This window comes from Pinus tabuliformis, chromosome 9 (assembly GCF_031772625.1).
Source record: "Pinus tabuliformis cultivar Carrire ecotype Pingquan chromosome 9, CPIR1, whole genome shotgun sequence".
NCBI classification, from domain to species: domain Eukaryota; kingdom Viridiplantae; phylum Streptophyta; class Pinopsida; order Pinales; family Pinaceae; genus Pinus; species Pinus tabuliformis.
The window spans coordinates 1,985,950,104-1,986,094,282 of NC_142307.1; the positions used below are offsets into that span (position 1 = coordinate 1,985,950,104).

At 37.5% G+C, this 144,179-nt stretch overlaps 2 protein-coding genes across 2 annotated transcripts; both read left to right on the top strand.

Moving 5' to 3' along the window:
• The first annotated feature begins 26,903 nt into the window (after positions 1-26,903).
• On the top strand, positions 26,904-27,338 carry LOC149156974 (cell number regulator 13-like). The gene has a single exon (XM_089444929.1). It carries the CDS (start codon positions 26,904-26,906, stop codon positions 27,336-27,338), a length of 435 nt encoding a protein of 144 aa, XP_089301055.1.
• A 5,746-nt stretch (positions 27,339-33,084) lies between these two features.
• On the top strand, positions 33,085-97,260 carry LOC149156975 (protein MID1-COMPLEMENTING ACTIVITY 2-like). Its single transcript, XM_089444930.1, has 3 exons — positions 33,085-33,495; positions 96,880-96,990; positions 97,150-97,260. The coding sequence occupies exons 1-3, from the start codon at positions 33,085-33,087 to the stop codon at positions 97,258-97,260; spliced, it is 633 nt and encodes a 210-aa protein (XP_089301056.1).
• Positions 97,261-144,179: the final 46,919 nt, after the last annotated feature.

A 144,179-nucleotide genomic window follows, 5' to 3' on the forward strand; every position in this document is an offset into this window, starting at 1 on the left:
GTACAAGTATCTCAGGATTGATTTCAACAACAAAATTAATTGGGAGGACTGTGGAAAGAAGAGAATTTTAGGAGGGTGGAAATAATTATATGCTCTTCAAAACAAATGTAGAAAGGTAAAGTTATGGGATTGGAAAACTATTAAAGTGCTTCTTGGACTACTAGTTTTCCCAGTGATGCTATATGGGTGTGAATTGTGGGCTAGCAACACCCCCGTCTCAAAATGGAAACAAATTGAGAAAATCCAAGAACGCTTGATCATGAGCAAGTTCAAAATAAAAAGTTCAGAATCCTATGAGATAATGTTGAGTGAAACATGAGAAATTCCCATTGAAGCATTGCTATGGTGCGGATGATAAGATATCTAAAAGGAATTGAGAAAATGAGAGTAAGTAGATGGCCTAATGTTATCTTCAATGAAGGCATGAGTGACAGAAAGAAAACATGGATGAAACAAAACTACACATGGATGTAAAAATGGAATATCTACCTCAATGTCTGTCCCACAAATAGCAAGGAGCTAAAGAATTCTTTTATGGAGAAGTTTCATAAACAAGTATGGGGAAAAGAGTTGCATAGAAAGAAGAAGTATTACATTGAGGAATTCAACCCTACGTGTGATCTACAATAAAAAGAGTTCATCGGTGCTAGCATTCTGTGGAGGTCAAAGGTGCTTATTGCTCAGTTAGGAACTAACTTGGACCAACTTCGGTGTGAAACAGGATGGTGTAAAAGGCCTAAAGAAGCTGGGGAAGAACGAGTGTGTACATTTTTCACGTCTGGTGCAGTGGAATCAGGAAAAGCATTTCATTTTGGAAATGTAAGAAGTTTGGATGGACAAAGGCTAGCTTTGAGCAGCTTAAGCAGTTGTTGACAAATGCACCAATGTTATAGATTGCAGATCTGTACAAAGAACTTGTGGTATACATATATGCTTGCAACAGAGGGCTTGGTGGAGTCCTTACGCAGGATGGACAAGTCGTATGCTATGAGTCCCGGAAACTAAACGAGCATTAGCAGAACTACCCATGATCTTGAGTTAGCAGCGATCATACATGCATTGAAGATGTGGAGACAATATGTTCTAGGCAAGAGGTTTGTACTTATGAGTGATCACTTTGGGTTGAGGTATTTTTTTGACCAGCCAAATCTGAACACCAAGTAGGGTAGATGGTTGGCCACTATCACTGAGTTTGATTTCAAGATCAGGTACATCAAGGGTAAAGAAAACAAGGTGGAAGATGATCTCAGTGGATGGGTGCAAGTACATCACTTGGCAGCTATGAGCTCCTATGGGACAGACAAGTCAGCAGGATGTCAAGTATATGGAGATTGTTCACAAGTTGTAGCAGGGTGTTGGTATAGGTACATGTGATATTACAGGTACAGGTACATGCATAGGTGCACATGGTATGGATTATTGTCTTACAAAAGATGGATTGGTCAAGTTCTGAGATAAGATATATGTACTGGGTCACACGAAACCTTATTCAGGTCACCCAGGTTATCAGAAGACACTAACAAAGGTGAAGAGAATCTACTGTTGGTTGAATTTGAAGAGGGATGGAGCAGAGTTTGTGGCGAGGTGTTTCGACTATCAGCGAGTGAAAACAGTGTAAACATCAAGGTGGACTGCTACAGCCGATCGGCGATTCCAGAGTGGAAATGGGAGGATATTTCCATGGATTTCATCACAGGGTTGTCGAAGACAGTGAAGCAGCATGATTCCATCATGGTCATTGTGGACAGGTTAGTAAAGGTTGCACACTTCATTCTAGTGAAGTCTACATTCTCAGCTAGCAATGTGGCACATGTGTTCATTAGAGATGTAGTTAGACTGCACAATGTTCCAAAGAAGATTGTTTCAATTAGGGATGTGAAGTTCACTTCCAAGTTTTGGAAGGAGTTATATGCAGGTTTGGGCAGACAGTTGGCCTTCAACACAACTTATCATTCGTAGAAAGATGGACAGACAGAGAGGGTCAACAAGATACTGGAGGACATGTTGAGGATGTATGTGATGCATCAGCAACAATAGTGGTGTTGGGTTATTTAATTCTGAGTTATATCTCTTTCATTGATTGTCAACCCGAGGTTCGTAGAATTGACGAGGTATACCTGTACTATATGTACTAGGTAGTTATTTATCAGAATATATTAATTTAATGCAATTGAAACCAACTGCAAAGTTAATTAAATCAATCCAATCCAAACCAAACTAAACATAAATAAATTGAAATCACACTTTCATAAAAGAAATCACACTTGTTTGAAAATGAAATCACACTTGTAGAATTGAAATCACATCACACTTGCATAATTGAAATCACACTTTCTCATTCGAAATCACACTCACACCTGTTGATATGAAATCAAAATTGCTGAAAGGAAAAATACACTTGCATAAAATGAAAACACACTTACTGAAAATAGATGAAATCATAACTATACTATGTTACCAATATGTACAAAGGTGTGCAAATTGTGGTTGATGGGGTCCCTCGATTCCTCAGCAAGCACACTGAACGACTATCACATCTTGGAGATCAAAGTAGTAGTATGTATTTGATAAAATGAGTTCCAAGATATTACAAGAATTCTCTATCCTCACTTTACAAAGCACATCTTGGATGGAACTTGGAATCTCCAACTAACAACTAGAAACTAGCTACGTCTAACCTCTAACCACTAGCTAGCAACCTATTGTATGAAGGATGCACTCCTATTTATACAAAAATTGATGATAATTATTCAATAAATATAGATCCTTAGATCTCTCCTAAATCTACATTTATCTCTCATGGTTACAACCAATCTCCTAAAAATATAAGATACAAATCCTCTCAAAATTCTCTCATCCATGATTCTTCTCTTTTGAATGTGCATATTAATGATCCACATCTTCTATAGTTATTCCACAAATTTTCATGAGTTCAAATTTGAAATTCGAATTTTTGGTTGGGTGGCCAAGTAGGATCCTTCTAGAATCTCCAAGTAGACCTACAATATCATAAAAGTCATAACACTTTTAGATATATATGAAGACATGTTAATTTCCTAATATTTAATCACATATTCACTTATAATACTTAAAATCAATGACTTGGAAAATAATATTGATAGACCCATATGATTATGAAAATGGTTACTTAATGTAGGGTTATGGGGCTATAGAGTTACAGAATGAGGGTAAAATGATGGAAATGAAGGTGAAAGTGGATGACATTTTGGAGGCCCAACAAGTGGGAAGAGTATCTCCCTTTGGTAGAGTTTGTTACAAAAATGGTTATCAGGAGCCATTGAGGATGAGTCCTTTCGATGGCATTATATGGGAGGATTTGTAACATTCCCGTCAACTAGAGTGATCCGGTTAGTAGGGTATTGATTTGACCAGATATGTTGGCATACATGGAACCAAAAATGTAGGTGATCAAGAAGAATCTAAAGGAAACACATGATAGGCATAAGAGTTATGCAGACAAGAAAAAGTTGTTCAAGGAGTTCTGGGATGGGGAATAGGTGTACTTGCGCATCAAACCAAAGAAGAGATCCTTGCAGATTGGTTCTTATGCCAAGATGGCACTAGGGTTTTTTGGACCCTTCAATATCATTGATAGGGTTGGGCCAGTAGCCTATCAACTTGCACTGACTCCAACAGTGAAAGTCCATGATATTTTCCATGTGTATTTGCTTAAAAAGTATGTTAAGGATGTTGATCATGTGATTGACTGGTCTACACTACAGGTGGAACCAGATGGAGAATTCTAGCTGGAGCTTCATTGTATATTGCAGAAAAAGGTACTTATGCTTTGGAACCGAGCAATCGAGAAAGTTAAAGTGCAATGGAAGCACTTTGGGCCTGATGAAACTACATGGGAGATGACGGATCATATGCGGGCTATGTATCCTTCCTTGTTTGTCGGTTGAGGCAAAGCAACTTCGATATGGTGGTTTGATATGTGCTTTATGGTGGCTTGGTATAAGCTTTATGGTGGTTGATATATGCTTTATGATGGTTTGGTATATGCTATATGATGTTTTGATATATGCTTAGATATGGTGTTTAGTATATGTTTTGATATATGATTTTGGTATATATTTTTGATAATGTTGCTATATGTTCACATGTATATGGATGTAAATACCACCATGAGCTATGTTATAAAGCTCCACTATGTAGTATGGGTGTTATGTCATTATGATTATGTCTTCATGTTACTATGTTATCATGATGTTATGATGTCATGTGTGTTAGCACTCAGTAGGATGATCATTGTAAATATCGTAATGGGTTGTGTTATAAAGCTCCACTATGCATTATGTTATCATGTTGTCATGATGTTTTGTTTTGAGGAGATCTTTCATTGTAAATATTGCATCGAGTTGTGGTATAAAGCTCCATGAGCAGTTTGTCTTATTGTAGCAGGTTGCTGAGGTATATGTGTGACTAAACACCGACGATGGGGTCCCAAGGGGGAGGGTTCTGTAATAACCCTGGTGAAAATTCCATGTAATAAAAGTTAAAAACAATAATCACTATCGATGGGACACTTATTCCAAGCTGAATTTTGGGCAAGACATCCTAGGGGGTGTTCATTTGGTTGTTTATGGCTAAAGAAATTGGCAAAGGAAATGGATAAGACTTTGGAGAGGCAAAATGGAAATTTTGGCACAACTATTTACGAAAAGAATGGAAATTAGGAGAAAAGGGAGGTGAAAGGTCATAGGTTGCATGTGAGGAGGAAAATAATGAAAAATAAAGAAAATAGAGGCCTCATTCATAAAAATTCTGAGGATCAGTTGGTAACTTTTTGTCAGTTGAGTTTTGGAGTTCTCTCATTATTCTATCTCTCTCTCATACTCTTGTACACGTAGAGATTCTTGGAACACTTTAGCATTGGAGGAAAAAAGGCAAAGAAGGCAAGAGGTAGGAAAGATCAAGCAAGGAAAGGCAGGATCAAGCAGCCACAATAGGCTTCATTGCAGGTATCAACTTGTGTGTGTATTTTCCTTGCTAGATTTGACATGCATGGGATTGCATGTGTTTCTTTTCTACCATGGCATGGGTTTTTCCAGGTGTGACAATATTTTCAGCCTAGCTTTTCCATTTTCTGATAGCTTTGATGAGATGGGTTCTATCATATGTTTTACGTGGGATGGTTGGATTGGATTTGAAGCTGAGTGGGGTGGATCTCTAAATTGACAAACACATGGTTTAGTGGTCCCTGAACCAGATTGAGGATCACGAAGTCACTAGCCAAGTAATCCCTAAACCAGACTGTGGGTCGTGGTAAAGCCAGATTGTGTGCCTCAGTGGGCCTAGGAATCCTTGCCGGTGAATGGCGGGATATACGGTAAAGCCAAGAAGAGGATTTTCTCTCTGTTGGGCTTAGTGGTCTCGGGATGGGATGCACGGTAAAGCCTGAGAGACTAGGAGGCACTCAAATTCCTCACGGTGTAGGGAGAGAACTCCGGTGGAATCCATGTTGATTTGTGTTTTTAGTGTTTTCTATGAGTCCCACATTCATGCTTATAATATTGCACGGGGGTGATTGGCTGAAGAGAGACTTGTATCAGCCAATATATGGTTGGGTGGAACGTGGCAGTCCCATCTCTGGTTGGTTCATTACATTCATTAATGAGAAAGTCATTCCCTTGATTTTCATGTGTAAATATATTCATGTATATGTGGATTTTGATGGTTGATATGTTTATGGTATTCTTGTTCCTACTATGTTGGTTATATTTATATTTTATGACAACAACTATGTATGGCTCTGAACATGCTTTTAATTGTACATGAATGGATAATGTGTCTATGGCCTAATAGAAGATAGTGCAACAAATGACATGAGAGAACAATGATTCATAGTGATTCTTAGATAAGTATGAGATCCCTACACTTAATTTTGTTATTTACACCTGTATGTTACATGTTGATGATATGTTTGACGAAATGCCTATCCTAGCTAGTAGGGGTTTGGTTATGGTCTTGTTCAAATTATTTCTGTTGCATCATTGTTTCCTTGTATTTTTACCGATTCTAAGCTATCACTCCATTATTGGCAGTGACTCGGGCTTTGGGCCTAAAAAAGTGGCTTAAATCCCAGGGTCACTTGCACAAAACTGGCAAATTTGGTCTTTGGTCGCTAACAGGCAAGCCTGTGAGAGCGACTTTAGGTTGTTGGTCACTCCCTTGCCTATAGCATGAGAACAACTATGGCCTAAGAGACCCATAACAACAGTAGGACCCAGGGACAAGCTTCCTAAGTGGTTGACACGTCTCCTAAGGGTTTTGTTGTTGATGTTGGATGACTGTGTGTGATGTTTCGTCAATTCCACTTCATTAAGGTCACATAGGAGGTCGAATCTGATCATAGTAGCCTATCGTCTCATGTTTACCCTGGTTGGCATGGTTAATTGGGTGGATGTGGGAGAAGGGTCTTACAGTTCATTCTTTCAACTACTCCGTTCTGTTGGGGATTATAAGGCATAGTTATTTGATGTTTGATCCCATGTTGGTGAAGATAGTTTTCAAATTCATTTTAAGTGTATTATTTTCCATTATCAGTGCGAATAGAGCTAATATAAGATTGTGCATTATTTTCAATCCATGCATGAAAATTCTTGAATGTTTCAAAAGAATCAAACTTGTTCTTCAATAAATAAACTCAACACATTGTGGTGTGGTCATCAATAAATGTCATCATATATTTATTACCATTTATAGAAGGAACATATATTGGACCACATAATTTTGAATGAATGAGTTCAAGTTTTCTATGTGCACTAAAATGAGAATCATGAAAACACTGTTTGTTGTGCTTTCCTAAGATACAAGCATCACATTGCTTAAGTTTCCTAGGAATTGTAGGGAAACCAGTACCATTTTTTTTCAACAAACGAAGGTTGTCATAGTTCAAGTGTCCAAATCTAGCATGCCAAAAAAGATTTGATGGAAATGTACCTTCATCATAGTGAGAACTGTATGAAAAGTTGTGTGCATGAGCAGAGGTAACTTGCAGCTTCAGAAGTCTTTCTTCTTCTATCCCTGTCATGAAAAGTGAGTGATCTGATGTGTTTCTGACCTTGACCTTGCCATCAAATATATGAATGGAGTTTCCTTACTGGTGGATGAGGACCAAAGACAAAAAGTTTCTCCTCAGCTCCGAGAGATATAGAACATCATGTAGAATAAAGTCTGGAAGACCAGGCAGTTTGAGCCTGATGGTGCCAAGCCCTGATGGTTTGAGTTTTGACTTGTCTGCAAAATATACTGCTCCATCAACATTGTCAGTGAATTCTTCAAAAAAATATCTCCTAAAAGTCATGTGGAAAGTTTCTCCTAAATCAAGCAACCAATCATCTTTCCAAGAAGCAAGTGAAACATTAAACAAGTCTTTAGTTACTCCATTATTACAGTGTGCCACAACATAGTGAGTGAATTTGGGTAGTTTACCTTTCCCTTTGTCATTGGTTTTACATTTGCCTTCATTTCTTTACTGTCAATTGTGTCCCAAGGAAACTTGCATGTGGATGCAAAATGTCCATCTCTATTGCAACATATGCAAGGAAGATCATACTTTTCTCTTTGGAACTATCGGCCTCCCTGCCTCTAACATTCCTTCTTCCTCTTCCTCTTTGACCACCTCTTCCTCTAGAAGAATCTTATGCATGATTCTTCTCTCTATGTGCAAGACACACAACTTCTTCAAAAGACCGAGGCATTGTTTTCTTCCCAAAAGCCTTCTCTCTCTCAGCAAACTTCTTCTCAAGGGAGTCAAAGGTAATCTCCTTAAGTTTCCACTTGCTTGCAATGACTCAAGATAATGTGAATAGGTGGGATAGAGTGCCTTGAAATAAGATATTTGAGGAATATCTATTTCAACACCAATGTTTTCTATATCATGTATAATGGATCTCAATTTTTATGCTAAAGCAAGAGGGTCATCATTTTTCAATTCAAGAATGAACAACTTAATCATCAATCGAACAACTTCAAGTTAAGAGTGTGAATCATACAATTCCTTCAACTTCTGTAAGGTTTCAAAAGCATTTGAAAATGGAAAAATATGGTGACTCACCTCTTCATTTACATATGTTACAATCAAGGCATAAGCCTTCTTGTTCTTATTTTCCAAAATGGCAATCTCCTTATCTGAAGTGGGCTTTGCTGGTGCATTATCTCCTTCTCCTTCACAAACTCCTCTCCACAACTTATTAAAAATGAGAGTGTGTTTTATCTTCTTTGACCATTCAAGATTGTTCTCTTTTGCAAAGAGAACTGTTCCAACATTTGATATTAATGAATGCATTTTAAAATCTGTGTACTATGTAAAAAATGTATTCTGTTGGCAATATACTATGAAAAAAATGCACTTCTGGTAGCAATATTTTTGTAAAAAATACAATTCTGGTGTATATATATATATATATATATATGATAGAGTTATTACTTGTGGAAGGGTTATATGGGGGAGGTGGCATATGGGGGAGATGATATATGAGGGAGGTGATATATGGCAGAGTTATATATTATAACAAAGGTGTTATATATTATAACTGTCAGCCACCACAATGTAATACCATTTAACGTAACTGTGATACCATTGAATGTAACTCTGATACCATTAAACGTAATACCATTCAACGTAATTGTGATACCATTCGTCATAACCGGGGATACCATCAGCCGCCAGGTGTCATAGTTGAAAATGGAGTAGTCGATACAGACATACCAGCCACATCGGTGGCAAGGCTTTACATGCTTCTGTCACGTGGTCGACTGAAATGGTGTGTAGATGGTTGAAGAGTGGGGGCAGTCACCATTTGGTCTCCACACAGTTAAGTCCAACCACACCACCTTTGGCTCAACGCACTAACTCACCACTCTGGCTTCAACGCACCAGCTCACCACTCTGGCTTCAACGCACCAGCTCAATGGTCTGGCTCAACGCACCGGCAACACTGTGCTTCCGTTGTGTCGCTTCTCTTTGCTGCAGACTGAACTTGCTTCCAAACATTTGGAACACACCAAATACTATCGAAGGGTTTGTATATAAGGTTCCCACAGATGATAGAAAGATGGGATTGATCTCTCTAGAAAGGAAACACTTGCTCGAGTAACTGAGGGTTTGAAGGTTAAGGTTGACAGAGATGAATCTTCTCCTTATGCTGCTATGCTAGCAGCACAAGATGTTGCACGAAGCTTAATTTGCAAGGAAGTTATACCAAGACACCTGGTCTTGGGGCACAGTCTGCCCTTCGAGCCCTTGCACTTCTTGGAATAACACAATGGCACATAAACTAGAGCAAATACAAAAAGGGAAGAAAAAAATGAAAGTGGAGAGCGGGAGAGAGAGGTAACCGAAGAGGTGTCAGTCTACAGAATATAGGCAGGAGGGAGTTACAAGGGCAGAAAGGAAGTCAAAAAATGGTGCTGGCTCTGATACCATGTCAGGCCAGGAAGTAACTCCTCAAAGCCAATTGTGTTTTTGCATTGAGATTGATCATAGATATATACATGGAGGGAGAGACTCTTGGGTTTCGTCTCTCAGTGTCTTTTCAACTTCTAATTCTCGCTATTTTCTCATATACACTATTTACATGGATTCACCTAATCCCAAAGATTAGGTGTCAAAAACCAATTTATTTAAGTTTTTCCTGGACTGAAAAGAAGTAACTTTGGAGGAAAAATTAGTGTATTTAACAAACTCTCTTAAAGGGTAGAATTATTTTGACTCAAAAAAATTGTAATACCTTCAAAATAGTGCTAGAGAGGTTTTTTGAGAAGGAGGAAATTCCATTCCATGGCCTTCATAGTCACATGCTAACGCATTTAACAACGTAAACTTTGAAATGGAAACTATAAACTCAAAACGAGAACTCTAGCAAAAAAGAACCCCAAAAAACATGAAAAATCAACTCGAAAATGAAAAGTGTTGATGTTGGAATGACGTTTTTTTTCTAGGGTAAATTTTCAGCATGTTTTAAAAATGGCAGTGAAAACCAATTTTTTCGTGCAAAAAACACTCTGAAAATGAAGAGTGTTGATGTTGAAATAACGTGTGTGTTTTTTGTCACGATTAATTTTCAACATTTTGAAATAATGGCGTAAAAGATTTTCTCATGCCTCTGAAAAACATTAAAATTTCAAAAAGATGATGAAAACATAAATTTAAAAATAAAAACAAAAATAAAAACAATGAAAAGACAAAAGATAAAAATAAAAATAAAAAGTAAATAAAAATATCTATTAAAAAAAACATAAAATTAAAAAAATGATAAAAAAATTAAAAATATAAAAAATACAAAAAAATCAAACATAATCATATAAAAAAACAAAAAAAAATTAACCTAAAGACAAAAAAAAGAATTAGTCATAAAAATGTTAAAAAAGAAAAAGAATTAGTCATAGAAATGTTAAAAAAGAAAAACAAAAGTAACTCCATATATATATATATATATATATATATATAAAATAACAAAAACATAATGGAAAAAAAAAAAATAAGGAAACAAACAAAATAAAAAATAAAAAATGAAAAATAAAAAATGCATTATTAGACAATGAAAGATTGAGCAAATTCAAAAGCGTTTTATAAAATATAACCTCAAAATAAAAGGCAATACACCCTATCCTATTCTCCTTATAGAAGTGGTCTTTCCCCTATGAGAGTCTAGCTATGACTAGGTTTCTGTTGTACAAGCACAAACTCAATATCATAGGAGGCCATGACTTCGTAAGCTAGCTTTAAATTGCAGCGAAAACCGCCTAAGGCTCAAACGAGGTTGGTATAAAGACACCACTCAATAACATAGGAGACCATAGACTTCCTAAGCTAGCTTTAAATTCCACCCAAAAGCACCTAAGGCTCAAACGAGGTTGGTATAAAGACACCAGGGCCTGGTTAAACCATTGGGAGATAGATGAGAATGTTGCATTGCAAAACATTAATAACATTAAAAATATTATTACTTCTAAGTTCAAAGCAAAATGTGGTGTGAGAAATATTTAGCAGCTAAAAGAAAATTAAGATATTATAAGGAGGTCGTCAACCCCACTCTGGAAAATCAAAAGTATCTCTTCATTTTTATTAGCTCAAAGAAGAAAATTAATATAGCCAAGATTAAAACAAGCTCTCATGAGCTCCATAGTGAAACGAGTCGTTGGGCAGTTCCTAAAACACCATGGATGGAAAGGATCTGCCATCTCTGTGAGAATATAAACATCGAGGATGAAAATCAATTGCTCTTAGAGTGCCCCGCATACAACCACATTAGATCTCAGTTTCATAATCTTTGTTGCAATACTAACCTTCTTGGCCTTTTACAATGTCAAAATTATTATGAGCTTGGGAGGATTCTCTCCAAGCTTTGTGAGCATAGGAATAAAATCTTAAATCAAACTAAATAATTTGTTTATTTAAGTCCGATAGACCAAAGTTTGGTCTCAGTGAACATTAACCACCACCATCATCATATATATATTTTTTTAAATAACAAAAAAAACCATAAAAAGATCAAAATATAAATATAAAAAACAATAAACCACTTCAAAGTAAAAAATCATTGAAAAAACATTATGGGAAAACATTACAAACAAAATTAATATACAAATAAAATTAAAATAAGAAAATTCTTAATAAAACATAGAAAAAAAACCATAAAACCAAAAAAAATTATAAAATAAATGATAATCATTATAAATTAAAAAAAAATTGTGCTCTTCATGCCCTTGAGCGAGCTCAATCCGATTCTCAAAATCAGATTGAGCCCACCAAGGGGCGGCCGCGACCCTCGGCGGGCGAAGCTACGTGCAACTCTGCTCGTGTAGGGCCGGGACACCTCGGGCCCCTGGGCGGGCTCAATCCGATTCCGAAAATTGGAGGAGCCTCTCACCCAATTCTCGGAATCGGATTGAGCCGGACAAGAAGCCCAAAGAAAACCTATTTTTAATTTTTTTTATTGTTTTTATATGTTTTTTTTAATAAAGTTTATATTTTTTTTATATTTAATTTAATTTAATTTTTTATATTGTTTTTTCTTTTCTTTTAAGTTATTGTTTTTTCGAATATTATATATATAGTTGGTTCGACACGTTTCGACCCAACTAGTGTATTTTTTATTTTTAAAATTTTGATGTGTAAGATTCTTATTGTTTTTTTTAATTTTATGTTAATTTATTTTTCCTTTTACTTAAAATATCTCTGAAACAATTTTTTTAAATTTTTTTCGAATGTCATCATTTTTTGTATAAAATTCATAAATTTTGTTACTTGTATTTTTTCTATTCAAATTTTTCAATTTTTATTTTATTTTATTTAATGTGGTTTGTTAGCAAAAATGTCCTGAAATACATATTTTGTTAAGTAAAGCCGTTACTTGTTAAAATCTTTTAATAAATTAATAAACTACTATTATTATTTAAATATTATTTTTCAAAAACTAGTAATATTTGGTTTTAATAAATTAATTTAAATATTTTTTTCAAAAACTAGTAATATTTGGTTTTAATAAATTAATTTAAATTTTTTTTTCAAAAACTAGTAGTTTAATATAGCCATTACTTTTTAATATTTTTAATAAATTAATAAATTAATATCATTATTTAAATATTATTTTTCAAAACTAGCGGTTTAATATAGCCTTTACTTAATAATCTTTGTCTTTAATATATTAATAAATTAATATCATAATTTAAATATTATTGTTCAAATATCGCTATTACTTGAAATTATGTTTTTACATTGCTCTCTATTTAAGCCTTTGTCATGGTGATGAACCACACTCCAAAAATTTCTCTTATGTGATTTCTACCGAAAGACTTTGCTTGATTCATTATGGATCACAGAATGTTGAACACATAAACATATTTTTTTAATTATCTCTATATGCAAAATGTGTATTTTCGGTTGATTTTTTTTAAATTATTATTTTCTAGTGACAATTATTTTTGTGTATTGAAATATTAATTAACAATTTATAAATATAAAAAGATGTTAATCTCAAAATATTATTTTATTATTTTTTTTCAACTTTGAAAAAAAATTAAAATTTTCATTAGAAAAAAACAGTGCAAAGGAGCAACATATAAATGTTTACTACCATTTACACCACTACAACATCTCCCCATATACTTTTGTTGTTATATTTAATTTCAAAAATGTTATAAAATAAATAAAAATAAAAATTATAGAATATTTTGATTTTGAAATGAGTAGTGGTTTTTGGGCAAGTGGTATTGATAAGCCATGGTATTGTAACAAAGCTTATTTACAAATTAATAATATCCATGTTAAAATGAGGTGAATATCAACTGTTATGAATTTGTGATGTGTTTATTCTAAGTATTAAGTTTTAATTTATTTATTTTTATAAAATTAAATTAAATTAAATTATAGTTTTTGTTTTTGTTTTTTGGAAATGAGTTATTGTTTTTGGGCATGTGGTAATCATAAGCCATGGTATTTGTCTATGATATTTTAAGAAAACCTATTTAGAAGTTAATAATATCCATGGTAAAATGGGTGAATATTCATGGTTCAGAGTTTTGTTATATTGTATTATAATTTTTTTTATGTGCTTATTCAAGAAATTTAAATATGGTTGGGAAACATTATTTTAATATAATATGTATATTATGATTTTCTTTTATCTAAAAAAACTCTTTGTAATTTTATTAGTGTAAAAAAAATTACAAAATAAAAAAATTAAAGTTAAAAAATATTTATATCTAAACCCTATACTAAATGTTTATTCTCCAAATCTAGCCAGAGAAAAAAAATAATTGATAATAAGTAATGATAGTAACAATTTTTAAGAAAGAAGTCAAAGGCCAAACTAGCCCACAAAAGGAGGATTTAATAGTTCAAAACGAATTAGGATTATTTGTAATGTTGCTTTGAACAAGTGGGTCAATGAATGGTGATAGGCAAAGAGTAATTTAATTATTTAATGTCATTTTTAAAGTGATATTAAGTAATTAGATTAAAATGTGATTTTAATTAATTAAGGAATAAAATTTTATAAATTTGATTTAATAAAAAATGGAAAAAGGTTTCCATGGTATCTAAGTGACATATGGTAATTATTTATATTAATCATGACATTAAAATGAAGATTGGAGCTCACCCTTGGATATGTTGAATTGGATGATTGTTTTGATAGTTGATCTGAAAGCTCTTGGAGCTTGAAGGTTGGGTGCAAACAAAGAGTGAGGAGGTAGTTTTGGTGGTGCGAGATCCACTTTAGTTGATCCAACCCAAATTGGATTCAGTGTTGAAAATGTACACCTTATGCGATCTACAAGGAGGGATCATATTATATATCTCATTTGTGCTTCAGTGGAAAAAGAGGTAGGAGGGTTCATACAAATCCTTCATAGGGACTTTAAAAGAGTGAATTGATTTGTGAGATGTCGAATCCATTGTAGTTTTCGGTAGCAGCTGGTTTATGTTCATCAAGACTACGTTTCCCTTGCAACGGAGATATGCCAAGTTTCCAGGTTTCTATTTATTGCATTATTGTATAAATTCCACCATCTATTGAATAAAAACTTGGTTGGTGCTCCTTTTTGCAAAATTGTTCTATGGGGTATCCTGAGAAGTCTCTCCTTGTTATCACTGTTGTACAATGATTGAAAAATGCATGCTTGCAGTATGTTTGACAAAATTTCCCTAGGAAAATTTTAAGTGTTATTGGCATATTCAGGGATTAATTTAAAAGGGACATTACCATATCGCAAAATCAATTGAAATTCACAAAAGGGGGACATTACATTATTATGCCATAAGGTGTTTCCCTTATGGAAGCATATGTTTGATTTTGATCAACCAATTTCTAGTCATCATCCAAATCCATTTTATGATGATTGGTTCAATCAAATTATGCCACATTACACATGAAATTTGCATGTTAGGAACATGTACAAGAGGTACTTGGTGATCTTTATACCCAATTGAAGTCATTCATGATCCTCTTTTATCCAATCTAATATACATACATTACTCCTTCCCATAAGGATATTAAGGAAATGTTGATGAAAACTAGTGAAAATCAGGACAATCCCTTGACTACTCAAGTGTTGTCTTCTCTTGCCCCATCTCTATGTGATGAAGTAGCTACACTAGCTCCATGAAAATAAACAAGGAAATACATTCCGAAAAGGTAGGTAAAGCAATCTATAGTACTAGATCTACCTCTACCTCTCATTATCCATATTATTCAGTAAGCATTGTAGCATATTACTAAATACTCTAGAAACTAGAGATACCACAACCACAATGAGCACCACCATCATGGTCAACACTGGTACAATTCTAATTCACAACTACCAACCCCATCATCATTACCATCACCACCATATTGACGAGTGAATTGTATGCCAACAAATCTTATGTGGAATTGTTGATGTGAGTTGCACAACTCAAGCACCCATATCTTCCATAAAATTCATTAAGTTCATTCACTAATGGTACTCATAAATCTTGGCCATTGTAATCCAATATCATGTTATAAAGGCACATTATAGATGTAATGATATTTTCTAAAAACAAACTATGTTGTTTATAGAAACATACCAATGTTTCAAATGGATAGTGGACAATCCACCCATCCTCATTGTACACTTTAAATGTGAGTACAATTTTAAACTTCAACACAATTTATTTCCATATAATCCTGTTACAATTATGACTAATTGTGGAGACCTCCATGTTGAATTTACTGAAATTGAATTTGATTTGTTTTAATAAAATCTATTTACCAAATTTTATGTTCTTGTGGTAAATCCTATATTGTCCAATCCAATAGTTCCATCCAAACTTATCTCAAGGCACATATCATCAACACTTTTCCTTTTCATGGTTGCTTAAGAAAACCATATATCTTTTAGCAGTTTCATAACATTAAATACCCCATTTACTTTTATCACAGCAAAATCTTAGCATTATCATCAACACTTTTCCTTTTCATAGTTGCTTAAGAAAACCATATATCTTTTAGCAGTTTCATAACATTAAATACCCCATTTACTTTTATCACTGCAAAATCTTAGCATTAGCTCTCCACTACTTATGTTGCATTATTAAGAAAACCCTAGACACTTAAAAACCTCTTGAGAACATTATCTATAAAAATGGTTGTAAACTTAATTTCTTGGAAGTTTAAATCATTCAGCACATTCCTTTCTCCATCCCTTTTGTTTTATGAAATTTCCCCTTTCTTATTATGGTTTGGTATTAAAAAAAATATGTGTGGTATTTCTTTTTCTTTTTCACAATTTAACAAGTATCAAATTGAAGGAGAGCGTTATATTTCATTTTAAAGTGAAATCATCGATATAGTCTTCCTTTCTTAATAAGTTCAGATAATTTCACTTTTTATTTGAAAAGAAAATAAATCAAAATTTCAAAATGTTTAATGTTAATTTTCACGAATTAATGTTTTCACCTCAGAAGATTGAATCCGGAAGAGAAGGGCTAATATATATACCTTCTTAGACAAAGCAATGAAAATTATATGTTTTCATAAATCTAATATGTTACAAAATGTTTCAAAATTCAATTCCTTTTTCCCTTGGTGCATTCATTCAATGGTGGTGATGATAGTTTGTTAGACTTAACTTTTTAAATATCTAATTTCAATTTCTAGATCAAAATTGTCTTTAATGATGAAGATGGCCACTTATTAAACCTATTTTTTTGTTAAAATAACTAGTTCCAACATATAGATCAAAAGTTTTTTCCTTTTCCTCTCCCAGGTTGGGTATAACATTCACAATGTTTTGTCAAATATTTTTGGTAGAAAAATCTACAAGATTGTTGTAACGATAAATGATATTTAAAAAACCAAAAAAACATAAAGATTTAAACCAATGATATTAGATCAACTACAAACACCTTGAAAGCATAATCCAAAAATACAACGCATTTGAATTATGGAGTGATGTCACTAGAATTGATTCCCACATAACTTTTCTAAACCAAAGGATCAAATGATTATGCTCGTAACCTGCCCAATTTTTGAAAAAAAATGACATAACAGAAAATAGAGATTATGCCAATGAGGCATCAACATATAGTTAAAGTTGATAGAATATTAAGCAATCAACCTAGCGATATTTTCATCTTATTTTGGTTTACCTTACCCATATGACATGAGGAATGAGGTTAGGGGAAACGATAATATAGCAACTAAAAAAAGATTATGTTAATGGGACTTTAAGTCACGGGTAACGTCGACAAGATCTTCATCTATTCACTGAAGTTCCATCTCACCATCCAATACGTTATGATAAATGAGGTACAATGTATGTTCCACCCATATTAACCATAGATATTAAAAATAAGCCAACTGAGGATTGGTTCACAGGTAAGGTGTCCATAATGTTAAGTTCCCCATCAAGTTTATGTTCAATAAAGTTGGTATATTCACACAATTCAAACATTTTAAGGCAACTTCTCACACAAACAAATCAAATACTAATGTACAAATATGCTATGTGGTTAAAATAGTTAGAGAAGGAAATAATACATGGCTCCATCAATGTAGTTATTTGAGGCAATATATTAATGCAAAAAAAATATTTTACATATAAGTGTTTAATATATGACAATTAACAAATGACCTTCCCAGCTCTTAAGATAAATATCATGCACAAATTGGGTGGTAAGCCACAAATCAATATACTATCATTAGTATTGAGAAGAAGATAAATTATCTGACATTTTATGTCTAGGACATAATTGTGACTACTAAATTAAATAGATACAATGCACACTAATGAAACACACTTTACCTATAGATACACTAGAGCAAGTTGATCTTAACTAATTGATATGTGTCTAAATATCTTGACATCCCTCCTTAAGAACAACTAGGAATATGATTGAATGGTTTACAAAGGTGACACAATATAAGGAAAGAAGCATTAGAGCCTATCTCCCATTAATGACAATTCCTTGAAGTCTAACATAAATGAAAGTTTGGAAAACTTTGCTTCAATAAAATACTTTGTGAGGAGTTTGCAACTTGATAATTTGTAGGGTAATAGATCACTTTGAGAGCATAATCTTGAGGAAGCTTTCTAATGCAATGCATGTGTACTACTCAGTGTGTTTGTTGTGTTGATGTTGAATTGGATATTTGATGACTTCAATCACACTTGATTATCATACCAAAGTGTGGTTAGATATTGTTATTGGAATTGTAACATTCCCCAATCCACCCATAGCCCATACTAGGGGTAGACAGAGGTGTTACTATCATTGACGTGACCTCCAATGTCCTGTTATGGAAATAGTGTCATAAATTTTTTCCATTTTTCAAACTCCTTGAAACTTAAAATAAATATTTCCATTGCGTCTACCTTGTCAAGAGCTTTCTGACATTATATTTTTTTCCTTAATATGGCTCCCGAATCAAAAGTTATGCCATTTAAAGATTTTGCTACTGACCTCTTACCACATCACTATGTCTTGCCATGTGGTACCCATGTGGTCCCGACATGGTGTGCATGTGGCATCCCATCTCACTGCTATGTCATTCCTTATGGGATCTATATAGTATTGTTTCCTCTATAGAGCTATTGTGGGACGCCCCTATTGCATGCCACCTAACCCCAATATATATATATATATATATTTTAATTTGAGAGCGCCCTTTAGCCCTCCTTATAATTATGTCGGGGTGAGAAAAAAATTTAAATTGTCATCGTTTGTCACAACACCTTTCTATCTCGAGGCTCAAATACCCTATTGATGTCACTTTGATGTCCCCTTCTAAATCTCCCAGGCTGGAACTCCCTTGTTGTCATTTGATGGAAAATATCTTCGTCCCATAACATAAATACTCCAGCAATTTTTCGTTGTCCTCCTAAAACCACCAGGGTGATGTTAATCCCCTCTCATGTCGACGTGTCTCGGAACCTTTTCCTTGGGCCTTCCTAGTTGTCCTCCTTTTGAAACCGCCAAGGTGACATCATCCTATCCATGTGGCCACATTTGAGTGTGGCACATGTCACCCATTTTTGGCCCAGTTGGCCCCTCCAAAAGGCCGAAACTGATTGCCACAAGGCATGCTACCATAGTGCCACATATGCTTGAGGCCACATCAAAGGCCATATGACTTGGGTCCTACCAATCTCTTGCCTTTGTGCACAATTGAATCTCTTTTAAGTGTGGTATCCCTTCCCATCTTGTGACGTGAATACCACAAGATGCAAATGCCCTGAGAGTTTTATTCACAGCGCAACTGGCCTCCATTTTAAACCATTGGTGACCAAGCTTTAATGTGATGGACAAAACCCTTGGTCACATGAACCCTCTCCGCCATCCTCAATGCTACATAGAGTTTGGAGTTGGGCCCTGAATTTGACCTCTGACACTTAGTCAATTTTCACACTTAATGGGCCCCGAATTACATGCCTAAATTTGTTATTCACATCATTTCAAACGTAAGAATTTAATCATATGATAGAGATTCACCCATCTCTCATACTCGGGTATTTCGAATGCATTCAAGCTCAGCTATTACGCTAAAAAATTGTCAACTTCTTCATTTGTCATTGAGGAATTAAACCATCCCCTCACTAACTTGCTAAAAATCGATAATATAAGAGTAAGTTGAGTCACAACTACAATAGAGGAATCAACATTCAGAAATTTGTTTTTGTTCAGAATAATCCTGTTTTTGAGTTCGAAGTTGACTCCCATAAAAAACTAGAAATTAATCAAGTCAGGGTGAGGTTGATTCCCATCAAGTACCATTTCAGGAGCAAATATGCATGAGGACGCAGAGGTTCAGCCTGCACTTCCCAAGCCCATCATCAGACCTTGGGAAGAGCTTATCAACAACCAAAACAAAACCAATATTAGATATGATAAGAATGTGTCCTTTCATAGTCCAGACTATTCTAAACCCATCAAATTTCAAAGTGTTGGGTTTCTTTAGGACGGTTCATCTTTGCCTGCTCAACATCCTACTCCTCTTCCATAGACACATCATATTTGCAGATGTCAACATTGAGATCAGGTTGAACATGTGAAAGACTAGTGTTTTAATCTCCACCCGTGTGAGCATTGTCGTAAATATACTCATCATTCAAACAAATGTTCCAAAAACAAGACTCATACAAGAGCAAAGATTTACTTTGGATGGGTCGCTTCTTGACAATGGTCTTCAACGACTAAAAATATATATTAGTTATACATTATAGTTCAGTCTCGTGTGTTGGCACGTCTTGCAGTGAAGATATATTCATCTTATAACCTTGTATTTGTGTATCTGGGGGGGTGGGGCGGTGATTGATGATCAACTACTAGCTTTGAATAAATATTAAGCGAGCTTGAGCCATATCTTGAATTAGAGCCAGTTTCCAAAAACTAGAGCTAGAGCCAGGCATATCTAAATTTAGAGTTTTATCCAGAGACAGATTCATGCTCCATGAGAATGTTTTAGTTGGTGGCCTACCCTAAACCACCACTTGCAGAAGACTTCGGCTTATACAACTCACTTCATCAGTTTGTGGTCAATTTTAAACCATCATGAGGGAGCATTTCCACTTCGCAGAAGACTTCAAATTCTAGCCAAATTTAGAATTATTTCAGGAATTGCTTTGAGCCTACTTCCAGGGTTAGTGGTTAGCTTTAAACCACCACTGGTAGAAACTTCAAGTTCTACTACCTCATTTCATTTATGGTTTTCCTTAAACCACCATTTTAGAGAGCATATCTAGCCATTGGTTGCCATGTATTTTTGTATTTCAAACCTCTTCTTAGACTGATACACCCCTCTAGATTAAGGGAGGGAATGTTGGACACCTAATTTGTTAGGGTTGGTGTCAAGGAATTTCACAAGTCATTGAAGTCCAAGAGACCTCTTAGAAGATGAAAACCAAGGTTTAATGAATTGCATTAATATGTACATCTTGTGAATAAAATGCAATTACATGAGTTTGTCAAATCTGCCTATTACTTTGGTGTGCGTTTAGCAAAAAAAAAAAACTTATCCATTTTTAATTTATTCTATTGATCATTGGTGTATGGACCCCCTTATTTGTGGGATAAGGATCCTCTCTCTAGAGGGATTTCACTGTTAAAGTCTCTGAATATGTATATACTCTATTCCTCTTTGAATTTGAACTTGTGACCTCTTATGAGGAAACATATGTTTTTAACCATTCAGACCACTAAGTGGTATTAATAATCTAATTTTAAGATAATGTCCAAGCATTACACCAAATTCATGTATAAAAACCCTTTGTTTGTAGGATAAGGGATCCCTCTCGCACAATGAGCTAAAGTCTACAAAGTTATAGACACTAGTTTACCCTCTCGATTTTAATCCATGACCTCATAGGAGGTGTTTTTGGGACAAGGGATCCCTCTCGCACAATAAGCTAAAGTCTATAGAGGTGTATATACTCTACCCGTAAATTTTAATTCATGACCTCTTAGGAGTAAACACATGTCTTCACTCTTGCTAAATCATAAGGTTTTGGTATATCTACCTTAAAAAATGTTGGATATACTCTTGGTGTTATAGTAACAACGAAAAAGTTTGATCCTAAACTTTCTCTATATTACTCCAAGTTACCAATTCTATGATAAAAAAAGAACATATATTTATAACAATTAAGCCCAGTCAAATTTTATTAATGATCTAATTTTAAATCCACAACCATATCTATTCAAACTAAAATAATAATTTAATTTTAAAATTACATTTTAAATAATACCAAATACATTATATACCATCTTAAATATATATACAATTTTAAATTTATTTTATAAGGCAACTGCTTCTATTCCCCTCTATGACGTGTTGCCAATGCATTTGAGGACAATTTTAAAATTTTATAAGGCCAATGCTTCTATTCCCATCTCTGACGTGTTGCCAAAGCATTTGGGGAATGTGTTGACGGCTAGTTACCAATTTAGAATTGAATTGAGAAAGAAGAAAGAAATTATTTTAATGTCCACAAGGCTAAATATATCCTATGGGACAGATTGCTTCTTCATCTGCTTGATGTATTCAACCCTTTCTCTGTGAAGCTTCAAAATAAATGCTGCCAGCTTCTCGACAAACCCCTCGCTAAATAGATTATCCCAATAGCTAGTTGCCAACATATCTGCATAACTTTCCTTGTTGTCTTTGAAGGCCTCACATTCTAAAATGAAATGTTTTTCTGTTTCCACTTTTTCAGAAGAACAAAAAATGCATACCCTTTCCTCCCACATTTCGTTTGGCCTTTTCCAGCGCCTTGTTTCACGATGCAGTTGATGAGAATTAGTCGTTAACTGAGCAATAAGAATTTTGGCTCTCCAAGAGATATTGGCCTCTATGTATGCTTTTGGTTGATGATTATGAGTGGGATTAACTACTTCAATATATTAATTTTTCTTTCTTCTTAGCTCCTTATCCCAAGTACGTTTGTGGGACTTTTCCATAACAAAAGCTTTTATTTCTTTGTTGTTTATGGGACGCGCGTTCAAGAAAATACCCCATTTACTAAACCATTTGTTATTTTGCTGCATCAAAGTTTTTTTTCTCTTGCACAATCTATCACTAAAGACAGCCCTAGGCCATCTACCCTCTTCCATTTGCTCCTTAGGAACCGAGTCAAATGCTTTTCTGAAATCAACAAAGCAACAAAAGACTTCTTCCTTTTTCTCCCAAACTTTTTCAATGATGTGCCTTAAAGTTATGCAATGATGAACTGGGGAATGTTTACGTCTAAAACTTGCTTGCCCTTTAGCACACTTATCTCTTTCTTCTGCCCACTTGCTAATTTTGTTTTCTAGCATGCTTCCAAATAGCTTTGCAAACAAAGGGTTTATCATGATTGTCCTATAATTGGAGGGATTATTGACGTCACCGCTCTTGAAAAGAGGTATTACCAGACTAGTTGTCCAATTTGTGGGGAGCCCTTGTTGTATGATGTTGTTGAAGATTTTTGTAATGTGAGGTGCAAGAATCTTTGAGCCCCACTTTAGATATTCTACATGGAGTTCAGCTAAGTCTTTTGTTTTTCCAACACCCAACTTCTTGATACCCATCTCTACCTCTTGTACCGTGAAGAGTTCAGTATCAGTGCTGACCAAGGGGGGAGGGTCAACCTTGGGAACCTGCTCATAGAGTTGTCTTGCATAGTCAAACCATTTAGAAGCTGTAATATTATTTTTAATTTGTATCTTTTTTGGTTGGAGTTCATTCCAAAATAATTTGGAATTATTTTTCCTAACGAAGATTAGTTCTTCCCTCCTTGAAACCATGAATTGACCTTTTTCTTGCTTAGTAATTGCTTGTAAGATTTGAGCTTTATGTTATCTTTGTTTGACTCTTTCCACATTCTCCTTGCCTTTTTGCATTCCTCATCAAACCAAGGATTAACCGGAAAGCAATTTGTTTCAGACTTCTTAATTTTTGTTCTTTTGCACTTTGCAAGTGCGCATTGAATTAAATGTGTTAATTCATGACTATGAAGGTTGTGAATTGTAATTTTCTCCTTCTTGAAGAGCCTCTCTAACATCATTTTGAAGGTATTACAATTTTCTGGGGTCAAAAGAATTCTGCCCTGTGGGAGATTTTGTTGGACATGCTGAATTTTTTACTCTAAGTGTTTATTTCCAATCCAAGAGAAACATAAATAAATTGGCTTGTGATCTGATTTCAAATCTCACAGCTGATCTCCAACCAAAACTTCTCCCATTTTCTCACACAAACCATGCGAGCAAATTACATAATCCACCACACTTGCTCCATTGTAAGTATTGCAAGTGAAATTACCAGACTTTGCCCATCTAGTTAAGCCATTACAAATGACTAAATCAAAGGCCGCACATAGAGTAAGCAATTGTTCACCAAAGAGATTGCAGCCCTTGTCCTCTGAAATTATTTCCCAGTGATGATTACTTTCTTCTGTAAGCCAAACAGGGTCACAATCATCTTTACAACAAAGAATGCTAGCTTGCTCACTTGTAGTCCTAGCATTGAAATCACCTACTATAAGGACTTCACCTAGCTGCGAATATGTTGCAATATTTGCTTTTAAAGCTGCAAATGGATCTTTGTGGTCAAGCCTTATACCTTTGTAGATTTTTGAAACCTGCGGCACAAAATAACATGTTGCAATTCTGATGTTGTTTCCATTTTATGATATTTTAAACCAAATGAATTGCTTATTTGAGTTTTATTTTTCTAACTGAATGAGACGACCTTCTTTCCCCCTTACTAAAACCATGATACCCTCATTCCCTTTGCTATTCCCTGCTGCCTTGTTCCACACTGCCATCTTCCAGTATCCTTCAAACAAAGTTGTCTTGCACCCTTCACGCTCATGTGTTTCTATGAGGCAAATTATGTCTCTATTTTCTGCAATAGACCCTAACCCAGGTCCTCGTCTCCATGGGTAACCTCTGCAGTTCCAACAAACTAATCTTAAGTGGCTATGACTTGATTGCTATTTATTTTGACATGCAAGACTCACATTTGAGTCTTTGTCCCTGTTTACCCATATCGACCTTGCTTTTTGATTTCCCGTTGAGAAGTTTGTTGTCTCTTCTTTGTTACCATCTTGTTGCTCTGTTCTGGAAGGAGGTCCAAATCACGCTATCACCGCTTTGCCTTTATAAATCCATGCTCTCTTTCCTTCATCTCTTGCAGCCCTAATCTTTAAAATTTCCTCCCATCTTTCCTCCTATTGTTTTACAGTGAATTTTCTTCTACAAAAAAATGAGAACCCCTCGAGAGATGTTTTTTGCTTAGAATGATATGTTTATCATGCAAGCTAGGCATAACGACTTTTATGGGCCTGACTCTCTCCCTGTTAAACTTACCCACCCTCCATGCTTAGCATATTTATCTTTGTCATAGCAACTTATCTTTCAAGAAGTCTCTTGCAAGGTCAAGAGTACATTCATTTTTCCCATAGTCTTTCTCCCCTTTAATAATTATGTCTGCTGTCCTATTTTGTCATTCCTTGCATTCACTATCTTGCATGTTGTCAACCTGAATATTTGTTTCTCCTTCATTATTAGCAGAATTGCTAATAACTTGAGCCCAAGTTTTGGAAACTTTGGTGGAATCTCCTTTCGTTTCTTCTCTTGCATTCTCTTTATGGTTGTTTATTTGGGCAATCATTTTCCATTTATCCTAGGATGATTTCACATTCACCACATACGTACTTTCCCCTACAGATTTCTTTATGTTTTGCACATCTGCCTTCATGCATTGTCATTTTGTCTTCCTTATCAGGAGAGCTCCCTGTAGCAATGCCACTTGTTCTTTTAAAATTTCATTGCTTTCTGCTAACGCCTTGTTCTCAGCGGTTATTATATGAATTTTATGATCTCTTTCCTGCCCTTTAGCTTCTAAAACCTACAACCTTTGTTTTGCATTTAACAATTCTTTCACATAAAGATCAGATGACCAGGTGAGAGGTGTGGATGTGGGACTATATAAGGGAGAATCATCAACGACTTTTCCTTTGCACTGATTGTTGCCACGTGCTTGTGGAGGAGACTTGTTTGAGTGCTTTTTGCGAAGGGCTCGATTACTTTTCTTTTTAGACCGTTTCTTCCTTGTTTCAGTTGTTCCCATTTTAGACGAGCTATTCTTTGTTTTAAAATGCCCCGATATTGTTTGGCATTGACCCAAACCTACTTCCCAGCTTTGGCGGATGAGGCAATTTTCACTTGTCCTAAATCATTTGTCTCCACATGTTCTGAAATTTCTGGTTCCTTTGTTATGTTTGAATGCATTTGTTGTTTCTCGCTGCTCGATACTTCTGTTGCATAAAAACTCCCCGCTTTCACACTACTCACTGCTCTCATTGCTGCCCACACTCCTCTGCTCACACTGCTGACCACTCTACTCACACTGCTCACCACATTGTAATTTCTCTTTTCACTTTAATTTAATATCTTTGAAAAATATTAATTTCCAATTAAGAATTGAATTGAGTTCTTTAATTTCTCTTTTGACTTCCCACCAAATAATTTAATATCTAAAAAATAAAAAAACAATCGGGTCGTATAAATTTATAACGTAGAAATGAATTTAATATCTTAAACAATTTAAAAGTAAAACAACAGGGAGTAATTAGATTACGTAAACTCACGATTAAATTGTAACTTAAAAATGAATTAAGTATCCTAAACCTTCTAAAAGTGATGGAAAATTGATTTTAATTACCAGATTACGTAAATTGGATGAACCACATTGAATTATCTCTAATATGATTTCAACGGGAAAAAATCACAATTGATTTAGCAGAACGGGGAAGCGGTTGTGTGACGATTACACTAGATTACGTAAATTGGATGAACCACATTGAATTATCTCTAATATGATTTCAACGGGAAAAAATCACAATTGATTTAGCAGAACGGGGAAGCGGTTGTGTGACGATTACACTTAATCCCAATGTAAACTAACAATTATCCTAATTTTTCTAATAAATTTTCAGCCAAAATAGTTCCCCGCCGGAGCAAAACAATCCACCCTAAAAAGCTGACGACATTGAAAACACGTCATGTCTGACACGACGAGTTGATGGCCAACTCACATTGAAATTTCAAGGAACCCACACTGACCGAGTTGAGTTGTCTTGAGTTGTTTTTAAATTTTGATTTGTATTATTTAGAATGGGTTTCTAAGTGTATATTTGGATTTAGCATCTTGAAAAACCCTAAAATGTTTTGGTTCTGCAAAAATTACTTATCAATCTTTATCAATCTTGAGATTTCAATAAATTATTGCCAAATTTGAGAGAAATTTGCTTGCTACTAAGTTAAGCAGATCTGAGCGATATAAAAACCATTGCGCAGTTAGCTGGGGTTAGGCATAAACGTGGGCTTGGGAAATCGAGACGATAAATACAAGAAATTTGCAGGATTGATCATGGCGCCACTAGGTTGGGCAGATCTGAGCAATATAGCAAGCACTGCGCAGCTAACAGGAGTCGATTTCTTCAAGATTATTCATCTGGTAATTGAGGCCGCTAAAAATCCGCGAATACTTAAAAAACGGTGCCTTATTTTTGCACAGCACTTGGAACACGTTTCGGATCTGCTGCAAAAAATTATGACGGCCGAATTGATGGAGGATACTACGACAAGGAAACCTCTGAAGCGATTGGAAAATGCTGTTAAGAAGGCCTGTGTTCCTGTGGATATTTGCCAGAACAAAGGCTATTTTGATCTGTTTACTTCGGGTTGTTACATTGCAAAATGCCTGAAGGAAGCCCAAGAAGAAGTTGATGAATGTCTGAAGATTATCCCGCTCCTCGTCCTGGCCGCTATGCAGCAACAGGTTCCATGTTTCAGCCCTATTTAGTCGTTTATTTTTCGAACTGATTTGATTTTTTTTATTGGAATTTGCTCTATTCTATTTGTTATGTGTTTAGGAGATTTTTGGGTATATTTTCTAATTTAAAACATGTGTTTAGGAGATTTTTGGGTATATTTTTTAGTTTAATTTGTTTTAAATGTAATGGGGATTTGTTAAAGTTACAAAATTAGATTGTAAATATTTCACAATCTCAGTAATTTAACATATTCAGATGTTTTTAAATGTTTTTGAGATGTTAAATCTATATATCTCAAATAAATAAATCAATTTTAAACGACAATAATCAAAATTAACTATTTTTTAATAAAATTAAACAAACCCTTTCAATTTATTCTATTTATAAATCTGATGTAACAATTTGTTTATCCCCACATGAAAATAGCCTTGCTTAAATAGATTCATATTCGCTATTTATTCCATTCAGTTTCTCTAAATAGTAAACAAGGATTCCCCATTAAAGAATAAAAAAGAAACAAAAACAAAATTAATTCGATTCTTCTTCTTTATTAGCAATTCAACTTGAGTCCCAATTTTAAAATCTTTTATGAAATCTTCCCTTTTTTTCCTCTGGCTTTCAAATTAAGCGGCGAGGTAGAATTGTAGCATAGAAATCTGAGGAAAAAACTTTTGGCCAAAAATTCCTTCACGATCGGTAATATCCGGCTCCTCTCTTATATCTCTTATAAGGCAGAGGCTGCGGCACTATCTCGGATTTCAGGGTTCTTGTATAAAGTTCATCATTGTTGTGTATGCATTGCCCTAAAGAAGTCTCCGGCCCAGTTACCCTGTTATTTCGTCAAGCAGGTCGTCCTAGAATTATAAAATATTTTTATAATAAATTAAAAATGAAATGATATTTTAAGGTTTAAAAATGAAATGATATTTTAAGGTTTATAAAATATTTTTATAATAAATTAAAAATGAAATGATATTTTGAGGTTTACGAGATTAAAAATAATTTATAAAATTATTAATTTTTTGTTTTTTATTTTTTGTCATTTTTTTTTTTTCCGATTCAAATTGATGATGTGCTGGCCCAATCTTCCAACAATCCACTTGCTAAAAAGATAATGCCAAGAAACTGATGCTAACATGTTCTCATAACTTTCTGTGATGTCTTTGAATGCATCACATTCCAAAATGAAACTTTCTGTGATGCCTGTGAATGCATCACATTCCAAAATGAAATGTTTTTCAGATTCCACACAGCATGACTTGCAAAATGTACACACTTGTTCTTCCCAAGCTTCTTTAGGCCTTTTCCACCGTCATGTTTCACACAGAAGTTGATGTGAGTTGGTCTTTAATTGAGCAATAAGAACCTTTTCCCTCCACGAAATGCTAGCTCCAATGAACTCTTTTTGTTGTAAATCACACGTAGAGTTGAATTCATCAATTTAATATTTCTTCTTTCTACCCAACTCTTTTCCCCATACCTGTTTACGAAACTTCTCCATAACAAAATCCTTTACCTCTTTGCTATATATTCCATTTTTGCATCCATGTGTAGTTTTGTTTCATCTATGTTTTCTTTCTTCCACTCATGCCTTCATTCAAGATCACAATTGCTTCAATGGGAGTTCCCCCTGTTTCGCTCAACATTATCTCATAAGGTACTGAACTTTTTATTTTGAACTTGCTCATGATCAAGCGTTTTTGGATTTTCTCAATTTGTTTCTATTTTAAGATGGGAGTGCTGCGAGCCCACAATTCACACCCATAGAGCATTATTGGACAAACTAGGAGTCCAAAAAACACTTTAATCATTTTCCAATCTCATAGCTCTGCCTCTCTATATTTGTTTTGAAGAGCATATAATGCTTTCCACCCTTTTAAAATTCTCTACTTTCTGTCATCCTACCAATTAAATTTATTGTTGAAATCAATCCCAAAATACTTATACTCATTTACTTCTTTAATAAGATTTATGATAATTAATTACCTAAATAAATAATTTTAAAATAAGGATAGTTTTATGACAATGAGCTTCCGCCTCTGCCGTTTGTGAAGGCTGTCAGTTTCTTCTTGCATCAAGAGCTAATCGGGAAGAAACATGACTCGCTAACCTACAAGCAGGCAACCTAACCGGCCTTTATGACACGTTGTCCATACTTGATGGGTAATATGGGAAATAGAAAAATGTCTTCCAAATCATCTATACCACGGAGGGGGGACCCTTAATTCTTTTTTTATAAAAATTTAGAAATTATCTATGTTACATACTTCTAAACATGTATTTATTTCTATGTATCTATGGAGTATGCCATTATTGTTCTATATATTCTCAATTTAATTTACTATAAGTTTCTTTTTAAAAATATGTCAGTAGATTTAATTTCACATTTATTTAGTAAACGTGTAATAAGATAAGTTTAAAAACAATGAAAAAACAGTTTTCTCTTTCTTTAAAATTGAATAACTTTTAATTTAATTATTATTTTATTAATTTTCTTAAATATCTATTTTATATCTGAAGTTATTTAATAAAAATTTATTTCCTCTCTATCTTCTTACTCCGCCATTAAAATTTATTCTTATTTCACTAAGATGAAGCTTAGAAATTGGAGTCTGTTTTTTGAGAATTTGTAAGTAAGCTGCCAAAGAAAATATTTTCAAACTTAATCTAGTGATAGAAAATTCTCATTAATAGTTTTTACTATTCAATAAACCAAATATGAATGAACATGGATATTGTAATGATGTGTAGTTGAAAATGTACTTTATGTTAAATTATAATATAAATATATTTTATATTTAGAAAATAATATATATATATATATATATATATATATATATATATTTTAATTTGGTCTATGTATAATGTTTATTATTTTACTAATCATTGAAGGTGGAATTTATGTTTCTACTTTATTTCAAGTAGCTGTATATTGTTTTGTGTAATTTATGAATTTTAAAATTTGATTGTTAATGGCTTATAGTGATCTTGATTATGTTAATTTTTTATTATCTAGGTTGTTTGGTTGTTGATGGCCTGCCATGCTCTTGATTAGACCAATTTTCCATCATCTAGTTGTACATAGTTTGTAAAGTTTAAGCATATTGTGCTTGTTACTAAACCAAATTTTTATTAATTAGCTAAATGCTTTAGCTATTAAAATTTAATAGCAAGTACCATGATCACTCAAATATCTCTAAACAAGCAAAAGGAAAGAAAAAAATACCAAAAATATATGATGGATACTGGCTCACCAATTATTTCAAGAACTTAAAGTGGTGAGAAATACAAAATTGATTTTTTAAAAAAATCACTCCAATAAATTACAAATGTCAAATAAACTTCTTTATTTACCATATTCATCATTTAAATTAACTACCCTTTCATTAAAATTTTACTATTCCTATACATCACAAAATTATGTAGTATTCATTTAAAAAATCCAATAAGAAGGATATTGATGCATAGGTGAAACAATGGCAGCAAAGTGGTGATAGTGTGGAAAAGCAAAATGTTGTGTGTATGGAAGAAGATGAAGACTTAGGTATGAGAACATAAGGGATGTTAATGTCACTGTTAATGTTAACGTTAACATACACAAGATTGCAGACCAAACTTGTCATTTTTCATTGTTTAGATATTTATAATAGTTAACGTTAAGTGAGGACTGTAACATACACAAGATTGCAGACCAAACTTGTCATTTTTCATTGTTTAGATATTTATAATAGTTGGAGTAAGTTACAAGTTCTGCTTGACTATTTGTTTGCCTAATCAAACATACTTGATCGGTCCGACACGTACTTTGACACGAACATAACTGCCTAGATTGTTTTTTTTCGATAAATTGTTTCTAGATCTGTTGCATATGGTTTTCTTCTGCTTCCAACGAATATATGCTATTCATCATTGGGATAAATGAAAGAGTGGAGTTTGATTCACCAAAAGGTTACATATATAAAAGGAGGAATTTAAATGAAATTCTACTTCCAACCAATATATGTTATTCATTATCAACATATGCTATTCATCATCCACATAAATGAAATATCAGAAAGTTTGATGCACAAAAAGTAATATATACAGTAAAAAGTAGGAAACTAAATGTAAAATAAAAATGAGAAAGGGGAGCTGATAAAAAGCCTTAAAAAAACCCTTAAGTGAAGAATTAATATATTGCAATATGATAATATTTAGGTATGAAATATTAGAAAGTTTGATGCACCAAAAAGTAATATATAGTAAAAAGGAGGAAACTAAATGCAAAATAAAAATGAGAAAGGGGAGCAGATAAAAAGCCTTAAAAAACTTTAAATGAAGAATAAATATATTGCAATATGATAATATTTATGTTATGCAACTAGCTCTCAAAATAGAAGAAGAGATATATCAACGACTTCAAAATTAGTCTATTTGAGGAGGCAACCTTCTTTACATTACACAAATGAGAAATTCTTGGATGATTCAAATGACAAAACCTCATTTCTATATATAAGAGTCTAAGGGGTCACAATATAATCAAAGATGACATAACAATAATAATGTAAGGGCACAACAATAACAATAGTGGACTTCTATGGGGCATAATAATACAATATGATGACGGCATGGGCACAACAATAACAATAAGGGGGATACACAGAGAATAACAATGAGAGAATACTCTAGTATAATAGGGACCTAACATGCCGCTCTCCTAATGAGAGAATACTCTAGTATAATAGGGACCTAACATGCCGCTCTCCTTCAAAAAAGTATTGTCCTCAACGCTTGAGTAGTTCTTTATGCATCTCTATAATATTCTCATCCTTCCATGTGGAATCTTCAGCGAATAAGTTTTTCCACTTGATGAGATACTCTGAAATTGATTGATTTCGTTGCTGTCGAGTTCTTGTTTTCGTGACTGCTTCGGGTTCCAATATGATTTTTCTTTCCTAAGCCCTGATGTTTAGAGGAACCATTCTTGGAATCAAATGAATTGCATGATCATGATCACGAATGGGTGGGAGCCTTTGGGAGTCTCAAATACCTTAGAAGGATTGTCCAAGACCTTTTGGAGATCTGGAGAAATAGATGATTTCGATGTTTGAACCTCTAGTGAACATAATTGGGCAATTACGCCCCGTTTTTTCTTTAGAAGTTTTGTCATGCCATTAGAACTGATTATCTTTCTTAATTTTCCTGCGATACCCCTTAATTCAACTTCCTTTCCTTCCCAAAAAAATTCAAGGAAAATTCTCTAATATGATTTCACCGGAAAAAATTTAAAAATCACAATTGATTTAGCAGAACGGGGAAGCGGCTGTGTGACGATTACACTTAATCCAAAGGTAAACTAACAATTATCCTAATTTCTAATAAATTTTCAGCCAAAATAGTTACCTGCCGGAGCAAAAAAATCCACCCTAAAAAGTTGACCACATTGAAAATATGTCATTGCATGTCTGAAATTTCAAGGAACCATCACTGACCTAGTTGAGTTGTCTTTAAATTTTGATTTGTATTATTTAAAATGGTTTTTTAACTGCATATTTGGATTCAGCGTCCTGAAAAACCCTTAAAATGCTTTGATTGTGTAGAAATTACCTATCAACCTTGAGATTTCAATAAATTGCTGCCTACTAAGTTAGACAGACCTGAGCGATATAAGAACCATCGATATAAGAACCATTGCGCAGTTTGCTGGGGTTAGGCATAAACGTTAGCTGGGGTTAGGCATAAACGTTGGGCTTGGGAAATCGAGACGATAAATACAAGAAATTTGCAGGATTGATCATGGCGCCACTATGTTGGGCAGATCTGAGGAATATAGCAAGCACTGCGCAGCTAACAGGAGTCGATTTCTTCAAGGTTATTCATCTGGTAATTAAGGCCGCTAAAAATCCGCGAATACTTAAGAAACGGTGCCGCCTTTTTGGCCAGCACCTGGAACACGTTAGGGCTCTCCTGCAAATAATTATGCCGGCGGAACTGATGGAGGATACTAGGATAAGGGAACCTCTGAAGCTATTGGAAAATGCGATTAAGGCGGCCTGTGTTCCTGTGGATATTTGCCAGAAAAGAAGCAAATTTTATGTGTATACTTCGGGTTGTTACATTGCAAAATGCCTGAAGGAAGCCCAAGAAGAAGTTGATGAATGTCTGAAGATTATCCCGCTCCTCGTCCTGGCCGCTATGCAGCAACAGGTTCCATGTTTCAGCCCTATTTAGTCGTTTATTTTTCGAACTGATTTGATTTTTTTATTGGAATTTGCTCTATTCTATTTGTTATGTGTTTAGGAGATTTTTGGGTATATTTTCTAATTTAAAACATGTGTTTAGTAGATTTTTGGGTATATTTTCTAATTTAAAACATGGGTTTAGGAGATTTTTGGGTATAGTTTTTAATTTAATTTGTTTTAAATGTAATGGGGATTTGTTAAAGTTACAAATTTAGATTTTAAATTTTTCACAATCTTAGTAATTTAACATATTCAGATGTTTTTAAATGTTTTTCAGATGCTAAATCTATATATCTCAAATAAATAAATAAATTTTAAACGACAATAATCAAAATTAACTATTTTTTAATAAAATTAAACAAACCCTTTCAATTTATTCTATTTATAAATCTGATATAACAATTTGTTTATCCCCACATGAAAATAGCCTTGCTAAATAGATTCATATTCGCTATTTATTCCATTCAGTTTCTCTAAATAGTAAACAAGGATTCCCCATTAAAGAATAAAAAAAAAACAAAAACAAAATTAATTCGATTCTTCTTTATTAGCAATTCAACTTGAGTCCCAATTTTAAAATCTTTTATGAAATCTCCTCTTTTTTTCCTCTGGCTTTCCCTTATAATGGGAGCAGAAATTAAGCGGCGAGGTAGAATTGTAGCATAGAAATCTGAGGAAGAAACTTTTCGCCAAAAATTCCTTTCACGATCGGTAATATCCGGCTCCTCTCTTATATCTCTTATAAGGCAGAGGCTGCGGCACTATCTCGGATTTCAGGGTTATTGTATAAAGTTCATCATTGTTGTGTATGCATTGCCCTAAAGAAGTCTCCGGCCCAGTTACCCTGTTATTTCGTCAAGCAGGTCGTCCTAGAATGATATCTTAAGGTTTATAAATATTTTTATAATAAATTAAAAATAAATGATATTTTAAGGTTTACGAGATTAAAAATAGTTTATAAAATTATTACTTTTCTGTTTTTGTTTTTTGCCATTTATTTTTTTCCGATTCAAATTGATGAGGAGCTGGCCCAATCTTCCAACAATCCCCTTGCTAAAAAGATAATGCCAAGAAACTGATGCTAACATGTTCTCATAACTTTCTGTGATGTCTTTGAATGCATCACATTCCAAAATGAAACTTTCTGTGATGCCTTTGAATGCATCACATTCCAAAATGAAATGTTTTTCAGATTCCACAGCCCATGACGTGCAAAATGTACACACTTGTTCTTCCCAAACTTCTTTAGGCCTTTTCCACCGTCATGTTTCACACAGAAGTTGATGTGAGTTGGTCTTTAATTGAGCAATAAGAACCTTTTCCCTCCAGGAAATGCTAGCTCCAATGAACTTGTTGGACACCTAATCCTAAATGGGTTAGTGTGGAAGTTGAATGGACAAAAGTAGTCCAAGAGACCTTGGGATCTGAAACCCAAGAGTCACATATTGTACTATAAATGTATATCTGATGTTAATAAAAAATGAACTCACATGATTTATCTTTCCTATTCTATGTTTCCCATGTGTGTTTAACATGGTATCGGAGCCATGATGTGTGGCCTGTGTAGTTTTCTCACGGTTTAGCAACTGGACTGAGCTGCCTTGAATAATGCTGGCCTCCATTGATTATCCAAACCTGCGCTGCCCTGACATATTCTATTTATGATTCCTGCGCTTCTTTGATCATAAACGTTTCATATTCTCGGAATGATGTCCATCACTTAAATTCGAATTCTGTCTGGCATATTCCCTTGAAATTGCTGTTGCTTAAAACCTGACATACGTTTGAACCGTGGACGCTTGTGTTACAGTGTGTGGGGTCTGTCATATTCCATTTATCAGACTTGCGTCTGACATTACCTGCATTCTGAATAATTTCTCATCTGAATCAGTGTGTAGCGGTTTTGGACGGCCATACAGCTCCAGCGAAGTGTATCAGTGCAAGCATTGATGATTTGTTGAACGCTGCCTAACAAAGAATTGTGGAGGACGCAGCTGGTATCATCGTTCTGAATGAGCAGAGCATTAAAACTGAAATGATGGTGCACTGCACCACCTCTGTCGCTGCCCAGTGTAACGTTTGCCTGAATGCACCAAACTGAATCGGATTTTGCAATTCATTTATGCCATACGCATCTGCCTGAAACGTTCTCTGCGCTTGTCAGCTATGCGTTTTCTGTATTCTCCCATGCAAAAATGCAAAAACGCTTCTGCCATTATTCTGTCCTCAAACGCCTCTCTCGTTCATTTGCAACGCGTCGTGTGTTGTGCTGCGTCTGCCTCTGTTTTCTGAAATCTATTATCTATTGAATGCAAGTTTCTTCGGACCTTTCTCGGCCCAGTCCGCGTTGTTTTCATCGTTTTCCTGCCTTTGACGTGTGAAAGTAGGATTTCTGAAGGAAAAAGGTTTTGCTGCCTCACCATCAGAATTCATCCGAGACAAAACTCCTGCAGGGGAGCTACTGTGACGAACGAGGCTACTCTTGGTCGCTGACAGTGGTAGGCTATTTGCTCTTTCACCCGGCGAATCAATAGCGTTATAGAGAACTGGATTCTGTTTGAACGTGTTGTTAATAAGCTGTTCACCAGACTGCGGGCCTTGTGCTTGGCACATCTTCGACATCTGAGAGCTGCAAAAGCTGTTTTGGGACGTCTCCATTCCATTTTCAAGAACTGAAGCAACGTGATTGCGTTTGCCAACGTTTGCCTGAAATTAAATTGCACAGTGGGTGTTGTGGTCTAGTTGAAGAAGCAAATTGGTGCTGTTTCAGATCCGAACCAGCTAACCGAATCGATTGTTCGTCAAGTTCCGTCCGTCCCTTTCTCGACCAAAACGTTTGTACCACGGGATATCGCAAGAAGGGTCTTTTTATTTATGCCCGTAAGGTATATAAGCTCGTAGGCCTTTAACCCTTTCGCATTAGCAGCGAAAATCAATGTGTTTTTCAAATTAAAAAAAAAGCAGAGCGTCTCCCTTGAATATTCACAAGCTAATTTTATTATATTGAGGTTAACTCGTAATAAGCCGTATGTTACATCGTCTCTGGTGTGGATGCCGTATACTTAATGGATATACATCGCGGCAATTTAGGAAGAGCATATTTATGTATGAATGCGTGTATATATAAATACATACGTGAGATTACAACAGAGAATTGCGTGGGGAATGAGGCAATCCGATGCCTTTGAGCACACAGTAAAGGGGCTGTAGAGAGCGTGGACTTTGGGCAGAGAATATATACATTATATATATATATACAGCGAGAATCCGTTCATTTGGATGGATAGAGAGATATGTTTAGGAGGGACCCAATTGAATTAGAAGATGGTTGCCTACAAGTAATGCAGACACGCCTCCTCACACGTGGTATACTCAACCAAACCGAGTCAAGAGCTGAGCCGCGTGGTGGAGAAAACCAACGAGAAGTAGAAGACGAAGCATCGTGGAGAGTGTGGATTTTTGAGATTAGAGATTGACAGCGCCAACGCTGAGCAGACTGCTTCTTAATCAGCTTTTCACTTTGCAATCCAATCCAATATCCTATTCCACCCTTCACCCACCGCCACCCCGGAAGTCTGTTTTTCTGTACAATTTTGACCACTGGGCATCCTCTATACGTAAAATTCTGGTTACCCACCAGGAAGTATCGCGTGTTTTTTTAGACTTCTAGAAGCGAGGACTGAGCTCCCGGAGGCATCTGTTTTAAAGCTTGCTTTGAGCTTTCTTTTCCAGTAGTTAGTTATTTGATTCATATTGGTTGCAGAGGATTTTCAGAGTTTGATGATGATACAAGGACTGTGCTGAAGAGGGAATCTATTCTTCCATTTCCTGGGCAGCGTACTTGTTTCTTCGTGGCATAAAGAATGATCTAGCCCCAAGGCTACAAACTTGTATTTTCTGTGGTTGTTTCAGTTGAGCAGCATATCACTGTACCTGTGCTTGAAATCTTAATGAGTATGGACTATTGGAAGTGATGTTTGGTGATGTACCTCTGCTATAGAGGGTCTCAAACTTCCTCATCTCATTGGATGTGTGGCTGTGAATATATTGAAGACACTCCATATTTATTTCTCTGTCTTGGAGCTGAATACGTTGCATATATTATCACTGTGGTGTTTTCTCTGTAATGATGGAGCTTCTTTGATGTTATAACACTTATCTACAGCCACTGTTCTTCCTAACATTTGCTGAATTTAAAGAACAGAATCTCTGAAAGTCCGGTGATATTTGTATAATTTTGACAGTTTCAAGATATCTCTGGTTGATTTTTCCCTTTAAGCTATAGGGCTCTCTTGTGCAACTTGAAGATATTTAGCAGCTTACATTTTTCTGTGGGATTTGGAGGATTTTTAAGGTGTAGAAAAATGGCTAAGCTTGAAAGAATATTAGAGTTATTGAGAACTCTAATCATGTCCACTGCTAACAGCACAGTCAAAATTAACAAAGCCTCTCTTTCAGACATTCAAACATGTCTGCAATATGCACAAGAAAAGATAGAGTTTTTGCAGCTTGAATCACAACTGCAGCAGGAAGAATTACAGCAGTGGAGTCATCATTCTGAACCTGTTTCTGTTCAGAACAATGAAACAGACTCCCATAAACAGCAAGTCAATAATGTTACAGTTCATTCAGATAAAGCAGCAGTTGTACATGCAGATGCAGAAGTTCAGTCTGCACTTCCCAAGCCCATCATCAGACCTTGGGAACAGCTTGTCCACAACAAGCACAGAACTGGTCTTGGATATGACAAGGACTTGTCCTTTCATATTCCAGACTACACCAAGCCCATTCAGTTTCAGAGTGCTGGATTCATTTATGACAGTTCACCTGCTCCTCATGACAATTCAGCTTCAGCTGTTCCAGACTCTGCCCCTCTTCCACAACAGCAGCAGCAGCAACAACAACAACAATAACAACAGATCTTAAAATGCCAACACTGTAACTGAGTTGGCCATTTGAAAGATCACTGTTTTGATCTTCATCCATGTAAGCACTGTCATAAAACCAGTCATTCTTCACATAGATGCTTCAGAAATAAACGTCCTGCAAGAACAAAGATTCATCTTGGATGGATCGCTTCTTGGCAATGGGCATCAACAGCCAAGAAGATATTCCAAACGCATGTTAGAACTTGTTCTAGAGTATTGAACAGTCTTGCAGTTGAGTTTTCTCCATCTTCTCACCTTGTACCTGACAGGGGGGGAAATGATGGTCATCTACAAGCTTCAAAGTCACATCAAACGAGCCTGAGCCACAACCTGCCACACCAGTTTCAGAGTTGTAGCCAGAGACAAAGATGCCTGAACATGCCTTCAGTTGGCAATCTGGGACACTACCTCTAGCAGAAGACTCCAGCTTCTTGCCAGTTTTGGAAGAGTTCCAGGAATTACAGAGTTGTTGGTCATCCTTAAACCATCACAGATTAAGAACACTTCCTCTAGCAGAAGACTCTAGCTTCTTGCCAGTTTTGGAAGAGTTCCAGGAATTGCATTAAGCATTCCAGAGTTGTTGGTTATCCTTAAACCATCACAGGTTGAGACTTCCCTTTTCAGGTTGAAGTTTTACCTTTTATGCGGGGTGAGACCTCCCTTTTATGGTTGAAGGTTTCCCTCTTTAAAACAATAGGATCACTTCCTCTAGCAGAAAACTTCAGTTTCTTGCCAGTATTGGAAGAGTTCTGGGAACTGCACTAAGCGTTCCAGTGTTGGTGGTCATCCTTAAACCACCGCCCTTTTTACCAACATTTCATAGAGCACATTCAGCCTAGTGCTGCCATGCATTTTTTGTACATTTTGTATTACAACTCTCTTCTTGGACTCATACATAACCCTTCGGATTAAGGGGGGGAATGTTGGACACCTAATCCTAAATGGGTTAGTGTGGAAGTTGAATGGACAAAAGCAGTCCAAGAGACCTTGGGATATGAAACCCAAGAGTCACATATTGTACTATAAATGTATATCTGATGTTAATAAAAAATGAACTCACATGATTTATCTTTCCTATTCTATGTTTCCCATGTGTGTTTAACATAACTCTTTTTGTTGTAGATCACACGTAGGGTTGAATTCATCAATTTAATATTTATTCTTTCTACCCAACTCTTTTCCCCATACCTGTTTACGAAACTTCTCCATAACAAAATCCTTTAGCTCTTTGCTATATATCCCATTTTTGCATCCATGTGTAGTTTTGTTTCAGCTATGTTTTCTTTCTTCCACTCATGTCTTCATTGAAGATTGCAATTGCTTCACTGTTTCACTCAACATTATCTCATAAGGTACTGAACTTTTTATTTTGAACTTGCTCATGATCAAGCTTTTTTGGATTTTCTCAATTTGTTTCTATTTTGAGATGGTAGTGCTGCGAGCCCACAATTCACACCCATAGAGCATTATTGGACAAACTAGGAGTCCAAAAAGCACTTTAATCATTTTCCAATCTCATAGCTCTGCCTCTCTACATTTGCTTTGAAGAGCATATAATGCTTTCCACCCTCTTAAAATTCTCTTCTTTCTGTCGTCCTACCAATTAAATTTATTGTTAAAATCAATCCCAAAATACTTATACTCATTTACTTCTTTAATAAAATTTATGATGATTAATTACCCAAATAAATAATTTTAGAATAAGAATAGTTTTATGACAATGAGCTTCCGCCTCTGCAGTTTGTGAAGCCTGTCATAGTTTCTTCTTGCATCAAGAGCTAATCGGGAAGAAACATGACTCGCTAACCTACAAGCAGGCAACCTAACCGGCTTCTATGACACGTTGTCCATACTTCATATTGGGGTAATATGGGAAATAGAAAAATGCCTCTTTTTTAGGTCTTCCAAATCATCTATACCACGGAGGGGGACCCTTAATTTTTTTTCTATAAAAATTTAGAAATTATCTATTTTACATACTTCTAAACATGTATTTATTTCTATGTATCTATGGAGTATGCCATTATTGTTCTATATATTTTCAATTTAATTTACTCTAAGTTTCTTTTTAAAAATATGTAAGTAGATTTAATTTCACATTTACTTGAAATTTAGTAAACTTGTAATAAGATAAGTTTATAAACAATGAAAGAACAGTTTTCCCTTTCTTTAAAATTGAATAACTTTTAATTTAATTATTATTTTATTAATTTTCTTAAATATCTATTTTATATCTGAAGTTATTTAATAAAAATTTATTTCCTCTCGATCTTCTTACTCCGCCATTAAAATTTATTAATTGGAGTCTGTTTTGTGAGAATTTGTAAGTTAGCTGCCAAAGAAAATATTTTCAAACTTAATCTAGTGATAGAAAATTCTCATTAAGAGTTTTTGCTATTCAATAAACCAAATATGAATGAACATGGATATTGTAATGATGTGTAGAATCTAGTGATAGAAAATTCTCATTAAGAGTTTTTGCTATTCAATAAACCAAATATGAATGAACATGGATATTGTAATGATGTGTAGTTCAAAATGTACTTTATGGTAAATTATAATATAAATATATTTTATATTTAGAAAATAATATATATATATATATATATATTAATTTGATCTATGTATAATGTTTATTATTTTACTAATCATTGAAGGTGGAATTGATGTTTCTACTTTATTTCAAGTAGTTGTACATTGTTTTGTGTAATTTGTAAAGTTTAAAATTTGATTGTTAATGGCTTATAGTGATCTTGATTATGTTAATTTTCTATTATCTAGGTTGTTTGGTTGTTGATGGCCTGCCATGCTCTTGATTAGACCAATTTTCCATCATCTAGTTGTACATAGTTTGTAAAGTTTAAGCATATTATGCTTGTTACTAAACCAAATTTTTATTAATTAGCTAAATGCTTTAGCTATTAAAATTTAATAGCAAGTACCATGCTCACTCAAATATCTCTACACAAGAAGAAGGAAAGAAAAAAATACAAAAAATATATGATGGGTACTGGCTCACCAATTATTTCAAGAACTTAAAGTGGTGAGAAATACAAAATTGATTTTTTAAAAAAATCACTCCAATACCATAAATTAGAAATGTCAAATATACTTCTTTATTTACCATATTCATCATTTAAATTAACTACCCTTCCATTAAAATCTTACTATTCCTATACATCACAAAATTATGTACTATTCATTTAAAAAATCCAATAAGAAGGATATTGGTGCATAGGTGAAACAATGGCAGCAAAGTGGTGATAGTGTGGAAAAGCAAAATGTTGTGTGTATGGAAGAAGATGAAGACTTAGGTATGAGAACATAAGGGGATGTTAATGTCACTGTTAATGTTAACGTTAATGTTCAGTGAGGACTGTAACATACACAAGATTGCAGACCAAACTTGTCATTTTTCATTGTTTAGATATTTATAATAGTTGGAGTAAGTTACAAGTTCTGCTTGACTATTTGTTTGCCTAATCAAACATACTTGATCGGTCCGACATGTACTTTGACACGAACATAACTGCCTAGATTGTGACTTCAGATTGTTTTTTTTCGATAAATTGTTTCTAGATTTGTTGCATATGGTTTTCTTCTGCTTCCAACGAATATATGCTATTCATCATTGGGATAAATGAAAGAGTGGAGTTTGATTCACCAAAAGGTTACATATAGAAAAGGAGAAATTTAAATGAAATTCTACTTCCAACCAATATATGTTATTCATTATCAACATATGCTATTCATCATCCAGATAAATGAAATATCAGAAAGTTTGATGCACCAAAAAGTAATATATATAGTAAAAAGGAGGAAACTAAATGTAAAATAAAAATGAGAAAGGGGAGCTGATAAAAAGCCTTAAAAAAAACCCTTAAGTGAAGAATTAATATATTGCAATATGATAATATTTATGTATGAAATATTAGAAAGTTTGATGCACTAAAAAGTAATATATATATATAGTAAAAAGGAGGAAACTAAATGTGAAATAAAAATGGGAAAGGGGAGCAGATAAAAAGCCTTAAAAAACTTTAAATGAAGAATAAATATATTGCAATATGATAATATTTATGTTATGCAACTAGCTCACAAAATAGAAGAAGAGATATATCAACGACTTCAAAATTAGTCTATTTGAGGAGGCAACCTTCTTTACATTACACAAATGAGAAATTATTGGATGATTCAAATGACAAAACCTCATTTCTATATATAAGAGTCTAAGGGGTCACAATATAATCAAAGCTGACATAACAATAATAATGTAAGGGCACAACAATAACAATAGTGGACTTCTATGGGGCATAATAATAACAATATGATGACGACATGGGCACAACAATAACAATAAGGGGGATACACAGACAATAACAATGAGGGAATACTCTAGTATTATAGGGACCTAACATGCCCCTCTCCTTCAAAAAAGTAATGTCCTCAACGCTTGAGTAGTTCTTTATGCATCTCTATAATATTCTCATCCTTCCATGTGGAATCTTCAGCAAATAAGTTTTTCCACTTGATGAGATACTATGAAATTGATTGATTTCGTTGCTGTCGAGTTCTTGTTTTCGTGACTGCTTCGGGTTCCAATATGATTTTTCCTTCCTAAGCCCTGATGTTTAGAGGAACATTTCTTGGAATCAAATGAATTGCATGATCATGATCACGAATAGGTGGGAGGCCTTTGGGAGTCTCAAATACCTTAGAATGATTGTCCAAGACCTTTTGGAGATCTGAAGAAATAGATGATTTCGATGTTTGAACCTCTCGTGAACATAATTGGGCAATTACGCCCCGTTTTTCTTTCTTTAGAAGTTTTGTCATGCCATTAGAATTGATTATCTTTCCTAATTTCCCTGCGATACCCCTTAATTCAACTTCCTTTCCTTCCCAAAACAAATTCAAGGAAAATTCTTGAAAATTAAAAGTTTGTCATATGCAAAGATTGTAACCAGCACTCCTAGTACAACATCAACACCACCCATTGGAATGGAAAGCATTGGACTATTCAATACATATTCTCCCATGGATAGCTTGATATTATGGCACTTTTCGAAGCAATTTATGGTTCCTCCATTTGCAGCCATCACTTGACACTCTGGTGCTGGATATAGGAAGTAATTCAATTCCTTGGTTATCTTACAATGAATAAAATTATGGGTACTACCTGAATCAATCAACACTATTACATTTTTCTTCTTGATGTGTGCTTCTATCTTGAGAGTTTGTGGAGTGGTAATTCCTGCCAATGCATTACAAGATATGGTCAAATTCATTTTTTTTTTTTTTTTGGTTCTCTGGGGTTGGTTCCTGGTGTATATCCTATTCTTTTGATGTTTCCTACTCCTTTTATTCCTCCTCTTCATAATCTATGTAAAATAATTTATTCTCAACACACTTATGACCTTTAGTGTATTTTTTATCACAACTATAACAAAGGCCTGTTGCTCTTTTTTCTTCCAATTGTTGTGGTGTCAACCTTGTAGGTTGTGGAAGGCTAGGAGCAACAACACTTCCATATTTATAGTTGTGAGTGGTAGGCTTTCTTGTTGCCATAATTTTACTTTCAATTTTTTTTGTCAACCTGAATGCCTTTTCTAATGAATCAGGTTCCCAAAGGCGAACCTCATGTTTGATGTTATCATTTAAAGTCCCTATGAAGACATCAATCCTATGCTCCTTCGGAATATCATTTACCCTTATATTCAATTTTTGAAAGTCCTCAATGTGCTCCACCATTGAACGCTTTTGTTTGAGATTTATCAATTTGCTAAAGAAGGTGTTGTTTTTTGTATCCTCATAATGTGTTACCATTTCCTCTGTAAAAATTGACCAAGTGACAATTTGTTTACGAGAGCAAAACCATTGATACCATACAAACTGATTGGGTTCTAAATATAAAGTTGCAATGCGTACCTTTTATCTATTTTATACATTATGGAGATTAAAATATTGCTCCATCTGTAGTATCTATGTTACGGGATGCTTGCCTCAAACTTCCTCATATCGATCTTTGGAATATGGTGGGTTTTCAATCCAACGTTAGAGTCTATTAAATCATGATTAACATTTCTTTTATTCTCATCATGAGTTTCCTCTACAACTTTTTCTCCATTAAGAATCCTTTCTTGTAGCAACTTTGTCAAACCTTCTTTTAAACCTTCCATGTCTTTTTTCAAACCATCCATCTTAGCTTCTGTCACTTTTTATGAAAGTGAAATTTATTGCATTTGGTCTCGTGATTTTGATATATCATGTTGCATTTCTTCCTCTTCTTCATGTGTCATAGTAGAGATTTCAGGTTGATTACTAGATGTTCCTTTTTATTTCTTCAGGACATCAATTAATGATAATTATGCTTCATTATGCCCCTTGAATCACTTCAAATTAATTTTTCAAACAAAACTTATGAAAATTTTAAAAACTACACATTTTATTTTCCGCTTTGTAGGAGCTCGATATTGAATTTGTTGTACCTATATAATTTCGGATCTCCAAGGTATCAAATTCCTTCCTGTGGTATCACTCTGAGCCTTCTTTCCAACTCCACAAGTCATACCAAGATTGGAGTCTTCAGAAAAAAGTTATGTTTGATCTCCCACGATGACATGATTATAGACTAGTTTAGTAGAGCGAACTTATATGGAGTGCCACCTGTCACTGTTTCGACCTTCGGCCTTGAAATTGCTACACGAAAAACCACAGTCTGTTCACTTTCAATCACTTATAACAGAATTCAAATCTGATGCCTGAAACGAAAGTTATGAAGTAGGTCACCTATTTGAGACACAATTTTGGAGCTTGTAAAAACCCTAACTTCCTTGGATCATATCTTTGAAACTATAGCGAACCAAGGTCTGAAATTTTTAAACGAAGTTCACCAATATTTCGTCTCCACATGATAAAGTTATAGAAAAAAAGTTATAGAGAAAATTCCAAGATGACTTGTTTGAAGAAGCGAAACCTTAGAATCTCAAGCTCTGATACCAAATGTTATGCAACCAACTCACAAAATAGAAGAAGAGATAGTTCAATGACTTCAAAATTAACCTCTTTGAGGGGGAAACCCCCTTTACATTACAAAAATGAACAATTCTTGGATGATTCAAATGACAAAACCTCCTTTCTATATATATAGGAGTCTAAGGGGTCACAATAGAAACAGAGTCGACATAACAATAATAATGTAAGGGCATAACAATAACAATATTGGGCTTCTATGGGGCATAATAATAACAATATGTGGACTACATAGGCACATCAATAACAATGAGGGGGATACACAGACAATAACAATGAGGGATTACACAAATATATAGGGACCTAGCAATTTATAATATTTAAATATTAATATTAATATTAAATATTATGATATTTAAATATCATTACTAATGAATATAAAATATTAATGATATGTAAGAATTAATTATTGATATAAACTTTAAAGTATGGTGATACAAAGGATAAGAAAATTTTAAATGTAAAGGAATAATGTTATTAAGGAGTTAATTTAAAAGTGGAGGGAGAAGGGGTTAGTTAGTTACCAACACGATGGTTAGAGTAGGAAACCTATTCTCACTAATTTTTCAACCTTTGTCTCTATTGAGGTTATTAGGGTGCTTCCTTATTTCGACGAGTTCCTTGAATTGTCTATGATGATAGTGATCATTAGTGGCAATGATGCAAGTATTTTCAATGGAAATATGGTGTTTAGTATTATTATAGTGTTTAGCTAATGTCGAAGTTTTAAATGATTATGCTTTATGTCTGCAGAGTGTTCATGAATCTTAGTCTTTATGGAGTGTCCAATTTCAACAACTTAGGACTTCCCACATGAACAAGGAATTAAATAAACATATTTCTGACACATAGGATCAGTGAGAGAGTAGATTTGAATGGTGTTTATGGGCTTAAAGGTGGCCATAATGTTTTTCTTTTCCAAAATATAGACAATCTTGTCAGTAGTTCCATGAATCATGAATATAAGGGAGATGGACTTTGCCAACAACATTATTCATTTGATCTTTTTCTCTTGGCCTTTTATTAGCATTTTGGAAGGCTTTGATACCTTGTTGTCTCTTGAATCCATTCTCTTTAAAAACCTCGTAAGATGAGTCTTTTCGGTTTCCAGATTGTTCTTGGAACAATAATGGGACAACATCCCGACGTGTCCAGTGTTAGAAAATTATATATTACGGAGCAATATAACACATAAAATATTGCAGAAATATAAACACAGAAAACACACAAAACAAGAGAGACACAGATATACGTGGTTCACCTAGTTTGGGCTACGTCCACCCCAAACAACCAGTTCTTCCTTTCTATTATCCAGCAAAATGAAGAGACACAACCTACAGCAAATCCGCTGTAATATCTCTGTTTTCTCTCATAGTCTCACCTCTCTGTTTCTCGCTCACAGAATACACACCTATATCACAGCCTCAAATACAATATCCTCATACAAATAGAGGGGTTGCCTTCTAGGGCAAAAATCCCTAAACTAAACATAAGTTCTACCGTCAGATCATCCGCCAATGAACGACCCAGATTGACTAGAAATTACTATACTTTTACAAGGCAATTTTACAGCTGTTTTTAGCTTTGGGGGCGCTGCCCCCGAAACCCCCCGCACCCCCCGCGTGGAGGGGTGTACAAAACTTCCTGGGGTATACATCCGGCTGAAACAAAGACCTCTGAACAATCATGCTCCACACAGAACAATCTCCCACTTGGAGAATGATTGTAGCAACTCCACCGCTGCTTCATTTGCTGGACAATGGAAAATGGAAAATGGAAAATGGCATCAACCCATGGTACTCATCCACCCATATTATTCATCGACCCATGGAATTTACCCATGGTATTGTAAATGGCATCCGTCCGTGGTACTGTAAAATCCACCCATGGTACTCATCCACCCATATTATTCATCGACCCATGGAATTTACCCATGGTATTATAAATGGCATCCGCTCGTGGTATTGTAAAATCCACCCATGGTATTCATTCACCCATGGAATTGACCCGTGGTATTGTAACTGAAAAATACTATAAGTAACAAGTCACATTTTGTAAAAGGACAGATTGTCTGCCACAATGTAGCCTTTACAATTATTATCGGTTTTAATAAAAAGTTTCTTTGTGGTTTTGTTTATTGGGCATTCTCCTATTTTTCTTCTCGCATTTCAATTTTTTTCAGATCTTGGGGGTCTTTCTCGCAAGATCCATTTCAATCTCTTAGATCTTGGGGGTCTCCCCCCAAGATCCGGATCAGTGGTATCAGAGCAGGTTATGATTCCATGGGAATGAGGGTTTGATGCATATTTCAGTTTCAAATTTTGCAGCAACGTTCAACAAACTTCAGGCATGTGCTACATCCTCCACAGAGCATTTTCTTGGGCCAATCGGGAAGAATATTTTTTATTTATTTATTTATTTATTTATTTTTTTGCAAGAAAGTTTTTGGGCGGCGAGTTTGCAGATTAGATCTGAAACATTTGGTACAAAATTTACAAAAACAAATATCAGATCTGGATTCTTTGCGAAAAGATATCAAAATTCAAAAAAGTATTTCCCGAATTAGAGTCCAGATGAGGGAGATATCGCTGATTTAAAATCAGCTACGTCATAGAATTTTTTTCTGACGACAACTGGTGGACGACAACTCTTCTGTCATTTTTTGAAGTTTTTGTGTAGAATTTCAGAAAAGGGATTGTAGATCTGAGCTCTTCTTGAAAAATCACCCAATTTCAAAAAAAAAAATGGGTCTAATCAGAGTACGGATGTGGGAGATATCGCTGATTTAAAATCAACTATTCTATGATGGCAGAACTGTTGCAGCGCGAATCTGAGATTCTAGAGTGTTCAGATAAGGATTTTTATCACATGGGAAGATGCAAAATGGTCCTTCTGCTTCCAAAAACAGGTTATAATAAATATTTTGAGTTATATTGACTGAGTTATGCCCATTTTAATTCTGAATCAGCATTCGAAGTGGGTTCCCATTGGAGACGTGCCATCCCACCCCACTTTAGTAGACGCCTGCGTCACTTTCATTAGTTTCAACATAACAGCATTCGTCTTGGGTTATTTGGAGATGTGCTCTCCCACCCCAGGCTATGTAGGCACCTGCTATTTCATCAGCAACCAACATCACGGTTATGGGTCAACCGCATAAAATCCTTGTCATCGAAGTCCATTTGCTAGGCCGCACACTATTAGTATCATAGTTGGTCACAAGAATTACAGGGTATCTCTATCCTCGGATCTTCATTTGTCATGGTTATGGGTCATCCACAAATCCACATTTCATCGAAGTTCATTTGCTAGGCCGCACACTATCATCATCACAGTTGGTCACAAGCATTACAGGGTATCTCTATCCTCGGATTTTCGTTTATCATGGTTATGGGTTAACCACATAAAACCCTTATCTTCAGTGGCTCTTCATATTCAACAAAGGCGTCACAGGAGGGAACTTTACGCACTAGGGACCATTGCTTCTTAAGGAGGGAGGAATGATCCGAATGGAAAATGGCATCAACCCATGGTACTCATCCACCCATATTATTCATCGACCCATGGAATTTACCCATGGTATTGTAAATGACATCCGCTCGTGGTATTGTAAAATCAACCCATGGTACTCATCCACCCATATTATTCATCGACCCATGGAATTTACCCATGGTATCATAAATGGCATCCGCCCGTGGTATTGTAAAATCCATCCATGGTATTCATTCACCCATGGAATTGACCCGTGGTATTGTAACTGAAAAATACTATAAGTAACAAGTCACATTTTGTAAAAGGACAGATTGTCTGCCACAATGTAGCCTTTACAGTTATTATCGGTTTTAATAAAAAGTTTCTTTGTGGTTTTGTTTATTGGGCATTCTCCTTATTTTTCTTCTGGAAATTCAAGTTTTCAGATCTTGGGGGTCTCTACCCCAAGATCCATTTCAAGTTTTCAGATCTTGGGGGTTTCTCCTCCCAAGATCCATTTCAATCTGTTAGATCTTGGGGGCCTCCCCCCAAGATCCAGATCACCAGCCATATATGGGAAATATGTTATGTGGATACTTTGCATATCAAAATTGGGTATGGATTCTTGATGGATCCTTGACATATTTTGATATGTATCTAAGAATATACATGAGAAGGTGCTAAATTAGATAATGTATTATCCTCAAGGTAATACCAATAAACAACATTGGAGCAATACCTTCTAGTGTGTGCTTCTATTGGCATGCAGTAATTTTGGTAAATTGGTCCTATATGCTCATTGGTATTGTGTAATTCTGGTAAATTGGTACTGTATGGCCATTGGTATAGTGTAATTTTGGTAAATTGGTCTTGTAAGCCCATAAAATATTAGGAATTTCGTGATCCCAATCATCTTTGTCCATATTTGAAAAAATTGTCAGCCCTGTGGGTATGATATTATTCAAAGTTTTCTGTCCGCCATTTGCTTGAGTATGATCGTATAGCTTCCTATGAGGTTATACATCCTGAGATTAAACAACTATATTTTTGGAAGTGTTTATCTTGATTGTTTATAATGGATGATGGGCATCTAAATCTTCTGATTAATTTTAATAAGTAACCTTTTCAATTGCCTGTGCAGGTCACTAAGGGGAACAATTTTTCTTCAACCCATTTTTATAATATATTTTTAACTTTTTGTGTAGTGCAGCTCGAAAACATTATCTTTTTTCTTACTCAACTTCTTGTTGAAGTATTAGATATATTTTAAGGAAGAAAGTCAAGTAATTTTATTGAAGCAATCAAAATTACAACAATAGATCTAAGTTACCAAGATTCAGATACGAATCCAGATTCGCTAGTTTTTTGAAAATCTAAGATCCAGATACTGCAAGGATATGCCAAGTACAAAAAACTATAATAATATTTTAAAATTAAAAAAAAAACACACACTTTTAGAGTTCAAAAATCAAATCCATTTATAAATCACAACATTTAAATCTAAAGCCATTAGATATATTATAAATATGAAGATTGAAATGCTGAAATGATGCATCCTCCTTCATACAAAAGGGATAATATCATAAATGATAATAGTAAGTACAAAGATGAGCCTCTCACCCATGACCACTCTATTAATATCATAATGTGCAGTAGATTTAACTACAAATCCTCAAATGGATCTACATTATCTTATGCATATTGCAACTGTACATCATGAATATATGATGGAGGTTTGTAATGTAGGAAGTTGCATTAGCAGGTTGGACTGTTGGTGGAACAATATCCACAAGTAGGTTGAGGTGACTCATGGCATTTAGTGTCAGGTTCAAGACAGAGATCTCAGGCTCCACATCCCACATCCTACTTAGACCTTTTTCATACTCTGGTTCAACATGTGATAGAAGACGGATATTGGAATGAACATATATAAGATCCTCAGCCTTTATCGCTCCTAGCCTATTTCACTTCATTGAATGGATGAAGCCATATGTACTTCAATTCCTCTCAGCTAATGAGGAAACAACAACCTGCGATAACAAGTTGGTGGCTAAAATCGAGAGATGAATGTTATCCCCACCATGGAAGCCCCACCAAATAATAGAATCAAGATGCCCTTGATCATCCATAGCTATTGGATATGAAAAGCTACTAGTAGATTGTACAAATCCTCTAAATTCTTGGCGTACTTCCATTGCCACTCCCACATCTCTATAAATTTTCCTCAAAGTAGTCTTGTGTCCTTATACCACTTCATAATCCTTGTTTGGAATTGTTCTACTAGGTAAAGACAAAATTTTGGAATGATAATATTTGGGGTGCAATGCATAGGCCAAAATGTGTAATGGTGTGGTTATTTTGTTCCACCTTTCTGTAACTATGGCCTTCACTTCATAATAGAATGTTTCAAAATGAGCATTTTCACTTGCCCTGATAATTTCGCTTATCTTCTTCAGCATACTATCAATGTTTTCATAAACTTCCCCCAAGCAAGGTGTATCTGTGTTAAATGTTCTGATCAAGGTCAAGATTGGTTCAGTAAACCACAAAAGGTATTGGAACTTGTCCCATCATACATAATCAAGAATGATGGACTTGCATTTTTTCCCTATATCAGAAGTGGAAGTCCTCCATGATTCCCAAAGAGGGTCAATGTCCATTGCTTGTCTCGCTTCCACAAGCCTCTTTATGAAAAGAGAGTGGGAGGAAAAACGAGTTTCAACAACCTAGAATTTTGAAAAAGTCAAATCTCAAATGAGAAATCATACATAAATTTGTAATTAAAATTAAAATTTTTAATAGAAATAATATTGATTAAAAAAAGAGTACCTTCAGTGTCTCCAACTTTGCAAAACCTCGATATATGGCCTGAGACATTGAATAATTGGTTATGAACATTTGGATTTTTTTTGTTGCTGCATATATTTCATTAATCCATTCAATCTCACCAACCTTGGAAAACATAAGGTTCGATGAATGTATTGCACATAGAGTCCAAAAGATGTGATCATATCGACCCCCCACAATCAAACCTGCAACTTTACAAACATGTGCGTTGTCGGTAATGACTTAGACAACATTATGTGGCCCCACACTTTCTATTGCATCAATAAGAATTGTGGATATGAAAGATGCATCTTTCTCTATTCCACTGCAATAAAAAACCTTCAAAAACATTGCATGTTGGGGGCATATTGCAACAACATTAACTAGTGAGCGGTTTCTTTAGTCTCTCCATCCAATAGAAATGGTGGACACCCCTATTTCTGCCTTCAATTTGGTGCATTCCCATTATTGGCAACAAATTATTAAGGTAGTTAATGAAGTGCTAAAAGTTCATAGGTGCAACACGCTACATGTTCATCAACTGTGTCTCTACCTTGATTATTGAAAGCTGCTTCAAGAGGGCCTAGAGTAGGCCTTTTATTAGTTGTGGCAGCAGGCCTAGATGGCAATGGAGGCTTAGTTGTAGAGCTTTGCACAAGGTGTTTTCCCTTAGCAAGCTTCTTATCAACAACTTCTTACAAAGATGCATAGAATTTAATTTTTCTAGGACTCAAACCTTAGTCAGGTTTTCCATTTGCATCTTTTGGCCTAGTGCATACTTGCACCCCTGTGTTAGTTTGACCAGTGAGATTGGTCTTCACTCTAGTATATGAGCCATTTTTGATATCTTAACATTCATTGCACTTCCATTTATATGAACCACCACTGAGATTTTTTCCAATACTCTCCACATACTACTATAGAAGAGATTTTGGGTCTGTTTTGAGGATTTTCCCTTGACTCTGCTCATGCTATGATGGTTCCATAATAGTAATGGTCTATAGGTTACTACATATAAAATTCAAATTATAATATATTATCAATAAACAATTAAAAATTAAAATACGCAATTACATTAAAATTTTTAAAGACATTTAAATTTCATAATTAATTTTTTAAGTCATTAACATTTTAGAATAAAAAATTAAGACATTAACATTCCATAAATTACTTTTTTACGAAGTCTTTTATTAACGCCTCAGAATTATAACAGAAGATAATAATGAGAGAAGTGTAGAACATAACAATTAATTTTTAAAACTAAACACCATAGCCATTGGCGCTAACAATATTATTTGGAGCTACTGCTTGTGACTCCACCCTACTTGGGTTTTTCCCAAAAATCGAGTAAGGTTTCGGTCCACAAAAAACGTTAATGGTTCTAGCAAACTCAGTGGAATCTACTCACTTCTATTAATTTTTAAAATACACAATACGACATGGGATATGTATGTGTTTTTAGACATAGAATACATAAAAATAAAAATAAAAATATACCTGTGAGTCGTGCTCCTGTCTGCGTATTGCTTTGTGCCCACTAGACCGGCGACAACCTTGTGCCCACTAGACCGGCGACAACCTTGTGCCCGTGCTCCTTTCAAGTTTTTGCGTGTTCCTGTCAACCTTTGTGCCCACTCGACCAATGACAAACTTGAGGAACTTTCAAGTTTATGTGTGTTCCTTTCAACCTTTGTGCCCACTCGACTGAACACAAACTTGTGGGTTCCTCGCGGCTTGCTCTATCGCTGTGTGAAAAAGGGGGCCGGAGGGTGAATAATCCAAGCACAGTTCCTTCCCGCCTAGGAGTTAATCAAGAGTGCTGACAAGTGAATAAGGGGGACCACACTTTAACGAAGTCAATAACCTAAAGGAAAATTTCGATTTGTTTTTTAATTTCACTTGAAATCCATGGATGCGGCTACCTGAATCGGGATCCATTTCCTAAAATTTGGGATCCGCAGGCTAACCGTATTTTACACGTATCTAGGTGGATCCGGATCAGATCCGTGGATCCGCAGATCTTAGCCCTCCTTGTGCCGGATCCAACAACTTAGAAGTATATATTGTGGGGTATTCTGAGGTATTCCAGACTGCTTCATAAGGCCAAATATAGATAGACTAAAACAACCTTCACCAAATTTCTGTATTATTTCGAAATATACCAGCTAGTAAAGAACTTGCTCATTTGTTGATAATTCAAAAAAAAATCTTGCTTTTAGCACTCTGTAATATTTACATAAAAATTTCTGAAAAAAATTCAGCTCCAGTGTCCCTAAAAAATATGCATACATTCTTGCCAGTAAGATTCAGAAAATTACAAGGTTCACAGATTCATTGTTCCGTAATCTAACATAATGTGAAGTTAAAACTAGGGTTCGTGAAAATAAAAAGATTGTTCTTGAGAGGGTTCAAGGATTTCCCAAGTAACCTCTTGCAGCTCAGTCCCTTTCTGAAAATCTTATCTGATTTTGTGGTTTTGTGCTTCTAGACATAAGCAACATAGAGATGACTGAAAGCTTATTGTATATTATTGTTCTCAAGAAATAATGGCCGCATTTGTGAAATTTCTCAAGATGAAGCCTCTTCTTTCATTGAATGACTAAAGTGGATCTCCAAAGATTTGCATTTGTGTAACCTATATATATATATAGATATTGTACTAGTAGATTTTTAGTCAATTTAGAATACGACAGAAGCCTATAAAATTATTCATAATAATATGTATAATTTTTTTTTCCTTCTGCTAGCTTGCTAGGCAAGCCCGTGCTATGTAAATTTATGTGAATAATAAAAGACCCATGTTCAAATTCCCCAAACTGACCTATGTGTTATCTGCTAGGGGTGGGGTAGTCACACCTACAGGATATAGTGGTAATGGTCAGAATCCACCTAGTGTCATGCAAGTACAAGCACAACCCAATTACTAATTCCTTTAGCATAATATTGTTTTCCCTTTTATGTAGCCAATGCCCAAATTTATAAATAAAATCCATGAGTTCTTGACATTTTTCTCTAGAAAAAATTCTGTTTTATTTGTTGATATGAATTCCTATGCATTTTTCATGTTAACAATTGATGGTCTTGTTCAAGGTTGATTACGCAGTCGCTAAATTGACTAGAATACAAACTGATGCTTCTTTAAAATGTAAAAATATTCCTTTTTCGAATTCGTTCCCATGATTGGATTGAAGATGTTTTGTTTGGTAAATTAATTGTTCTTAATTTACTTCATTAATTGTCAATCAAGATTCGTGTACTTATGAAATGTATGTGCACTATATATGCTAGGATTCTTTCTGTGAATTGATTGATTCTAGAAATGAAACTAATTCTAAGTATGGACAAATGTTTTTAACATAATTTGGAGGATAATTACGCACATGTTCTTTCAATCTAAATTTATATTGGATCCTAATTAACTGAATTGAAATTCACTACTTTACAAAATTTGAAAATCTATTTAAATTGCAGAATTCAAACTTTCTTCTAATTGTATGAAAGGAAAATGCTTAGAAACCAAATTTCAAGAAAGAAACAATCTAGTTCTATTTTGTAGAATTAAAAACATTCTACACTAACTTGCAGAAATAAATTTTTATACTAAATTGCAGTAAGGAAATTCTATACTAATTGCATGAAAGAGAAATAGCAATAAAAAGGATCTAATTCCTACTTGCAGAAAATGAAATTAAAATCTTTACAACTTGAGAATGATTACTTGTGTGCACATTTAGCCTCTAAAGAGTATTTCATCATCCTTTAAGAAATCAAAATTAAACTACGAAGTAATTAAGTGCTGGAAAGAAGATGCATTCAATAATCAAAATCTTTTTTAGTGTTTTTCTGTCCAGGAGTGCTATGGAATCAAAATGAGAATCATCAGAAATGTAATTATGATGGAAACAAATTCTTGAAAGAAACTATAATACTAAAAACAAGTAATGCAAAAAAAACTATAAACAAAACCTCACAGCTCAACAGGGGGCCCTCCCATGAGTGCAGGTCAGCTAGTAATCACAAGATCTTCATGCACACATTGAGAAAAAATAACTTATATTAATATGGAATGTCTCGAGTCTCGGTTTATAGCCTTTATACAAATTTCATAAAACGATTTTAAGAGTTTTAAGCCGACACGACATGAGATATTTTGACATCTACGATATGGATTCAATTTGAAATTCAATTTCTTTATGACTTGTTACTGAAAGAGAAAGTCATAGGAGATTCATCTTGATCCAAAATCTAATAGCTGAACAGGTCTTCAATCTCGCTTTCTTGATGTTGCTCTAATATTCCTCTACTTCTTTTACTTGATCACTACAAGTCGTTTTCATAGTTTGAATCTGAATTTAACTTCTAGATTTCTCCATCATCGCAGCTTAAGTTATGATGATAGGTGGTTATCCATATGGTGGACATTTTTCATCTCCAGGTAGTCTTCATCCTTTTATTGAAGTGTTGCAACCTGTCTAACAATGAATGTTGTTGTGGAAACCAATGTTAGCTGCAAAATGTTTATGATTATGTCATGATAAGAATATTTTCATTATAGTTAATTAAGAAACAAAGATTCTAATTATGGATGATGAATACCTTTTAAAGAGTTGAACTTGACCTTGAACATGTTGAGATTGCTATAAAATGGTGATAAGAAGGTGAAATGAGATGGAAAAAAGGATAGTAAAAAAAAACAATCCTAGACTTCAACATTCCCCGACACCAAAGGTTTTGCATGTCCTCTTGCACCAAAAATTTGAAATTGTCTCTTCTTTTTTCCTTTAGTGAATGATCTCTGAATCCTGTGCAAGCACATCCAAACTAGTGCTTGCTTTCTTATTTTTAATGCCAGAAGTGGTCCTTCATTTCTTCATTAGAATTCTGCCTTGTAACCCTCTAATTCTGTTCTTGAGAAACTTGTTTTGAACCTTAAGTTTATTATTCTTCTTATACCAATGACAGAGATGTAGAAGTATATTATCATTTTTGGTTATGAGTATCTCATTCTAAATTTTTGTTGCTTCCCTTTCCTAAATTAAGTGTTTGTTAAGAACCTCCAGCTCATATATGTCTTGCTTTAGATTTTCTTCAATTTTGTGTTCTTGTTCTGCATTTTGTTTTGTTGTTGAAGTTTTACCCATTTCATATTAAGAAAAAAATTCCTTTTGTTGTGCCCTTTGCTCTAAGGATTCCACAGCCATAAATCTCTTATTGAACTGGATAAAATTCTGGAGTTTGTCTTGTTGGACTGACCGTGTGAGGTGGTGTATTATACCCTTCTTCTTTAAGATCGATCATTTTCAGTGACTGTGTACTTGACATTTTTGAATTTTTTTTGCTTCTCAATTTGACTTTTGAGCTTCTAGAGTCTTCCCTTTTTGTTTTATTATCTTCTATTTTCTTCTTTTCCTTGGGTAAGTTTTGGCTAGAGCTAACTTTCTTTTTTCTAAGGTTTTTTTTGTCATTTTTCTGTTTAAATTCCCCAAGATACTGGGATAGTGGGGTATCATATTCCAATGGATCTTCTGGTGTTTCGGTTACATTCTGCTCTCAAATTCCTTCTTCAATTCTCTCTTTTCCAGGGTTAGGGTTTGACTTTCTTCGACTTCTTTTAACCCTACTGTTTGTTTCTTCCTCTAGGGCTTCTATAAAATGGTTTTTCGCTAAGAAATCTTGGCAACTATCTCCTATAGTTTCCAAATATGCTTCTATAAGAATCTTGATGAGTCCATGATGGTAAATAGAGTTATCAATGGACCTAGATTGTCTTTGTATGCCAAATGCCATTTTCTTTAAACTCTAAAGTAGAGAGTAAGGCAAATTAATATCATTTCTATCAACAAAATGCATCATAAGCCTAGCATGGTAGAAAAACATTGTCCCAAATATACCTTCACATGTTACAAATTTTTGAATAACTAGCAAGATATTTCTCCATTTTCCCTTTAATGCAGTAACTAGAATACCCTTTTTGAAAATGGATAAATCCATACCTGGTTCTCTGAGGAAATGGACCCAATCATTCTCTTTAATTCTCCTATTCTTGAACCAACTTTCCCCGTTTCTTGGTAGTCCTGTTGCTTCTGCTACAATAGATTTTGTGAGGATGAGCTTAATATCTCCTATCTTTGCTTCTACTCCATCAAATGCTCGAGTGAAGGCTTTGGTAACTTTGTTTCATACCCATTGAATTTCTAAAAAAAAATGGAGCCATCCCACTTGTTGCAATTGGTCTTTAACCCTTGGATATGCTTGGAGAAATTTTACTCCATTTGGTTCAGAACGAACAAGTGTTCCCATGGTGTAGAGAAGTCTCGATCTTGATTGTTTTCTTTCGACTGGGATAATGAAATATTTGAAAGAGGGACTGAATGAAATGCGAATTGGAAATGAGTGGAATGGATATGAAACATGGTTAAATGATGGCAAGGTAAGGCATTGATGGAAGAGGTTGTGTTGCATCTGGATTGTACTTTCACAATTTCCCAGATCCGATTTCAAAGGACCGGTGTCATGTGTTTAATTTTGATCGGACTTGATGTGACTAGCAGTGTAATTATGAGGAGATATAGTATAATGATTATGAATATGATGACAAATGTATAAGGTCCTCAACTTGTTAATACAATCATCCATAAATTAAAACCTAAGCTCCTATATGAAATATAATTTTAACATTCTTACATACCTTTGTTTATGTGTTGCCTTGATATTCTTTTGCTGTAGAATTCGAATTTGGTTGCAGAATTGAAGATTGGCTACATAATGATAAGAATTTTGTTTTCTGCTTATCATTTCTCAGATTTTCTTTATCTAATTAGGAGAAGACTTCTTTATTGCTGCTGCTTCTTTTGATGGTCAGTGAAAATATTGATCCTTATGAATATGGATCGACACCTGAAAATTTATTAGAAAAAGAAGGATAAAAATAAATAGGGACAAGAAAGAGGGTGTTTTGAAAATCTAAACTGCTAAGAGATCTTGGTTTTCAGTTAAGATTTTCTGTATAAACATGCCAACATAGTTGGTTTTCATGTTTATACTTTTATTATTTATTATTATTATTATTATTTATACATATTTTTTTTATTTCATTTCAAAAATTACAATGCAGTTGAAGAGTGAGGAGAAGAATACCCTTCCTTGACCAACTTGAATTCAAAATTCTCTTGCAAATATTTGACAAATTCTTCCTTTGTTAGTGGTTTATGATACAACCTTAATCTATGACCATTAACAAGGAAAGTAATTTGTTCATCATCAATAGTTTTTATTTTGACTTCTCCATTATTAAAAATAGTATCAATCTCACAAGGACCAAGCCAATGAGTTTGTCATGCCACTCAGATCTTTGTTGTTGAACTATGTTGGTTCTTTGAATAACATCTTGTCGGATCTCATCTAGCTCATTCAATTGTGCTAATATTTGTTTTTGAGCTTATGATAGATCAAGGCCTAATTTAGCTATTGTTTTGAAGGTCTTCACTTAGAATTCAATTAGAAGAAAAACTTGCTTTCCATAGACAAGCTCATAAGGTGTATGTGCAATTGTCTTCCTCTGTGTAGTTAGGTATGCCCATAATGCTTCTAGAAGCTTTTTTGCCCAATCCTTTCTATGCAAATGCACAATTTTGGTAAGAATTGCTTCAAGAACTTTGTTGGTAGATTCCACTTGTCGATTGGCTTGTGGATGATATGGAGTAGACTTTTGATGCTTGATTTTACACTCCTCCATGATATTTTGCACTAACTTGGATGTGAATTGGGCACTTTGATCTGTTACAATTTCTCTTGGAACACCAAAACGAGTAAAGATATCCTCCAAAAGAAATGTAACTACAACCTTTTTAGTTGCAGATAAAAGAGGTTTAGTTTCTACCCATTTTGTAATATAGTATGTGCAGACAAGTATGCACCTTTTCTGTTTAGATGAAGGATTTATTGGTCAAACAAAATCTAGAGCCCACTTCTCAAAGGGTTCTACAAGTACCTGTGGTTGTAGAGGCATTTCATCAAATCGAATGGGCTTCCCCATTCTTTGACAACTATCACATATTTTGGCATATTCTTTGGCATCCTTGAAAATGGATGGCCAATAATATCGCAAAAGAAGGATTTTGTAAGCAGTTATTTTACCAGTAAAATGTCATCCACATGGCTCATCATGGAAAACTTTCAATATTTCAAGTACTTCATCTTCTCGAACACATCTTCAGATAATCAAATCAGGTCTAGTTTTGTACAATTCTCCATCTATCCAAGAATAAGATGCATTGGTTTTGATCAATTTTTGCTTTTCTCTGGTTGATAGTTGTGGAGGTAATTTTCCTGTAGCTAAATAATTAGCAATATCTGCAAACCAAGGTGTTTTAGTAGATATTGCAGAAAGATAATCATAAGGAAAGCTATCTTTTACTGGAACATCCTCATTATTATTTTGCATTCTATAAAGAAAATCAACAACTGTATTTTCTTTTCCTTATTTATGAAGAATAGTAATGTTGAATTCTTGTAGCAATAGCAACCATCTTCTAATTCTACCATTAATGACTAGTTTGTTCATTAGGTATCTAATGGTAGAATGATCTGTATGAATGAAAATTTCATAACCAGTAATATAATGACGAAAGTTATTAATGGTATGCACAACAACGGAAAACTCTTTTTCTGTTACAGTGTAATTTAACTTTGTGGGAGTCAAATTTTTGTTTGTATAATAGATAGCATAAGGAGTTAAATATTTTTGTCCCAACACAACTCCTAGAGTTGTATCTGAAGCATCAGTAGAAATATGGAAAGGAAGAACCCAATTAGGTCCTCTTAAAATTGGTGCTTCAGTAATCTTTTGTTTCAATGTCTCAAATGCTTTTTGACAGTCATAATTTCAAACAGATTTGCAATCTTTTGTAAGGAGTTTGAAAAGTGGAGAGGCCATAAAAGAATCCCTTTATTGAACATCATAAAACATTTCTCATGGCTTAATGAAAAGTTTGCCTCTTTACATCTAACAATAAATTTTTCCAAATTTTCAATAGCTTCTTCAAAAGTATCACCATACACAGTAGACTCATCCATATATACTTCCACATAATCATGAATTAGATCAGAAAAGATACCTAAGGCTACTCTCTGAAATGGCGCAGGTGCATTACATAATCTAGAGGGAGAAACTCTATAGGCATATGTTCCCCATGGACATGTAAAAGTAGTTCTATATTGATCTTTTGGTGCTAGTTGGATTTGGTTATATCCACTAAAACCATCTAAAAATGAAAAATACTTCTTTCCTACCAAGGTATCTAATACTTGATCTATAAAAGGTAGTGGAAAATGATCTTTCAAAGTAGCTTTGTTTAATTCCCTATAGTCAATGCACACTCTCCATTTTCCATTTTTCTTAGGAACAATCACTAAAGGTGACACCCATTGATTATCTGATATTGGATAAATGAAATTCACATTAAGTAACTTTTGCAGTTCCTCCTTAACAATTTCTCTAACCCGGATTTAAACAGGAACGAAACAAATTACAGATATAACCATACATATAGAGATGCAACAGAAATAATATTTCATTTCAGTATTGTAAAATACTGAAATATGCTTACAAACAAAAATGGAAATAAACGAGCTAGGGCAATGGTAGCTTATTTCTGAGAAAAGATATGGCTGCTACATGCCTCTGAACTGTGTTACAATGAGGCTCGAAGGTCTATTTATTGTTGAGAAACAAGGGGAAACCTTAAACATCCAAAAACCTAACCCTAGAAGATGAAATGCAAAATTGTGGGCCCCGTTTGGGTAAATTGGTACATCTACTTCCCGGGGTCGTAACTTTGGCATACGATCTCCATTTGACATGCACAATATCTCGTTAGAAAGATTTATACGAGAGTTACAACTTTGGGAAGAGAAACATCGGTCCATGGACCCATGTTGCTCCCAGTTTTCCCAAAAACGTCGTTTAGGGCCTCAAAACGGCTCCGGAAGTTTAGGACCTGAAAAGTTGCTAAAAATAGTAAACTTTGCTACAATTAAGGAAACTGAAAAGTTGAAAGAAACAATGGTGGGGGTCCAAGTGGACTTGGCGGGTGGCCACCAATATCCACCTAGATCATTCCTCCCCCCTTAGGAAGCAATGGTCCCCATTGCGTTGAGTTCGTCCATGAGATGAGGAAACTTCTGCTGAACTTGGTCCTTGGTGAGCCACTTGCCCTGGTGAAGGAGTTGGCCTACTTTGGCAACTCGATAGTGTTGGATATTTTGTTGGTGAGTGTGCTTGATCTGTGTGTCCATGATCCAATCAGTGGCAACTTGTAATCTGGATTTAACTCTGTGGGTGTGAGATGTTCTACAATGTCGGAAGTGTCTAATAATGATGGAAAGTATGGCCAAACACGGCCCACATTGAACACTGGGTGCAGGCCAAGGAATGGGGGAATGCTGAGCTCAAATGCAGTTTCTCACAACCCTGGTAATGGTGTAAGGACCGTATCGGAGTGGTCTGAGTTTCCGATAGGCTCCGGTAAGGCTTCCTTTTGCAAATGCAACCAAACTTTGTCGCCCACTTGAAACTTGTGTGGCACCCGATGTTGATCATGTCGATGCTTGTACTTGGCATTTGATTTCTCTAGAATGTCGTGGACTTGCTGGCAAATATGTTGGATGTGCTCAATGAAGCTGTTTGCCTTATTTGTTTCGGATTGGACATGAGTCGAATCTGCGTGAGTAGCTGCAAATGGCATGGCCACATCAATGGGACACAGTGGCTAGAATCCCAAGCCCTTCTGGAAAGGGCTGTGGCCAGTCGAATTGTGGAGAGCCCGGTTGTAACTGTGCTGAACATAGGGGAGGCTTTCATCCCATGTGCGTGGATGCTTTGAGTTGTACATGCACAGAATGTGTACGATCATCCTATTGACAACCTCTGTTTGGCCATCAGTTTGAGGATGAAAGGCTGTGGACTTAGTGAGTTTAGTGTCCAACATCGACCAGAGACTGGACCAAAATGTATTGAGGAACCTGCTATCCCGATCTGAGATGATAGACTGTGGGATCCCAGAGTGTACCCAAACTCGTTGAAAGAAGAGTTTAGCAATGGCTTCTGCTATGATATTCTTCTTGTAGGCCGCCATAATGACCATCTTCGAGAACCTGTCGACGACCACAAAAACATAGTCGTTTCCATGTGTAGTAGAAGGAAGGCCCGACATGTAATCCATAGAGATGGATTCCGAAGGTCGACTAGGGGTAGGCAGTAGGATATAGAGGCCTTGCTTTTTGATGGTTGGTTTGGCAATGGCGCAGGCAGTGCATGATCTGATGTACTTCCCGACATCCTGTCGAAGATTCAGCCAATAGAAATACATCTGTAGTACTGCCACCATTTTCTCAACCCCGAAATGCCCAGCAACCCGACTGTAGTGTGCTTCCCAAATCATCTTAGCATGCTCGCTTGAAGGAACACAAAGGTGACCCAGGTGGCATAACAGGTCATTCTGGAGGTGAAAATCTGGAACATGTTGACCCTCCAAGAGTGTCTGGTATGTGTGGCCAAATTTTGGGTCGCTTTTGTAAAGAAGTGGTCAATCAGAAGTCTCGTGCCCATAAGAGTTGAGCAAGGTGGTTAACGCCATGATCGGTGGTTGACTGAGGCAATCTGCAACATTATTGGTGTTGCCCTTTTTATACTTGATATTCAAATGGAACTGTTGCAGGTGTGTGGACTACTTCTAATGGCGATCATTCTACAATTTCCCTTGGGTCTGTATGAATTGCAGGGGTCGGTGGTCCGTGTGGATGACCGTTTCCTTTCCCAAAATGTAATGCTTCCATTGTCGGCAGGCCTGCACAATGGAATACATCTCTTTATCATAAGTGGGATACTTCCGGATTGTGTCTGAAAGTGTCTCACTGTGATATGCCAATGGATGCCCGTGTTGAGTAAGGACTACCCCAATAGCATAGTCAGAGGCATCTGTGTCGACCTCAAATGGTTGTTGCAAGTCTGGTAATGCGAGCACTGGTGCTAAGCAGAGGCGATCTTTCAACTCTGTGAATGCCTTCTGTTGAGATTCAGACCAAACAAATTTTGCTTTCGCTCCTCCCTTGGTGACTTGACTCAAGGGCCAAGTGATATGAGAAATCCCAACACAAACTTGCGGTAGAAGTTGGCAAGACCGAGAAAGCTGCGGAGCTCTGTCAGAGTGGTTGGAGATGGCCAATCCCGAATGACTTGGATCTTGGCTGAATCCACATGCACCCCCTGTTCATCAATAATGTATCTCAGATATTGAACCTGGGTCATGCCAAAAGTGAATTTCTCCAAATTGGCACATAATTTGTGTTGCCGCAGTGTTTGGAGAACCTGTCGGATGTGGTGGAGGTACTCTTCCCAACTCTGGCTGAAGATCAAGATGTCATCCAAGTATACCACTACAAATGAGTTGGTGAATGGACGCAAGATGTCATCCATTAGCCTCATGAAGGTTGCAGGAGCATTCAACAATCCGAAAGGCATAACCAATCATTCGAAAAGGCCCTGCTTGGCTTTGGAGGCAGTCTTCCACACATCAGAGGGTTCGATTGGTACCTGGTGATATCCTGACTTCAAATCGATCTTGCTAAAATATTTTTCCCCTTCAATTGGTCCAGGAGGTCATCAATCCATGGGATCGGGTACCTATTACAGACAGTGATCTTAGTTAGTGCCTGATAGTCAATACAGAGTCTCCAAGTCCCATCCTTCTTCTATACCAACACGATGGGGCTCCCACAGGGCGATGAACTCGGACGGATGTGACCTTTCTGCAGCAACTCCTGAATTTTCCTCTTAATTTCATCATTCTCCAGAATGGAGCGCCGATAGATTGGTTCATTGGGCAGCGGTGCACCTGGGGTCTAATCGATGGAGTGCTTGACCTGATAGTGCAGAGGAACCCCTGCGGGGGAGGTGAAGATTTCCTCGTACTCCTCCATGACCTTGTCCATCTGTAGTTGTCGTGCAGAGGGGCCCTGTCTGTAGGTCGTGGCCACCGTCTTCTTCTTTCCTTGAGGGCGTATCATCCGGAAAACAAATTTCTCGGTTTTGGAAATGAGCTTAGTGCAGGGTTTTGCAGTAACCAAAGAGATGGTGGTAGGCAGTGCTACCCCCAGTATCTTGTACAACTTATTTTCCAAAGTAACAATAACAGCACTGAGCCTTGATTCATACACAACATGTCGCTTCCACAAGTATAGTTGTCCTAATAATACATCACAAACATTAAGGGGAGCAACGTCACACAATACCTCATCCGTGAAGGGCTTGATGTTGTATGGAAGGTGACACTGCTGGCTTACGCGAAGATCCTGTCCTTGGTGAAGCCACCCGATGGTGTACAGTTGTGGATGTGCTGTGGTCGGTAAGCCCAGCCGCTTCACGACCTCCGCCGAAATGAGGTTCTTTTGGCTCCCACTGTCGACAATGAATTGTAGCGGGGAACCCTTTACCCACATCAATAATCTTCTTCCCTTTATCATTCCCCTTGTTAGTTTCTGATTCAGAGTCGGAACATGCATCTGATTTTGAAACCTTTAGTTCGGCCGCCAGTGACTGCCTGGCCCAACACTCACTTGTGTTGTGAGTGGAGCTCTTATGGAACTCACACCACTTTCCCCTTGTTCTTTTTCGGCTTCACGACGTTGTTCTTTGCTTGTAGCTTTGGCAGGTTGTCTTGAGTTGTCCCGCCTTGGCTTTGTCCTTTGTTCTGTGGTTTGGGAGCACCTTTCCCTTGCTTCGGATTCATAGATCCAAAGTCTTGCTTCTTCTGTTTAAACTTTTTCTCGATCTTGACGACATATCGGTATGTCGTGTTGAGCGAGGAGATGTTCAGGAATTCTATTTCTACCTGGATGTACTTGTGCAGGCAGCCGTGGTATTTGAGTACCAAATGCTGCTTCGAATCCTTGATACCCAATTTTGTGCGAAGGCTATGGAAAATATTGGTAAACTTCGCCATGTCTTGGTCCTTTCCCTGCCGCAGTGTGGTCCACGTTATGTATTGATCAATAGCTTTCGACAGGGTAGTACTACTCCTTGATGGCAGTCCGGAATGAATTCCTAGTGGGTGCGGCTAAAAACAGTGAGGCCATACTTTCATCCTTCTGCTCGCAGTAGGTTTCCCACCAGTCCTTGACATGGGGGTTGGCTTTGAAAAGAGGGAAAGTAATCTTTTCCCAACTGGAAAAATCATGAACAGAAAAATACCCTGTTAGCATATTTAACCATTTATCTACGGCGTCTGCATCTATCTGACCCTCAAATATGGGAATGTCAAAGTTAACTTGTACCTTAAAGGGTGTGGTGCTTCTAGAGTAGTTGCTGGAAATAGATGTGTCGCCCCTGGGTAGCCTCTGAAGGATCTGGGCAAAGTTGTCCATCATCGCGTTCCTTTGTCGCTCGAGGGCCTCTTCGAGCAAGATTTTGATAGGATAACCTGCCCCTTCGTTTTTCTTTCATCCGCCATGGGAGGCCATCAGGATTTGCAAGGCTGGTCTTGCAAAGGTTCAACCAGTTCAAGCCCTAACTCCTTATATCATGACCTCATTGGGGACATGCAAAGAAAGACAGAGAAAGAGCATATCACTCTAATACCACTAATCCGGATTTAAACAGGAACGCAACAAATTATAGATATAACCATACATATAGAGATGCAACAGAAACAATACTTCATTTCATCACTGTAAAACACTAAAACATGCTTACAAACAGAAATGGAAATAAACTAGCGAGGGCGATGGTAGGTTATCTCTGAGAAGAGATGTGGTGGCTACGTCTCTGAATTGTGTTACAAGGAGGCTCAAAGGCCTATTTATTCTTGAGAAACAAGGGAGAACCCTAAACATCCAAAAACATAACCCTAGAAGATGAAACGCCAAACTGTGGGCCTCATTTGAGTAAATTGGTACATCAACTTCCCGGGGTAGTAACTTTGGCATACGATCTTCGTTTGACAATATCTCGTTAGAAAGATCTATCCGAGAACTAGAACTTTGAGAAGAGAAACATCGGTCCATGGACCCATCTTGCTCTAAGTTTTCCCAAAAATGTCGTTCAGGGCTTCAAAACGGCTCTGGAAGTTCAACACTTGAAAAGCTGCTAAAAATAGTAAACTGTGCTACAATTAAGGAAACTGAAAAGCTGAAAGAAACAATGGTGGGGGTCCAATTGGACTTGGCAGGTGGCCACCAATATCCACCTGGATCATTCTCTCATATTATGATTTCATCCTTCTCTGAGGTTGTTTAACTGGTTTGGCATTTTCTTGAATATAAATATGATGCATACAAGTTTTAGGATCAATCCCTTTCATGTCAATGTATTCCCATGCATAAGCAAAAGAGTGTTTTTGTAGCATCTGTATCAATTTTCTCTTTTGAAATTCTTCCAAATTATTGTTAATGTTCAATGTTTTATCTGAAAAAATTTCTACTTGAGAATTGCCAAACTTTTCCATAGAATGTAAAGCCATTTGGTGAGATGATAAATATTCAATATTGCATTGTTCTTGAAAACTTTGATCTTGCTCACAGTATGAAGAAGAATCATTATTATTCATTAAATTTATCAATTGATCTTCTTCATCTAATTGTGAAAGAGTATAAACTGGTTGCAAATCATTAAAGTCTTCATTATCATCATCTATCCAAATCTCACTTTCTACTTTAGTTATTGTTTTTGCAGGAGGATACAATGTAAATTTCTTAGTGGAACTTCCATCAGATATATATATATATAGATATCACCAGATCTACAACTTATGAATGCATCAATTGTAGCTAGCCAAGGTCTACCAAGGATCAATGGATGGCCTCCTAAATTATTCTTGTGGGTTAAAATCATGAAAATGACAAGATATTTCCAAGAATCTAGAGAAACAGACACATCTTCTAATACTCCGTTTGGTTTGATTGTTGATTTTGGGTAGCATCGAATGTGATCTAGCCACAAAATTTGGTGGAGAGGTTGGGGCACATGGGATCTCCAATACCCAGAAAGGGTTTGGGCAGATTCTAAATAGATCAGGATATATTAAAATAATTAATATTTTTAATGGAGTCCCTAAGTCTAAACTTAGGGAAAATAAAATATTAATGTGTATTAATATGAATCTTTGTTAGAATGGTCCAAAAGACATGGATCAAGCCAGATCTATTCTTAGTCGTTGATTAGGGACTTAATCTCGGTTGTTGAGATATCAACAAGAAAAGTATAAGAGGAGGCTTGAGGGTCACTTGGAGAGCACACCAGATGATCAGTCATTTTATTCTCTAGAGCGGAGTTTGCTAAAAGAGATAGAATTAGTGATCGGGAGAGCATCTGAGGGGCATTGAGTACAGAGGAACAAAGAAGGTAGAGATTGTGCCGGGAGAGCAGCGCAACAGCCAAGGAGGGTGACACAGAGCCAGCAAAGGCTCACGCAGGGCCACGCAGAGGCAGCCAAGTGCTGTGCAGAGGACTAGAGGGGACAGCGTAGCTGAGACAGAGGCTCCCAGAGCTGCCGCAGACCAAGAAAGGCTAACACAGGGCCAACGTGAGACAGAGAGGGGCTGACGCAGTCCAGATTGGGCAGGCGCTGGGGTTGCAGGAGTAGTTTTGTGCTGAGGAGCTGTCGGAAGGGTTTTCCGGGGTTTCAGCTAGGAGATTTCTATCAAAATGTGAGGTATAGATGCTAAAGAAATTCTCTGTTGGGTAGGCCAGTTACGGCACCCAGATTGCACTCTGATATTGCTTAATAAGAAAACCCTCAGATAGCTGCATCGATTTTCCCGCATTGGGTTTTTCCGAGGACATTGGTCCAAAAATAATGGTGTCATGTGGTGTGTTTGTTCTTGTTCTTTTAGTTGTTGATCTGTAATATGTTGAGCCACACAGAAGAAGCTGGGAACTCCACAGAGCCTCAGAGAGGCCAGCGTTGCTGACGCAGAGGGCCAGAGGGCTGATGCAGGGCATCCTAGGGCTGACGCAGACCCATCCAGGGTGACGCAGAGGCAACGTGAGGCAGAGAGGGGCTGACACAGTTCACAGAGAGGCAGTTGTTGGGGTCTAGAAGGCTGCAGGAATATTGCAGAGTGGAGCAGGTGAGGTACTGTAGTCAGAACAATACTTGACACAGCAAGGCCAGAGGAGTTGTTACTGAGGGATTCTAGCCGAGGAACCTGGATCAACAGTGTAGTTGCACAAGACAATCAGAGTAGGGGGCAATTCGACAAGCGGCAGAAGGATTTCCAGGAGGGAAATCAGGACTCAGAGGGAGTTTAGAAGAGAAATTCCAGACGGGAAGTAGAGACTCAGAGGAGTTGAACAGAGAACTTCCAGGAGGGAAGTAGAGGATCATCATGGTACTACACGAGGTAAGCAACCAGGATAGACTAGACGGGGCATCAAACTTCGTAGTCTGGAAGGCTAGAATCGTATCAGTGCTTGATAGGAATCGTGTCAAGAACTTCGCCTTGAAGGTTATAGATATCGCAGTCGACCCCAATGATAACAACAAGTATGAAGAGGCGATGGCGAGGGCCAAGTGCATTATCCTTAATGGGGTCAAGGATCATGTGGTACCACATATAGCCGAGAAGGAAACGACAGTTGAGATGTGGGAGGCTCTCAAGAACTTGTACCAGCATACTTATGTGCAAAGAAGAATGTTGCTTAAGAACCAGATGAGGTCGTATCAGATGAAGAAGGGTCAAATGATTGACTCCTTCCTCGGAGGACTGAATGAGATTCGAGATCAGTTGACTGCTATAGGAGTGACACCAGATCAGGAGCTTATGGTGAGGACAACTCTAAATGCTGTCTCAGAAGAGCGGGAAGTGTTTGTCCAGAGCATCCTGGGCAGAGGGACTCTCCTACCTTGGGATGAGATGTGGACAGCTCTTCGCCAGGAAGAGATCAGACGGCAATCAAAGACAGGTAGCAGCAGCAAAGGAATCAAGGTCAAGCAGGAGGAGGAGGATGTGGCCCTAGCATCTGAGGGAAAGCAGGAGAAGCGAAAGAAGAAAGATATCTCCAAGATCAAGTGCTTCCACTATGGGGAGATGGGTCATTATGCGACCCAGTGGCCAAGGAAGAAGAGTAAGGGAGAGTCTTCTGAGACTAAGGTAGCGCTAGCACGGGCAGAGAAAGAAGTTTTGATAGACGATGACTGTGCCATGAGTGCACATCAAGTTTTAGTCAGATGGACTACAGGCGATGAGGGGCAGGATAGCCTCTTCGATTAGACCTTGCTACAGGAGCCCCGATGAGGAGTAGCAAGACTGGTTGGGTGGGTAGAGACGGATCCGGATGGAGCGACAGAGAGAGCTACAGTGCAGGAGTCCTGAGACAACGTAGAGCTAGCAGGTTGCAGTAGTGCGAGAGGCACAGGAGTGTTGCACCAGTGCATGAAGGCACAACGAGGTGTGCAACGGTTTGAGATGCAGGGAGTTGTTGCAACAATGCAGAGGTTAGAGAGAGGGAGCACTTGTCAGCGACAGAGAGAGCTTCAGTATCAGTGGGTGTTTCTAGCCCAACAGGGAGGTCAATTGGGAGATCAGTTACTTACTTCTCAGTAACTGAGTTGCAGTGCAGCAGTGGGTAGCATGATGCAACATGATGAGAGGAGGTGCAGTGTGGATGCAGTGCTAGGAGAAAGGAATAGCAGCAACACGGATGCAGAGGGAGTTGTCATACAAATGCAGCAGTGGTAGTGGCAGAACCATCGGCAACAGTACAAGAGGCAGCAGTGCAGAGGATGTTGGGTAGGAAGGCCTAGCATCAGCACAGGTATCGATGCCAGATGATCAGAGTAATACTCAGTGAGGAGTATTGCTAGAGCATAGTCGTCGCTAAGAGGGAGTGTTGATTTGGGGTAGCATCGGATGTGCTCTAGTCACAAAAATTGGTGGAGAGGTTGGGGCACATGAGATCTCCAATACCTAGAAAGGGTTTGGGCAGATTCTAAACAAATCAAGAGATATTAAAATAATTAATATTTTTAATGGAGTCCCTAAGTCTAAACTTAGGGAAAATAAAATATTAATGTGTATTTACTATTAATATGAATCTGTGTTAGAATGGTTCAAAAGACATGGATCAAGCCAGTTCTAATCTTAGCCATTGATTAAGGACTTAATCTCGGCCGTTGAGATGTCAAAAGGAAAAGTATAAGAGGAGGCTTGAGGGTCACTTGGAGAGCACACTAAATGATCAGTCATTCTGTTCTCTAGAGCGGGGTTTGTTAAGAGAGATAGAATCAGTGATCGGGAGAGTAGCCAAGGGGCATTAAGTACAGAGGAATAGAGAAGGCAGAGATTGTGTCGGAAGAGCAGCGCAGCACCCAAGGAGGGTGACGCAGAGCCATCAAATGCTCACAAAGGGCCACGTAGAGGCAGCCAAGTGTTGCACAAAGCATCAGAGGGGCCAGCGTCGCTGACGCAGATGATCCCAGAGCTGATGCAGGGCCTCCTGGGGCTGACGCAGGGCCAGCGTGAGACATAGAGGGGCTGACGTAGTCCAGATTGGGCAAATGCTGGAGTTGTAGGAGCAGTTTTGTGCTGAGGAGCTACCGGAAGGGTTTTCCAGGGTTTTAGCAAGGAGATTTATCTCAAACTGTGAGATATAGCTCCTAAGGAAATTCTCTGTTGGGTAGGCCAGTTACGACACCCAAATTGTACTCTGATATTGCTTAATAAGAAAACCCTCAGAAAGCTGCACCGGTTTTCCCGCATTGGGTTTTTCCGGGGACATTGGTCCAAAAATAATGGTGTTATGTGGTGTGTTTGTTCTTGTTTCTTTTAGTTGCTGATCTGTAATACGTTGAGCATGCACTGGTGTTTATTTTCAATATTTATTTTGTAAATAACTTGTTAAAAAAAATTAACAAGTAGGTAGGAATAAATTAGAAAAAGTGCATGAAGGGTTTCTAAATTAAGTAAACTTAGAAACTTCAACATTGATAATGAATCTATCTGTTAATTGTAATAATGTAGGAGTATATTGAAGATTAGGAATTGTAAGTTGCTCCATTTTTTGTTTACTCATGATGTTAATGGTCGCTCCTAGATCAATCAGAGTCTTTGGAATCTCAATACCATTGACATGAATTTTCACAATGGGACTACCAAGATCCAGTTATTTTTGAACAATAGGTTTTCTCATCATGATATCAACGATTTTTCCTACCAATTGAATCTTTTTAATATATTTTCTTTTTCTTCCTGGTTTTCTAATGCATAGCTCCTTAATAGTTTTTGCAAATATTGGTATTTCCTTTATAGCTTGTAATAAATGAATTTTAATGCAAATATTCTTAAGTTCATCTAGCATATTATAATCTGGTAAAACAATTTTCCTTTCTATTCCTTAATCAATTTTGAGCCTTTCAGAAAAAGGTGGATCTTGAAAAGAAACAAAGGGTTGTTCTATTAGAGGAACTGTAGGAGCTTGCTTTATTTTCTTATCCTTTGATGGTATAAGAACATCTTCCTTTAGAGAAATATTTTCTTGATCAAGATTTGCATCTTTCTCATGAACTTCATTCTCTTTAGATTTTTGGATGGCGGTTGTTGGTGACTTCTTTTGCAAAACCCTACTAGGCCTAAGTTGAACATCATTTAGACCTAATGGGGTAATCATACAAGCTTGAAAAATTTGTCCTTCGACATTATAAATAGCTAGTTGATTTTTATTGTTTGCATTTGGAAGTGGTTGGGCAGGTAGTTGATTGGGTTTTTGAGGAAATTGTAATGACAGTTGTTGATTTTGATTTTGAAATTGAGAAGGTTGAGTTGGTTGTGGAGGATAATATTATAGTGGAAAAGAAGGATATGGTTGTTGGAATTGAGGATATTTGCCACGGGGATTTTGCCAACCTTGTGCCCAAGATGGATTTTGAGATTGTGGGGGCCAAGGTTGCCATGGCATGGGTGTAGTCCAATTGCTCTGTGGTTGTGTATATGATTGAGTATTTAAACCTTGAATCATATTTGATTGTTGATTTTGCCATGGTCTTTTACCAATAAAACAAAGAGATTTAGCTTGACATGCTCCAACTTCATGTTGAAAAACAATTTTAAGACCAGGTATTGAAGGGCATTCCTTCGTGTTATGATTTTCAGCACATATGACACAAATTGCTATACTATCAAGGGGAAATTCTCTTAAGGCATGTTTCTTCCTAGACTTGGGACAGAAAATAGATAATGCAACATTCTCAGCTTTTTTCTTGTTTTGTATCTTAAGGGTATCTAGTTGTTCACTAAGACTCCCTAGGGTATCTATTTTGAAATTATCAAGCACATTGCCTATGTCAGCTCTACTTATTGTTCCAGTTGTCGATTTATTAATTTTGGACATCACATGATCTCTCGTATTTTTGCCAATTCTAGTCTTACCCCTTGAAATATGTTTACACAAATCACAGATTTCTCTAAATGAAAGTTGTGAAGCATCTCCCTTGCCCATTAAATTAAGAATATCAATCCATTCATCTCTGATGAATTTTAACAAAAGATCTTTTAATGTTTCATCATCTAAACTATACATCTTAGTCCTTTTGATGTTGTAAGCAAATCTTTCAACTAGATCTTCAAAGCTTTCATCCTCTTTTTGCATCATCTTAAAGACTTCATGTTTAAGGTTATGTGGCATACAATTATCCTTGTATTTTTCTATGAACATATTTTTCATTTCTTCCCATGTTCTAATTGTATGTGTTCCTAATCCCATAAACCATTTAAGTTCTCCATCTGTAAGAGTTGTTGGGAATATTTTCAATTTTTGGGGATCAAGTAACTAGTCATAGGTTCTACACAGAACTTCAAACTCAAAAAGAAATGTTTCAAGGTCCTCATGTCTTAAACCATGGAAACTAGGGAGGATGGAGGGTGAGATGTTCTTCGTTGTGGTTGTGGTATCTTCATCAAAGATGGGAAATCCATAAGGATTTGGTTCTCCCCTACCACCTCTACCACCTCGACTTCCACCTCCTCCTCTATTTTCTCCTTTTTCTCTTATACCTCCAATCCTAAGTTCACCATTTCCATTATGTACTTCTCCTTCTCCTTCCCCTGCCATTGAAGATTCCTCAAAGCTAGTATAAGGTTCTATGATAGGATTATCTAGCTCTTGTTCTGGTTCTTCTACTAATGGTATGTTAAAATAAGTTTCTTATTCTTCTTCTTCACTAGGAACCTTTAGTTCTTGTCTTAGAAGTTGTTCCCCTGTTGCAGAGAGGAAAATTACTCCTTCTGTTGGGGATGTAGGTTCTTCAAATACAACTTTGGTAGAGGAAGTTGGTGAGTCTCTAAGTTGGATTTCAGATCTATGCGCCTTAGGAAGTCTATGTCTACCTTCCAATAACGAGATGCGAGTATGGGTGGATGGTGTGGCACTACGAGGCCTAGGTGGAGTGAGTGGTGATGTTGGAAATGAACTTCTACCTCTACTTACAAATCTACCCCTAGAATGCCTTTCTCTAAGCATAAATGTTTTTTTATCATTTTTCGATTTATTAAAATTAAAAGCTCCTAAATATGAGATGCAAGAATGGAATCCTATATACACTTCCCGTGCAATGACGCCAAAATGTTTGGTAAATTATTTTTTCTTAATTTACTTCATTAATTTTCAACCAGGATTCATGTACTTATGAAATGCATGTGCACTATATATGCAAAGATTCTTTCTGTGAATTTATTGATTCTAGAAATGAAACTAATTCTAGGTATGAAAAAATGTTTTTAACACAATTTGGAGAATAATTACGCACATGTTCTTTCAATCTAAAGTTATATTGAATCTTAATTCACTGAATTGAAATTCACTACTTTATAGAATTTAAAAATCTATCTAAATTGCAGAATTCAAACTTTCTTTTAATTGTATGAAAGGAAAATGTTTATAAACCAAATTTCAAGAAAGAAGCAATCTAGTTCTATTTATCAGAATTAACAACATTCTACACTAACTTGCAGGGAGAAACTTTTATACTAAATTGCAGTAAGGAAATTCTATACTAATTGGATGAAAGAGAAATAACAATAAAAAGGATCTAATTCCTACTTGCAGAAAATGAAATTAAAATCTTTACAACTTGAGGATGATTACTTGTGTGTGCATTTAGCCTCTATAGAGTATTTCATCAACATTTAAGAAATTGAATTAAGCTACAAAGTATTTAAGTGCTGGAAAGAAGATGCATTCAATAATCGAAATCTTTTTTAATGATTTTCTGTCTATAAGTACTCTGCGATCAAAATGAGAATCATCATTAATGTAATTAAGATGGAAACAAATTCTTGAAAGAAACTATAATACTAAAAACAAGTAATACTAAACAAAATTATAAACAAAACTTCACAGGTCAACAGGGGACCCTTTCGTGAGTGTAGGTCAGCTAGTAATCACAAGATCTTCGCGCACGCATTGAGAACAAAATAACTTATATTAAGCTGGAACAAAGTATCATTGGTCTTCACGAGAACAATTATAAACTTTATATTCGAGAAAAAACTTATGTCTCAGGGCTTGGCTTACAACCTTTATACAAATTTCATAAAACGATTTTAAGAGTTTTATGCTGACACGGCATGAGCTATTTTGACATTTATTGATGTAGGAGCATCCAGCTAGGGCACAATGATCGGGTGTTGGTCTCGGCGAAGGTGGAAGGTTTTAACAATGATTGGTTTCTTTATGTTTAAAAAGTCAAAGTAGAAGGTAGGAATTTGTTTTTTTTTTTAATTTCAGTTTCAGTTAGGGTCACTGTCTTGTTTGTCTTTAATAAACAATAGTTATATAACTGTTTCTTTCATTTTAGAAAAAAATGACAAACATGTCAATTATGAAATCTTGTAATGCAAGTAGAACCGAATGCATGAGCAGTTGCATAACTAAATGAATAGAAACTGAAAGTAACTACACACAGTTTAGGCAATTGTGAACAAAAAGTATAAATGGAAGATTGTAAATCATTCTAAAGGTTCAACACACAAGTATCAGTAATAAAAAGATAGCAGACAATTTTTATTCATTCGAATCCATCTGTAACAACCATCTTAATATTTATTTATTGTTTCCTAATCATTGAGGAACCAGAATAGTCGATATGGTGCATGTAGACTTTCTTTTTTATTTTCTTTTCTAAAGGAACAAAACTCAAACATTGACAAGGAAACCGCAGAATAATTCCCGGCACTAAGGCTGGCCATTAACGGACAAAATGCATAATCAAGATAACCAAGCACGATTCGAGGGAGTACAAACCAGAACGAGGAAAATAACAGTCGAGCAACCACATTTAGAACAGAGGTAACTCAAAGCAAACAAATTCTTTGTAATTTCTTTCCATTATAAAATGAAATGCCTGTATATACATAACAGGGTCCGAGTATAACCCTACAAACAGTCACAAAGCCTAACGAGCCAACAAACCCTAGACGAGGGTTTTGGGACGGTTTTCATTGAATACGAATTTACAGAAACAAAGTAGCGAAACACTAGAAAGACTACACCAAATTGACCCAGGATACTTGACTACAACAGCGGGACATCAACGAACAAGTATTGAAGAACTTGGACCATCAGAACCTACAGGCCCTAACTTTAAAAACGAAATTGATGACAGTGACAAAGCCTACCGAGTAAAAGCCAAGGTGTTTACGCCAAGCACGCCCATTAGCAAACCCCCAACCTGCAAGTGAACCAGGACAAGATTGTGAGCCTAGTTGTCGACAATGAAAGGAAAAAGTAGCGAATAAGTGCATACGCAGAGAGATTCTTTTCTTTACCTGGAGGGTTCACAGCGCAGATAGAGCGCAGGCCATTGAGCCACAAACCTCGGATACTGACTGAGACAAAGGAGCGAGTTTTGTTAGAGACAGAATAATAAAGGGAATAGAGTAAATCATGGATGGATGAAGTTACCTAAAGTGAAGTCGAAAACGAAAGAGTGCCACTGCTTTGCAACCTGAATGCATGCACAATACCACTGAGTTTAACCAGCAAAACGACCTCAGAACAAACAATAACCGTGGAGTAAAGATAAGTCAAGCAGCCGCACGAGAATTATAACCATATACTCACGCAGGCGAACAGAACTACCATCCTGTGCACAAGGAGCCGAGTCCACAAGTCACCCAGGTAAATGCAAGTGCCTTACTCTCAGGCAGAGTAGCCCATGACTGGCGCGCACATAATCGCAGCATAGCATCATACAATTGCAGCATAAGAATTACCAGACCAAACCCTCAGCACTGAAGAAACGAAGAGCAGAAATGACCGAGTAACAATAGGAGGAAGGGTTTTGGCAAAGACCGAGGAGTGGGAAATGCAAACCAAGGTAAGGACCGCCAGTACAGTGTTAATAAATACAGTCATAATTGCCACTTTACCAAAGTCCAGATATATCAGTGATTAACGTAATATTGTGTTAATTAAAATCTTTGTTGTGCGGAACTGTGCGGAGTTTTGTGCTAGTCCCATCATCTACGAGATAGATTCAATTTGAAACTCAATCTCTTTATGACTTCCTACCGAAAGATCAAGTCATAGGAGATTCCTCTCAATCCAAAATCTAACAGCTAAACAGGTCTTCAATATCGCTCGCTTGATGTTGTTCTATTCCTTCGCTGCTTTTACTTGTTCGCTACATGTCGTTTTTAGAGTTTGACTCTGAATTTTAATTCTAGATTTCTCAATCCTCGTAGCTTGCCAAGTTATGCTGATAGGTGGTTATCCATATGGTGGACATTTTTCATCTCCAGGCAGTCTCCATCATTTTATTGAAGAGTTGCAACCTGTCTGACAATGAATATTGTTGCGGAAACCAATATTAGCTGCAAAATGTTTATGATTTTGTCATTGTAAGAATATTTTCAGTATAGTTCATTAAGAAACAAAGATTCTAATTATAGATGATGAATACCTTTTTAAGAGTTGAACTTGATTGCTTGAACATGCTGAGATTGCTATAAAATGGTGATAAGAAGGTGAAATGAGATGGCAAAAAGAATTGTCAAAAAGAAACAATTCCAAACTTACATGTCTGGTGAGCTATAAACATTTCAAAACTGAATGCCCTCTAGTATCTCCTTATACAGTTTGCGTACTATACCTTAAAATAATAAAATATTTTCAACCTTATCCATGCAAGATATTGTGATGCCCTCTATGTTTGGCATATTTTAGTAATTGAGCTATTTCGGGTAAGTGGGATCGTTACAAGTATTATTCTCTTAATTTCTTTAAGGAAAGCTCTGAATATGGTTTTGTAGTTTGGATAATTCATCATCACGTTGGTTTTATTAAGATTTTTTTGCTTCGATATTTCAACATTTTTATCCTATTATTTGATTTTTCATCCTTTAACTTCAGTTTTATTAAGGTTTTGTTACTTGGAAATTTCAACATTTTTATTCTTTATTGTTAGTGTAATTGTATTGTACCTGTTGTTGGAAAATCTCGCATCTTGGTGCAAATTCTCACTAAGAAATGAAGCTGTACAACAAACTAGGGGTGTCACCACTGTCACCTCAACAACAACTCCTTTTCTATTTTAGTGGTAACTACAAACCATGACAATGAAGGCTTTCTAGTAGGACTGGGGGATCAAATCACCCTATAAAGGCTAATGTTAAGCAACCCCCAAGTATCCTACAAACAAAACCCATCAACTACTAAGCTTGTAGAGGCTAGGGTTAGCTGGAGAAAGAGTGTAATGCAAGCATTGGGGTTCATAGTGCCTATGGGTCAATATTAAAGCTTTATGAACCTTGGGAGTCTCAAATAGTCCCAGAACACACCCAATGCATACAAAACACAAGGCTGCTGTAAACTAGGGAAAAAAATTGTTGTTTATAACATCAAACAATACTTTATTATAGCAGCAAAACTAACCATTCAAAGTACATAAAAATTATATAGAATGAAAGTTATTGAATTAGCAATTTAGGAATCAAATACCAACAATTTGCAATGGTTAGATTAGCGAGTAGTTGCATGTAAAAAATCATGTCAACCCTAATTTATTGTGGAAAAATGCATGAAAAACCAATTTAATGCACGTTAAAATAATTCAAATTGTTAGGACGTTCATCAATGCACAATATTAAGCCAAATAAGCACATTTTCACTGAAATTTATCCCCAATATCAATACAATAAAAAAAAGAAATTTATTAAATCAGGGTTTTGTAAATTTAAAAGAAAAAAATTCAACCCACAAGAGGAAAAAAGGCTAGTGTCGTCTCAAACAACGGCATGGAGTGTAGGATGCAAACCAAACCTCCATCTCCTAGAGGGAAAAAAACCTAATTCGAACATAGTAGGGTAGATTAACTTATTTTCCCTAGGGTTTAGAATCAGGGTTCTCAATTCTCAAGAAATTCTAAGGAGAAGAAATAACCTACTCTTCTCCTCAAATCTATGGAATATGGGATATCTGAACAAGGGACAAATGCACAAAATTGACAAATAAACCAACATAACAATAATAAAAATAATTTCTATGAACATAAACCAAGTAAAGTAAATAAACTAACTTACTCCACATGCTTCAACCAAGATTCAAGATTAAAACGTTTGAGAAGAGTTCAATCCACCACAAGAGTTAACCCTAAACCTAGTCGCTCAACTAGACCTCCATTGCGCATTAGTACATAGAGAAGTCAAGAAATGATAATCCAATGTGTGACAAGTTGATCCAAGGGATTAAATCAACCTCTTATTTATACCACACCTAGGTAGGTCAATTTTCCTTCAAAACGCTAAAACAACCCCACGAAAGACATAAATCCATGATAAATGCTAACAAGGTCACATGTCGAGCTCAAAAATAACTATCTCAATGCTAAAACATAGCATAAATCCTCAAAAAGACTCACACATGTGAGTAGAAGGCCTAAAAAAGGTGATGTCATCCTCTAAGGGGCCTCTCTCTCATCAAAAGTATCTCTGAGATGATAATGGTCAGCTATCATGCCAGGGCATTTAAGATGATTGTTTTGGGGGTTTTGTTTTAATTTGGAGGACCAATGTGTGAAACAGATTTTAAAACAATGATGCCTAACCTTCTGAATAGTATTAATATTTCAAGAGAGGGCTGCTATTAAAATGCACACAGTGATATAGCTTGTTTGGTGGTGAGCAGAAATAAAGAAATGGTATGACTATCATAGTCTTCAAATTGAAAATTACACAATCATAAGAAAGAAAACCTTTAAACTATGTTCCAAAAGGTTTAACAAAATATGCTTAAGTTTACAACAGATGCTGATGGTTTTATGATTTAGAGGGAATTAATAAAACAAACAGTTTATATAATTCATTCTCTTTATAGATGATCACTTCAGAAGCTTATGAGAATAATTGAAACACAATTACCCCTACTTGGTTATCTTTGTAAAACATAAGATTATGAAGAAAACATTGTGAAATAAAACTGGAAAAACTTACAGAAAAACAAAACTGTATGAATCAGAATTTAGAATCCATTTGCTTTTGTATTAATGATTCAGAAAAGTTAAGTACATTCAATGTTTAGAAATGCTTCTTCAAGGGTGCAACCCTTAATAACTCATGGAAGAGAGTTATTTATACAATCAAAGAACTGAGAAAATATCTTAAACCTATTTACAAAAATAGATAATTACAAAATTAGGAATATAAACTGATAGTCGATCTATCACTATTTTAGTGCTAAGATGTTGATGACTATTGCTGGAAAAAATGAGAACGGTTGAGCTGGTGATGGTTGTCCTTGTAAATATTGAATATTGTTTGATCACCCTTTTAGTCAAGTAAATCAGTTAGTTCTTCTCAGTGTTTCTTATCTGGGATAGATAACTTAATCACCCTCCTATAGACTTCATCCATCTCAATATACTTAGTAAAAGTGGGTTTTACTGGAAATATATGCTTAATTTCATCAAGAATGAAAAAGGAATCTCTGAGTGCATTCAGCACAACCCTTGGTGTTGCTGCACCTCTTATGTTTGAAACTGAAGTAGCATTTGTACCCACCTCTGTAAGCTTTCGAACATAATCGTCAATGGGCATTAATTTGTCATTAATCACAAGCATAGAGGGCAAACCCTTGTTGGTCAAGGGTTAAATCCTACTGAAAAATATTTGAACTAAGTATTCACACTGCTGCACTTTTCCTCCAATTGAAGGATGAGGTTTTTTTTGGTAATGATCTTCTTTACTTCCAATATAGTTGTTGTTCTGTCATTTATTCCCTGTTATAGATCTAACCCAGAAATATATGATAGCTCTGATACCACTTGTTATATATCTGATATGAACATATAAGACAATGCAAATATACCCAGAAATAATATCATAGAAATAGATAGAAATGCTTCTTTATTGATCAAACCCTTAAAGCAGGGAAACACCATATATTCACTCCTTAAGGAAGGAGAGCACTCCCCAAACCATATGCCTGTTCATACAATAATTCCTTGATATCTCTCAATGGGGAGTCTCTAGCCTCTATATATGCCTCATACATACAATACCATGGGTCATTACCATGGTTCCCTCAATACTATCTATTTAATACCATGGGCCCATTACATTATTGCTAACTGCTTGTGGTCCCTTACATGATACGGGTTAACCACCTTATTTATTACTATGGCCCATCCCATTATTACATTATTCCCTTGGGTAACTCCCTTTGTACCCCATATTATCCCCCTAGGTATATTACATTCCACCCCCCTTAACAAGTTTCGTCCCCGAAACATGGGAAGAACACAAATAATAATATCTACTCAAAAGAGTAGTCCACTGGTACCATGTACGTGCATTTAGCCATCCAGGAGAAAGGTGAATTCTCGATCCCGCTGGTGCCTCGCTCGCGTGAGATGGAAATTGACCCTGGCGGTGCTTCTGTGTTGATGTGTAGTAGTTGGATCGTTGCTCCTTTCTATCTATCATGTTGGGGTTGTTGTCTTTGTGGCTAATTCGTTGCCATCTTGTTGGTTGTTTTCTTGCGGGGTGATGTGGGTGGTGATATGCTGAAGTTTTAACCAATAGTGTAGTTTTCTTTAATTCACCACCTAATGGAGCTTGATTGGTATTTGGTATATGTTGTGGTGCCTGCTGTTGTTTCTTATCTTCCAATATTACTTCAACCACTAATTCCTCATCTGATGTATCTATACCTGTAACATTTTCTGCTTCAGCCTCGTTGTACTCCACCTATACCTGGTTTGATGTTTGTGTTTGGTTGTCGACCATCAAGGGCTCATCATCTGATGTGTCAATCCCTGGAATATCTTCTACTTCAACCTTCTTGAATTCTCCCTGTTTATTGATGGAAATATCCTGTAATGTAATTTTTTTATACCAGAGCTTCAAGAATTTCTTCTGCACATAAATATTGACAGTACCCACAGATTCCATCCAAGGATATCCCAAAACAACATCCATGTTATCCATATATGAAGTATAAAAATCACCATGCAACATATATTTATCCATAGAAAGCTTCAAAGCTTTATAAATTTGCACCTGCTCATTATTAACCTGTGTGTGCTCCATGTGTTTTGTTGGCCCTTGTAATTTTTTTGCCAAATTGACATTTATGAGATTTTGCTTGCAACTCGGATTTATTGACACAATGATTCTCTCCTTTTGAATCAATCCATGAATCTACAATAAAGATATATTAGTAGGAAATAACCCCACATGTTTCTTCTTATCTTGTTTTCTAGCATGAGACCATCGGTCTAAAAGGAATTTTTCAAATTCTTCATCTGACAGTTTGGTCAACTGCTCACGGTCAAGTGAGAACCACCATATAGAAGCCTTATCTTTCATACCAATCCCTAGGAAACTTTTCCAATTTTTTTTCCATAATGACTTTTGTTTTGCTATGAATTCTTCAATAGTAGGGCCATTATCTTTCCCTGTAAAAAGAAGAACCGCTATGAAGAGTGTTTGAAAAAAAATTTCACTCACTTGGCGAAAATTTGAAATGGCTACAATTCTGTCAATATTTCTCAGAATCCCTATTATGAACTGTTTTCGGAAATGGAACAACCCTTCTGCATCTGCCCATGTTGTAGAAATCTCGGTCTAGGCACTGGAATTTCAGATCCGCGCTGCAATTGTCTTGCCGCCACAAAAATTTCTGAAAAAAGCGCTGACTTTAAATCAACGATATCTCCCTCATCCGGACTCTGATTCAACTGATTTTTTTTTTTTTTTGAACTTGGGTATTCTTTCACAAACTATCCAGATTTGCAATTAGATTCTGCAGATTTTGCACCAGAATGTATAGATCTTCTCCGCAAACGCGCCGCCTCGAAAAAATGTCTGCAACCCGACTGATTTTTAAATCAGCGATATCTCCTTCATTTGGACTCCGATTCGACCGATTTTTTTTTTTCAAATTGAGTATTTTTGCATCAACAACTCAGATCTACAATTAGATTCTGCAGATTTTGCACCAGAACGTACAGATCTGATCTGCAAACTCGCCGCCTAAAAAATTCCTGCAAAAAAAAGTAAAAAATTCTTTGCTTTGTCCAAGAAAGTGCTTTGATACCACCTGTTATAGATCTTACTCAGAAATATATGATAGCTCTGATACCACTTGTTATATATCTGATATGAAAATATAAGACAATGCAAATATACCCAGAAACAATAATACAGAAATAGATAGAAATGCTTCTTTATTGATAAAACCCTTAAGGTAAGGAAACACCATAAATTCACTTCTTAAGGAAGGAGAGCACTCCCCAAGCCATATGCCTATTCATACAATAATTTTTTGACATCTCTATATGGGGAGTCTCTGTTCTCTATATAGGGCTCATAAATACAATACCATGGGTCATTACCATGGTTCTCTCAATACCATCTATCTAATACCATGGGCCCATTACAATATTGCTAACTACTTGTGGTCCCTTAGATGATACGGGTTAACCACGTTATTTATTATTATGGCCCATCCCATTATTACATTATTCCCTTGGGTAACTCCCTTTGTACCCGATATTATCCCCCCTAGGTATACTACATTTCCAATTCCTTAAGCTCATCGCTGTCTTTAGAATTTAGGAACTTGATTATTTCAGAAGCAATTTCAGGCATGTTCTCAAGCTCTTTAGAAATAGTTTCCACAGATTCCCGAGATTTCTCCAACAAGTCTTTCTATCAAAGATTATCTTGATATAGGGCCAGATATCCTTGACTGATTCTGAAATTTCTTCCCATAGAATTTCCTTTGCCAAACCTAGTTTGTTTCCAAGGTAGGACTCTTTGATTTCCATCTGCAAAACTTCAATCTGACTTTTTGTCCTTTGCAACTCTGCTGCATGTGAACTGTCTGCAACTGTCTTCATATGCTTTAATTCCTTTAGTTCATCATGCAACTTCTACATTTCAACTGTCTGAATGGAGAGATTTTGAACAGCTTCTGCAAGTTGTTCAACTCCTTCTGCTGTACTTGTAGTTGATGATGTGCCTGAAGTAGAAACCCTGGTAATTGAGACTACTGAAAGGGGTACTACATCCATTTGAGTTTGAGTTCTTTTGACAACTTCCTCTTTCTCTTTGACCAGTTTCTCCATCTGCTCTTCCATCTGTTCTATTTGCAAATTTTGTTCCATGATGAGCTTCATCATGTCAGGCTTCTGAGTTTCAGTTTCTTCAATCTGTTTAGCCATCGGGTGATCAAAAGATGACAACTTGAGTTGCTTCTTTAATGTTGCAACTGAAGCATTTTTCTTCTTAATTAGTTCTTTTGCAGCATTTATGTTGGAGGGATCATATCCCTTCTTCAGCACTAGATCTTCTAAAGATTTGATCTTTGTGTCCTTTGCTAATGAGGAGACTTTCTCCAACTTGAGCTGTGACTTTGTGTTTGCCAAGGTGACCTGCAACTTTGACAAACTCATGGCAGTATGAGTAAAGATGGAAGAAATCATCTGTCCAGTTTGTTTGTGCATCTCAATTTGATCAATCGAATGCACATCCTTTACATTAAACTCAAATGAAGATTACTTCTGATAATGTGCATGAGTCCTGGGCTGTGGAATCTAAGCTTGTAGGAAAGCCATCTGCATTTTTCCCTTCTCAGAATCAAAAACTGAAATAAGTCTGGCTTGAGAGTTGGAGGAATGTTTCCAGAATTGGGTGTGGGTGTTAAATTTCAACTCTTCATTCTTCTTTTTAATCTCACTGAAAACATGAAATATGTCCTCCTCCTTGTCCTTCTGAATGCTTCCACTGGTCTGAATTACCTGCTGTTCATGAGAAGTAGTGGAATGAGTTGGGGATTGGGTAGACTGTCCACTAGAATGTGTATAAAGCACAGTCTCTCCAAGTCCATCAAATGTGGTTTTTTGAGACTCATGTGTTGCACCAACAATCACAGAGATCCTAGGTCTCTTCTTTCTATGCACAATCCTAAAGCCCTGGCTTGATGCTTCAGTTGTAGGGGATGACTGTTCTTCCCTTCCTCTTTTGGCTGTCTTTTCCTGTGCAAGTGGAGTTTGTACATTTGAAGTAGAAACTGCCTGCTCTTCAGCTTCTTGGAGGGTGTTCTCTGTCCATTCCAACTGATTTTTGTATTGTTCTATTTCAGGCCTGGCTATGTGGTGATATGCAGTAAACTTGTTTTCCACCCTGAGTTTAAAAATCACTCCCATTGGGTCATAAGACCAAGTGAAACTGAGACCAAACTTCATTTCCTTTAGTAACCTGTCTGCTTCTTCTCCTGCTGCTCTGGTATTGCAGATGAATGGACCAACCTGAGCTTTTAGCTTGAATTGAGATTTCTTCTTTGTTGCCACAAAGTGTACTTCATCTACATTTAACCTTTGCCTAATATATTCCAGTGCAAAGATTTTGATGGGGAGGTACTTGGGAAGTTTGTAGGGTGGAAGCTCACAACCATAAACCCTGATTTCTGTGTAGTTTTGGTAAAGATACCAATCTCCTGTTGTGGCTTGATCAACTAGCTGCAACACTTTCACAATTTCATCACTAATTCTTGGTACTGCAGTGCTGCTCATAAGACTAATAGTTGGATGAATAAACAATTCTATGAACTGTTTATAGGTAAACTCTTATTTCTCCTCCATTCCTTCCTCATCTAGCTTCTATAAGGTAAATGGAAATTTGTCTCCTTGAAAATATATAAAAAGGTATACAGGTACTGGAGCATACTTGAATACTTCTTTAGTATTAAACTCGACAAATTTCTCATGTATGGCTTCAGCTAGGAATTCGCTGAAATTATAAATAACAGTGGGTTTGGAATCAACAGAAAAGATAGACAAGAAACCTAGGATGGCATCATTAACATATTGATCAGAGTTATAACCAAGCAGATAGGACAAAATAGTGGTGATTTGCTTGGTTCTATCAGGGAACATGGATGAGTCATAAGGAGGGTTTCTTTTAGGCAGAGGACTATCAATAGCTAGGAAAAGTTCAAGAGTCTGGGATCTTTTAGTAAAATCTAGTTTTTGATAGGCTTCTATCAAGCTTTCATGGGAAAAAGGATGGGTTGGTGTAATAGTAGGGGCTTGCAACATCTTTTCAATGGACTCAACATTGATTAAATAGAGGATTTCTCTTGTGGGTGAAATGATTGCTCTTTGGCTGGGATCATAGGATTCATGGAATTTCCTGACAAATTCAGGTGCTCTGTGTATCTGAGGGAAAATGTAGTGGGGAAGGAGGGAGTCCCAAAGTCCTATTTCATCTGTCTGATCAATTAATTGATCTTCCATCCAGCAGTAAATTTCATATAAATCAAATTGAGAAGAAGTCTCAATGATTTTACAATCTCTGTCGACCAGGGGGGTATGATGGAAGTCAACTTGTGGATTTACAAGGGGATTTGGGATTTGTGCAACTTCTTTTCCCTTAGGAGGCATTTTATCAAATGAATTTGTAGACTGAAAATGATAGAAATGGAAAAATTGGTCTGAAACAGAGTGATCATAGTAAAAACAGTATGACTGAAAAAGAGACAAGTGGACCTGGATGTCGGCTTTCTTCTGAACATGACAAAATAATTGCTTAATTGTTGAACCGTCATTGAGCTATAAGGAGGAAATCTTGAATGATCAATTTAGTTATAGAAATGCATTGTGTAACTGTTTTCATGGAGGAACAAGGCTTTTAATGGAAAAATTGGAGCGAAGCTGTTGAATGAACGGTTAAATCTACATTAATTATCCAACAGGATTAATTAACGGGTCTTTGGGACATAAATTCACGGGAGTTATGAATTGAATGAATAACGGATAGGCGACAGTTGATTGGATGGAAGAAGTGACATGGAGCGGACGTGGACATTGACATGGAGTGGCAGTAAATGGTCACACGTAAACCGCATTCGGGAGCAACTTGAGGCAGTAAGTTGTTTCAGGATTTTAAGTCCCGAAAGACTAAAATGAGGAAAAGGTGGTTTAAAAAGGCGGTTTCGGAAACTGCCCATTTCGAACCCCCCCCCCCCCCTCGGCTGATAAAGTTCAGACGGCAAATGAGGGCCGAGGAGGGATGTGGGCCATCGAATCTCGGGGGAGCATGCGGGATGAAAGGTAAGGTGGAAGGGATTTAACATGTGAGGCGGAAGTGATGGTGGGGTCACGATTTTATGGCAGATGTGACAATTTTGAGTAATGGGGGAATAAATGAATGAATTTAAAATGCAACATCGTATGCACGCATTATCCAATGTTACAACTTAGGATAAAATCCTTTCATGCTTCAATTATTTCTCAGATGTGTACCTACCCTTTATACTCCTAACATTTTCATTTATTCATCTGAGTGCATCTAGGTTAGCAACTCAATATTTTATTTTAATGACTAATCTACCTCTATCCTTTATTTCCTCCATTGGCTCAGGTTAAATTGTTGAGCCAATTATATTTGCTACCTATTGACAAACAATTTAAATCAAATCCAATCATGATTAAACTGTACAATTGGATTGTATGAACTTAGTGTGGCATTTAAACAATCCGCACACAATTTTAATTGCAAGACTAAACTATGCTAAGAGTAGTGGCATTTGGATTTTCAACACTTTCAGAGTTTATTATTTTTTGCTTTTCTTGCTAACCTAACATTTTATTTTTGCCTCCATTTTTTAGGGCATCTATTCTATCATTTTATTTGATATGGACTTATTCATAAAAATATCCCTAACCTTTTTTATTTAATATTCTTTTTGTCTGTATCCTAACTTAACATTTTCTGAAATATATTTTCATTTTTTGACTAATTGATACTAACTTACCAAAACCAAAAAATGCTACAACACGAAGGACACCTCAAAAGGTGTATATCATCAACAAGCTATCTCCATTATCAAGGGGAAGTGCTCCATCATCAAGTAAACCATCTTCATCATCAAATGCACCATCCTCTCCAAGATGTCATGCTTTAGGGTGGCATCGTCATGTCTCCAAATCACTCTAGGATGATGTACCAACCATCATCAGTGAAGGTGTACCAACCCCTCCAAAGGGGTCCCACACCATCATCATCATCAAATCCACTCATCCACAACGAAACGTCCATCAAGAGGGTACAAAGCTACCTTGGGGGTGTCTTACGGGGTCTTGGGGTGCATTATCTCTAGAAGCAATGTCCAAGCTCAATTGAATATCAGCCAAGGTGTTGGGGAAAGAGGAGGTTATCAAGAATGCTATTGAATCATCAAAAGGCCTGATGCTCCTCAAAAAGTGGGCAATGTCTTGCCTGGAAGTGCTCTAGTGAAGTCTCCCTGTGGGTTGGATGTCCTCTTTGAAGTGTTGAAGAAGCATAGTGTGATCCCTCAAGGGATGGCCATCAATACTTTGGAGAAAGCACCTAACACGACTCATGGACTCAAGTGAGATGATCATCGAAGGCATTACAAACCATGAATGCATTAGAGTGGGCCATATTTAATGGAACAAGGCATCAAAGTATATCACACAAGCCTCATCTTCAAATGTATTTCTAGCTTAAGACTTGTAAACAAGTTACCCCACTTAAGTATTGGAGGGCTATCACTTGGCTCTATTAGGTGCTTCACACCTCAAGTGGAGGAGCAGTTCCTAGGTTGATCCATCAATCAAAAGGTGCAATTGGAAGGTGATAATGACTTAGGATTTACTTCATAGATGATTCCACTATGGTGTACCATCTATGCAACCATTGTCCTTGAGCATTATGATGCGAAGAGGGAGTAATTGTGGGGCCTAAGTTATCCTTTTACTTGGCCTATTTTTACCACCCCTTTTGTGTGCCTTTCTCTTTAATGGTTTTCTTTTTCTTTCTTGCAAAGTAATAGCTTGGATTACAAGCTTCACTTTCATATCATACCCCTTCAAGGATGAGGTGGTTTATTGCTCATCAGGGTTGGGACATTCAAAGTTTGTTTCATTTAGATAAATCATGATATACCATGAATTGAGTGAGGGCTAATGGAGGGAGTAGGGGGGTGAGGGTAGTGCTCAGGTTAGGCATTTGTCCATGCACTTTCATTTTCTACCAGCCATATTTTGCATTTTAACATTTTTTTTCTTGTGGCTATATATGCTTTTATCTTTCTTTTAACTTCATCAACCTCTTAGGGCAAAGTTTTTGGGCCCTCTACTCAAGGACAAGGTACAAAAGGAATCAATGAATGTGAGCAGAAAGCACTCAACTAGACGAAGGGACTTGGAACAAAGGAAACGGAAAAAAGTGTAAAATAAGGATTACCATGGACATGCAACATTAATCAGTGCCTCCTATTCATGCCTTTCCTATAAAGTGAAATAAAAGGCCTTAAGGAGGTTCACACTAGACTAGGGGTGAGTGATAACTGCCAAGGCGAAGCAGGGGAGCAATTGTATAGTAAAAAGTAGTCAATCATCCAATTTAACCCATGATCCATACTAGAATGCCTTTAACCATTAAATGAAAGCACTGCATTACAAAAATGGTTAGTGTACCTCATATTCGAATACCCACCTTCATCGATTGTATTGGCTTGATGAAAATAATTACTGACCGAAGAGTGGTTGAGAGGCATTTGAGACTAGCTATGTGTGGATCATGGTGGGGTTGCTAGTTTGCAAGCTAGATCAAAAAGGGAAAATTTTTCCGTAGGGGTTAACCACAAGCTAGTGGGTAACAATACCCTATCTAATTCTTTCATAAGAGCTTTCAATGCTTCATTATCTTGATTTATGTTGGTAGATTATCTAGCTAAGAAAAAAATTATAAATTTTGCATCTTGAGGATCAAGCATCTATCTTTTATGAGTGTTACATCATGTCAAGGCTTTCCCTCTTAGCTTGTGGCCCACTATTTTGTTATTCTATTTTATTTTTATTTTCTAAGGAAAGACATACATATTATAGTAAAATTTATAATAAGATAAACTTCAAAACCAGGGCTATTTATTTCTTCTATAAAGATAGTGTTACATCTCAAATTATTTGCAATGTACCCTATATTTTTTCATGAGACGTGACCATGATGATGAGTCCAAAGTGTGATGATTGCTTTATATGTGATCTTGTGGGATGAGTTGATGTACAAGTGTTGGCTAGTTGGTGGCCTAGATCCCCTATGGTGGATGGTCATGGAAAGTCCTTTTAGTCCCCATTCTCAAGGTGATTGGTTTTATTGCTCTTGCCAACTACCCCTTGATGGTGGTAACTCCCATCATGTTGGGAATTTATGTCCTAGGTAGGTATTTAGACATCTTGAGGTGGATCTACTTTGACACATGATTTATGGGAGCACAAGCTACTCACTTATTGTATTTCTATGCAAATGTGATTGTGATTTGCAAGGGTTGTCACACAGATGGTTTAGCACATTCTATTTCTTACATATGTACCACACATTGGTCATGATCCCTCAAAGGTGATTCTATTAATGCTTATCTAGTTACATGTTTCCTAGGGAAATCTCACATTTCTTGAAGCATATCACATTTTTCGAGGCATTGGTAACCCTCTAAGGCATATATTGTGATGTTCTTGTTGCCACAAATTTTAGCAAGCCCTGGAGAGGGAACTCTACAAGGTTAAAGCTAAACCAAGTGCTAACAATGGGGTAGTGGCCCACTGTCACCACAGCGAAAACCCCCTACTCTTTACGGATTTTCATTGATGGGAGTCTTGATAGGATAAGATCACATATAAAAGGTATTCAGAGGGTGGAGAATAAGGTGATCAACGAATATCTCCTTAAGAAAGACTCAATATTTGGGTTAAGGCTTGACTAGGAAGCAATTCACTTATACAAGAAGGCCTAGAAATATATGTGCAAGATCTAGGGTTTGATAGGTTAAGAAAGTGTTGCAGTTCCCAAAGGTCAAGGCAAGGAGAAAAATTTCCTTATTATTGATTTCAACAACGCCAAGGCTAATGAAACCTTCAAGGAAGTCTTCATCAAACTAGGGTTTTCCTCTTAGGACAACACCTAGGGAAAGAGATTTTATGGATGAAATTGAAGTGGATGCCCATGAAAATGAGAAATCTTGTATCTAAGACACTTCTCTTTATGTTTAGACTCTCCAACCATGAAAATTTTCCTTCCTTAGAATTTTGCACCAAGCCCTAGTTGACTAGTCTCGCCTTAAAAGAATTGATTTTTAGGAGGGAGAAAAAATGGATGCAAAATAGGATTGATCACCTATGGTTTGGACTAGTGCCTTGTTCCTTGGGTATATGGAGTCAAGGATGTCAAATATAAGCTAGTCTTGTTCCTAAGGAGGTTGAAATTTGATGCCCTAGCACAAATTTCAAACATTTACCCACTCAAGGAATAATGGAGTTTATGGGAAGAGCTTCAAAGAGTTTCACCACTTGGACATGTGAAAACTCATTGAAATGCAACAACTGGAATTAATTCTCCTAATTGATTATTCAATTTATTAATTTTGATTAATATCGTATTAATTGTTGAACAATCTAGGGCAATTAGGTTAATAATGAGATTCTTCTAACGATGATAACTATTTGTGAAGAACTTTTATTTTTCTTAGTAGCACAACATTCTCTTATTATTATTAGTGTGTGTTCTCTTACTTCATTAAACAATTACCAAAAACACCCTCAACACCTTCAACAACATGTTCATTGCCCCACATTATTCGCGAGATGATGCACTTGGAACAACATTGCCCCTAGTAGGCTTAGCAATGTACACATGGTTTGGCAGTTGATCCAAGGCCCATAGGAGGTTTGTCTCACCCTTGAGACATGGGATGGAAAGCACCATCGTCAATGCCCTCATTTTGAGTAGTCTACAAGCTTATCTTTCACCAGGAGATCCATGAGACTAGTATTTGTATCCCAAATCCACTTTGAAGCACCACATGATGACCAACATGGACATCAAGGGGCTGTCCACTTGTGCATTATTTATGGAGCCCTCTCTCTGATTTTGGTACCTTGAGATCTCAACGTGGCTTTCAGATGACCTCATTTCATCACGATGTCATCATGTTGGCCTACTATTGGATGGTTCATTCATAATTTTTGGAGCTACTTGGTGGGATTGTCACCAAGGCCTTATTTTGCACATTAAAATAATGTTAGGGGCTTTAGAATAGGAATTCAACCTTTAAAGGTCTCATATAAATAGAACTTACTCTCATTGTGAGAGAGCAACATCATCACTTGGATTTCTCTTGTAAAAATAATTTTGCATTTTTCTCTTGGACGGATTGAAGATTCTTTGATGCATTTCGATATCTTTGGAAGCTAGAATTTTGATCCTTCTTTTAGCTACTTCTTTATTTGTGGTTGGATCTATCTTATTGTCATCTTTTAAGTACTCTTTGATCATATTTTCTTTTGAAATGATGTCTAATGTATGGAATTCTTTCAACTAGTGAATGCTATTGTGCCCTAGTTTATTGAATATCATTCTAAAGGTTATATTGGTTGGCAATTGCATATGTTACTCATTGCATGACAATAGATGAATGTTTCTAGTGCATGAATTTTGTTTGTCTTCCATGAAAATCCATAGATCTTGGGTGGGTAAATGTTAAAGCTTGATTGCCACGACATCCATTCTTTAGTCTCCTTGAAGACGTTTTTGGAAAATATTGAATCATCTTAGACTCCATAGCCCAAGGATTAGGCGTTGGTCCAAGAAAAATTGGTGATCAACCTTTCTTTCCCTTTCTTTTCTCTTCTCCAAAATTTTGGCCCCTTTTCCCTTGGACGTTTATCTAGGTTATCTAGAGAAATTCCTTAGAGGAAACATTTTCAAATTCTGTTTGGATAGAACTCTTCCATTGTGTCTCCTCTAGAGGATCTCAAATTTTGGTGGAATTCCCATGGTTATTTCTCCATAAATGTGTGCCCTAGAAGGGTAACCTTGTTAGCTCTCCTTGGATAAGGTGGCCTTCTTGAGGGTCATATGTGCTTTGTATTCAAGAGAATAAATCATAAGAGATCCTTTCCTCTCCCTTACCTTGACCTAGAGAATACCTTGGAGGAACTCCTCCAACGATTATCCCCAAACCCTAGGTCTAGTGTAATCTTTGTTGAGGTCTCTCACAAGGAGCGAAAAGCCTATTTGAAGTCTCAAAATCATTTCGCTAGGTTCCTTTGACGTCTTATTTCATTCTTGGGGTCTTGACTCTAGGCATATCTATCCTCATTGCAAATTTCAAGCCCTAGATCATGATCTCCATTCTAGGTCTTTCATGGAGAGCCTTTATCTCTCGCAAACCATTGTTGAGCCTCTCCTTGAATGGGTCTAGTGGAATCACTTCACACATAAATCATTAACTCGTCCTTTCTGAAGTTATTCCTCTCATATTGGGACTCCTCCCATCGGTGAAATTAGGTAAAGAAAAAGGGACATTGACAAAGGTGACAGTGAGTCTCTGTCCCATTGTTGTCACTTGATCTAGTTGTTGTCCTATAGGTTCTAGATTGTGTGGCAACAGAGCTCATTCTTGGTTTTTGTCTACGTGCTAATTTTAATGTCTTGGCAATCTTTTGCATTTTGATTTTCTCTTTATTTTCTTTTCTTGCGTCCATCATATGCTATTTTTGTTTCTTTTCGCTACACCAACCTTCCTGGGTAAATTTCCAGTCCCTACCTAAGTATGAGTGGCAAATCCCAATGAACCAATGGTTAGTTGAACCTAAAGAATGGAGTTGGAATATAGGGCTTGTAATGTGAGATGGAAAGTGGTAATTTTGGAATAGGGAGAGATGTGACTACGCTATCTCAATCAGGGTTTCCCATGTAATGCGCTTCCTGAAGCCATTGGGCCATTATGGGAGGTCCCACTGGGCAAGGATTTGAAAATTAAGCCCCCATTTAAGGTGGGGAACAAGGCTAGGGTCAAAACCCCTCCTTCCAGGTTACCGCATGAACCATGCCAAATCCCCAAATAAAAACAAGCATAAACACCTGATTGCAAGATGAATAAGGTAACTTTTTGGTTAGAAGCCTACTTTCCAACATGTGCTCTTAGTTGATGGGATAGGGAAAATGTGTAGCTGATATCTTGAAGAAATTTGGGATGGTGGATTGCAAGCCTATATCGACACCCATGATTACTAACTTGAAGAGATTGAATGCTTCTGAGTTAGAGTTTGTGGATTCCACATTGTAAAGGAAGTTGATTAGTTCTTTGATGTATCTGGTCAACATTAGGCTATATATATGCATTGTCATGAATTGAGCCAATTTATGATGAAGCCGAGGAGGATGCATTGGGTTGCAGTAAAACATGTGCTTAGGTATCTATGAGGTACGTTGGAGTATGGGTTGAGGTATGTTAGGAGTGGTGGAGTGCAGATGTAGGGCTACACAAACTAAGATTGGGTTGGGAGTGTAGTGGACAAGAAGAGCACGTCAAAGTGTTGCTTCAACTTGGGGTCAGTAATGATCTCATGGTTTAGCAGGAAACACTCTTCCATGGCACTCAGTTCAGTAGAGGGCGAGTACATGGAAGCGAGTTAAGTGAGTTGTGGGGCCATTTGGCTTCGCAAGGTGCTCATAGGGTTATTTGGTTTCAAGTTGGATCCTAGAGAAATTCACTGTGATAATGAGAGTTGCATCAAACTGTCAAAGAATCCAGTGTTCATGATAGGTCCACGCGTATAGAGATAAGTTATTACTTCAGTGGAGACAGGGTTTAGAGGGAAGTTGTGAAGCGTTAGTATATCTCCACAGGGGAGCAGGTTACAAACATTCTCACCAAGCCTCTAGTGAAGTAGAAATTTCTTTTCTATAGGGATATGCTAGGGGTGGTACAAAATATCTTCCTTGCTAGGAGAGAGTATTGATAGTGTTAGCTTAGACAGGTGATCCTGCATGGGTTAGGCGTCAAACATGCAAAAGATGTCCAAAAGCCTCTTTAGGTATTTGCTCATGTTGAGTAAGTGACTTTTATGATCTTTTTCTCAAGACTAACTTAGGAAAAACACATTGATTAATTTATTAATTAAGGTTGACTGATAGGTTAAGGTTTTTTAATGAAAAGTAAATTAATTTACTTTAGTGAGTTACATCTAATCTTTACGATCTCAAGTAAGCCTTAGGATCTAATCTTAGCCATCCATCACTTAGGAGATGTAGGATTTGAGATCTAAAAGAATGAGAAGTTATAAAAGAAGCCGAAGGGAGAGGTGGAAGACACATCGATTTCATTGAAAAAGTGAATTTCTCAAGAGGAATGAGAGACTCAAGATTGAAGAGAAAGAAAAGTGTGCAACAAGGAGAATTTGGTGAGAAGAATTTGGAGGAGGCCAAGCTCTTGGAGAGAGGAGCGAAGACATCCAAAGAGGCTTTGTGCAGGGGGGCCATATGGCCTAGGTGAAGGGTGAGTTTCTTCCAGTGTGCAGGGGGCTGTACAAGGCTAGGAGAAAGGATGATGATTTACAGGTTGGAGAAGCTGAGTTTCCGAGGGCCAAATTTTTAAGGAGGCCAAAATTTCTAGGGGTGAAAATTTCAGGTTTTATTTTTGCTGTATTTTCCATGTATTCCCGAAGGGTCATTTTCCCTGTGAAGGAACAGGAGCCCTTATTTTGCTGAGTAATGAAAGTGAAGGAGAATTTGGAGGGAGAAAATGTTTATTGTGTTTGTGACTGATTTTTTGATTAAATTTCCACGGCAATTTGTTTAAGTTAAAATACCAGGGTATTTTTATTCAATAGTTTTTCAGAAAAATAATTTATTGGGTGCATACATTCTCCAGGCATAAAATAAATTTCTAGGAATTTAAATCAGACCTGGAATTGGAAAATCTAACAGATAACAAATCAAATAATCATGTGTGTGAGAGAGAATAAGTATAGTAATTTAATCTCAAGGGTTAGTTCAAGTTATTTGACTCTCCATGCTGAAGTTGTATGGACCAAAGAGGTTATGAAGTCGAATCCACCATGACCCTCAGAATTAGGCATACATGTTGTACCCAAACACCATTCACAGAGTGTGAAGAAGTGCCTAAAGAATTTACCAAGGAAGTTTTTCATGGAAGAAAAGGAATTAGTAATGTCTTATACATACCAAATTCTTAATCAGTGCTCATGTAACCCCAATTCCTGGTCGCACTACTATTCACTTATACAAGTGGTCCCTTTTCTGGCTATAGGGATCGCACACATAAAAGTTAGTTTACTTTGATCTGAAGTTGATGTGGGTACCTTTAAGGATAAAAGCTCGTGTGTTGAAAAAGTGCATGTTCAGGTGAAAGCATCTATGCACTACTAAAAACTGGTTAACCTACTGAAACGATTAGCTGAATTACACTGCAATCTGAAGTTGGTGTCGCTACTTTTACTGATAAGCTTGTGCGTTGAAAGTTGCATGTTCAGCTTAAAACACGACTGCAAATTGAAAGGAACTAGCGAAAGAAAAATTTGTATGATTGTGACGTCCTAAGCTATGGTGTAAAGATTCCAATTTTTTGTCGCTACTGTGCTTGCTTTTTTATCTATATAGTAACAAATGTGGCATTTGGGGTGCAAAACAAAACTTACGTAGTTATATATTTTCCTTCTCATTGTCTTGCACCCTGCTATAGATTTTTAAATGTACAAATGTTTGGTGTGTAGGAACGCCGTGTAAATGCTCGAGAAGATGAGGAATGGAAGAAAAACAATGCTGCGCAGATGGCTGCTATTCAGATCTTTAGTTTTAAACAACTATTAGATGAAGCATGCAAGGTGAGTTGTATATATTTTGTAATTTTACGATGGGTGAAGATTGTATGCTGCCCAATTATGCGATCATATATGCAGTTGACTCATATTTGTGCGTATTGCTCATAGCTCTAGGAGATGATTCTCTTGGATATTGATATATCATTTGGTTTTTTATTTCAGGATATAACCGATAAAACAGATTATGAATGCTTCGCCAAAAAATGGCGCCATGATCAAAGATTTAAAGTTCTGGGTCGTAAAGAGCGGGAGTCGTTGTTGAATGAAAGGTAAAAGCATGGCATTTTTTAGAATAGGAGTCATTCTCCAACGATCTATAATTCTGTATTGTCATTTAGAATTTGTCCCGATTTATTCCCTGTGACATTTGGGGTTGATACAAGCATTTAGAATTCAGATTGCTCGAGTGTCCAATTTAGGCCGGGTCTCTGTTTTCTCTGCCTTTTTTGTCATAAGCTACCTGTACTCCTTTCTCAGCAGTCTGTCCTAATGGGCTTCACCTATGGTAGTGTCAAAAAGAGTCAACATTGTTTTGGTCTTAATCACCGTGTATCCCGTATCACTTCAGAAAAACTCGAATCATGTCAAATCTCAAGCAGTAGTGAATTGAACGGCAAACATATGTGTATATACATGCTTATGGTTTGGTTTTTGTCGAACTTAAAATTATAAAAACAACCTCCTTCCCACCCCCCACACACGGACATGTATTGGAAAAAGTGCTTTATTGAATCCTATGGTAAAATGACCGGATACATGAAAGGGTTGCACGAGTCTCTTGATTCACAGAATTACTTGACACTGCATTTGACATTGCATATATTGAGTACTACCACAGCGACTAGGAGGATTCAAAGACATATATTAAAGAAACAACATACCGCCACTGACCATCCTTTACCCGGGCCAGACATATCCTGGAACTGTTTTTTTTTGAGCTCTCCCACTATTCCCCAAATTTCTGCGTTGTGTTTCTCCTATGGTCATCAATTCTAAACTACCATTTTTTTCTTATAGCTCTCAGCCAGACAGTAATCTGCGTTTCATTAATGACAGGTTGGATTCACCACTAGAGGACCCTTTGGAAGCTATAGTCAGAGACCGAATATCTTTTCCTCCAGGCCAAACATCCTTGTGCTTCTTCAAATACTCCATTGATACATGATCAGCTTAAGCAATGTGTCTTTCACAATATATGCACCTATTTCCTGCCTTTTACTGAAGTCGCTGTCCATCTTGTTTGAATGTACTATGGATGATGGGATGACCAGAAAGGATGGGTTTCAAGACCACATATTGAAATTTAATCATACTGCTGCTTATAAGACCCAACCTTGCGATTAGGATGAAGTGCTGTAGCTTGGAGATGAAGTGCTGTAGCTTGGAGCCAATGTTTTAAGACTCCGACTCCGACTCGGCCGAGGATCGACTCCGACTCCGACTCCGAAACGGTAATGACTCGGCCGGCTCGATTTCAATGACTCGTCGTTGTAAAAAATACATTAAATATTTTTTTTTTTTTTATAAAAAAACATAATTTTAAAGATTTTAAACATAATTTTAGAGATTTTCATTCATGTTTCCAAACACACCTACAACTGGAGTCCTTGGTGGCTGTGAGACTGAGGATGGTGGATTGGGATCTGCATTCAACTGAACAACATGTTCAAGTTCAATTGATGTCTCGATATCTAAATCTAAATCAAGATCCTCATCAAGATCAAACTCTGCTGGACGACTCTCCACTACCCAATCTCATGTTGGATCAATGTCTTCCAACACAATGGGATCTGAATCAGGGCTTTTGTTCAGCAAACGGTTTCGTCTGAGCCGGAGGTTGTATTGGACATAAATTAGATCATTTAACCGTTTTTGATCCAAACGGTTTCTCTTCTTTGTGTTACTTGGGAGCAAGAGCGAAAATGGGAGCGGGAGCGACATTTTCAGAAGCTCCTGGTTTGGGAGCGAATCCCAGAGGAGTTCGACAACCAATGTCACTAGCATCAAGGTACATAGAGGGATTGGTGCTCTTGATTAAATAAGAGTTCCATACCCTAATACATGACAAAATTCAATGGAAACATTGCAATCCTCCAGTCCTGAAATCCTGAAAAACTGATAAGTCTGCTGGATTTTGAATGAAATCTAAAATTCTACTTTCTCCATATGAAATCCAATGAGGCCGAAACCACTCTGAAACATCCTGAGTCATTTCATGGTAATGTTAAAAATTTAAGTAAAAGGATGAAAATGAAGATTAAGGAGAATGTCACTTTTACTTTAAGGATTTAACATTACCATGAAATTTGAATATCATATCAATAGTAGAGAGCATTTGAGTGTGTTAAATAGGGTTTGGGAGGGGGAATGGACCCCAAATGACATTTAGCAAATTCATATAACACCTTGGAGTCCAAACCAATCAGAAATCACCTTAAAAATCCATTAAAAAAATATTAAATTGCTGTTTAACGTGTTCTGGGCTGGCTTTTTGTGACTTGGCCGAGTCATAACAGAAACGGCCGAGTTGGCCGAGTCAGCCATGACTCGGCCGAGTCATTGAATGACTCGGCTGAGTCATGGCTGACTCGGCCAAACGTACCGTTTCAAAGGCCGAGTCATGGATGAGGGTATCGGCTCGGATCAACTCGGCCGTTTCAGTATCGAAACGGCCGTTTTTTAAAACAATGCTTGGAGCACCCTGTCTTCTCATAATGCTGCCCAATTTCCATCCTTGGCTACATGTAGTGTGTCAGGATCTGTAGAAATGATACTTATAAATGAAATAAATTTGTTGGCAAGCCAATCTGCCATTTGGTTGGTAGTCCTAACATGTTGATAATTAATCCCGTTAAAATCAATCTTCTAGGGGTTTTACACATTCCCTAATGGATTCCAATTCCCATGATGGCTCACCTTTCTTTCTAGAAATAAGGTCAATCAGAATTTTTAAATCTCCCTTGATGATAACCTTTCTAACCTTAAAATGTCTTGCAATTTCAATACATTCATTCACTGCAGCCCTTTCTGCCCTATTGTTTGCAGGTTCTCCTAGGAACTTGCACCAATTCCTTTGAAAATGCTTTTGTGACCTCTAAGAAATTAAGAATGCCATCGTCCCCAGCCAACCCTAGGTTTTCTTTTAAAAATCCATTATAATTAATCCTGAGCCATCCCTCTTGTTACCCGCCATAGGAGAAGATTTTTCTTCTATTCTTTCCAGCTAGCTAGTCAGCCATACAACTAGCAGCCCCTGACAGCTATCACTAGCTGGTTATTATTGAATTTTGTGCAGTTTCGAGAGGTATTCGCTCATGCCAAGAGGCCTCCCAAGTTGGCCTAGAATAAATTTTATTTTTGGGTTTCATGTAGGCTCAAAAGGGACAAGTCGGCCCCACCATGAAAGGGTATGTCCCTTGGGGTAAATGCACCCATTTGACTTGTATATATACACATGATGTGACACTTCATTTGTCTCACTCCGTCATCATCTTTCTTATATAAAAGACACTTGTGGGAGCAGAAAAAATGATGAAATGGCTAAAGTTTGGGCTTGGTTTTTGGCACATATTTTTAGACATTTTATTGTAAACCTTGCTGAAGAATAATTTCCCCTAGAAGAAGAGTTGCTGGGTTTTCTTCCAAGTTTGGTTTAATTCTAGAGGTTAGCTATGATGGTGTCAGATATCTCGGAGGTGAGATTGATCATGCTGTTTGTTGAGGGGTTGACAAAACCATTTGTGTGGATGGGTGAGGGCCTACAAGCCCACCACATTGCAGGATGCAATCACCAGGACTAGGGACACGCTGGATGTAGTACGGGTTATGAATAAAATATATATAAATAATAAAATTAATGTAAACAATAATAATCATAACTAATGATTAATTGTCTAGTGATGAGTTATGAAAAGGCATGTCTCTAAGGACATGGTCGTTCCTTAAAGGGCACCTGCCTAGGTATATAAGTAGGTCCTTTAGTTGTAATCAAATCAACATCTCATCTCTTCTGTACAATTCTTACATAATAGATTTGTCATATAATGGATATTTTTATGTGCTAGATCTTTTGAGTATCTTGTTGCGTATACGCACTTTGTTCATTACATTGGTATTAGAGTTGTCCGATCCTCTGGCCGCTCAATCCCTGCACATAGCCGCATTCTCTGATCTAGGTCTTTGGCTGTAGAAACTTATCAACCTTCTTGTCGTTGAGGCATTTCACTACAAGAGTTTGGAGTTTCTTTGAAAAAAAAGAAAAGTTAAAAAATTATAGATCTAAGTATATATATATAAGGAAGAATTTTTTTAATAAGGAAATTAAAAAATATATATATTTAAAAAAGAAAAAAATTATATAAAAAAAAAATTAAAAAAACACACAAACACACACATTGCAGCCTCAGGCAATCATGAAAGGCGTCATAGATTAGCTGCTGCTTCAACGGCTAAAAGTTGTGGTCGCCATGGTTGAACGTTGCCTGCCCCTGCTCAACCGCACTGTGCCTACTCATCTGCCTGTGCCGCCACCATTGTTGACATACACACAAGCTGCCCGCAGTTTTGCCGCCACCCTCCGTTCCATTGCCACTACTTGTTCTCTAGCCGTTGTATTAGACCATCCATCTTGCTGTCTCCATCGGACACCAAGCCACAACAACCCGCCAAACTCACTGTTTGCTCCGCTGCCGCCTTTCCCTTCGCTGACCTCCCTGCTTGTCATCCCTTGCTAGTGCCCCGTCGCCACTGCCACACAATCTGCTACCGCCAACCCGTCTTCCCTTTGTCCCTGCTCAATCATTGTTCACCTTGCTCGAAGCCACCGTTCCTTCTGGCTCGTGATACTTCCTTAGCCAGTGCACTATGCATCATTCGTAACACTATCTGATGTTCCCTGACTGTATTCGCTGTCCCCGATGTAGGTTTCCAACTGCCATTTTTTGCTCGGGTCAAACAACACTTCCGGAAGTCGGGACTTTTTCTGATTGTCCTCCGCGTCTCTGCCAATTAATGTAGGTATAACGCTGTCGCCATTGACGTCATTGGGTAAATACTATTTATAAACCATTCTTATAACACAAGTATTTACTATAACCCTGTTCGATAAGTTATAACGTAGTTATATACTTATTTTAATTAAAAATTATATCTGTTTTAAATTTTAATTAATAGTTATATAGTTTCATTATTAATATAATATTTAACATATATATATATATAATTTAAACTTATAAAAGGATATAAAGAGGTAGTCAAACATAAGGAATAATAAGTTTAAAAAGGTTTTTAAAAAAATTACTAAGTGTAAAATATTATGGTATTTATCGAAAACAAAATGGAATCAATTATTGTCAGAGAAATGAATAGAGTCTAACTTGGAAATGAAGGAAGGAAGATTTTTGGGAACCTCATGCAGCGCTGCTCCAATTCTATTTATAACTAAAGGGACCCTTGTAGGAAAATATATTACTATTTCTATCTCTCCCGCCGAAGGAAAAAATTACTTAAACTGTAACCTTGCCAACCAATTAGTGATTCCAGAGTCAAATGTAATTGCAAAATTAGACAGTTGGGATAGAAAACAATATGGCATGATCAATTTACAATTAAATATCGGGGATTATATTTTTATATCCCATTTCTCTGTTCGATCTGTATGGGAGGTTCAAGGTGACATTATTTTGGGTTCACTTTGGATGGAAACATTAGGATCCTTTATCTTAAATTCAAAAAATAAGTTTTTGACATTTTCCTACAAAAAGAAAAAAATAATGTTACAGGATGTTATATTGAAACCAAATTTAGTAACTTTAGAAGACGTAAAAGATATTTCAAAAGTAATTCTCCAAGAAAACCAAAAAATAATGCAAAATGTGCAGAAGGAAGTTGAAAAGATTATTGCAGAAAAAAATGAGGAAGGTACTCGCCTCAAGCACTGTAGCGATAAATTATTGACGCAGATTAATAAGCTTAAGAAAGAGAAGAAGTTGTTGGAAAACGAAGTACAATAGTTTATCGAGAAAGAAGCATCGAAATTTATAGATGTTCAAACCGAAGAAAAAGTAACAAATACCGATCCAGTCAATATCACAACTCAAGAAAGTGACAAACCAGTGGAAGCAAAAACATACTCATATATTGCAGTTTAGAGTCCAGACTATGAAAATTCCAAGTGCAACAATTTTTTTTATCACTCAGAGGACCCTATCATCATGTATCAACGAACATGACAGATCGAAGAATTCCAAAAAATGTGAATAGATCACAAAGACAAACAACATATGATATGCCTTGTTAGCAATAAGCTTTGAGGACAAAGCTTTTTGAATAGGAAGGTTATGTTATGAATACAATATATATAAAAATAATAAAATTAATGTAAACAATAATAATCATAATTAATGATTAATTAACTAGTGATTGGTTATGAAAAGGCATGTCTCTAAGGACATCGTCATTCCCGGAAGGGCACCTGCCTAGGTATAGAAGCAGGCCCTTTATTTGTAATCAAATCATCATCTCATCTCTTCTGTACAATTCTAATATAATATATTCGCCCTATAATGGATATTTTTATATACTACATCTTCTGAGTATCTTGTTGCGTATATGAACTTTGTTCATTATAGTCCCCAAGACCAGAGCACCTCTCAAGCCTACCCTTTCTCAGAAGGAAAAGGACACCAGACCTCCTCAGAGGGAGTGGACACAGTTGGATGATGAGACTAGGAGGGACCTCCGAACGAGGAAATTGTTCTTCACATGTCAAGAGCCTTGGGCACCTAGGCACAAGTGTTCTAAGGTCAAGGCCCATTACATTGAGGCATTCTTCGATAGCAAGTTCGAGGAGGATGGTGTGCATGAGCTGATAGGAGGAGAGGAGCACCATGACATTGGAGAGGAGCGACATCATCGATGTGCCAAATGGGGCATCATTGCTTTGCTTACAAGGATTCCCAGGTATCATACATTGCGGATTAGGGGCACTATTCAAGGCCAGAGGGTGACTATTTTGGTTGATAGTGGGGCCACCCACAACTTTATAGATGCGTGGATGGTGGACCAAAGAGGGTTAGACACCCAACCTTTGAGGGATTTTCAGTTTTGATACTAGGGAACTGGACCATGGAGCGTACCAGGATGATCCCCAAGATGAAGTTGACAATGGGGAACTACATGGTCACTGATGATTTCTTCATGGTGAATGTGCCAAACACCGACATGGTGTTGGGTGTTCAGTGGTTGTATTCTATTGGGCACTATACTACATATTATCGGGCAATGGAGATGGAGTTCATGGGGCCAGATGGGAATAAGGTGGTGTTGAGTGGCATGCACTCCTACCCGCCTAAGATAGTGACAACCAATGAGATGGAAGTAGAATTATGAAGGGGGGATATAGCTTGGGAAGTAGACTGCAGGATCATGGAGAGGAGGACAGGGGATTAGGAACAATAGTACCACCTTATCCATTTTGCAGAGGCATTAGGTGGTTTTTGGTGACATTCCTCTAGGTCATCCACTAGATAGGGTATTTGAGCATATCATTGAGCTAGAGGAGGGGGTCTAGGCGGTCATCGCCACCCCTTACAAACATCTGAAGGCATATAGGGATGAGATTAAGAGGTCCATTTAGGAGTTGCTACCCTTGGGCCACATTAGGTCAAGTCCTAGTCCCTTTGCCTCTTTTGTAGTGCTAGTGAAGAAGAAGGATGGGACTCTATGCATGTGCATTGGTTATAGGGCCCTAAACAACAAGATTCTCAAGAATATGTAACCTATCCTGAGGATAGAAGAGTTGATGGATAAGCTGAGAGGAGCCAAGTACTTTTCCAAAATATACTTGTGCTCGAGGTACCAATCAAACTTGGGTGAGAGAGCAGGATATTCAGAACACTACTTTCAGGTGTCACTACAAGCATTTTGAGTTCCTGGTTATGCCTTTTGGGATAACTAATGCGTTGGATACCTTCTAGTCCTATATGAACCATGTGTTCCATAGGAAACTGTGCATGCTCGTGCTGGTATTCTTTGATGATATCATGATTTACAGTAGCACGTGGGAGGAGCATTTGCAACACTTGGAGGATGTGTTGAGGTTCTTAGAGGAGCAATAGTTGTATGCGAAGTTGTCCAAATGCGAGTTTGGCCTTACAAAGATGCTTTACTTGGGCCATGTGATCAGAGAAGAGGGGGTGTGAATCCATCAGGAGAAGATCCAGGCTTTCCTAGATTGGCCAACTTATAGGAGTGTGATGGAGTTGAGGGGATTTTTTGGCATTTGCACTTATTACAGGCGGTTTATGAGAGGAATCTCTCAGTTGGCAGCACCCCTTATAGATCTCCCAAAGGGGATTTGAGTGGTCTGCAGTGGCACATGACACCTTTGAGCACCTCAAGGTAGTGATGAGTTCATGCCCCCTCTTAACGTTGCCTGATTATTCGCAGCGCCTTGTCCTAGACTATGATGCCTTAGGGGAAGGCATCAAAGCAGTCTTGACGTTGGGTGGTCACTGCATTGTCTATGAGAGAAGGAAGCTCTGGGGCTACGAGTGGTTATACTCCATCTATGATAAGGAGATGCTAGTCATAATGCACACCTTGGCCAAATTCAGTCATTTCCTGGTGGAGAATTGGTTCAGGGTGAAGACAAACCATAATAGCTTGAGGTCCTTCCTAAACCAAATAAAGCTTAATGGTAGATAGTAGAAGTGGGTTAGCAGGATCCAGGTTTATGATTCTGAGATAGAGTATGTCAAGGGGAAGTGCAACGGGGTGACAAATGTGCTCTCCAGGAAACTAACGACACTCTCTCTCATGGATATCACCCAAGATTGGAAGGTGCAACTTTTGGTGGAGTACTCTAAGAATCAGCAGGCATGTGAGCTTTTGGATGGCCTTTTTGCAGATGACAGGTACAAGGTTATGGATGAGGGGATATATTATAAAAACTAGATTTATTTGGTGCCAAGATCTTAGCTATGGGAGAAGATCATCCGAACAACCCACGACTCCCCACCTGTAGGACATACCGGCTTCCTCAAGATGTACAAGTCTGTCAGGGAGAAGTTCATGAGGAGAGGTCTCAAGGGAGATGTCTTGAGGTACATGTAGGAGTGCAGTGTGTGTCAGATGAACAAGGTGGAGCATACGCATCCAGTTGGGTTATTGTAGCCTCTCCTTATTCTGGAGCAGAAGTGGGAGAGTATCTCCATGGATTTCATCACAGGACTCCCATTGGTGTAGGGGTGTATTAATTTGGTATCTCAGTGAAAAAATCCAACCATGGGAATAGATTCCTCTTTTCCACAGGACCAATTTTGACTATTGAAGCGCTCAATTTGGACACGGGAAAGTGTAATTATGAAGAAAATCCCACATATGTAAATTTGGACAGGTCGACCCTAACAAGAAAATGGTCACCCTTGGAAACCTATAAATAAAAGTGACCTCAAGCTCATTTGGTCATCACCATATATCTTCTTCTTCTCTTCTTCATTGATTGGTTCACACAGGTCTGAGGCAAGGTCTAGGAAAGTAGTTAGTACAAGTCCAAAAATACAAGGTTTGAAGCTCGCATGTGTTCTCGGGTTTTGGGTCTCAACCGCAAGATCGTCAAAGGAAATTTTTGGCTATAACCACAAGCTAGCAGGCTCAAGGGTGCGATTGGGAGGTCTCAGTTGCATGCACAACTCTTCCTCCATGCGGTTGGGCTATAGGGCTAAATTTGTCATCTGACCGTAGTTGACTGCATACAAGAAAAGTTGTCTCTGAGATATATATTGATGCTTAGAGCATATTTGTGAATGTTGTTGGTTTAATTTTGCTGGATGATTTTGTATTGTGTTCATTGTACTCTCTGTTGAACATTTTATGATGATCTAATAGAAAAAGAATTTTCAAAGGGTTTCCCCCTTGTGGTCTTTTACCCTGGTATTTGACCAAACCGGTGTCTCTTGTTGATGTGTTGATTGTCTCCTTTGTCATTCCATTTATTGTTCTATCATTGTTGGAAATAATACTGAGAGGGGGGGGGGGGGGGTGAATCAGTATTATCAGATCAATAAAACTTTTTCAATACTCAGAAACATATACGCTACTTCAGTTAAGTGAACCAGCGTGTACACGCTACTGTGTCTAAAGCAACCAGCGTATAACCAAAAATCTTATGATTCAGTTAGTTTATCTTCAGTAAATGCATCATGACATTATTAACCATATTAAAAGTAAACAGGTGCAGTATAACAGAACAGATCATCACACAAAAGCCACACACATGAACACCATGATATAAGGTGGAAACCCAATGTGGGTGAAAACCACCTGCTGCAAGTCGTCTCTATCTTTCTTTAATAAGAATTTTCAGTTTACAATCTTTTGTATTGGTGCAGCCTTATACCAGTACGCAGGCTACAACGTGCAGAAGGCTACAACCTTCTCTCGTTTTCCAAACTGTCCTGGAAGGGAGCTCCAACCCCCTTTGCTCTTGTACTAGCTAAGATACTAGTACGTAGGTGCTGGCCTACAATCTTCTTTCCTTCAGGTACCACTTTTCATCAATTTTCAGACTGGATACTCCTGAAGCACAACATTTCAATCTTAAGACCACGATTCATTCACTTTTCATAGCAAATCATAGAAGCACAAAACAACCAATACTAGCATCATCAAACTTTGAATCACTGAACCACTGAAACCCTGTCAACACCCAGTCACCAGAACACAGAGCAGACTACAGAACCCTGCAATAACAGACAGACCCAACTGCAACCCAAAAATTAAGCTTCAAAATATATACGCTACTTCAATGAAACAAACCCGCGTATACACGCGCTTTTACCGAAGCCAACCTCCGTACAGATTTAAAAATAATTTCTCATAACTTGCAGCTGTACCAGTCATCAGTCATACTCAGAACATAACATTGCGTCAGTATGCAGATCTAAAAATATGCGTAATCAACCATATACTGATAGTTCATTTCAAACAATTTGATCCCGATCTATCCTTCCATCAACTGACGTGATCTCTCCTTAGCTCAGATCAAGCAATGTATCATCAACCCAGAACCTGCATACTAGATCTCTTTCTTCATTAGATATTCAAGACTTTTTCGATACACTAGTCTAATGATCTTCTTCTCCTTATATAGCATTAGGCCCTCCTCAATACCACGGGCCAAAACCATAGTAATTCAATACCATCAACTTCAAAACTCGGGATCAACACGACTGTCGAGATACCTTGGTCCAAAAACATAGGCTCAAGTACCGAGGACTAACTACCACGGACCAAAGGGAAGCTTCTCGACATGTACGCTCTTTTCTGTTCATGAAATTGCGTGTATACGGGACTTCGTATATAGCAAGCCTGCGTATCCGCGACTTAGTATATAGCGTACCAGTGTGTATACGCATCTTGGGCTTAATGAACCTGCGTATATGAAATTTCTCTTCATTCTTGTAGTCTGGACTGAGATCTGTCATCAAAGAGAGTTGGCATCAAGGACAACACCTGTACCGTAGCGCCACACCTGTGCCAAAATGCCAACAATCATCAATTATTGTTCATGATTGGAAAGATTAATTTTTATTGAAAAGACTTCTAATTGAAGAAATGAATTGGTTTAAAAGTTATTGAAATAGGATAAAGCAGTGTGAAAATTAATAGGGCGAAATTGTATTTATGTCGTGGTGGGCAGGTTGACTAATTTCGCCCATTTCTTCGCCATTCCATCCAAGTAGTCAACAACATAGGTGGCCGACCATATAACACCTTCCTACATCACTGTTGAGACCATCCCTACCCTTACACTATCTTTCCTTAGTCCCTAAACACTTTTCCTACAAAACCCTAAGACCTAGGTTTCTAAAAATCCCTAGGTAGCCTCTACCATAAACCTGTAAATTAATTTTCATTTCCAACTCCCTTCACATTTTCACCCCCCATCACCTCCCACAGTTCCATAACCCACCTCCTCATCTCCCCAAATTTTTGTAGTCCTATCCCCATTCCCTAGACCTATTCCCACTTCCCATTCTCACCCACCTTATCACTAGGGTCTCTTGAACAAACACTATGGAGGAAGACAGAGATTATATGGAAGAAGAGGACACACAAGAAGAAGAAGACAGGGAACAGAGGAGGCCACACAAAGGAGGCAGAATCCTAAGGCTGGAGCCCACTAGCATAAATGAACTTATGGCTTCACCAATGGCAGCCTCATGTTTTCAGTATGTGGGTTGCCTTGACTTTTGCAAATTGATTGAAAGAGTTCAGCATCACCTAGTTTTGACCAGACTCTTTGCATCACACCTTAAAGACAATCAAGTAACCCTAGCAGGAGTGACCTTCACTTTGTCTACTTCTATCATTGTTGCTGCCACAGGGATTCCAAACATGGGTGAGAAGTGGTTTAAATCAAAGGATTTGGAGGATCAATATTATGAACCATTTATCAAACCATTGTACAGGAATGAAAGGAGGAAGGTGTTCCCTTTCACCTACCTTCTTAATAGGCATGCCCCCTGATGAAAATCATCATGAAGTACTTCTCCTGTGAAGGTAAGTTCTTTAGGCTCTACAGCTACCATATTAGACTGCTTATGCACTTCACAAGGGTCAAATTCCTCAATATCCCATACTATCTGTTCAGAAGCATAGATAAAATGGCCTCCATTGTGCAAAAAAGAGATTATGACCAGCAGATGAACAACCTTTTCCATCACTCATTGATCAAGATCATTGTCCTTCATCACCTTGATTAGTTGCATATTTCATGGGACAACTTCATTGCTAATGACATTTTCACTGCTCCACCAGCTCCACATGCTGAAAGTATGCCTTCTTCATCTCATCCCACTGATCATCATGTTGAAGCCATACCCCCTTCATCTCAGCCCACTACTTCTATTCCTCCATCTGATCAGCCACCCTCATTATCACCACCATCATCACCATTTCATGATCATGTAGGGTCACCTAGTAGAGTTGAGGTCATCAGGCCTAAGAGGACAGATGTGAGCACATTGGCACATACTTATCAGAGAGGCCACAGGCAGGTGTTTGCCCCATAGATTGTGGGAGGGGCCTTGCCTTCTTCATCAACAAAGCAGGTACAAAAGGGCAAGGAGAAGATGACAGAGGTAGAGATCCAACAGCAGGAGGAGGACCTCCATGAGACAGAGCAGGATTTTGACTTAGTTGACCTAAGTGAGCATGATGACAGTGAAAACACAAGCATTGTCATCAAAGAAAAGGATGCACTCATAGGGGAGCTCTAGGTCAACTTGCAGAGGGAAAAATACATCATTTCATACTATGAGCAGGAAAACAAGCAGTATGAGACCAAACAAGAGCTCATGGAGATTCAACTCATCAAGGCAAAGAGGGAGGCTGAAAAGGCTAAGGCTTTACTTGATGAAGCATATGGAGAATATGGTGAACAACTGGAGGAACAGGTGCCAAGGAGAAGGCCAAGGACTAGAGGCCTAAAAAGAGCATTGGAGCTAGAAAAACAAAAAGAGGCTGAACTAGCTAATCAACTTACCCTAAATGAACAGTTTGCCAAAATGATCAATGAGAACCAGGAGCATTGGCTCGAGAGGGTAAAAAATCATCTTGAAAAGCTCCTATACAAGGCCAAAATGGATAATGAAATTTAGAAGAAGATGGAAAAACACTATGCCTACAGAGAAAGGATTTCCAGGGCAAAACTCAAAGCTGCAAAGAAGAAAATTGAAACCCTAACCAAGCAAAGGGAGGAAGATAAACTTGACATCCTTGCTGAGGCATCACTCATGGCTTGACACACATCATCAGCATTCCTCAGGCCAAATTTTGGAAAATTTTGAGCAATTTTGGGAAATTTTGAAGTTTTGTGCATTTTTGGCAATTTGTGCACCAATCACACTGCCAAAAGTGCAGCGCCTAGGGACCTCCAAATGAAAAATGGCCACCACCATTGGATTCAAAAGGTCAAATACAATCAGGAAAACCACTTTTCTAAATTTTTTTGGGTCAACTGGGCAGTCAAAAGGTCAAAAAACACCCAAAAAATCATGTTTTTGCCTTGTTTTGGAGGTTGGTGCTGCGCTTTTGACCAGTCTTGGGATAATCAACGTTTTGAGGGTCAAAACTTGACCATTTTGGAAAATAAGGGTAGATCTGGAAACTAGACAGGACAAGATTTCGAATGAGCTATCCTGCACTCAATTTGGACACCGGGAACCCCCTCAAAAGTGGAGCTGAAGTTGGTGCTGCGCTTTTGACACAAATTTTCTGAGTTTCTCAGTTTTGTAAATTTTCTCAGTTTTGACAGTTTCACCTTGACAAATCATGTTTTACCAATGTAATTGATGGATGTAAATGTAATAATGATGTTTTTACTGTTACCTAGGGTAAATACATTAGGTGAAAGATTCTTTCATGATGTAATGAATCAGTTTCCTAAAGTGAGGGATGAGTCACTTTGACCACCCTACACTCTAGCTATCAGTTTAGTTTTTGGTGGAACTGCTCCTCCTCTCATGGATTCAACCCCTGAGGTTGGGAGGAGTTTGTTTTGAGGTCTATATCTTCCCTTTCTTCACTCTTTTCAAGGGTTGGACTCCATTGGATATTGTATTAGTGTTTCAGACTTTGGCATGGAATATATTGGATGAGTTGCAACTATTTTGGTGGGATTCCTATGGCATGGTATTTTGATATTGTTTCTTCTTCAGTTACATGTGTGTGAATGTTTTGTATCTTCCATGATCCATTTCACTTCTAAATATGTTTGATTTTCAAGGTGTGATAAGCAAAATACATCTCCTATGCTCTGTTTTGGGAAAATCATCATAATTTGTTTAATTCCTTCAGTTTAAAAAGAATTCATGATCTACATGCTCTTTTTAGCACCGCATCAGTCTAAACCATTTCATCAATATACTACAAAGTGTTGATGTACTTGCCTACCTTGCCCCATCAGATGTTTGCAATTCTGGTTCTCTCTTGCCCTGACCTAGTTCACTCATCCAATGATTACCCCAATCAAAATAAAATCAAAACCCTGAGCTACTATATCTAGCCTAAAACCCTAATCCATCCAACCCTCTTGGTTGTGATCCTTTGGAGAGAGCCCTCTCTGGCTTGGTAGGGCTAGCTACCAAGTCAAAAGGTTGGTTTGTGGTTACCTCAGCTGGACTCTTTCTTAGCGTTGGAGATCCGGAGGAGTGATAGCATATGGCCTTATTTGGGGATGGCAACTCCTTGGAGGTGTCAAGAACACCGTAGACCAAGTGCCTAACAATATGGGTCAATACGGTCAAAAACTCAAACTGGAATGCATGAGTAAATGCCGACAACTCAAATAAATCAAACTGACTCAAAACTAACTTACATGACTAAGGACTGAATATTAAAAATGGCGGAAAATAAGTGAAGCTCCATGGCCTTCACTTCGGGCTCCGAACTCCAGTGATCTTCTACTTCACACTTGTAGAAAATTAAAATGTATGTACAACGAAACCAGGACAATTCAGAAAAGGTAATGTTTCAGGAACCTACCATTGATTGGTCCTCCTAAGCATGGTTCTCCATTCATCTCATCCAACAAGAAAGCATTTTGTCCTCGGAAAGCTGAAATCTGATAAGGGCCTTTCCATAGGTTTTCAAATTTACTGTGCTTACCCTTGTCTTTGTTTCTAGCATCCCAACGAAGCACCACATCTCCAATTTTGAAGTCATATTCCTTTGTTTCCCGGTCATATATTCTCTTTATCCTCTCATGAAGCTTAGAGGAGTTCTGAAATACCTCACCTCGTGTCTGCTCTAAGTGAATCATTTGATTGATCCAGTGCTAAATACCATTCTCTTCATTTCTTGCTTCTTGTAACAATTTCATGATCAGTATCGCTAATGATGAAGAAAAAACAGTATCTACTCCATACACAATCTGAAAAGGAGAAAGCCCAAGAGATTTCTTGCTACTCACCCGATCTGCCCACAATGCATTGATCATCTTTTTGTGCCACTTCTTGTTGTTGGCTTCCAACAGTTTCTTGATGATGTTGATTAAGGATTTATTGGAGGACTCCACTAGACCATTTCCTTGCGGATAGTATGTTGTAGAATGTCCCAAATTAATGTTGTATTTGTCACAAAACTCAGTGATCTTTTTGGACTTGAACGCTACCGCGTTGTCTATGATAATCTTATTAGGACAACCAAAATGGGACAAAATATTAGTTTCTAAAAACTGAATGATAACTGAATCTGTTGCTTGCTTGGTTGGGATCACTTCGATCCACTTAGTGAAGTAGTCTGTCGTTGTCAATATCCACTTGTGTTGTGCGGATGATGATGGATTGATCTCACCTATGAAATCTAGGCCCCACTGCTGAAAAGGTGCATTAACTGATATAGGTTGTAGAGGCAAAGGAAGAAGCTTTCTTTTACCTTGGAAAACTTGACACTCGTGACAACTCATCACTGCCTTATAAATATCTGCAAAAAGTGTAGGCCAATAGTAACCCGCTCTCAGTACTTTGTTGGTTGTGGTCTTCCAATACAAGTGCCCCCCACAATCTCCTTTGTGGAAGTCATTTATTACCTCTTTAGACTCATATTCAGTCAAACAGTTCAGCGAGACACCTCCAGGATCTTTCCAATTTTTTGTAGTCTTATCCCCATATGGAAGAAGAGGACACACAAGAAGAAGAAGACAGGGAACAAAGGAGGCCACACAAAGGAGGCACTATCCTAAGGCTAGAGCCCACTAGCATAAATGAACTTATGGCTTCACCAATGGCAGCCTCATGTTTTCAGTATGTGCGTTGCCTTGACTTTGGAAAATTGATTGAAAGAGTTCAACATCACCAAGTTTTCACCAGACTCTTTGCATCACATCTTAATGACAATCAAGTAACCCTAGAGGAGTGACCTTCACTTTGTCTAGTTCTATCATTGCTGCTGCCACAAGGATTCCAAACATGGGTGAGAAGTGGTTTAAATCAAAGGATTTGGAGGATCAGTATTATGAACCATTTATCAAACCACTGTATAGGAATGAAAGGAGGAAGGTGTTCCCTTTCACCTACCTTCTTAATAGGTATGCCCCCTTGATGAAAATCATCATGAAGTACTTCTCTTGTGAAGGTAGGTTCTCTAGGCTCTATACCTACCATATTAGACTGCTTATGCACTTCACAAGGGTCAAATTCCTCAATATCCCATACTATCTGTTCAAAAGCATAGATAAAATGGCCTCCATTATGCAAAAAAAGAGATTATGACCAGCAGATGAACAACCTTTTCCATCACTCATTGATCAAAATCATTGTCCTTCATCACCTTGATCAGTTGCATATTTCATGGGACAACTTCATTGCTGATGACATTTTCATTGCTCCACCAGCTCCACATGTTGAAAGTATGCCTTCTTCATCTCATCGCACTGATCATAATGCTGAAGCCATGCCCCCTACATCTCAGCCCACTACTTCTATTCCTCCATCGGATCAGCCACCCTCATTATCACCACCATCATCACCATTTCATGATCATGCAGGATCACCTAGCAGAGTTGAGGCCATCACGGCTAAGAGGACAGATGTGAGCACATTGGCACATACTTATCTGAGAGGCCATAGGCAGGTGTTTGCCCCACAAATTGTGGGAGGGGCCTAGCCTTTTTCATCAAAAGCAGGTACAAAAGGGCAAAGGGAAGATGACAGAGGCAGAGATCCAGCAGCAGGAGGAGGACCTCCATGAGATAGAGTAGGATTTTGACTTAGTTGACCTAAGTGAGCATGATGACAATGAAAACACAAGCATTGTCATCAAAGAAAAGGATGCACTCATAGGGGAGCTCCAAGTCAACTTGCAGAGGGAAAAATACATCATTTCATACTATGAGCAGGAAAACAAGCAGTATGAGACCAAACAAGAGCTCATGGAGATTCAACTCATCAAGGCAAAGAGGGAGGCTGAAAAGGCTAAGGCTTTACTTGATGAATCATATGGAGAATATGGTGAACAACTGGAGGAACAGGTGCCAAGGAGAAGGCCAAGGACTAGAGGCCTAAAAAGAGCATTGGAGCTAGAAAAATAGAAAGAGGCTGAACTAGCTAATCAACTTACCCTAAATGAACAGTTTTCCAAAATGATCAATGAGAACCGGGAGCATTGGCTCGAGAGGGTAAACAACCATCTTGAAAATCTCCTAGACAAGGCCAAAAGGGATAATGAAATTCAGAAGAAGATGGCAAAACACTATGCCTATAGAGAAAGGATTTCCAGGGCAAAACTCAAAGCTGCAAAGAAGAAAATTGAAACCCTAACCAAGCAAAGGGAGGAAGATAAACTTGACATCCTTGCTAAGGCATCACTCATGGCTTGACACACATCATCAACATTCCTCAGGAAAAATTTTGGAAAATTTTGAGCAATTTTGAAGTTTTGTGCATTTTTGGCAGTTTGTGCACCAGTCACACTGCCAAAAGAGCAGCGCCTAGGGACCTTCAAAAGCAAAATGGCCACCAGCATTGGATTCAGAAGGTCAAATACAGTCAAGAAAACCACTTTGCTAAGTTTTTTTGGGTCAACTGGGTAGTCAAAAGGTCAAAAAAAAACCAAAAAATCATGTTTTTGCCCTGTTTTGGAGGCTGGCACTGTGCTTTTGACAAGTCTTGGGAGAATCAACTTTTGGAGGGTCAAAACTTGACCATTTTGGAAAATAAAGGTAGATATGGAAACTAGACAGGACAGTATTTCCAATGAGCTATCCTGCGCTCAATTTGGACACCGGGAACCCCCTCAAAAGTGGAGCTGAAGTTGGCACTGCGCTTTTGACACAAATTTTCTGAGTTTCTTAGTTTTGTAAATTTTCTCAGTTTTGACAGTTTCACCTTGACAAATCATGTTTTACCAATGTAATTGATGGATGTAAATGTAATAATGATGTTTTTACTGTTACCTAGGGTAAATACATTAGGTGAAAGCTTCTTTTATGATGTAATGAATCTGTGTCCTAAAGTGAAGGATGAGTCATTTTGACCACCTTACACTTTAGCTATCAGTTTAGTTTTTGGTGGAACTGCTTCTCTCATGGATTCGACCCCTGAGGTTGGGAGGAGTTTGTTTCATCGTCTATATCTTCCCTTTCTTCACTCTTTTCAAGGGTTGGACTCCATTGGATATTGTATTAGTGTTTCAGACTTTGGCATGGAATATATTGGAGGAGTTGCAACTATTTTGGTGGGATTCTTGTGGCATGGTATTTCGATATTGTTTCTTCTTTAGTTACATGTGTGTGCATGTTTTGTATCTTCCATTATCCATTTCACTTCTAAATATGTTTGATTTTCAAGGTGTGATAAGTAGAATACATCTCCTATGCTCTGTTTTGGGAAAATAATCATAATTTGTTTAATTTTTTCACTTTAAAAAGAATTCATGATCTACATGCTATTTTTAGCACCTCATCAGTCTAAACCATTTCATAAATATACTTCAAAGTGTTAAAGTACTTGCCTACCTTGCCCCATCAGATGTCTGCAATTCTGATTATCTCTTGCCCTGGCCTAGTTCACTCTCTGACCTAATTCACTCATCCAGTGATCACCCCAATCAAAATCAAATCAAACCCTGGGCTACTATATCTAGCCTAAAACTCTAATCCATCTAGCCCTCTTGGCTGTGATCCTTTGGAGAGAGCCCTCTCCAGCTTGGCAAGGCTAGCTACCAAGTCAAAAGGTTGGTCTGTGGTTACCTCAGCTGGACTCTTCCTTAGCCTTGGAGATCCGAAGGAGTGATAACACACATGACAGGGGTTAGAGAATATTTCTCTAGCTACAATGAGGAGCAGATGGATTTCTTGATTATGATGGGAAACAAAACGAAGTTTACTCCAATAGGGAGAGGTACCATCGATTTTTAGAGGGAATCAGGAGCAAGTACCAACGTTACAAGTGTATAGCACGTGCCAGGATTAGGTATGAATCTGATTTCAGTATCCCAACTGCAGGATAAGTGAAATGATGTCCACTTTGTAAGGAAGAGGGTGTTTGTCAAACACCCCAGCTAGAATAGGGTAAGACAGATAAGAGTTTGAAGTAATAGGCTATACAGGTTGCAACACGATACTCCAATGGAACAAGTAGGCAGTGACAGTGGTCATGGGAAGGAATTGAATGAGCTATGGTGTAGGAGAATGTGACACTTACATCATGGAGCACTCAAGATGCTTAGGGAAATAGTAACAGGGGTTCTAGAACTTGGCACAAAACATAGTGATGTATGCAAAGGATGCGTGCTTGGGAAATATGCTAAGGAAAGATTCCCAAGAAGTGACAATAGGGCAAATGGCGTGTTAGGACTTATACAGTGAAATATTTGTGGCCCGATGTCCACGAGAGCTCTCAGTGGGGCTGAATATTTCGTCACCTTTATTAATGACCATTATAGGAAAACCTGGATCTACTTCCTAAAGATCAAGGATGAGGTCTTCGATCGTTTAAGGGAGTTTAAGGCTCTTGTGGAGAATACGACAGGGAAGAAGATTAAGGTGCTTCGCTCAGATAATGGTAGAGAGTATATTGATAAAGACTACATAGATTTTTGTGCGAAGGAAGGCATCAGAAGGGAGTGGACAACTCCATATAATCCGCAACAGAATGGGGTAGCAGAGCGGATTTATAAAACTATAGTTGGGGCTGCAAAAACAATGTCATATGACTAGGATTTTCCCAGGCTTTTGTAGGCAGAGGCATGTAACATGACAGTGCATTTTCAAAACAAAACTACTCATAGGGCATTGGGGAAGAAGGCGCTAGAGGGAGTCTTCACCGGGAAGAAGCTAGAAGTTAGTCACTTTAGGATCTTCGAAAGCATTTCTTATGTTCATGTTCCAGATGGGAAGTGCATCAAGTTGGATTAGACTACAAAGAAGGGGTTTTTCGTTGGGTATAGCAAAACCTCAAAGTCATACAAGATCTACATTCCTAAAAATAAGAAGATTGTGGTGGAGGCGAGACGTAAAGTTCATAGAGGACCAAACTTTCAAGAGATCATGGAGCTATTATGCTTCTCATTGAATCATGATACATTGATTAGAAAATCTTGAGCAAGCTCTGAGTCAAGTTCTACTGTATGTAATTTTTATTTTGCAATAATAAATCAGAATTCTTTGTGGGTTTATTCATGGTGGTGTTCCTTTTTTGTCTCTTGGTAATATTTTTATGAATTATGTGCGTAATGCTCTACTGAATTAAAATTCATAAGTTATTATTTCATTGGCCAACAATTGGTTTAACTATTTGCACTGGTATCTTGCATTAGTTATTGGGTTTAGGGTTTAACTATTGGGTTTAACTATTTGCACTGGTATCTTGATTGATCTAAAAAGTATCTCTAGGTTTTGAGGGTTTTAATGTGTATCTAGCCCCTTGTGAAACTAATAACTTGATCTTAAGTGTGTAGAGATCTAATCAATATTTAGATCTGAGGCGTGAGGGGAAGTCTTTGGTTGGACTAGCTAACTCCCAAGACTAGAGGCTTAAGAGCCCATTGTGTTGAATTTCTAGGACTTATCTAACGATTGTTTTGCAGAGATCTTGGCCATGGAATTAATATAAAATCTTATTGTTCTCATTCATCTCCAAATTTAATTGTGCAATAAAGATAGATTTTCTAAATAGAGCTTGAATTTTGTTGTTATTATTGTAAATAAATTCTACTAACCTTCATAATTATTTTTCCTTATAATTATAGTTAGTTGGGGTTTTGTTTCTTTTATTTTTATTTTTCTTATAGATCTAGGAGGATGGCTAAGTTCCTTGTCACTCTGCAAGTGCTACTCTTCAAGATCAAAGGACAAGGTCGAAGTTCTGGACGCTTAATCCCTCACCTAGCCTAGTGGTTAGGGTTTGGGAACCAATTCACATTTGAGGAAGATGTCTAAGCAATTGGAGACGACCGAGAGGGTTTCAAAGCTAGATCTGGCATCTTGAGGCCTAGATTTATCATTCTCAAGCCTTGTTCCTTGAACATTCATCATCTCTTGAAGGCCCCAAGCCCCACAAGGGCTAGATGTCACTGCAAATTCAATTTTTTAAGAAGCGTTTATCGTTTGGGGGGTTTGTAGATAAATTTTTGTGGCTATTTCATTATTTTTTGACTTGGCTGCTTGATTTTAGGGTTGTTGAAGAATTTTGAAGGACAGAAAGTCTGATCTCTAACCTTGTTAGGGTAGCCAAAAGGGTTATTAGGCTCATTAGACTTGGCTTGAAGCCTAATAGGTGGAGTTACCCTAGCCGCAGGCCTTGGAGGGCTAATAGAACCCACTACAATTGATTATCAAGACTAATCTCCTTGTTTTGCAGGCCTAAACAAATTTTTGCAAGGGTTTGGTATTGGGATTTCATTAAAAATTTTGTTATTGCATGTTCTGATCCATTGAAAGGTTTATCAAGTTTGTTTTCAAGCTAAGTGTGGTTGGATTGCAGGCCTATTGTCATTTGGGCAAGGGTTTTATTTTTTTTTGGCTTGGGAACTTGTTTCACTCATCAATCATCTCTCTAGGCCTAGAGGCCCTTCTAATCCTAGCCACAAGCCTATTAGGCCTTTCTAGCCCTAGCTACTAGCATTTTCAGGGTATTTTTGTGGTTGCATTTGGTATAGGGCTAACTTTTTTGTGTTTGCAAGCGTAGCATAGCCTTTTGGGATGGTTTTTCTTGCTTATTGTGGTCAAAATATCGATTTTTGAGTGCTTTCCTTCATATACTAACCAATGAGGGAAGGTCGCAAGGCTTTAGGCCTCAATCCTCCTCCATTTCACTCTTTTGGGCAGACTGTCATAAGCATTAGATATGAAGCATTACATTGCAGTGGCTAATGACATAAAGATGTTAAATTTCAAACTTCTCTATTTTTCAATTCTTCAATTAGCAATCTTTCATCAATAATCAATATTTCCAATCATCAACAATAATTGAAGATAGAATATTAAATGAAATGACAAAGAAGACAATCAACACATCAACAACAGACACCAAATTTTTTATCAATGACCAGGGAAAAACCCACTATTGGGAAAACCCTTTGAAATTCTTCTTTTATTAGATTTTTCATAAAACATTACGCAGAGAGTACAATGAGCCAATACAAAAATCATCCAACAAAATTAACCCAACAACATTAAGAATTATGTTCCCAGCATCAATCCAGATCAAAGACAACTTCTCCTGTCTGCAGTCAACTGCGGTCAAATGTAAAATTGTAACCCTAGAGCCCAATCTTATGGAGGAAGAGTTATGTGTGTAGTTGAAATCTTCCAACCGCATAGATGAGCCTGCATGCCTGTGGTTATAGCCAAAAATTGCCTGTGATAAGCCTGCGGTTGTAAACCAAAACCCTAACACACATGCGAGCTTCAGACCCTCCAATCTCGGACCTGTACAAACCAATCTCCTTGACCTAGCCTTGGACCTGTGTGAACCAATCAATCAAGAAGAGAACAAGAATGGGCTTGGTGATGTCCAAATGAGCTTGAGGTCACTTGTATTTATAGGCTTTCAAGGGTGCCCAATTTCTTGTTAGGGTCGACCTATCCTTTGTGCACATGTGGGTTTTTCTTAAAAATACACTTCTCCAAATTGAGTGCTTCAATAGTCAAAATTGGTCCTCTCGAAAAGAGGAATCTAGTCCCATGGTTGGAATTTGTCACTGAGCTGCCAAATTAACACTCCCTCTCAGCTAGGGAGAAATTCCAACTGCATCATGTGATAATCATGTGTATCTTGTCATCATATCATGTTCCATCTCTACTCAACTCTATCTATTGAAACATTCTCGAATCTAAAGAAGAATCATTAGGGAGAATTAACTACCACCCTCTCAAGACAATGAGGAAGGTCCTATGGGACACTCTCACCTCATGTCATCTCATAGGGGAGCAAACATCTTCCACCCTATGTTGAGCAATAGGAGTCATAGCATAGGGGAGCTAACATCTTCCACCCTATGTTGATCAATACAATATCTCATCCATCCTATTGCTCCTTGATCTTCCCAACAATGACCCTGAAGAGTCATGTGGTAGAACACCCGCATCATAATCTGCTTGGCTTATACACCTCCAAGCTCTCTCTCAATCGGTTGGCTATATGGGGAGTGGTACTCCCAACAAACCTAACTTGTGGGTATGATGCCAACTAGGGTATACTTTACATAGACCAAGAGAAGGGAGCAACATCTTCAATCCTATGGGTAAGAGATAGGTGTGATTCTCTATTGTCCAGAGATCCCTCAACCCCAAGGGTGCTCCATCTCAATTCCTCACTTTAGGAGTTCAAACAGGGGGGAAGAGCCGGCTCAGTGTTCTCGATCAATGATGCCCCTTATCAAGAGGGGTCACATCCATCAGTCCAAGCTAGTCTTTAAAGACCAAGAACTTCCCTTTCAACAGAGCCTTGGTGATAATATCTGCAATCTGCTCATCTTTCAATATATGATGGAGTCTAATGGCTCCTCTCTACACCATGTCTCAAATGTAATGATATTGGATCTCTGTGTGCTTGGACTTGTCATGAAATACATGATTCTTTTCCAGACAGATTCCACTCTTGTTGTCTTAATATATCACTATAGTGTCTAGGACTTGCTCAAATAACTCTCCAAAGAGCTTCCTCAACCAAACTGCGTCGCAGCTAGCCGTGCTAGCGACAATGTACTTTGCCTTGGGGGTACTCAGCGCTATGAAGTTCTGCTTCCTGCTCATCCAAGATACCATGGCAGATACAAGACTAAAACAACATCCAGACGTACTCTTCATGTCGACAACGTTTCCTGCCCAATTAGCATCAGTATATTCGTGAAGTCGAACATCTCTGGCAGAATATCTCAAACCAAGGGTAATTGTCCTATGCAAATATATTATAATGTGTTTGGTAGTAATCCAATGTGCATGGAGAGGCTCGGTCATGAATCGACTCAACATGTTCACTGCATAGTATATGTCCGGATGGGTGTTCACTAAGAACATTACGGCCCTAATCAACTGTCTATACTTGGATGGATTCGCCAAATCGGGTCCTGCAACTTCTCCAGATAAGTTCTTGAAATTCATTTCCATTGGTGAGGGCATGGACTTGCTTTCTGTAATTCCAAATCTCTCCAATAGCTTCACGACATATTTTCCTTATTGTTAGGCGGACAAACCGCGTCTTGTGTACAAGACAAGATCTCCGTAGACTCAATGGCTGAATCTAATAACAATCAAACAAACTAGTAAATATTTCCCTAGGTTTATTTCTATTTCATCATAAATAAGAGTAATGGAGTATGAAATCCATACATTTCAAACGAAATTCCCAATGAAGATCTTTGCTATGGTTTGATGCAACTTCCCAATGCTCAGAATCCATAGTTGCAAACACAATAACAAACATAGGATCAAAGGCATACGATATATAAATTGTTATTTTTTGTAGCATCGAATGTGTTCTAGCCACGAAACTTAGTGGAGAAGCTAGAATACATGAGATCTCCAAGAACTAGATATCGTTTCTGGAAATTCCACCTAGAGATGACTTAATTAGAGTATTAGCTGATTTTTAAATATTTCCTAAGTATAAACTTAGTGAATATAGCTAATTAATCAGAATTAATTAAGTCAAGGTGAGAATAGTCTAGAAACTCACACAGATTGACTTCAAGATGATCCTAGCCCTTGATTAAGATTTAATTTTGTCCATTGGAGTCCGAACAAAGGATTATAAGAAGAAGTCGATGGGCACTTGGAGAATACACCACAACAATTTGATTTCCTTGGTAGGTCGATTCACAAAGAGCAGTAACAATTGCCAGAGAGCCAAAAATCGAAGCAGAGGCAGTGTGAATTATTTGATACTTGTTAGAGCAAACAATAGATAAATCTTTAAATATATTAACAATTAAAAAATAATCTCCAGTTGTTGTGATAGATGAAATTTTCACATGGTATCAAAGTGTGAGTGATTAGCCAGTAAGCTCAAAAGCAGAGGAAAGAATTTCTCTGCTTAGAGGGAGTAGAAGGTCGAAATTCTTAGAGGTTTCGCAGTTCCTTGACAGGCAGGCCAAATTACTAGGTTAGAAGTTTGATTTTCAATTACAGGGTTGCATAAAAGTCGAGTTGCCCGATACAATGATTTTGGCAGTGAGAGGGAGCAATAGGAGCTCATATTTTTGCTGAGCATTTTTCTAGTTGGACGCAAAGGGTTTTGCAGTAGTAGAACCAATGCTGGGTGGAAGAGAAAAGCACACAAAACAAAGGTAAAATTTCTCTCAGGGGACTTCGAGTCTTAAAGGTCTGATTTTTCCAGGCATATTGGCAGTAGCAGCTAGTAGATTTGCACATTCCAGAAGGGAGTGTGAGTAGCAGAGCAGTAGTTGAGCAGAGGGAAAGAGGGAGTTTTTGACAGATCAGAGATGGCCACAGCTGGGCTTAGAGATCAGGATAGGTTGGAGGGTGCCTCCAACTATGTCATCTGGAAGGCTAGGATGTCCTTTCTTTCTAGATGAATATGGCCTAAAAGCCTATATAGATAATATGGTGGTAGTTCCCCAAGATGTAGATCAACTGAAGGAATACAAGAAAGAAATGGCGAAGGCAAAGCGGATGATCTTGGATGGAGTCCGAGATCATATAGTCTCACATGCGACAGACAAAGGAACGACCAAGAAAATGTGGGATGCTCTCTCCATGCTATATGATGGTACTTCCGAGCAGCGAAAGATGTTCTGGGAAGAAAAGTTGAGATGCATTAGGATGTAGAAGGGAGAAGACATAGATTCCTGCCTCACCAAAATTTAGGAGGTCCGAGATTAGCTTGCAGCTGTTAGGGCAACACCTCATCCATCAGAGCTAGTACGGTTGGCACTAAACAATGTCTCAGAGGATTGGCAACTCTTTGTCCAAAGTATATTGGGCAAAGACACGCTAACAAGATGGGACAGGATGTGGGCCGATTTGCAACAAGAGGAGTTGAGGCGAGCTTTATTAAAGAGCTCCATCAGTGGCAATAGTAGCAGTAGATCGAAGAGTGTGAAGGAGGAGGATGTGTCCCTAGCATCGAAGGGTCCCAGCCAGGGGCAAGGGGAGCAAAAGAAGAAGAAGGACCTATCTAAGGTCAAGTGCTTTAGGTGTGGTGAATTTGGCCACTACAGTACCTGGTGTCCTCTCAAGAAAGGGAGAAGCAGGACCAGGTGGCAACACATGTTGAGATAGATAGGATGTCCTCCAGGTTGGAGGAAGATTTTGCGATGTTCGCAGATATAACTCTAGAAGCAGTGTTACTTGGGAGCGGGAGCAAATGCGGGGAGCGAGAGCGACCTTTTTAGAAGCTCCCAGTTTGGGAGCGAATCCCGGAGCAATTTTTTTAAAATATATATATATATATATATATATATATATATATATATATTTTGATACATATATGTCAACAAAAACATGTAGAATGATGAATTAGATATAAAAAACATAAAAAAACATAGATTGATCATTGAACCATATCACATCAATCATCTAGAAGTTATAATCTTCATTAACCACATCCACAAGTTAGTAACATACACATTACAACTGCAACATATTGAGTCTCGTGAATCATGATTCATCAAGTTCAATCTTAAAGTTTCAACTTCAAGCTTTCAAAATTGAAAATTCAATACATAACATTTATCATCATTGATCACCAAAGTTGTACTTGTAAGCTAAGTTTAACCATTACAAGAAATAATATCTTAGATATTTCTAAGTTCTAACTGTTAACATGAAATGAAATGTTATAAAATGAATTATGAATAATGAAATGAAATGAAACAACTTTAGTCTTTCACGAAGCATCATATTCATAATTCACAATCATTACCAGTGACTTATAATTGCCAACTTCAAACTTCAAACTTTCATTGTTACAGTCATATATTGTTTACAAAAAATATCATTATGATATGAAAGAGTCAAGAGTCAAGAGTCAAGGACTCAGGACTCAACAGTTACGAAAACTAATAGAAACTAGAAAAGACAAGTAAATTGTAAATCTATTATCTACTACTACATGTGGCCCTTGCCACGAGAGTCTACTGTATGAGCAGGTTGTGGTGGTCTTCTAGGAGTCTCTCGTACAAACCGACGACCAGTACTAGAAGGCACATGCCCTCCACGTGAGGGTGTAGATGGAGGTGGCAACAACAAAGGAACAAGACTCGGAACTCGAGCACTGCTACTGGATGGTGGAGGTGGCATCGCTGCTGCAGCTGCTTCATCTTCATCCCTTATAAGTTCCTCTTCCAGTTCTTCAAAATGTATAGTGCCATCCTCCAAATTGTCATCCTCTAGGTGGTTGTCCCAAATTTTATATGTTGGATCCTCATAAGCCCGATCACAGTAATGACTCAACAACATCAAGTTGTAGTGCACATAAACCAATCTTTCTTCCAGGTTTTCATTGAGAGATAAAAATCAGACTTTGAATTAAATGAAGGAGTTGCAGCCCACAGGTGTGCACTGCACCTGGAGACTACACTCAACAAAGAGGAGACTCTCTCTCTCGTTCACTCTACATTACATCACATGAATATTACAATATTAAATACATCACTAGAAATCAGGTAGTTGTAAACAAACTCCTAAACTCTAGGAACAAATCCTAAACTAAGGAGTTACGTTACAACTATGTAACCATTTCTCCATTAATAAAAAATAATATTGATTATTTTTAACTCCCCCCTTAATGGAGAAAGAGTTATTCTGCACTCCTAACATCCCTCTAAATAATTCAAACTTTACTCGCCCTAGAGGCTTAGTAAAAATATCAGCTAAATTATGACAAGTGTTACAATACTCTACACATATATCTTTTGACTGTATCTTTTCTCGAACAAAATGAAACTGAGTGTCAATATGCTTGGTATTTTTATGAAAAACTGGATTGTATGCAAGCTTGCTGGTACTCTGGTTGTCAGTTTTGATACTAGTCGATTCTTTTTGTCCTTCTCCTGCATCGTTGAGAAGTCTTCTCAACCGGATATCTTGACATGTGGCTGCACACAATGCTTGGTACTCAGCTTCACATGAAGATAGAGCTACAGTGCTTTGCATTTTACTGCTCCACGCTATAACCCTGAATCCAATACTAAATGCGTAACCTGTGATGGATCTTCGATCATCCAGGTTACCTGCCTAATCAGAATCTGAATAACCTGCTAAAGTAACATCAAAAATGTCAGTGTATAAAATACCATAATTACAAGTACCACTAAGGTACCTCAACACACATTTTGCTGCAATCTAGTGACTTTCAAGTGGTTTGGACATGAACTGGCTCAGCACACTAACAAAATATGACAGATCAGGTCTAGTTGTAGTAAGATATATCAAACTTCCCACTAGCTGTCTGTACCTATTTTGCAGGAAATGTGGCATAGAGGTCCGTTTCCGTACGGAAACGGGTACGAAACGCGTTTGGTACGGCCGTGATATTCTCCTTTATTTTTCATTTTCATCCTTTTACTTAAATTTTTAACATTACCATGAAATGACTCAGGATGTTTGAGAGTGGTTTCGCCCTCATTGGATTTCATATGGAGAAAGTAGAATTTTAGATCTCACTCAAAATCCAGCAGACTTATTTATTTTTCAGGATTTCAGGATTGTGGGGATTGCAATGTTTCCATTGGATTTTATCATGTACTAAGGTATGGAACTTGTATTTAATCAAGAGAATCAAGCCCTCTATGCAGGGGAAACTCCCAATAATCAAGATCATGTAGGGTACTAGGGTATGAAACATGTATTTAATCAAGAGCACTAAGGTCGTTCGACTATGTAGGAGGAGACTCTCAATACAACAGTGGTCCTTCTAAAGAATGGGATGTGGATGCAGAAAATCCTGATTTGGATCTCTCTCTTGCAGCCTTATAGTCTTTATTGTACTTGCAGCCTCATATATTAATATAAATAAAGGCTGATTTTGAGATTTGGATATATAATAAACGTTGCTTATGCATATTCCGATATTTTTATTTTCATTATGTGATCATTCATGAGTAAATGTGATGTAAATTAAAACTTAATGTTTAAGTGTAATAAATCATAATGTATCATTTATGCTTTATGATTGCACATGTATATATATATATATATACATTTAAATATTTTCAATATATATATATATATATATATATATATATAGATATATATATATATATATTCGCGTTTCCCCTTTTCCAAAATTTGGGGAGGTCGCGTTTCGTATCGCTTCCCGTTTCGGAAACTGGTACCCGTTTCCCCGTTTCGTGCAAATTAGGTCTGTACAAAGTGGCATCCACCTGTTTTGTGCCATCGTCACTGCTTAACTTTAAATTCTGCTGCAATGGTGTTGCTGCTGTTTTGCACTGCTCCATTCTGAATCTTTCCAACAGGGTTCTGGCATACTTCCCTTGAGTAAGAAAAGTTTGACCAGATTCTTTCCATACCTCCAATCCTAGGCAATAATGAAGATCTCCAAGGTCTTTCATTTCAAATACTTGTGACATTTGCTGCTTGATTTCTTTGATCAAATTATTTGCATTTCCTGTTATGATCATGTCATCCACATACAAAGAAATCAAAATAATCTGCCTCCGTTTGTTTAACTTGGTATACAGGTTTGGATCATTGAGGCTCCTATAAAAGCCATGCTATATAAAGAATGAATCAATTTTTTCATACCATGACCTGGGTGCTTGTTTCAAACCATAAAGTGCCTTATGCAATTTACACACTAAATGCTCCGGCCCCTTTTTCACAAAACCAGGAGGCTGTACTAAATAAATTTCTTTCTTTAATTCACCATTCAGAAATGCAGACTTAACATCTATCTGGTGTAGCTTCCATTTATGTTTTGTTGCTAAAGAAATTAGCATTCTAATTGTATTTAATTTAGCTACAGGGGTAAAGGTGTCATCGAAATCTATTCCTTCTTGCTGTGAGTAACCCTTTGCTACCAATCTAGCTTTGAATTTTTCTATACTCCCATCTGCATTTATTTTTGGTTTATACAACCACTTACATCCTATAGGGGTTTTTCTTTCAGGCAACTCAACTAAATCCCAAGTATGGTTTCTATATATTGATTCAATTTCCTCATGCATTGTAGCCCTCCATGCATCTGATTTACTTGCTTCTTCATAGTTTGCAGGTTCTACAATGTTTAATATTTTAGACATTAAAGCATAGTCTCTCAATTTAGCAGGTAGTCGAGTCTTCCTACCTGATCTCCTAGGTAGAGGACTTACCTCAACTCTGTCTATTTTAGCGCTTTCCGGGCTTGCATCATCACTTATTATACTATCTGCTACTTCTTCTTCCTGTTTCTGCTGCTGCTCCTGCTCTTCATCTTCTTCACTGTTTACTTCTATTAACAGTGGAATGTGGCTATCACTGTTAGAATCTTCCTTTCCATCTTCAGCCTGTTCATGAAAAATAACATCTCTGCTTGCAAAAACTTTATGAGTCACAGGATTATATAACTTGTATGCCTTATACTCAGTGCCATATCCAACAAATATACATTTCAGGGCTTTGGGGTCTAACTTCTTCCTATCTGCTTTCGGTATATGAGCATAAGCTTTTGATCCAAATATTCTTAAATGACTAACTGCTGGTTTGAGTCCAAACAATGCTTCAAAAGGGGTTTTGAAGCCTAGACATTTAGTAGGACTCCTATTCTTTAAATAAACAACAGTGTTAATAGCTTCTGCCCAAAGACCATTTGATAGACCCTTACCTTGAAGCATACTTCTGGCGCACTCCACAAGGGTTCTGTTCTTCCGTTCTGCTACTCCATTCTGCTGTGGAGTGTGTGGCACTGCGAATTGCTGCATAATCCCATGCTGCTTGCAGAAGTTCATGAACTCTCCTAACCTGTATTCTCCCCCTTGGTCCGAGCGGAGAATCTTTATCCTTTTTCCTGTTTGGTTCTCTATCATAGATTTAAACTCTTTAAAGTACCGAAAGGCTTGACTCTTTTTTCTTAGAAAGTACACCCATGAAAACCTAGTGCAATCATCTGTAAACAACAGAAAGTAATATGCTCCTCCTAAAGACCTAGTTTACATAGGCCCACAAATATCTGTATGCATTAGTTCTAGAATGTCTCTTTCCTTTCCGTTGACATGCAAAGGGAACTCTTCTCTATGCATTTTCCCTAATGCACATCCATCACATTCCAGCTTGACATTATGAAAAACAGGGAGTCCATTGACCATACCTTTCTTCTGAAGTAAGATGAGGTCTTGCAAATTGAGATGGCCGAATCTCTGATGCCAGAGATTTTCGACTGTTGATCCAGCTGCAACCATTGCTTGTCGTGGCATACTCTTTGCATCCAATCTATACAAGTTCCCCACGCGCACTCCTGTTGCAACTGTTACCATTTGGCTATCCTTAATGACATAATTATTCTTAAAGAATTGCACTTGCATGTCTTGGTCTGTAATCATTGAGACAGAGATCAAATTTTTCTTAATTCCTAGAACATATAATACATTTTTTAGATGTTTAATGTCACCACTAGGTAGCTTCACAGGAATATCACCATATCCTTTGATCTCATACCCACTGCCATCTCCTAGATAAATTTTTGATCCACATGCAGTTTCTTCAAGAAATTCAAAACAATCCTACTTACTGGTCATATGTGAGGATGCGCCAGAGTCGACATACCATATGTTGTCCTCATCTCCCTTTGATGCTGAAAGAGCACAATCGACTGTGAATAGTCGAAGATCATGGTTGTGGTCCTCCTCTTCTCCAGCAAAACCGCCCTGGTGTTTCCTCTGTTTGCTTCTTCTTTCATCCGCCTGCCTCTTATAACATTCTTTAATCTGATGACCAGGTTTTCCACAGTAAAAACATTTCTTAACATAATTATCAGTCATACCTCTAAATGATCTCTTTTGAAATGTGTTGGCTCCTTTCTGTTGTTGCTGTTGCGGTTGCTGGTGCTGGTGCTGCTTCCCTCTGTACTGTCGCCTTTTCGCCATCAGATCAAGGTCATTGCTCTGAGTTTTTAGATTTTGTCGTCCTTCCTCCTCCTGGAGCAGAATCGCTGTCAGCTCATCAAACGAAGGGGCTTTCTCCCTTGCTGACAGTCCTGTGATGAACGTCTGGTATTCATCAGTCATTCTGTTCAATGTGAGTGTGACCAGATCTGAGTCGGACACCTTCTCCCCAATAGCTCCCAATTTGTCACTCAGGTCCTTAACTCTGGCCATGAATCCAGCAACGGACTCATTCTCTTCCATCTTCAATGCAAACAACTTTACCTTGAGTGCCAGAACACGATTTGTATTCTGAGTCTCGTACAAGTTCTTGATCGTTGTGCAAATATCAGCGGTCGATTTGGAACCTCTGATATGTGGGATAATATTGTCTTTGATGGACATCTTTAATATAACCTTTGCTTTCGTTTCCCTTTTATCCCAGTCTTGTTCTTGGGTCGCTGTTCCAGATCTCTGCTCATTTCCCAAGACGATCGACCATGCATTCGCACTCTCCAACAAAGTTTGCATTTTAAATTTCCAGTTGGAGAAATTCGTTCCATCGAGTTTACCAGACTCGTGGAGATATGATTCTAAACTGTTGTTCATTTTTACCTGACTGAACACTCCAATCGGCCACCACCGGGCAAGTCCGATCTGCTACCACCGAACAGATCAGGGACTTTACTGTGCCACCACAGGGCAAATCCGATTTGCTTCCACCGAACAGATCAAAAACAACTCCAACGCGCCACCACCCGACAAATCCGATCTGCTTCCACCGAATAGATCGAGGAGCTACACTGCGCCACCACCGGGCAAATCCGATTTGCTTCCACTGAGCAGATCTCAGAGCTCTAATTCGCCACCACCAGGCAGGTCCGATCTGCTACCACTGAGCGGATCAAGGAACCCCAATTCACCACCACCGGGCAAATCAAATCTGTTGCCACCGAGCAGAAATCTCCACATGCCACCACCGGGCAAGACTGATATGCAAAGGATTGCATATTTCTCAAAGAGAAAGAGGTTGGTGCTTCTTTTTAGTCAAAGGCGCTATTTAAGATCTAAAAATCTGCGCCAGGAAAAAATCCACGCGAGTCAAGTTTTCTGGCGCGATTATTAGCTAAAACTCCGCGCCAATGTACCTTTCTGGCGCGCTGGCGCTATTATCCCTGTCGAATCCACGCCAATGGCGCGACTGCTTAAAAACCTGTGCCCGCTTGTGCTTCAACTCTTTTATGGCGCGACTGTGCGCGAGAAATCCGCGCCAACGCCTGCTACTGCTTTCAAATGAACGCCTTTCTTCGGCTCAGAGATGATCAGTCATCTGAGACCCTGCGCTCCAGGTGTTATTGCAGTCCACCTGATCTTACAGATTCTCCTAGCATGCTCTACTGCCACTACAACTATGTAATTAATGATGCATCCCTAAGAAAAGAAAAAAATAAGGCTATCTCTACCCTACACTCTGATACCAAGATAAAAATCAGACTTTGAATTAAATGGAGTTGCAACTCACAGGTGTGCACTGCACGTGGAGACTGCACTGAACAAAGAGGAGACTCTCTCTCTCGTTCACTCTACATTACATCAAATGAATATTACAATATTAAATACATAACTAGAAATCAGGTAGTTGTAAACAAACTCCTAAACTCTAGGAACAAATCCTAAACTAAGGAGATACGTTACAACTATGTAACCATTTCTCCATTAATAAAAATAATATTGATTATTTTTAACTTTGAGTCTGTTTCTTTTCACATTATGTATGAAGCTGTAGGTGCTCCAACACCTCTCTGCAGAAGAAGTATTTACAACCTGTAATAGAACTTTTTTTGCCAATTTTGGCAAAAGTTCCTGGCTGCCATATGATTCCCACCATGTGAGAGAATCAAATATGTCTCTGTCTTCCATTGCATGGAAGGTAACAAACAAACCAGTGTCACTGAAGTATCTGCCTATTTCAAGGCGCACAGCTGCACATTCCTCCCTGTCAAGTATCGACTTTTCTAATGCATCCAATTATCCTCTAGTTACCTCTTCATCTAAATGGGGTTTTGTCCTAACCCCACCCCCTGGTGCAGGTTGGCCCAACCAAGATGTAAAGTAATATTTTGGCGTAAGGATATACGCCAATCAATGTAGTGGAAGATTAAGTTTATTCCATCGTACACACACAATCGTGAATCAGTTTGTAAAAGTCGGGATCATTGTTATGAACAATATCTTTTATTTGCCCCAACATGGTATCCATTTGCTCATACACCTCGCCAATCACTGGTTTACCTGTATCTGCAAACCGAATCATGTGATAAATGGGCTTGGTGAAATCCAATACTTGCCTCACACTTGCCCAAAACATACCATCAAGAGCGGCCTCCTCCACCAGTTCAAAACCTCGCCTGTCAACTGCATTTGTAGCCCTTTCCTTTACTACCTGCCAATGTGGACTTGATACCCTGCTAGCCAATGACTCTCTTACCTTCAAAAGATGCCTGAAGGTGAGGTAATAGCTACCAAATCTAGTCCTTGCAATCTTCGACAACTCCAATCTTGGGTGGCTGCAGAAAAGTCCATGGGTATTGCTATGATTTGTAATAAATTTTATCATTTGTTTTCTTTTCTTGTACAAATCACCAATCCATTTGTATTGTTCATTTTTGTTCTTAACAACATCATGCATCAAAAGGTACAGTGTGTGAACCAAACACCCAGACCAAAATATGTTGGGGTATTTATCCTCAATAATTGCTCTCGCTGCCTTACAATTAGGAGCATTATAAGTGACGGCTTGGATGACATTGTATGCCCCAATACGGTCAATTGTTTCAAGTAATGCTTCTGCAATGTTGATGCCCATCTTGAACTTCTCTGAGTAATCATATGCATTTAGATGGATGGATTAGGATGGATCAGTGTCAGGAGATGCATTCAGATATTAGAGTGATAGTTGCAGACTAGTAGCAGCCAGGTACTGAGGAGCGCAGTGCAGTATTGACAACAGAGCAGGAGGCTCAGTGTAGAGTTAGTAGCAGTGCAAATTCCTCAGTGATAGTGCAGAGGCTAGTAGCAATAAGGACTCAGGAGACAGATGCAGCAGACATAGATGATTCAATATTTTGGATGTTTCTCAGTTGCAGTAGTTGTAGTTGGAACAACAACAGATGAGAGGGAGTTGCAATGCAGATGCAGCGTTGACAACTGTACAACAGGGTAAGCAACAACAAAAATGCAGTAGAGTTTCATAGTGGTTGGTGGGCGGCAAAGGCCATACATTAGCAACGTTACAGAGGATGATATAGAGACAGAGTGTTGTAGCAGGGTGTGCAACACTAGAACATAGTCCTCGCTAAGAGGGAGTGTTAGTTTTTGTAGCATCAAATGTGTTCTAGCCGCAAAACTTAGTGGAGAATCCAGAATACATAAGATCTACAAGACCCAGATATTGTTTATGGAAATTCCACCTAGAGATGACTTAATTAGATTATGAGCTGATTTTTAAATATTTCCTAAGTCTAAACTTAGGGAATATGGCTACTTAATCAGATTTAATTAAGTCAAGGTAAGAATAGTCTAGAAACTCACACGGATCGACTTCAAGACAATCCTAACCCTTGATTAATATTTAATTTTGGTCGTTGGAGTCCCAACAAAGGATTATAAGAAGTTGATGGGCACTTGGATAACACACCTCAATAGTTTGATTTCCTTGGTAGATCGTTTTCTAGAGGGCAGTCACAGTTGTCGGAGAGCCACAAATTGAAGCAGAGACAATGTGAATTTTTTGATATTTGTCGTAGCAACCAATACTAGTGATCAAGGAGACTAGTACCTGTGAAAATTTCTAAACTGAAATTCTACTGCAGCAACTGATTTATTTCACCTACTTATTCTTCACAATAAGTTATTTAAAAAATCCCTTCAGCAAATATTAAAATAAATTCTACTGTAGTTATCACACAATTACACAAAGAAAATACATGCACAAGAACCAATCACATCAACATAGTTGTTTTTGGATACTTGTCCCCGGAAAAACCCAATGCGAGAAAATCGGTGCAGCAGATGTGGGTTTTATTAATCTTCAGCAACGATCGCTTTTAGAAGGCATGATTTTACAAAGAAATTTAGAGAAACCAACTGAGACTTTCCCTTTTTAGACTTTTTGAGACCCTTCTCCCACTCATGCGTCACCTCTGCGTCACTCTGCGTGGCTCTGAGTGGCTTTGCGTCAACCTTCGTGAGAGCTACGTCTCTCCTCTAGACTGCGTCTCTCTCTGGGTTGTCTCTCACTGTCCCTGCATCACCTCCTCCTTAGTCACTGTCTCCTTCTGATGCCCTCCTCTTCCTCCACCCTGCAACTCTCCCTCTGAAATCGATCTCCTTCTGTTGAGAATCGATTTTGCTTGAGATACTGAGTATCTGCCGGTGTGTCTCCAAATGATCCTCAAGTCTTCTCTTATACTTTTCCTGTTGATGAATCAATGGCCGAGATTAAGTCTCTAATCAACAACTAAGATTAAAATAGACTTGATCTTCATCTTTTAGAAGCTTCTCACCCTTATCTTTATTAATACCCATTAATATTTTTATTTTCCTAAGTTTAGACTTAGGAACATATTAAAAAGCTTAATTATTTTAATAACTCCTCATCCAGGTGGAATTTCTCAAAACGATTTCTGGGTCTTGGAGTTCTCATGTGCCATAGCCTCTACTCCAAATTTCAAGGCTAGAGCACATGTGATGATACCAAAAATCAACACTCCCTCTTAGCGAGGAATGTGTTCTAGCAATGATTCACCATAGAAACATTACAATGATCTTCCACATCGGTACCTGTGCTGATGCTTGGCCAGTTGCCCCACATCCACTGCACTGCTGCTTCCTGTATTGCTTCCGATGACACTGCAACTACCACTGCTACATTTGTACTGCAGCTCCCTCTCAACATGCTGCATCATGCTTCCCATAGCACTGCCACTGCTAACTGCTGCACTACAACTCCTAACACTTATCCATTTCTGCTACTGAAATGGATTCTTCACCATCCCCATCTTCTCTCTGAAATAAACGAACTTTGTTCTTCCTAGAGCCTTGGTGAGGATGTCTGCCACCTGTTCTCCTGTAGGAGTGTACCTCAATTGTACTGCTCCTCATTGGACACAGTCTCTGACAAAGTGACACCTGATATCAATGTGCTTCGACCGATCATGAAATACTGGATTCTCAGAGAGCTTGATGCAACTCTGATTATCACACAAGATCCTGGTCGCTTCCATCCTTCTCCTGAATAGATTCACAAGCAATTTCCTAAGCCATATGGCTTCGCACGAAGCTGTGCTAGCTGCCATATATTCTGCGTTAGCTGAGCTCAGAGCTACGAATTGCTACACCAGGAGGGCATTCCTGATCCAATGTTGAAATAATACCAGTTGTACTTTTCTGATCTACTGAACTTCTAGCCCAATCTGCGTCAATGAATCCACTCAACCCGTTGTCATTGCTTTGGGTGTACAATAGTCCATGCTCGACTATTCCTTGTATATACCTAAGAACATGTTTGGCTGCTACCCAATGCACCCTCTTGGGTTCCACCATGAACTGACTGAGGGTGTTTACAGCGTAACAAATATCTGGCCTGGGATCAATGCCTTTATCTTCTGATGCATCAATCTTCTTCCAGTTGGCGATCATTGGAGTAGCCATAGGTCTATAGTCCAGCGTCCTGAATCTCTTCAAGATCTGTGTAGCATATCTCCCTTGTCTAAGGAAGATCTTACCCTTCTGCTGCCAAACTTCCAACCCCAGGGAATAATGCATCTGTCCCAAATCCTTGATGTCAAATTCTGTGGCTAGGTTTTTCTTGTAGTCTTTGATGAGCTTGGATGATCTTATCAGGAAAACATCATCCACCTATAACACTAGGATTAGAGGCTCATTCTCTACGACAAGATAGTAGAGATTTGGGTCTGCGTCAGTCTTGACGAACCCCATCTTCTGCAAGTAGCCATCAATTCGACTGTACCATGCTCTAGGTGCCTATTTAAGCCCATACAAGGCTTTCTTTAATCTGCATACGTGAGATTTCTTCTCATGTGTCTCAAAACCCTCTGGCTATTGAATGTATACTTCCTCTTCTATTACCCCGTTCAAGAATGTCGTCTTGACATCCATATGGTGAATCCTTCACCCCATCTATGCTGCAAGAGATATTACGGTTCTAATAGAAGTATACCTAGCTATTGGGGCGAAGGTTTCTTCGTAGTCTATCCCTTCCTTTTAAGCATACCCCTTAGACACAAACCTGACTTTGTATTTCTCCACACTGCCTTCTGCAACATATTTGACCTTGTAGATCCATCTCGAACCTACCACTGACCTGTCCTGAGGCCTAGGTACCACTTCCGAGACATCATTGACCATTATAGAACTGTATTCCTCCACCATAGCATCTACCCATTCTTGGTGCTGAATAGCCTCCTGAAAACTAGAAGGTTCCCCAACCTGAGCTACTAAGGCATGGTATCTGTCTGGTTGTCTTCAATCCCTTTTATTATTCCTGGGTGCACCAATGAAGTCCTCTGCATCCCGTAGAATCTGTCGGAGTTCTTGGCTCATTCTTCCACTTGTTGTAGGCACATCTATCAGCTCTTCCTCTTCTTGAGATTCCTCCTGTTCTGAAGCTTTATCCTTAGGAGAATTTCTGGTACTAGTTTTTGCTGGTTGAAGTGGTTGGACCAATGGCTCGTCTTTCGACTGCTCCTCGGAAGTTATTTCTTGGGATTTCCTAAAAGCTCTGTCCTCCATGAACTTTACATCCCACCGCACTACTACCTTCCTACTCCCTGGAAGATAGACTCTATATGCCTTAGCATTCTTGCTATATCCCACAAGATATCCTTTCTCAGTAGTTTGATCTAATTTCTTTCTCTTTTCCTCGGGTATATGGCAATACACTAAACTCTCAAATATCCTGAAATGACTGACTTCAGGTGTCTTCCCGGTGAAGACCCTTTCCAGAGTGATTTTGCCCAATGCCCTGTGTGGAGTCCTATTCTAGACATAAACTGTCATGCTGCATGCTTCTACCCACAGGAATTTGGGCATATCCTGATCATACAACATTGCCCTAGTTGCTTCCACAATAGTCCTGTTTTTCCTTTCTGCTACCCCATTCTGCTCTGGATTGTAGGGAGTTGTCCACTCTCTTCTGATGCCTTCCTTAGCGCAAAAATCGGTGAAGTCTTTGTCAACATTCTCTCCACCATTGTCTGAGTGCAACACTTTTATCTTCTTTCCTATCAGATTTTTCACCAGAGCCTTGAACTCTTTGAATCAACCAAAAACCTCATCCTTGGTTTTCAGAAAGTAGATCCAAGTCTTCCTGGAATGGTCATCGATGAAGGTGACTAAGTGTTCGGCACCACTAAACGATTGTGTGGACATCGGTCCACAAATGTCTGACTGTATCAATTCTAGCACACTCTTAGCCCTCTTGTTACTTCTGGAAAACGTTGCTTTGGCATACTTGCCCAGAGCACACCCTCTGCATACATCATCTTGTTTTGTACTTAGTTCTGGAACTCCTGATACTGTATTCCTGAGAATTCTTAGAGGCCCATGGTGTAAGTGTCCCATCCTCCTGTGCCATAGTTCATTCAAATCTTTGTCCCCATTGCTGTCTATCAGTGCCATTGGTGATTCTAGCTGTAATTTGTACAACCTGTTACTTCTGATTCCAATCTGGGCCTTCCTTTTCCAACTCGGGTGTTTGACATATACTTCACCTTAATGAAGAAAATGTCATAGACCTTGTTTTGAAGTTGAGATACGGAGAGTTCATCCCCAATCCTGGCACATGCAGCACATTGGTTGATCGAAGCCGCTCTCCTACTTCGGTTTGAAAGACTACAATAACTCTTCCTACTGGGGTACACTTTGCCTTATTTCCCATGGCGATTTGAAAATTCATTCTTTCTTCCTGATAATCTGAAAAACATTCTCAAATTCCTGTCATATGCCAGGAAGCTCCACTGTCTATATACCAAACCTCAGAGGAGGCAGAGCTTGCTAGGCAAGCGACTTCTTCTTTCAATTTGGAAGCTAACATAAAATAATTGTGATCCATGTCCCTTGTGCACTATTTTGGAAATCTGCGTGAGTCCCTTTGATTTGATCCCTCTGCATCATGCTCTTGACCCATAGTCAATTTTTCTCTCCTGTTGTCTGATCTCTGCTCTGATACCATGTGAAAATTTCTAAACTGAAATTCTATTGCAACAACTGATTTTTTTCACCTACTTATTCTTCACAATAAGTTATTTACAAAATCCTTTCAGCAAATATTAAAATAAATTCTACTGCTGTAATCACACAATTACACAGAGAAAATACATGCACAAGAACCAATCACATCAACGCGGTTGTTTTTGGACAATTGTGCCCGGAAAAAACCAATGCGGGAAAACCGGTGCAATAGATGAAGGTTTTATTAATATTAAACAACAATCGCTTTTACAAGGCATGATTTTATAGAGAAATTGAAAGAAAACACCTGAGACTTTCCCTTTGAGATTTTCTAACACATTGGAGACCCTTCTCCCACTCCTGCGTCACCTCTACGTCACTCTGCGTGGCTCTCAGTGGCTTTGCGTCCCTTTGCATCAGCGTGCGTGAGAGCTACGTCTCTCCTCTAGACTGTGTCTCTCTCTGCGCTGTTTGCCACTATCTTTGCGTCACCTCCTCCTCAGTCACTGCCTGCTGCTGATGCCCTCCTCTTCCTCCACCCTGCAACTCTCCCTCTGAAATTGATCTCTTTCACTTGAGAATCGATTTTCCTTGAGATACTAAGTATCTGTTGGTGTGTCTCCAAATGATCCTCAAATCTTCTCTTATACTTTTCCTGTTGATGAATCAATGATCGAGATTAATTCTCTAATCAGCGGATAAGATTAAAATAGACTTGATCCTCGTCTCTTAGAAGCTTCTCACCCTTATCTTTATTAATACCCATTAATGTTTTTATTTTCCTAAGTTTATACTTAGGAACCCATTAAAAATATTAATTACTTTAATAACTCCTCATCCGGGTGGAATTTCTCAAAACGATTTCTGGGTCTTGGAGATCTCATGTGCCTTAGCCTCTCCTCCAAATTTCAAGGCTAGAGCACATCCATAATGGGTTCCATAATGAGAGGGAATAGATTCATGAACCATGGGATGAGGCCCAAATAGGTAGGGGCTCGAGTCCTTCTTGTTGGTATAATATTCCCCAACAAGGCTTCTAGAAATTGATTTTTTATTTTTGCCTACGTTTAAAGGTTCTTGGACCTTTTAATGGAAGACAGAGCATAGGGTTGTGCAGGCTATAATGACTAGAACTACATTTGCGCAAATAATGACTAGGAAAAGTGCGACAATGCTTGAAATTAGGTTTTTAAGCAATGTAATCTAGGATTCTTGTTATTTTCAGAATGGTTTTGCTTCCAACATTATAGGGGATTGCTTGCAAGAGTTCATTGAATAGTGAGAGATCCAGATTTGCGGTCATTTTCCTAATGGTGACAAAATGACATGTAACATATTGCCCCCTAAAGTGCAAAGTCAAAAAAGGTGTTTGAGGACTGAAGCGTTTTATCATGCAAAAGTTTGGATTAGAGACCAACTGGTTAGAGACTTGAAATAAACAATCAAGGATTACAATATAATATATTCATATAATCATCACTAAGGTAGGAATTCCCATACTCAGAGTACAAGTATCTCAAAGAACAAGTATGGAAATGTACAAAGATCCATGTCAATAATAGACTCAGTATGGACGCAACCATCAAATATGGATCTATATTTACAATCATGAATATTTAAAAACTCCATGCAACCTGGATGGATGAAACTAAATCCAGGGTCTTGGTCTTCATCTCTATCAATCCATAGTACAAATCTAACCATGCGAGTGAATGTCTCAAAGTCGAACATGGTAGAAACCACTTGATTACCGATCAATGATGTGAACCGTTAACAGGTGCGAGAGAAACCACCAATAATGACAATGGTTCTCAAGGTACTCCAGTAAAATCTATGAAGTGTGAATAGATGTCTTGAAGTCGAACACTCATAGAATCATTCGATCGAAGGTCAATGATGAGAACCTGTCGTCGAAAGTGAGAAAATTGCCATTGAGGCATGCAAGCTTCAAGGTACTAAAGGAGATTTCTAGATAAACTTCCTAGATAATGAGTTGAAGTCAATAGGAAGCAATTCGTCGCAAGAGAGCTTATGACACGAAACTCATGTCAAGTTTTGAAGAACAAATTTTCAAAGTAATTCAACACTGACTCAGGATGGCTAACGCAATTGAAGGCTATGATTTGCAAGGTAATTTTGATTGAGGTTGGACTTCTCTTGAACTATTTGGTGACATGACACTTCGACTTGGCAACATTTGACTCAAAAAACATTCTGAAGACTTTCAATGAGGTATGATTAGTTGAGAGGCAGATGGATTCCCCAACCCAGACACAAAGGGTGACGGAGTGTCATGTTTACTGCCTTTTCACAATACAAAAATAAATGTTTCTTTCCATTTTCCCGCACCATTACTGGCAAGTACCTCTTTATTTGTATGCAAGTTTGAGGAGGATAACATATGCTTGTCCTGTAAGCTCATCCTTTGGATGAGTTCTGTTGTTGCCCAAGCTATACAGGAAAGATGCGACAACACTTAAGACAGGGGTTGTCTCTCTGAATCTTGCGCTCTCCATTCTAGCTTACTCCCTACAAGAAGCTATGGGGGGGTAGTCCCTATGAAATGTGAAGATGGTAGACTTGTTGGAAACCAACAATTCTGGGAGACACAACTAAATGGCCTAGCAGCTTGGTTGAATTAGTAAGCTAAATGATTTTATTAGATTTATTATGAAGATCAGTGCCTTAAATGGAATCAATTAGTTGTTGAAGACAAATCATTACCAAGTCACTGGATGAACAATTGTTGTTTAAGGATGCTTCATTATCCTAAATGAGATGCGATTCCTACAATCTAGGTGAGATGCAAAATCTTGTTTTATTTTAGTTAGATTCCTACTCTAAATGTATCCTTCCTCTTAACTGTTTTGAAGCTAGTCTTTAGAGTAGGTTGTGAGAGAGGAGCCAAGGGGAAGCAAACAAAGGTTTGGTTAATGATATCTCCCCTTAGGTAGAGACTGTGGCTCTGACGACTGCAAGGTCACCATATTAACCACTAAAGAGGTGTTAGGCTCTTTAAGGTAGATGAGAAAGGTGGACCTATATCTCTATTGACCAAGCTTAAGCTTGGAAGTAAATTGCTTAATGCAAAATACTAATCCTAGTATGCAAGTGCAAGAGATGGATGAGTGCCCTTAAGGTGAGATTACCTAATTACTTAAGTATTCAATTACAATGGTCTTCAATTATGAACAATGAAATATTTTAAACAGTAGACAATCTCAACCACAAGAGAGAGTGCTTAAGCTTAACGGTGGTAGAAAATGTTGTCGGTAATGTCAATAGACAATTAACTCAAGAGATAAACAATACAAGATCAATGCCTCTTAATATTCAAGATTATAATTAACCAAAAACCAATATGTCAATTAGATATATGAGAGATGTGAAAATTTCAAATACTGAAATCCTATTGCAGCAACTGCAATTTATTTTTCTAATTGTTAATTAATTTAACAATTTATCTGCTACGGAAAATACAAAATAAATCACACTGGAATCTTCACAAATAAAACCGTGGAAGAAAATAGCGTTGGAAATTGAGCAAATTCTAGTGCACAAGAAATAATTAACACAATTATTTTTGGACAAATGTCCCCAGAAATAAGCAACTTGGGAAAACCGGTGTAGCAGCTGAGGCTTTTATTATTATGCAGCAGTGAGAGAAAATATGAGTACAACTAGATGCTGAAATCTGACAATCCTACAGAGAAAAACACTGGAAAAAATCTAGTGAGGAATTTTTCTCACCCCACAGGTAAATTCGGGCTTTGAATGCAGCTCCAAGTGAGTCGTCCAAACTGGTTTGCGTAGGCCTGTGTCACCTTTGCGCAGTCTCTCCCCACGCACATCCTGAATCAACTGATCTTGTAGCCATCCTTTCTTCTAGTGGCTGAGAAACTCTCTCTCTGACCTTTTGGAACCCTTTCTCGGCCTATGGAACTGAAAGTTGGCTTCTCTCCAGAAAAATCGAACTGCCTCTAGAGGCTTTTGCGCAACGCCTGCATCAGCGTCACTGTGGTTCTTTTGCCTCTCTATAATGTGCTGTCCGGATATGGAAAACCTTTCGTTTAGACTCACTCTCTATGCCCCTCTCTGTCTCTGCTTCCTCACTAAAGCTTGAACTCTTCTAGCTAATGTTGCACGAAGCGGGGACGAAACAGGGACATTTTTTGGAAGTGGGGACGTGGAAGCGTCATTTTCCAAAAATGTAGGAAGCGAAGCATCTTGGAAGTGTCGATTATATATATAGATATATATTTTATATTTTTTTGCATTTATATTAAAAAAAACATCCAAAATACCAAATTAGTTGTAGAAGACATGAAAACATGCATATTTTTACATAAATCAAGATAGATATGGCATCCATTGTACATCAATGATTAATTATTCCAACATCAACCATCTACAATCTAGATTCCTCTTCTCTTGTCTAGCCTTTGCCTCTACTTCAATTCTATAGGGATTTTAGTCAACATTGCCTAATTTTGATCAAACAGCTTAATCCAAGCCTTATAATATGGTAGAGAAAGCTTAACATGCCTGATCAATGATTTTGACTTGAGTGAAGGGTACATAATTGCTAAGGCCATGACAAAGGAGTTCAACAATCAATAACACCAACACTGGGGTACATATAGGGCTTGTTGCTCTTGATTAAATGCCAATCACATGCCCTCATACATGATATAATCCAATGAAATGCCACAATCCCATTGATCCTGAAAACTGTTAAGTCTGCTGAATTTTGAATGGGATATGAAATTCTATTTTCTCCATATGAAGTCTGATGAGGTTGGAACCACTCTCAAACATCTTGATTCATTTCATGGTAATGTTAAAAATTTAAGTAAGGATGGAAATGAAACATAAAGGAGAATGTCACTTTTACTTTAAGAATTTAACATTACCATTAGGGAGCATCTAGGAAGCGTATAAGGAGCATCAAGGGGCACCTTGGGAGTATTTCAAAAGTATAGTCCCTCACAGAACATTTCGAAATTTCCAAAAACAAAAAAAACCCTGCGGAACCGTCCTACTTTTCTTGGATCCCCTCGCGATCCACGGTGCATACACACCCGAACCTCCACAGATCCGCACCCTATCCTTTTCAGATCCGCGGATCGGGAAATAGGAACAACATATTGGGCAGTAGGAATCACGGATTGGGCCCCCACGACTCCAAATTTGCAATAATTGCCAAAAAAAGGAGGAACCGCAAATCCGATTTTCTGATCTGCAATTCCATTGAAGGATCGGTGGTGGATCTGTACGGGATGCAAATCTGCCTTTGGATCCTTGGGGGGAGGGGTGGGGACGGTTCCTGCAACAATGCTTCCAACACTGTTGGGTATCTGGAAAATTGAACTCTCCAAAGAAATCAAACTCTCTGTGGTTATCACAAGTGTATTCACCATCTACCCATCGACTTCTTCTTATAATCCTTTGTTGGACCACCAATGGCCAAGATTAGAACTTAATCAAGGGCCTAAATTAATTCCCTGTCGATCTGTGTGAGTTTCTAGATTATTGTCACCTTATCTCAATTAATACTAATTAGTTAAACATATTCCCTAAGTTTAGACTTGGGAAATATTTAAAGATCATCAAATAATCTAATTGAGACACTTCTAGGTGGAATTTCCAGAAACGATTTTTGGATTATGGAGATATTATGTGTTTTAGCCTCTTCACAAAGTTTCGAGACTAGAACACCTCTGATGCTACAAAAACTAGCAAGAGAGACAACTTAGATGACTTATAGACTTATGATTCAAGACAACATCCAAAAGAGATATCAAATTCAACAATGAATCCGCTTATCCAATGGCAATGAGAAATTTAGAGCATTAATCCACAATGTCACTTAGAGAAAATTTCATCAAAATTAC

Bases quoted from the DNA above. Each gene is read 5' to 3' on its own strand.
- LOC149156974 (XM_089444929.1), top strand. From the start codon at position 26,904: ATGGCGCCACTAGGTTGGGCAGATCTGAGCAATATAGCAAGCACTGCG.
- LOC149156975 (XM_089444930.1), top strand. From the start codon at position 33,085: ATGGCGCCACTATGTTGGGCAGATCTGAGGAATATAGCAAGCACTGCG. The intron at 33,496-96,879 runs GTTCCATGTTTC...TTTGGTGTGTAG, and splicing joins TGGCCGCTATGCAGCAACAG to GAACGCCGTGTAAATGCTCG. The intron at 96,991-97,149 runs GTGAGTTGTATA...TTTTTATTTCAG, and splicing joins TATTAGATGAAGCATGCAAG to GATATAACCGATAAAACAGA.